This window comes from Lotus japonicus, chromosome 2 (genome assembly GCF_012489685.1).
Source record: "Lotus japonicus ecotype B-129 chromosome 2, LjGifu_v1.2".
In the NCBI taxonomy this organism is placed as follows: Eukaryota; Viridiplantae; Streptophyta; class Magnoliopsida; order Fabales; family Fabaceae; genus Lotus; species Lotus japonicus.
Window position 1 is genome coordinate 15,026,431 of NC_080042.1, and position 144,179 is coordinate 15,170,609.

General features: G+C 37.6%; 4 protein-coding genes and 2 long non-coding RNA genes across 8 annotated transcripts; 3 read left to right on the forward strand and 3 right to left on the reverse strand.

Annotated features, from left to right (window-relative positions):
* Nucleotides 1-11,126: 11,126 nt before the first annotated feature.
* Nucleotides 11,127-14,800, reverse strand: LOC130737656 (uncharacterized). Its single transcript, XR_009018842.1, has 4 exons — nucleotides 14,403-14,800; nucleotides 12,661-12,769; nucleotides 11,940-12,020; nucleotides 11,127-11,535 (listed from the first exon to the last, which is right to left on the reverse strand). It is a non-coding gene; the product is annotated as an uncharacterized LOC130737656 (long non-coding RNA).
* An 873-nt stretch (nucleotides 14,801-15,673) lies between these two features.
* LOC130736102 (MLP-like protein 43) lies at nucleotides 15,674-17,967 on the forward strand. Its single transcript, XM_057587950.1, has 4 exons — nucleotides 15,674-15,692; nucleotides 15,792-15,847; nucleotides 16,700-16,817; nucleotides 17,346-17,967. The coding sequence occupies exons 1-4, from the start codon at nucleotides 15,674-15,676 to the stop codon at nucleotides 17,615-17,617; spliced, it is 465 nt and encodes a 154-aa protein (XP_057443933.1). The 3' UTR covers nucleotides 17,618-17,967.
* Nucleotides 17,968-33,610: 15,643 nt separating this feature from the next.
* On the reverse strand, nucleotides 33,611-43,958 carry LOC130737657 (protein C2-DOMAIN ABA-RELATED 9-like). Of its 2 annotated transcripts, XM_057589474.1 has the most exons (4): nucleotides 43,594-43,958; nucleotides 42,941-43,036; nucleotides 38,369-41,586; nucleotides 33,611-34,122 (listed from the first exon to the last, which is right to left on the reverse strand). In XM_057589474.1, the coding sequence occupies exons 1-3, from the start codon at nucleotides 43,702-43,704 to the stop codon at nucleotides 41,281-41,283; spliced, it is 513 nt and encodes a 170-aa protein (XP_057445457.1). In that variant the 5' UTR covers nucleotides 43,705-43,958; the 3' UTR covers nucleotides 33,611-34,122; nucleotides 38,369-41,280. The 2 variants fall into 2 exon arrangements, with proteins under 2 accessions (XP_057445457.1, XP_057445456.1); XM_057589473.1 differs by lacking the exons at nucleotides 42,941-43,036; nucleotides 43,594-43,958 and having other exon boundaries at nucleotides 38,369-40,812.
* Nucleotides 35,114-38,166, forward strand: LOC130737658 (uncharacterized). Its single transcript, XR_009018843.1, has 3 exons — nucleotides 35,114-35,364; nucleotides 36,191-36,268; nucleotides 37,845-38,166. It is a non-coding gene; the product is annotated as an uncharacterized LOC130737658 (long non-coding RNA).
* Nucleotides 43,959-54,984: 11,026 nt separating the features above from the next.
* LOC130737660 (uncharacterized) lies at nucleotides 54,985-68,128 on the forward strand. 2 transcript variants are annotated; one of them, XM_057589476.1, is made up of 6 exons: nucleotides 54,985-55,432; nucleotides 56,259-56,336; nucleotides 64,416-64,579; nucleotides 64,947-65,069; nucleotides 67,305-67,407; nucleotides 67,503-68,128. In XM_057589476.1, exons 3-6 carry the CDS (start codon nucleotides 64,485-64,487, stop codon nucleotides 67,743-67,745), a joined length of 564 nt encoding a protein of 187 aa, XP_057445459.1. In that variant the 5' UTR covers nucleotides 54,985-55,432; nucleotides 56,259-56,336; nucleotides 64,416-64,484; the 3' UTR covers nucleotides 67,746-68,128. The 2 variants fall into 2 exon arrangements, with proteins under 2 accessions (XP_057445459.1, XP_057445458.1); XM_057589475.1 differs by lacking the exons at nucleotides 54,985-55,432; nucleotides 56,259-56,336 and adding an exon at nucleotides 63,209-63,369.
* A 2,759-nt stretch (nucleotides 68,129-70,887) lies between these two features.
* On the reverse strand, nucleotides 70,888-97,163 carry LOC130737661 (DNA gyrase subunit A, chloroplastic/mitochondrial). Its single transcript, XM_057589477.1, has 27 exons — nucleotides 95,552-97,163; nucleotides 94,144-94,213; nucleotides 93,927-93,992; nucleotides 91,199-91,300; nucleotides 89,947-89,991; nucleotides 89,751-89,849; nucleotides 89,556-89,642; nucleotides 88,451-88,521; nucleotides 86,995-87,103; nucleotides 86,847-86,909; nucleotides 86,072-86,137; nucleotides 85,862-85,950; nucleotides 83,334-83,382; nucleotides 82,387-82,473; nucleotides 76,902-76,995; nucleotides 76,580-76,650; nucleotides 76,374-76,463; nucleotides 75,726-75,851; nucleotides 75,468-75,625; nucleotides 75,219-75,300; nucleotides 74,607-74,771; nucleotides 74,383-74,484; nucleotides 73,656-73,792; nucleotides 71,949-72,069; nucleotides 71,803-71,857; nucleotides 71,572-71,671; nucleotides 70,888-71,307 (listed from the first exon to the last, which is right to left on the reverse strand). Exons 1-27 carry the CDS (start codon nucleotides 95,965-95,967, stop codon nucleotides 71,196-71,198), a joined length of 2,832 nt encoding a protein of 943 aa, XP_057445460.1. The 5' UTR covers nucleotides 95,968-97,163; the 3' UTR covers nucleotides 70,888-71,195.
* Between the last annotated feature and the right edge of the window lie 47,016 nt (nucleotides 97,164-144,179).

Here is a 144,179-nt window from a genome sequence, read left to right on the forward strand (position 1 = left end):
CAGATGTGCACTCAGACTTTTGCCCGATTCTTCCCGCCGGCGAGAATCGGCTTGACGCCACGGGCGTCGACGCTCAAAGCTTTCCTTCTTTGGGTAGAGTTGTTCTTTTGCAAATTTTTCAGCTGACTTGCCCCTCTTATCCTTCTGCTTACTGCTTTCCCCCTTTTCCCACCTCTGTTTACCCGTCGGCGAGACATCCCTCTGGTCGCCGTCCCTCTCCATCTTTGCGCGCTTCCTTTTGAAAGCGTCATCCTCCTCATCCAAGATGTAGGTGTTCGCCCGAGCACGTACTTCTGTCATTGACCGAGCGGGCTTACGACTCAACTTACTTTTCAGCTTCCCCGGCTGCAATCCATTCTTAAAAGCTCGCGCACAGGCATGCGGTTCCGACTCCTCAATCTTAACAGATATTGTTGTTTCAAAGTTTCACCCTTTGACTGGCGGACGTTATACAGATCGTCGATCGTTACCTGCTTGATCTTACTCGCAGAGAATTGAACAAGGAACTTCGATGAGAAGTCGCAAAAATTTGTGATAGATCCCCGAGGTAGAGTCGTGAACCAAGCCATCGTTGTACCTTTAAATGTCGACGGGAACATCCTGCACTTCACCGCGTCGGAAGCTGAGCTTATGACCATCTTTGTGTTGAAATAAAGCAGATGATCCTTTGGATCGGTCTTCCCACTGTACGTCTCTAGAACAAGGTTCTTCATGTTGTCCGGGATGGCCACTTCCCTCACTGCCACCGAGAACGGCTCGAACTCCGCAACAGCCTCTGCTTCCCGCTCTCCCTCGTCTTGCTGCTCATGACGATAGTACTCTAGCTGCTCCTGCAAGTAATCGTTCCGCTGTCGTATGTCATCAACGTTGCGGATCAGGCGTCTACAATCGCGGTCAGTGATCGAAGCCTGAGCCAGTGGCGTCGTATCTTCCGAGACCTCTGGTAAGTGCGCCGGGGATCCCTGTCGCTCAGACGAGGACGGCGGAGAAGGCAACGAAGGCGTCGGAGGAGGAGGAGGAGGCGGCGGAGGAGGAGTCAATTGCTCAGGTTGCTCGCGACAGACCTCTTCCCGGCGCGGTCTTCCTCTTACACGGCGCGGTGGTGAACCGCGCCGCTGCTCCAGCCCTCCGTCGCGTCGTCGACGACGTGTCTCTATCAAATACCGATCACAAACTAGGAATTTGGCCGGAAATACGAAAATCAAAGGAAATCCTACAGAAAGTCAAACTTCTCTCAACGAAATCACAATTCACATAGTCCGGGAATCGAAATCTACCGGTCCCCACAGACGGCGCCAAATGTTTATCCAAGAACATAGAGATAGGTATGGTACCTAGAGTGAAAGGATCGTGATGCGAGAATCTAGAGAGAGTTTAGAGCGTAACCGCTTAGAGAGAGAGTAACTAAATTTCAAGCTTTCATTTCTCCAATGAGCTAAGAGTCCTTTACAATTGGTAACCACCCCCTATTTATAGGCGTGGGGTTGGGCCTAGCGCCCCTAACCGTCCTTAGTGAGCCAGTTGGGCCTCTCGACGAGGCCCAAACTCTCTGGCTCACTCACCGCCCTGAGACAAGCGCCTCTGGGCGAGGACCCCTGGGTCTCGCCCAGTCCAAGATCTAACGATCGATAAACGAACAAAACTAATCGTGGCTTTAAACAATCATATTGCACATGAAATAAGAACGAAACATTAACATGTACAAAATAAATCATATCAACATATGAATAAAAGCACATATATAAAATAGATCATGTTATCATATAACATCATGCTATGAATCAAAACATATTATAATCACAAAAACATGTTATCACATAACAATAAAGTGAATCAATAAAAATGTAATCATGTTATCATATAACGTTTTAAAATTGAGTCAAGCAAACTCATACAGTAAATTGAATCAATATATATATATACACGTTTATATATATATAAGAATTAAATTGAAGTAAAACGTGAATCAACGTACACGTTCATATATAATCAATATATAATCAATTGAAATTAGTTCGTGAATCAACGTCAAACTAATCTAGCATGCATCGAATAGATTCATTCAATCCAATTAAAGTTAATAAATCATTCACCATTCTCAGACTTAATTAACATATGAGAATTATCAAATAATTCAATCTTCAAGAAAAAAATCATGTCCAATGATTTCTGCAAACAAATTACAAAACCCAAAACATGTTTTGCAAGAATGGTTCTGATACCACTGAAAGAAATCATGCGGTGGATTACCGCAGCGGAATAAAATTTCCTATATGAGAAGATCTTGCAAAATGCATGTTTCAAAGTTCAGGTTGCAAACAAACACGTAAAGGGGTAATAAGGATTACCTCTTGAAGACAGTTTGAGCAAACAAAGCACTGGTAGCCTCGTCTCTACAGTAGTCCACGCGAACTCTCCCACTATATCTCCCTTGCGGCTCCTTGTACTAGCAGAGGCAAGAGTGTGTAATTTTCTGATCTAGGGTTTGCGCATTTCATGCTCTATTTAACCATAACTCTTATTGGAGCCTTATTGGGCTTATTCAATGGGCTGGTCCAATAATACATATTTTCTAGTGGGCTAATTCTATGTGTGTCACTCTATAGGTATCTCTTACATAGTTAGGTTGTAATATTTGAATATAAATATTAAGCTACTAGTGCATATACCAACAGTTGGTCAGCGTGTCTTTAGCAAAAGCAACATAGTCTTCACGTGATCTCTTTTGAATGAAAGTCAATTGGTTGCAATCTAACTTTGTCTTTGGCGCCTAATATTTATCTTCAATTTTTCTGACTGGTGAGTTGGCATTGGACAGTCAGAACAAATGTTTCTTGACTTGAGTTATTTTGCTTGCCAAACAGTCTTGTGAATTCTGAAGCTTTTCCTTTTTGTGATCATTGAACGTTGAAGCATTTCGTGCAAATTGAATTTCTCCTGAAATTCAAATGATTTAAGAAGCTTAGTTGACAATAGAAGTGCTTCTATAAAAATTGTTATGTTCAAAATAAGATTTAAAAATGTTATGATGCGTTTGAACTTAACAAAACGTTTGGTTGCAAGAGTCTCTCTCATAATGGAGATGCCTCCATCTAGGAGTTTGACATTACAGATGAACTCCTCATCTGAGGAGTCTTCTTTAGAAACTCCAACTACCAAACAGAATCAAGGCAATGATGATAATATTATTGACTATGAAGACTCTTAGTTATGGGCGTTTTTAGCACAAGTTGGTTGCTCCAAATGAGGAGTTTTCAAAAAAGTTGACCACGTAGAATTCCCACGTGGAAAAAGTACCATAGATTGGTAAATATTTATCAAAATACAATATTTTGGTAAATATTTTTTTTTACAATGTTGAAAACAAAAATTAGATATCGTAGGGGATTCTTCCCTCTTTCGAAATCTGTTAAAAAACAATAAGTCTCTCAGGAAAATGATAGGGATAAATTAAAGGTTGAGACTATTTGGACAATCTCCCATTACTATCCACATCATCCCCATAATTTTTTTAATTCCAAAAATACCCCTAACATAAAAAACCTAAAATACTAAAAAAATAATCACTCTCCCAACCCCATCCATTTTTCCTTCTTCCTCTTCCACACTCACCTTCCTCATTCCTACTTAATCCTCTTTCTAAATCAACACATCACACACCCTAGAGGGATTTGAAGCTCCAACTCAGTGTAAACGTTAGTGGATTTAAGAATTTTTTATTGTGAATTTTTTATTGGCTTAATTGCACTTTTGGTCCCCCAACTATTGCCTTCCTGTGAAAATCGTCCCCAAATTTCAAAATTAGCAAAACACGTCCTCCAACTATACACCCGGTTGCACTTTTGGTTTTCCGTCCAACTTCCGTCCAAAACTTAACAGATTGCTGGAAAATAAAATAAAAAATTCAAAAACCCAAGTATTGATTGGTTCTTCATCTTTTTCAAACTTCTTCATCATTAAATCTTATAAAACCCAGAATCTTCATCTTCATAAAACAAAACCCATAATTTTTTTTTATAAAAAAATCTACAAATCCATGTTCCCCCACTTCAAAAATCCCTCTTCCCCTTCTCTCTTCTCCACCACATCCTCTTCTTGCTCCCTCACCCACCTCCCTTCCTGCATAATTTAGTGAGTTGCATTTTTAGTCCCCCAATCTATAACCACCACTCCTCCTCCCCTCCTCATTCCTCACTTGTTTTCAACCACCGCTTCTAACTTCTTCATCCTTCCCAAGCTTTTTCCTTTCTCCATCGTTGTTTCTGTGCAAGAGACTCACTTCCTGTATCATCAACCAAACCCACACCGTGAACCATCATTGAAGCCTCTGCCAAGCCGTGAACCATCATCGAGACCCACTCCTTCCCTCACCCCCACCTCTATTTGATGAAATCATCAACCCAAATCGCCCATCCCCCACAAAACCCAAATCGACGCCGCTTCTCACGGCAGTAGAACATGGAGCTGGAATTTGGGGCCTGTGGCTATGGTTTAGGGTTTGGTGTTTGAGGTTCCTGGTTTTGAAGTCTTGGTCATTTTAGTTCCTGGTTTTGCTGTGAATGTTGGTTTGGAGATGGAAGGGGGAAGGGATCTTTGTGAATTTTGGGTTTGATTCTCTTTTGGGAGTGTTTGCTGGGAGAAATTTGGATTTCGTAGTTGATTTGAATGTTGGGATCGGTGGGGTTGAGAAGGGATGAAGAAGAACAGAGTGTGGTGGCATGAAAGTTGTGGTGGTGCAGTGGTTGAGTGGTGGTAGTGTGGTGGTTGAGTGGGAAGAAGAAGAATAAGAAGAAGAAGAGAGTGGGGCTGAGAAAGGGAAGAGAACGATGAAGGTGAGATGTTAGGTTGGTATTTCTGGATTTCAATTAAAATACTATTTTTTTCTCAATTTTAATTTTTCTTTATTTTTTAATTCATTTTTAACGGAATATTCTGTTAGTTTTTAGACGGAAGTTAACGGAAAACCAATTTTGCAACCGAGTGTATAGTTGGAGGACGTGTTTTGCTAATTTTGAAGTTTGGGGACGATTTTCGCAGGAAGGCAATAGTTGGGGGACCAAAAGTGCAATTAAGCCTTTTTTATTTGATTAGGTGGGGCAATCACTAACATGCATTTTTTAAGTATGTATTGTGCTTTCCACGTTTTGAGAAAGATCGAGGGAGTGGTTATAATGGAACATGATTGCCTAATTGTGGCCTTCTTTACATTCTTTCATTCTATTTGAGCCTTTCTCTGGTTTGAATTTTTTTTTCATCTATAGTTAGTAGCCTGATTATGTCATATATATATATATATATATATATAACTTTATGCATATTTTTACCTAATAATAACAAATATTTCACATATTATTTTAGGTCATATATATTCCTAATTTGAAAATGATAATTTCCTAAAATGATAATAAAAAATAGATATTAAATGATACAATTACAAAATTATCGATTTCAATACACTAAAATAAATTTTATTGGTCCCAAAATTCGATCAATACAATTACGGAGTTTCCTAATATCATTCAATACCATTCGTAAATTAAGACAATTTCAAAAAAGTTTAAAATGATGATTTCCTAAATGATGATAACAAATTGATATAAACTAATATTATTACAAAATCATTGCTAACAATCTTTTTTTTTTTTTTTTTGAAAATTGAAAGTTTTATTGGAAGAAAATTGGTTGATAATACAAAGGCACTCGGCAAAGTGAGTATACTCCTCTCTAATAGTACATAGGAAAATCTATAAAAAAAAATTGATCACAATCTTTATTTTTATAGAAACTTAATAAATTTAGTCCCGAAATTTGGTCATATATAATTGTAAAGTTTCATTTTTTTATAGGCATATGTAAATTGTTAGTAAATTAGTACAAGTTATCCCTCATAACCCTTCACCTACAATTACTCTTAACTCAACCATGTGAGCTACTCATCCCTTAATTATAATGTTTCATAACATTATTTAATCTCATTCATAAATTAAGAAAAATTCAAATTTGCTTGTTTTAACCATTATTGTCTATTGATGAATCAAACATACATGTCAAACGATAGTAGAAATTGTTTCAGAGCGATCGTGATAAGTTAGATATTAAAAATCAAATATAGTCTAAAATCAATGTCAATATTATTTTCTTGCAAATAACTTTTGTTAGCAATTACTTAATTTCTAGCTTTAGATTATTTTGGATTTTTAAAAAAGCATCCGGTCTTGATTTTGAAATTTTAAAAAATTCTTCAATTTGATTATAAAATGAATAATGTTTTATTCACACCTGTCTTTAAGGTGGAATGAAGAGAGAAATAGGACGAAAATGAAAAGTAGGAGAGAGAAAGTATGAGATGTAATAGATGATAAGAGGCGAGAGATAAAAATAAAAATGAGTGGAAATGAAGTGTTTTGAAAGTGAGGTGTGTATATATCATTTTAAAAAATTCTTCAATTTGATTATAAAATGAATAATGTTTTATTCACACCTCTCTTTAAGGTGGAATGAAGAGAGAAATAGGACGAAAATGAAAAGTAGGAGAGAGAAAGTATGAGATGTAATAGATGATAAGAGGCGAGAGATAAAAATAAAAATGAGTGAAAATGAAGTGTTTTGAAAGTGAGGTGTGTATATATCATTGTTGTTATAAAATACATGTTATTTAGTGATACATGTTCAACAATGTAGTTTATAAGGATTTTTTTTATAGAATTTGATTGAAAAAATTAATAATTTTATAGTGTGAATGTGTGTTCATTTTTCTTTTATTATAAATTTGTGCTTTGAATATAGGCTTAATACATCAGAAGGCCCCTAGAATTGTAAAGGGAATCAGTTCCAGGACCCGAAAAAAATTTACATCAAATTGGGTCCCTAAGAATTTTTTTTTTAATTCAATTAAGGCCAAAGTGTGTCAGACTTCAATTTTGTCCTAGTCATCAATTTCACGTAGCTTTTTTAATTTTTTTAATTAAAAAATTATAAAAAAAATTAATTTTTAATTCCAACTCATCTCATTTATTTAAGGAGAAAAATAAAAATAAAAATAAAAATATTATAAAATTATAATTTATTTAACTTTGATCCTAATTATATCCTTAATCATTATCTCCTTCCATCTCCATGGAATCAACAACAAATTCAGAAAGAAAAAATCCTCAGAATCAACAATAAATCTAACATCAACCACCAACTTCATCTTCATCCTCAAAGTTCAAACCACCAAAAACCTATTCCCTTTAACAAGAAATCAACCCGATAAAAAACAACTAAAAAAAATCCAGAAATAAACCCAGAAAAAACCACAAATTTATAAAGAAAGCACATCCGAAATTGGCAAAGCAATCTAACACACCAAAAATATTTATAAAAAAATAAATAAACATAATCTTTTACTCTTTTGAGAGAATCATAATTACTCATTTTAACACACTTTATCTTGCTCCCTCTTTCATGATCCAAACATCTCACGTCAATTTGAGAAGAATCAATTTGTACAGATAAGAATGCACGTTTTTACTGGGGAGAGATGGCGAAATGGTGCTCTGTCAAATTTGTGATTGAAAGTTTGCAGGTCTCTAGTTGCTGGTATATGATGGAAACGGGCCTTTTTGTAGCTGTGAAGGTGCTTGGAAGCTAGTCTACTTTATCCTGTTTCCCTGAATTTACTGTGTTTGCAGGTTTGGAAGATAGGAAGGCTTAAGGGTAAATTTTCTGCAATTTAGTGAATTTGGGGATGTTTTGGCAACTTAATTTGGACATTTGGTATTTGGCACATTGTTTGTTTGGTCATTGTTGGAATGTGCAATTATAAGGTACCAGTATTTGCATTGTTCTGATGGTTCCATATTTATTAATCTTTAATTTATGTTAAATTTAAATAATTTAAAAATTGTTAAGTAAAATCGATTGCGGTCGACCGACGCGACCCGTCCGGATGCACGGTAACTTACTAGTTTATTATATATACATATACTTTTGATGATCAACAAAAAAATTGTTCTCATGGTTTGGTATACTGAGGTGCTATATGTGGTTAGACTTTGAGGATGCCACGTCCTACTGATGGTGGCAACTACTAGCGGTGGATTGCATGGTCTCCTTATGGAGGAGAATGGAATTGGGGTTTTTTACTTGGAGATGTTTGGCTCAGAATGGAATTGGCACGTATGTTCACTGGTTTTTCCTTATGGGTTTTAGTGTGTATTGGTAATGCTTTTTAATGTCATGAGGTGGTTGTTTTAGGTACTCTAGTGTTTTGGTGTACTCTTTTTTCTCCCTAGGTTTTTATCCCAAATGTGTTTTTTCTAAGGAGGTTTTAATGAGACTCAAACGCTAGAGTGGTGTGTGCCTTTGGTTGGTGTTTTGGAATGACTTTGTTTGAGAGGGTTGTTCTCATACATTATTTTCTATTAATAATATTAGTTTTTGTTGAAAAAAAAAAGAATGCACGTTTTTCTTTTACATAGATAAGAGTGCATGTTAATAAATAAAATAGGAAAAAAAAAATAAAAGAATTCGGCACGGCGTAGTATTTTTCAAAAACGGGTAATATTAATTATAATTTTATATAGAGTAAAATACACTTACCCCCTCAAGGTTTGCTAGAAAAACACTCCACTCCATTCTTATTCAAAATATACACTCCACCCCACTCATTTTATCATGTTAACTCCATCCAAAAGATGCTAACGGAATATTCCATTCAAATTAAAATTATTTAATGTAAACTTCTTTTTTTTTCTGGTTATTTTTTATTTTATTTTTTTCAAAAAAAAAACCTCACTTTCAAATAAAAATCGTTTAACGTCAGTTCCATTTAAAAAAAAAACGTTAGTTTCAACAAAAAAGAATATAACATCACAATTACTAGTAATACCCAGTTTATAAAGGATTTTTATAAATAGTGAATTATATTAAAATATTTTGAAATTAATTTCATACTAATTAAAATTTCACCAAATAAATACTAATTAAATTTCTTTTTCCTAGATTTATAAAAAAATGTTGCTTATGAATTCATTGAGTAGTGTATGGATATTATTTAATAAAATTCTCTTATCATATATCAATAACATCCCTCATTTTCAATTACTAAAAGTAATATATACTTTAACATTTAACATGTTATAACCAACGCGATCATATTATCCAAATTAATTAATTAATTAAAATAATAATATAACTTTATATTCTTTTATGGAGTGGAAGTTTAACATACTTTTACCATAAGTTTTAATTTAAAACTATTTCATACATATTTATTCTTGAATTATTTTATAAAATAGTTACTTTATATACCAGCTCCAACGGTATGTAAGCATTGAGAATATTTGTTTGGTCAAATATTAGAAAGTGACGTTTTCTTCTGAAAAAAAAAGGAAAAATAAGTTTACATTAAATAATTTTGATTTGAATGGAATATTCCATTAGCATCTTTTTGAATGAGGTTAACTTGATAAAATGAGTGAGGTGGAGTGTATATTTTAAATAAGAATGGGGTGGAGTGTTTTTCTAGCAAACCTTGAGAGGGTAATTGTATTTTACTCTTTTATATATGACTTTTTTTTTCTTTTTGGACAGTTAAAAAAGCGGAGAAAGTACTAAATTAGAAGTGAAATACACATATTTTAAATTTCAACCAAAAGAAAAGAAATACTAGAATACATGAAAATATATGAGAGGCACATCAATAAACCAATTCATTTCATATTTTACTTTTACAAAGGAGGGGGCCTACCTTGACTTTTCTTCAATAATTTTCACGAGTTTCGTCAGCTGGATAGCACTCTTCTCTTTTTTTTTAAAAAGTTTGAATAGCACACTTCTAAGAAAATCTTTAACATACACAAGTTTGCACAAGCCACTTTTTACCTGTAAGGGTAGGTTTTCCAGTTTTTTTATAAAATAATAATTCGAAAAACTTATTTTCTTAATTAGACAATTATCCTTTTTAATCTTTAGAAAATTCAAAACGCACTATCTCTCTCTCACTGTCTCACATGTTCATCTTTTCTCTCTAATCTTCGACTTCACCACCGCCAACCACCACCCCCAACCCCTCCTCTGGTCATCCTTTCCCTTCCACACCTTCGAATCTGCTTTCGCAAACTCACGTGAACCTTATATGGGGTCACGAACAACTAGAAGAAGGGGAAAAAGACTACTTCCATTACCCAGCTTTCTCTCTTTGGATTTTTCTTCTCTTTTTTCAGAGGAAGGAGAAGACTCAGGCCATGGCTGGGTCACCTCAGTCTACATTGAGCGAGATCGGAAGCTGGTCTGGTTGGAGCGACGGAAGCCCACATGGGTCGACCCGGGTGTCCTCGCGCACGACGACGTCGTTGTCTGAAGCGAACGACGCCAAGGATGTGTTGTCCGCCGCCGCTGGACAGGTCGCGAGGTTGAATACTCACGTGCTTCCCTCTCTCCTCATACCTCCTTTTTCTCTCCAACTAGACGTCCATGTAAGCCTCCTCCATTAAGAAATAAACGGTAGGACTAACGTTGCACACGGCCTACAACGTCGGGGACCATCCATGTAATTAAATTAGGTGGGGGACCAAAATCGTGGTATTGGTAAACGTCGGGGACCAAAGTTGCAATTAAGCCTTTTTTTTTCCACTACTAAAAAAAAGCTATTTAGCGACGGACAAAATCCGTCGCTAAATAAGCAAAAATCCGTCGCAAAACATTTACCGATGGAATGCCATCCGCCGTGCAAAGTGGCCTCGCTAAAAAATTAACGACGGAAAATTAAATCTGTCGCTAATAGCGACGGAAACTAGTCGTCGCTAACTTATATATTTCCGTCGCTAAATCGTTTACAGGATTATCCCATGAATCCGTCGCTATTTCCGATGGGATATTCTGTCGCTATTTACGACGGAACATAACTATCCGTCGCTATTTAAGACGGAACATAGCAGTCCGTCGCTGTTTTCGACGGAATTTTCCGTCGCTAATCGCCTGACACTTTTATTTCCTTTCCCTCGCTAATACATGAATTCCTATAAGGAATCTAATCTATTATCCATTGATTTCCTATTTTCAGGCACATCCATGTTTCTAACACACACACAATACACAACCAATAAGTAGTAGTTCAATAAATGAATCCCCAATTTAAAAGCATAGTCAAGCTTAAATCAAAGCATTCATCAATATGCAAGTAAATTGACAAAACAAGGAAAGGGTACTAAAACATAACAAGGATTTCAAGCTAAAATAAACTTTAAAAGCTTGAATCCTCATATTTAACTCATGCAAGCAAGGTTTTAAAGCAACATATGGTAGCAGTTCAGTAAAGATTGTTGCTGAAAATAGTGAGAACCCATAAAGATAAGTCTCAACAACGATTTTACCCACAAGCACATGTGTCAAACCCTTCATTCAGTAGCTTCAAACTTAGACAGATAGGGATGTACCTCTTTATTCAAGCAGCTTCACATCCACAGAAGGGAAACACAAAGCAGATTGCTCCCTCTATCATGAGAAGTCGAGGCTTATAGAGGAGATGAAACCGCAAGTTCCAACTCAAACCTGTACATAGGGAAGCAAATCAACATCAAATTCAATGAATCACGAAAGAAACAGTGATTAGTAAGCATTTTTGTACAACTGCAAAAACCATCTCTTAAGGTGAGCTCAAAAATAAAAGTAACCGAAAGGGAAAGGAATCTGATACAAATAAGCTCAACTCTGAATTTGATACAAATAATCTTCATAAATCACACACACTACTCATGCTAATTCCACCAAGAAAATTCATCAAAGAGATATTTTTTCCAAATTTTTGGAAGGCTCTATTCAGCAACCCAATCCATTTATCTCATAAAAAAAAGGCAACTTTAAATCGCAGCAAACATGAAGGCCACACAGAGATATAACACCATGTATTTTTTTCCCCAAATGTAAATTGCAGCAAGTTTAGGACTCCATCCTACCTTGTATGAATCGCAAGCTGCGCAAGGGTGTTAGGTTATCTTCTTCCTCCAATGCCTTCCCTTTGATAGTGTATGAAGATCCTTTTGGAGACAGAGAAAGAAAGAGGGTTAGCAAGGGAGAGAAAAAGACAAGCTAGGAGAAATGGGAGAGAAGTGGGGAGGAGAAAGGAAAATAGCGGGAAACCTAATGCATAGGCCGCGGTGGGAGTGAACTCGCTGTAAGAAAAGGTAAGTTGGGGGAATGACAAACCCTATTAAATAATAACTCTAAAAACCATACCTAAGAGACTTTCAAGATGCAGCACTTGTTTAAATACTGAATTCCAAACAGTAGTATAAATTTCAACATGTTCAAGGGCTAAGGCAAGAAGAGTTCATTAATTGGATCAGTAACTTATTACAGAAAGTACAACAAAACATCCATCATTAAAAGCACACAATCAACCTCATTTTGCACCACGATTTAGAGACATGCAGCAGCAAAAGTTTCACAACGTGTAAAATAAAACAAAACATTTTTTCTACCATCTATATAATAATCATAAATCACACACTCCTCATGCGAATTCGACCTCAAAATTCATGAAGGAAATCTTTTTCCAAAAATTTTGAAGGCTCTATTCAGCTATATATTAAAACATATTATCATAATAACCTCATCACAGTTTTCACCATACTGAATTGAGAAGAAGACAGTTAGTGACAGATTGAGTAAAAAAACCTTGATATTAAAAGCTGTTCTGGTTCCGATGTTTTATTAATGACATTCAAGGGTTCTCATCTTGTTGGTTCCTCTTGGTTTGGTGTTCTGGTTCTGGCAACAGCTGGATCTACAAGTAGAACTAACTGGTAAGCCTTCATGTCATCAAAAATTAATTATGCAAGGGTAACTGAAATAAAGAAAGAATTCAGCACCAAGAGAACAGAGTTGCTAAATGAAAGTATAAATAAAGGGGCATTAGGGGTGCCCCAACCCTTGTACAAAAATACTAATGAAGCACAATAGAGTAGGATTCTAATAGATAGTCTCCAACACTCCGCATAAAGACAGGCCCAGCAAAGAAGAAAGCAAGTCTTAAAAAAATATTCTCCCCACGAAACAGACCAAGGCAGCAAAGCTAACTGTGCAAAAGTCTTAATTTTACAATGTCTCTGTCAGCTAGATACCCTAACTTATTTCTTCTATACTTGTGATGGCCCCCCCTCTACTTCAAGATGACAAAGCAGGCTACCTAGCATATAGTTTCCACAAACTATCTATTAACTCCATGAGCATTATCTCTCTTCTTCACAAATTGAAGACAAGCACCTAATAGATGGTGAAAACCTAATTCTTGAAAAGGTGCCAATATATGGTTAAACGTTAGACAATAAATAGCATTATGCTACTCTCACATGAAAAGCATCATCCAAGCCAAACTTCTGTTTCTGCTATATTCGACATGGTTAGGCAAACATGGCATGCAATTCACAAAAGCTGTCCTCTCACAAGCTCAAGGCCATGTGAATCAACCATTTTCTTTTTATCAAATGTATGAGCATCAGTGTCTACTGCTCATAGGAAAACGAAAAATAAACCCCAAAATTTCATCCAAAATGTAATAATTCTTAATGATAATTCAAAGAACTATACACATGTCCTAGTAACCAAAACATACATTATTATACTTTGAATGAAAATACTATGCAACAGCCTAACTTTTCCAGTTCAATCCGAGCAAAAAATCTTTGCTATTTACAATATTTCTTACTCATTTAATACCAAACCCACCAATTTTATCTTGTTGCATCAGTTTCTTTTCTTTGTTAGTTTACATCCCCATACACACAAAATGTAAATTTATCTGCTAAATACAAAGTAAAATAGTAGGGTATTTCAATCTATCACTGTACCCATGAAAAAGGGAAAAAGCTAGACTTTACTTAACATGATTGGGAACCTCTTTACATAAAGAGGAGACAAAATTTCCAAAAACTGAGGCACCCCTGCCACATGATGGGTAAGACACTGATGAATTGAAGCGCCCCATGTCCTTCAAAATGACAAAATCGAAAAACATTTTATAAAGAAGTCCAATTGAAAAAAGCATATAAAGCCAGCAAAAGGATAAGTTTTTTGGGCTTCCATATCCATATTCCTTAGAAAAAATGTACACCTTAACACCTTTGCTTCAACTAGAGCATGATTGCATTTTCTTACTCTTACCCCCGCCCCCCTTCCACCTTTCATTTCCTTTCCTTCCACCCATTAATTCCATCAGTTTGGCAATCAAAGCAAGTAACAAATAACTACATCAAATGAAGACCTTGAAAGCTCAACAAAGAAACAAGGTTTTGAAGAAAGAGAAAGAAACAAGAGAATTCCAGCCCAAAGAGGAGTACAAATCAACAAAATCTTGTAACAGTGTCTGTGGAACAGAAACCCAAGCAAAGATTACAACGATTCCTCTGAATAGATGTTACCGCCTCTGACGGCACAACCACCACCACCTTCAGATTCAGCTCCACGCATAGCTTGACGATGACCCAAATAGCGAAACAAGAGAATTTCAGCTGGGAAATTCGAAAGTTTGCCCCTTGTGGTGGTTTGCAGGCGACGAGCGGTGGAGAAGGAGAAGTAGAAAAGGGAGGAGTCAGGTGAGATTACAACGCGAAGGGAAACAAGGGGCGGCGGCCATGTGAGGTGAGATGAGTGTGTTAGCGAGCATGAGTGAATGGACTGCTTAAGTGTTTGGAAATCTTTTAACCTAGTAGTTTATGTATAGTTAAATATATATATATTTCAAAACATATAGTAAAATATGTCATTTAGTTCAAATGGCTAAAGCCTTCCCCTTTTGGAGACAAGACCCTGGGAGAACAATTTTTCATTTTTAAAAACAATATATTTAGCGACGGAATTTATGTTAGCTTTCCGTCGCTAACGTCTTACAAAATTTACCGAGGGATTTAGCGACGGGAGATCATCAGCGACGGTATAGATCCGTCGCTAATTCGCAATATAAAATATTAAAATAACATTAGCGACGGAATAACAGCGAGGCTTCTAATCCGTCGCTAAATTTAAAAGCAGGATGTTTATTTTTAAACCGCGGATCCGTCGGTAATTCCGTCGCTATTAGCGACGGATTTTTGTCCCTCGCTAAAATCCGTCGGTAAATCACATTTTTTTAGTAGTGTTCCAAGTTGTACGTGAACGGTGAACTTGGGTTCTTCCCATCCTCCTCTGTTCTTGTATTTTTTTATTCATTGTAATGTGTTGTTGAATCTGGAATAATGTGGATGATAATTAATAATGTGTTATTTTTGGAGAATAAAGATGATGAAAGAATGATAAAGTTGATGTGAATAAATTTAGTTTCCTGAATTTTTTGATGTTAGATGATGAAGATATATGATGAAGAAGGTTGAAGATGGTGATGAGATTAACCTAAATCCCTAATTAACTAATTCACTGATACACTAATAAATTTGTTTTTGATTTTTTTTTAAAATCTGGAAACCTGCTATAATAGGTAAAAAGTTGTACGTGAACGGTGAACTTGGGTTCTTCCCATCCTCCTCTGTTCTTGTATTTTTTTATTCATTGTAATGTGTTGTTGAATCTGGAATAATGTGGATGATAATTAATAATGTGTTATTTTTGGAGAATAAAGATGATGAAAGAATGATAAAGTTGATGTGAATAAATTTAGTTTCCTGAATTTTTTGATGTTAGATGATGAAGATATATGATGAAGAAGGTTGAAGATGGTGATGAGATTAACCTAAATCCCTAATTAACTAATTCACTGATACACTAATAAATTTGTTTTTGATTTTTTTTTAAAATCTGGAAACCTGCTATAATAGGTAAAAAGTTGTACGTGAACGGTGAACTTGGGTTCTTCCCATCCTCCTCTGTTCTTGTATTTTTTTATTCATTGTAATGTGTTGTTGAATCTGGAATAATGTGGATGATAATTAATAATGTGTTATTTTTGGAGAATAAAGATGATGAAAGAATGATAAAGTTGATGTGAATAAATTTAGTTTCCTGGATTTTTTGATGTTAGATGATGAAGATATATGATGAAAAAGGTTGAAGATGGTGATGAGATTAACCTAAATCCCTAATTAACTAATTCACTGATACACTAATAAATATGTTTTTGAATTTTTTTTTTAAATCTGGAAACCTGCTATAATAGGTAAAAAGTGGCTTGTGCAACTCTACACAAGTTCTTACTTGTGTATATTAAAGGCCTCCCACTTCTAAAAGGAAAAAATTAAAAAAATACTTTTTTTATTCTTTAATACTTCAAAAGAACAAAAAGCGTATTTTTTTAACTGTGAAGAGAAGAAACACATATATTATGAATTGTAACTAATGCTTTTAATATTTTATTTTTGGATTTTACCTTTTAAGTTTTTATGTATCTCTTTTCATTTTATTATTCTCACAAGACATTATTTGGTTTTATTTTAACTAATGTTCTATTGAATTTCCAAGTGAATAGATAGATAACAATTAATTTTTTCCTATAAATGCACAGTTAATAAAGAAGAGCGAAAGGATTAGTAGCAATTCTCTCTAAAAAAAACAATTGGACATGCATTTAGGGTAAATAAAGTACAATAATTGAGATTATAATAAAAAAAATTATTACAGGGATCGAGGACCAAAACGAAACAAAAGCTAAACAGGGTCAGGCCGGAGCTAGAGCACGAAGCCTCGCCCCTAACTTGAGAGTTTATAATGATGAATATAAATAATAAAGTACAATAATAAACTTCATGATGTTCAAAACATCACCGATGCAATTCATGAAGGCAAGCTGCATCATGGTGAAGATTGGCACGAGTCTGATTCTGTTAAGCATTGGACCTACGTCATAGGTAAGTAATATTTAATGTCAATGTATTTACATAAGGCCTTTTTTAGTGATCAGAAGACATAATATGATGATATATATCCTGTTATAATCAGCTGTTTGTTGCGCGATTTAAATATGATAATGCAATCCGGTTCTTTATCCTATCATATCATCATGTGTAAATTTTATTTTGAGATAAGGCTTACAACTTATATGACAGAATAAGATAACAATTTTTTATTCTTTTTCAGTACCCTAATTCAAAATAAATTATTTCAATATTTTTATTTTTATAAATTTATAATTTATTAATTCATAAACGTAAAATATTATTTTAATAATATATAGATTTTTCGTTCAAAAAATAATGTTGGTTTTATTGATTATCAATTTTTGTTGTTATTGCTTTTTTTTTTGTAAGCAAAATTGTATTGAGCAGGTATTAGGGGTACCTCAACACCCATGGTAAAACTTGTTATTGCTTTTGTTTTCTACTTTTCATGCATAGGCTATTTGTTATTGAGTTTCAGTTATTTACTTGAAAATACAGATGGGAAGGTAACCACATGTAAGGAGAACATTGAAGTCCTTGATGAAGAGAAAAAATCAATGACATTCAATCTCTTCGAAGGGGATGTGGAACAGCACTACAAAATTTTAAAGATCAACCTGCAAGTAATTGATAAGGACGATGGGGGTGCAATTGCTAAATGGAGTATTGAATATGAGAAGGTTAACGAGAATGTTGAACCTCCTTATGGCTACTTGGGCTACCTAACCAAGCTTTCTAAAGATACAGATGATCATATTCTTAAGGCATAGCACCAAAAGCCTTGAAAGAAAATAATAAAATAAATGGAACTGGCGTTATTAATTTCCTATATGATCACCAGTGCCTCATTAATTAATTAAGTTTGATATGAATAATGAGGATGCTTATATGTTTAAGCTTTCTTCTCTTGTTCCTTCTCTTGTGAACTTGGAGATGCATGTCCTTGTATTGTTGTATTGTGTGTTAAATTATATCTTTAAGGTTCTCACTTGGAATAAAATGCATGTATTCACGTTTGATATTGTTAATTATAGGCTTAAATATGTTCGAGGTCCCCGAACTATAGCACGAAATTGGTTTTCGTCCCTAAACTAAATTTTCGTTGTTTTTCATCGTTTAACTTGTAAAACTGTTTCACTTTTATCCCTTTACCGGTTTCTCTACTTACTTGGCATGCAAAAACTCAAATATTCTCCTTCTTCCTCCTTGTTTTTCACCTCAGCTACGCTCTGCCCTGCAGGGTTGCTCTCCTGTGCTGCTTCTTCGACTTCCCATAACAAACCCTGAAGCGTGATGTGAACGACACGGTGGAGATGACCCATTAGAAACTCCGAAGAAAGGGGAGAAACGGGAAAGAGAAAGGGGAAAATATAAAAAAGAGGTTATTCAAAATGTTACGTGGGAAAGAAATAAACGAAAAATCTAAAAACTGACATGTCATCACTTTACCTGCAAGTTGGCATGCCAAGTAAGCAAGGAAACCGATAAAAGGATGAAAGTCAAACAGTTTTACAAGTTAAAGGATGGAAAGCAACGAAAATTTAGTTTAGGGACGAAAACCAATTTCTCGCTGTAGTTCAAGGACCCCGAACATATTTAAACCTTAATTATATTAATTTCCTTCAAGTTTGGTTATCCGATCCAAGGACTGAACCAATAATATATCGCTGCAAACTAATCAGGAGGAAACAGAATAGATGAGAGAGGGTAGAGAGAGCCCGTTGGGAACCTCAGCCACGGTGGTTCCGGCACCGGCGATGGGAGGCGACGAGTTCCAGGTATGAACGCGATGACAAGCAATGGCAGCGGAATTCATGGCCAGGTAGGGGGGGCTCAATCATGGCGGTCTCAGCCTTCAGTCTCGCCGTGCTATGGTGGCGATGGGTTTCAGTGGCAGCGAATGGGATCTGAGGAGCGGCGCACACCCTTCTATTCGCGGCCAGGGGGAGGCTTTCCTCGCCAACGGCAGCAGCTGTCCTATTACAGTCCACGCAACCATGGCTCCGCACAACAGCAACGCCAGCAAAGGTTTCGTGATAGGCATCAACAAACCTCTAAGGCTGAGGGGAAGTGTTTCTCGGTGTACGTCGATGGCTTGGGCGATCGGATCACCTTAATGAAATTAAAATCTATCTTTGGGAAGGCAGGACGGGTCTGTGATGTTTTCGTCCAGTTCAAGAAGAAATTTCAGCGGCGGTTCCGTTGCGGATTTGTCCGTTTTCATACCAATGCCGAGGCGCGGAGGGCAATTCATTTGTTCAATGGGATGCGTTTAGATGGCAACTCTCTGGTCGTGAAAAGAGCAAAACCTCAGAAAGCTTTTGGTGTGAATACAGCAAAATCATCTGAACAACAACAAGTGCGAGCTACTGGCAAAATGTGGCGACCAAAGGCTCAGCAACAACAACAATCTTCTGCCAAAGAGCATGAGATGCAAAATAACGAAACAGCTCAGCCTCAGGAGTCTGCAAAAGGTACAGAAGCATGTCAGTTACGCCTTTCTGACTTTGATTTGGATGAGGTGTGGTATCAACGTTGTGCAAGAGCTCGCATGCTTGAACCGAAGCCTGTCCAAGTTCTACAGGACGAGTTCTCCCAAATTGGATTGTATAATTTTTGATTCATACCGCTCGGAGCAGATGGGGTGGTTCTAGAGTTTGAGAATAAGGAAGAGATGGAGGATACTCTCTTGGAGTGTAAGTGTTTTCTAGAGTTGAAGTTGTCCGAGGTTAGACCATGTACCATGCTTACCTATGGCGTAGCTCAACTGGTATGGATCCGTCTGTGGCAAGTCCCGATGGGAGTTTGGACGGAATCGTTCTTCACTGCCGTTGGTAATAGATTGGGGAGTTTTGTGAGTTTGGACTCAGCAACCAAGTTGCGTCACCGGGCAGACTTTGCACGCATCCTTATTCGTATGCATCATCCGCTTTCTCAGCGTTTTACTATGGCAGTTGATGTGAATGGAATCTCTTGTATTATTTTGTTAGAGAAAGAAGATTCTGCTTATGACTATGGTAAGATGGAAGACATGCCATCTACGCCGGTGAAGATTTATAACTCGGAGGATGATATTCAGTCAGAGGATGATTTTGAGAATGAGGAAGACATTAATGTTGATGAAGCTATGTTCCAAGGAACTTCTTTTGCTAAGGAGTATGAATCTGCCGAGGAGGTCGTTTCGGAGGAAGAGGATGAAGCCTATAGGAATGATAAACTGGAAGGGTTACAAGTTCTGGATGATGCGCACTTTACCATGGCGGATGAGGGAGTAAATTTACCTGTTGTGAGCGGCTGTCAGGCCAGCAAACCGGAGGCAGCGGCGGCTCAGGCGTTCTCAGCGGATTTGGGGCAGTTAGGAGTGGTTTTCAAAAATTCAAAATCGAACGTCATTAAGGCAGCCATCAATTCAGGAGAGGAGTTGAAGGAGCAGTTACAGACTCTAAAGGAGTCAGGTTACACGCATGAGGAGATAAAGGGGTGGTGGAAAAATATAAGTTCAGAAGGAATCTTGGCAAAGGAAATTCAAATCTGTTTTAATGATATTCAAAATCCTGTTACTAATATTGATAAGAAATTTTCTGTTACAGGTTATTCTTTTAATTCTCAGGATTTGGTGCATAATTGTTCATGGCCTCTTTATTCCACTTATTGGGACCCACAGATCTTAATTCAGCAACAAGAGCAAAGGCCATGTTTGCCTCTCTGCTTTCACAGCCAAAACGACTTATTGAGGTTTGCAACAACTTCTGCAACTCTGACAACTTCAGTCTTACAGGAAACAAAGCACGTACAACGTGAAGTCTTCATTCGCACTTCCCCTCATCAAATCATAAGGCAAACCGATACTTGTGCTTCCCTCCTTCCCCTGGAGCGTGATCTTCAGGCTTCTCAGACGCCTCAAAAGCCTCAAACTCCTACTGTGCGCGTTGATCCTAGTACTCCGACGCTTCCCGCGATTCAGGAGTCCCCAAATACAACCTCCTCCAAAAAGAGCTCGCAGCGGGGACGTCCAAAAGGGAGCAAAAACAAACCAAAAGCCTTGCATGCGGATTATTTGGAGCCCGTGACGGGAGAGGACGGTGTGTCGACACGTGCGCAAAGAGTTTGGTTGATGGGTAAACAGTTAGGCCTTAAACCACGCAGTTCTGAAGCATTGATGCTGAGAGGTTTGGAAGCTCAAATCCACGAGAACCACCCTCATCTCAATTGACATGTCGGGGTCTTGGCTCATCGTTGGATGGTGTCTGATGAGGTGCTTTTGAGATAGGGAATGCGGAGGTGGAGGAGTTGGTTAAGCAAGGATGCTTGTGTGTGGCGCCGGTTTGGTTGTTCAGGGGGGTTTAGACGTATGAAAGGGGGTGTTTGTTATGACTGGTCTTATTTTTCTTTTGTTTGCAGGTGAAGCTACCCCATGACTCAGGGTCAATTGGTCAAGGGAATGTGGAATTTTGCTGCAATGATGCTGAGTATTTCTTAGAATCATTTTTGCTGCTGCTGGTGCGTGGATGTTTTTGGCTCCTGATGTTGCTGAAATACGCATAGTGCTGTTACTGTTGTGTACTTCTATGAGGTTGTTGTTGCGGTTAAGCTTGCTGTCTTGTTGAGGTGATTTTTTATGCTGCTGAACCTGTGTGCTTCTGGTTCATACAAATGAAGATGGTGCTGCTGCAAAATTTCAAAGACAAGTCGCTGACAAGGTGTTGGTGTGTAATTTGGAGAAGGCTATTATTCATGGTGTTGTTGCACAATTATAAAGCCAAGGTGCTGGTGTGAAATTTGGAGGAGGCTATTATTCAAGTAGTTGTTTGATATACTTGCTATAGGATATGTGCATACTTGGTTACTTCTCCAAGGGTGTGGGGACCTTGTTCGCCCATGAGCCTGAGATCAAGGCAATAAATAAGAAGGGCCTTAGAATTCTGTAATGAGTTTGGCTTGTGTGGGGTGATGGTAGAAAGCGATTCGTCTCTTGCGGTGGGGTGGGTGAATAAGCTTTCTTGCAGGCCTTGGAATTTACTACCAGACTTACATTCGGTTGATATGCTACGTCGTGAGGTTGGTTGTCGAGAGGTTAATCATATCTATAGGGAGGCAAATGTCCAAGCTGATTATTTGGCTAAGTCGGGGTGTGATAGGCAAGAGGAATTATGTGTATATTGTCCCTAACATTGAGAGACTTATGCAGCAAATCTTTCTTGTTTTATTCTCAATTTATGCAGTGTCAGTTTGTCAAGGGAATGTGGAACCTTGATGCATAGGTGCTGAGTAATTCGTAGAATCACTTGTGTTGCTGCTGCTGCTAGAAGACAAACAGATGATGTTGCTATTTTTGGCTCCTGTTGTTGCTGAAATAACGAAAATGATGTTGTGGACCTATTGATGTCGCTGTTACAAAAAAGTGATGTTGCTGCTGAGATGATTTTTACTGCTGTTGAACTGCTGGTGCTGTGGACTTTTTGTTGTTGCTGTTACGGAAAGTGATGTTGTTGTTGTGTCCTTTTATGCTTGAGGCATAGCTGAGGGGTGATTGTTGATGTGTATAGCTGCTGCTGGTACTGTTGTGGAGTTTTTATGCTGCTGAGACAGATGCTTGCTGTTGCTGTCAAAAGAAATATGCTGTTGTTGCTGTCATAAACCAGATGCTGTTGCTGTCAAATTAAAACTGCTGTTGCTGTTGCTGCTGAAATATGTTGTTGCTGCTGTTATAAAACAAATGTTGTTGCTGTCAAATTAAAACTGCTGTTGCTGTTGCTGCTGAAATATGTTGTTGCTGCTGTTATAAAACAAATGATGTTGCTGTCAAATTAAAACTGTTGTTGCTTGTTGCTGCTGGTGCGAAAATGGAAGGTCTTTTACACATGTTGTTGCTAGTTTTGTTGATTAATAAGGTTGAGGTCGTAATGGATACTTGGGGATGAACCTGTTCGTGCTTCGGCTTCTAGTGGACGCCTTAGTTCTTGAGTATTTGTTTTAATGCATTCAGCTAAAGGATGTAATATCATTGAACTCAGGTACAGAATGGCTATCTCAAGGTTGTAGTACTCTTTTTCCTTGCTAGGCTTTTTTCCCATTGGGTTTTGCCTAGCAAGGTTTTAATGAGGCTCTATCTTGGGATTTCGTTTATGCCATTTTGTGGGATGGTGGTGGGTTTATTTTGTTCGGCCAACTTGTTCATAGGTCGTTCGAGTTCAGTTCAGATTGTTCTTGGTTCTGGCTTGATTTGCTATTGGCTCAAGCGCTTCTATTAATAATATACATTTCATTTTCAAAAAAAAAAATATATATCGCTGCAAATTTGGTTGTTTGGTATTATTTGGGTGGTGACCTTACTCATTCCCTTCCCACACACACATCTCAATAAACTAAGTAATTCCTTAGGTAGCAAACCCACAACCTAAAAATTTCTCAATCAACATAGCATGCTCATATTCTCCCAAACACCACATACTTATATTTCACATAAGTAGTAAGTACCAGTCATAACATACATCTTAATTAACATGCACTTCAAATGAAAAAGAATATACCAGATCCCACAAGTCAGCCACAATGAACTGATAGAAAATTTACAACCCTTATTTATGATACAAGCTACTAGCAGTCAGCTACAATATTGCTTCTACTAACACGTATATGTACATCATGTTAGTTGCTCTCGCGCGCTGGTCATCATTCAGCTTGTTCCTTGTCTTATTCATGACCCTCAGCACCCCATCTTCATGTCTTCACCATTTTCTCTTAAGAACAGAGCAAAAAAGAAAACAACATACAACAGAGGGAAGCATTCAAAACAATCATTTCTGGTAATAGTACAACATAAATATGAGCTTCACACACACACAAGCATCATCATATGTTATGCATGAACGTATCACTTATTCACAGTCATATCTGCTTCTCCAAAATTCTATACATGTGAGCCCTGCGGGGATGTTCGGTAAGCATCAAACATCGAACATTAATCACTCGCATCGAAAAGCTGTCGAGGAAAGATGTCCAGTAAACACCGAACCCTCTTTACCGACCATGATAATCATCAGGGGGCATGAGGAATGACTAGGCTCGCGATGGGAAAACCTTGAGTAACCATCTCAGTGTCCCACCTTGTTAAATCCAAAAAACTTGCTTACCTTTCTTTGGTACCCTTCGATTTGTCAACTTAACCCAAAGGAATAGGCTTGGCCTCAGTGGTCCAAATTGGGATCCACTGACTTTCCGGCTCACTTTTTCAACCCGACAAAGGTACCTTGTCAACTGCACAAGGATTCATGCACATGATATGATGCATGAATATCACCATAAGCATGGGAGGATCCAAGGTCCGGCTAGCCTAGGCACTTTCCCAAGGTATGTGGCAAAACAAAATTGATTTGGGCCGCAGGGGCCTTTTTGGGCAAAGAAAAAGAGGTAGTCTGGGCAAAAAAAAAGTCATCTTTTGTTACTTCTTGATTACGTCTCTCATTATCTTTCTCTCCCTCTCTCTCTCTCAAGCACTTGCACGGTGGCAGTGGCACCGCAGAGAAAAAGAGGCGGAGGCAGAGGGAGGATAGGACCGTGCGGCGAGATGAAATTGGAGCAGAGGGGAGCGGTCAAGGATAGTGATTGGGATCGAGAAAATCTCACCAGACTGGAATTGCTAGCAACAAGACTCAAACCGAGAACGGTGAGATCAAAGTTCTGAACTTGGAAAATTGTTGTGGCTAATGTTTATGATTGCAAGCTACAATTTAAAATCACGTACTTCATGTTAAGTCCCAACGCTAGATACATCGTTTATCATATTTTGAATGATAACAATTTTCAAGAGTATAAGTGAAATGGTTAAAAATTTGATGTGAATTATATCTCAGGAAATGATACTTATGACTCACATCTCTTACTGTCTAGTGATTAAGTGCAAGACAATGCCAGAAGACAGTTGTAACACCCCGATTTCCGGTGGCGTCACTTTAGTAACCAAAAAGAAATTAATGCGGAAAAACGTGATATTTTTTTTCCGATAATATAAGCAAGACTGAAAGAAATAAAACTCTAAAACGAAAGATAACAGAACTAATATACAATAATAATTACAGCCCCCGCTGTAAGTAGCAAACCACGTCACGAGTAAACCTCCAGTGACAGGAAGTAAGAAAGTAACGCCCGTAGGCAATATGTACAAACCAAATGGAAAGGTTAAGTGTCCGCAACACAAACCTTCAAAATGAGAAGAAGTTAGCCCAAACGGCCTAAAACAAGACCTCCTAGCCCAACCAACTCTCTGTGATCCCCCTAGAGGAACCACACAAAAAGCTATAGGCGGGAAACTACCCTGTCCCCAAAGAAACAAATGACGGTCAGAGCTAAGACTCTACTTCTACACTAATCCTATCTCGAGGAGCTCACACCAGCACTCAAAACTATGTGCTAGCATGATCGTCGTCCGAATCTAAATCCAGAACGACCAAGTCTACGAACACTATCCGTCCTCCTCTCGCAACCGCGATGCGCTCCGGTGCTGACCTCACGGGCTTAGGGCCCGAACCATGATCGTCAATAATAGCAATCGCGGGTGAGCTGGACTCTGAAGAAGTCACTCCCACAGGCTCCTCCTCTGAGGGGTCCTCATCATCAGAAGATGACGGTGGCGGTGGTGCTCCTACTCCTGGACCGCAGTGCACGCCGGGCGGTAAGTTGAAACTGACAGTGCACCTCCTCAGCACTCCTTCCATCAAGTGTCCTCCGCTGTCTACACGATCCTCCATGATCCTCCCCGAGTACGTCGCGCGATGGCTAGCGGGGTTGACCACCCACGCGCTGGGGTCATCCTGATCTATCATCTCATATCTAGTCCCCCCGAAGGGTGGACCATTGTGAACCAATCCGCTAAAGACATCTGACAATGGGCGTAGTCCGCCAAAACACACACAGAAGACGCGAGGGTCAACTCCAAAGAATTATGTAAATAATAATCCCAATAGGTACAAATAAGAGATAGCCACTTAGGCTTATAAGTTAAGGATAACATCCTAGGGTTGTATATTCCACAATGAACATAGCGGCAGTAATAGCAAATAGCATGCATCAAATAGAATTAACAAGTATCAAACACACTCAGCAACTAAGTCAGTATGCATGTTGCATGAAATGCAGATGCCGGTTAACCCAGTTAACCAAATGCATTCCAGAAAGGATGGACATCAACGGATCAGCCCTAGCACCAGCCACGGTGGGACCATTTCGGCCCGCGTGCCTCTTACTCCAACAACAACGGTAGTCAGATCAGCATAAAACCCGAAGGTCTGCCATTTCGGTCTGCTACTAAGAGTCGCCTAATAGCGCTCTTACGCGGAAATCCGGGTCTTATGACCATTTTGGAATCCACCGAGGTCCGGAGTACGTCCCGTGTTAATACCTCATTAATGTGTGCATGAATGCAAAGTGATTAGCCAAACAACGTCTCCGACCTCACTCGACACGTCGCCACATGTTCTAGCTAAATTAATGTCTCTAAAAGCTTACCCTAAGGTAAAGTCGATTCTGCGACAAAAGACCATTCCTTACAAGAAAACACAATATCTCATGATGATCTCCAAATCACCCGACTCATCTCCATCCGATGGTCAAAACTGCTCAACGAGCAAAGAGTATCAACATACTCGGAAACTACCTGTTTCCCGGCTTATCTCTCAGATAGCCCAACAACAGAACTGTTTCTCGAGCACAAGAGTATCAACATACTCAGAACTTATTAATTTTCTCAACACTTGGATCCGACGACACTTCTCAATTCCCCAAAACTAAGATTTGAATCCTAAGCTTTCCTTCGAGTTTGTTATCATTATTTGAAGATTTAGAGGTTGTTTAATGTCTTATGCGTTTTCCTTACAAAAATAGATTCCATTTAGTCTTATTGCAAATCTTATGAGTTTTCAAGATCCCATAATCCCAAATAATTCCCAGAGAATGTCTCGATCCACTAAAACAAGAACAGGGCCCGAACTCCGTTCGTCCCGTCAAACTTTCTCAAAACTCTCATAAAAATTCGGCATGACTTGCCCGTTATTTTCACTCCTCAGTACCACAGATATATGTGAAATGACATAGTTAAAGCAGCACAGTCAACAAACATGTCACATATATCAACACATCCTAGAATAACCACGTAGCACTTAGCATAATAAGCAAATACCACACATCCTAGATTAACCATTTAGCACATACCATGTAATTCAATCTCAAAAACAGTCAGTAGATGAATCATCTACATTGTCAGCCGAAGCCTCAGAAAACTTTTCCCAATCAAACACAAACAAGTGCATAAACAGTAAATCAAGTCGAATGCGTCAACCCTAAGCATTAACTAATAGTTCAGTGAGAAGCCCTCACCTGTAGATTCTCCAGGGTTCTCTTCAAAAGCTCCTTCACAATCAGCTCCTTGTTCTTCGGGAAATTCCTCAAAAGAACCTTTAGAGTAAAAACCATAGAATTCCATCAAAATCTATCAGAAACTCAGAAATCAACACTCACTAAGGTTACACGAAGTGGCATATACTCCGAGGTACGATAAACTAGCGCGAAAGGACAAGTTTTCGAAAAAGGAATTTTCTCCCTCCTCCTAGGGTGCTCACGGCCACACATGGTAATTGTGTGTGTCGATTTTTCTTCGATCAAACTTGGTTCCTAGGCTATTATTAGTCGTAACTAAGGTTAATCTAAACTCGGAAAAATTATCGGATCGAAAACTGTCGCAGGGGTATTTTGGTCAATATTTTTAGCTCAGAATTTCAAAATTGGAATTTCGAAAAACAAATTGGATGGGGACGTCACCAACGACGTTTATGACGACTAATCCTACTAGCACTAAGCTAAGGCGATAGTTTTCAGCCCAAAGGACGAAACTTTGTCCAAAAATGGGTATTTGAAGCAGAATTGAAACTCGACGGTAGTTTTTCGAGAATCGGCGTAATATTATTCGCTAAACATGCTCTTGGGCACGTAGGGAAGATGTTTAGATAGAAAGATGAAGCTATCTGGATAGTTTTGCAAAAACCTCAAAACTAAGAGCACAGAAAGACATAGTGAAAAGCTACGGAAATGACGATCAGAGGTAAGGATTAGCGACTATACCTCGATACCTTCAAGTAGCAACTGTTGAATCAACGATCAAGCAAGAAATGGCGAAAATCTACTCTTCTCCCTCTCCTATCAAACTCGCGGCCTCTTGGGAAGAAAATGGGTAAGTTTTGTGATTTTTCTCATTTTTCTTGCTATATACTCCCTCCGGTCCTATTTATAAGCAACAAAAAAAAATTCACACAGTTTAAGAAATGTAGTTAAACTAGATAAAATGCATTAAATTTGTCTTAAATTAAAATGAACTTCCAAAATTACCCTTTGTTATTAGTGTTAGAAAGTAGAAAAGAGAGAGAATAATTAATGAGGCACATTTTACAAGTTAGAATTAATAAGGGTATCATTGGAAAAAATTAATTAATATAGCTCAAACTTTCATTTGGTTCTTATAAAAAGGACCAAGATTTTTCTTCTCTTTCATGCTTATAAATAGGACCGGAGGGAGTATAGAGGATGGAAAAACGCGGGAAAATGAAAGTTTCGCGATTCCGATTTTTCCGGCTTCATTCTCCGTGAATTCTAAGATAGGTTTTGGCGACAGAATTCCATAAACTAAAAAGAGGTTTCTTGGATTTTTGGTAAATAATGCAAAGTCGGTGTAAATCTATTTTACCCGATAAGTTACTTTTTGCAGTGGATGTCGGAAGAGAAAACTTCCTTCTGAAGAAAGATTGAAAACATCAAGAGAAATGGGTGTACGCGTGTGGAATCTTCATTTGAAGCTCCGAATAGAAAAAGTCTTCCTCGACCGTTGATTTTAGGTTTCTTGAACTATCAGGGTTTTAGTTTCGGCAAACTTCCGATGATTGGAATCGGACGTTCATACATTCTAGAGTTTCGCCTTGAAACGATTGTTATATATGGATTAAGAGAAGTTCTAACATTTCTCTGAAGATTTTTGGAGTTAGTTTCCATCGTCTCTATAAGCGTAAATTAGCTATTTACTAGCGTTTCTGCCCTAAGTTTAAGCGTATATCGATCGTGCTATACCTTTCATCGATTTTGATACAATCCTTAGACTTTTCCTGAACTTTCTCCTTCATAAATTTATTTCATTTAGTAAAAAACTCTTGTTCAGGTTTCCCTTCACGATACATCAACCCTAATCGCGAATAAGAATTTTATTCACTTGGCATAAACTTAAAAACTTGGGTCTTACAACAGTCCACACAAAAGAAGAATGGTCTAAGCTACAAGACAGTCTGGACAAGCAAAGAAAGTCAAATATGCTAGATCGTCTACCCAAGAGAAAGACTACAATCAATGAAAATATTCACCATCTATCTCAAAGCTTACCAATGGAAGCAATGTCTAGAGAAAGAGTGTCATCTTCAAATTTGAAAATATCTCTAGCATTCATGAGGAGAAAGTCAAGTGCAAAGAATCAGTAATACTCTATAAAGAACTATGATCAAGGAAACAAGTACAACGTCGTCACTATCTAAGTTTCCTATTTATCTCTGACAAGGAATGTAATAAAGCTTATCATCTATGCCTACTATGTTCTATCTTAGTCAGACAACACACTTTCAAGACTATCGTCTAACTTCAAGCGACCAAAGGAAAAAATAAAGAAGAATGATTGAAACTGAAAGATCGTTTGTAGAAAGGAGAAACGATTGAAGTAGAAGGATCGTCTAAAAGAAAGACATATATCATGAAAAGGAAGTTGCAGTGTCTGAAGAATGTGCATCACGCTCAAGTTAGAAAAGAATTCATAATAGCTTTTGAAGAAGTCTTAAAAGACAAGATCACATGATCTGACAAGGTACAATGCATGAAGTAAAAGTATAATGGTGTCACCATCAATTTGCCATATCTTCACACCAACGGATAAAAGCAAATACCAACGCTACCTACTAGCTGACAGACTATATCTTTTCGGCAAAAGGTCTTCATCAAACAATCTTATGCATTTAATGCATCTGACACAAGTACACAAAGTACTATTTGATCCAACATATAGAAGCTATGTGAAGTATACACTCCAACGACTATCTTTCATCTCACAGAAGATTCAGAAGTATAAAGGGAAAGATCTGAAGACATCGCAAGCAAGCTTTTTGGCTCACAATTCAGAAAATATCATCATCACCGTCTGCTTCAACATGGAGAGAAGATTTTCCTAAGAGTCAAATCCTTCACTAAATCTCTCATGTAATAGAACATAAAGTATACTCTTAGAGTCACATCTTATCCTCAATACTTTATGATTTATGGACTGAAATGTTTCTTGTAACGCCCCGACTTTTAGGGGGTACAAATAGTAACATGCTCAAGAAAATATGAAATGATTTCACAAGAAATTCACAAATGCAAGTAAATTTTTTTCTTTCTTTCTTTTCCAAGACATTTACAAAGCCTGACATGCATACACCTGCCCATAAAACCCACATCCAGCCTTGACAAGGCAAGTACCCGGAGGTAACAACGAATGTCCATAACATAAGAATACAATAAAACAATTTTTAGTTCGACAACTGAATCCAAAATGCAATAAATCCATAGATCCGTTATACTCCCTTCGATCTCTGCACCGGAGAACCACAAGAAAGCAATGCACCGGAACTAACCCCAAAACCAAATATAAACTTATACAAATTTTCCTACAAGCTTTAATCAATGACGGTAAGCTTTTATACCCCAAGGCCCTAGCCTTACATCCAACTCCACTCTTCCAATTATTCTATTATTCTATTGATCAGTTCAAGACCCTCGGAATGATCTACCCACTTCTAAGGAAGTCTTCACATCGATCAGCGCAATCACCTCCTCCCAGCAACACAACAGCTACTCATAGCACAAACATTACAAACAAGGCATGCAAGGTTCAACTTTTTAGAGTAATATATAATATACTATAGCATAACTTAGCATAGCAATATACAACATGTAAATAGGAATTAAAAGCAGCACATTCTCATATCCGATTACTATAAGTCATGTCAACGACTCGTAAGCTCGTTGCCTACATATATATATATTCATACACTCATAAAGGCAGCACCACGTGCCACTATAGTACTTGCACGACCCGAAGGTCAACCGATTAAACCAACACGGTTCGGAATCAACTTCCTAACCAATCCATCAACACACGATTAAGGTCCATCCCCTTAACAAAATGTTGACCCGGAGATACAAGGGTATTTTTGTGGTTCTTTTATTTTATTTTTAATTTATTTTTTGAGTTTTAATTAGTTTTAATGGTATTTTTATACAATTTTCGGATTTTTAATTAATTTAGGATTTTATGAGTTTTTATTTTGATTTGTTAGATTTTAGTAGTTTTTATCTATCATTAATTAGTACTTTTAAAATTATAGATTTAGTTAGAATTTAGGTTGTTTATTTTTTTATTATTATCTTTCTAGTATTTTATTTTGATTTATGTTGTTATTTTTATTTTATTTTATTTAGGATTCTCGGAATAAAAAGAAAAGAGAAAATCGGGAAAAGAGAGTTGGTCCTGCGCTGAGGATCCACGCAGCTATCATGCATACGCACAGATCGCACGGTTGTTGTTTCTGTCCTTGCCACGTGATTTAATCAAGTCGGAGGCCTACCGAAAGACCATGCACCCGCAGAGCACTGGAAATGGCAGCATTGATAGCCAAAATGTGAGAAAAGAGGGACCACGTGAAAGGTTGCAGCAAGCAACGGATTTTTGAAACGGAAAAGGGAATATTGCCAAAAATAGTAGATATATATATTTTGGTAGAAGTATTATTTCTTTAGCTTTTGGTGATTGGAATTGAGCACAAACTTCTTAGGGTTTTGAGAGCTTATTCAAGGTTTCTACCGGAGATTTTAGGTGCTATTTTCTTTCTCTTGAACTCTTGATTATGGTCATGCTAGGCTAAACTTCTTTTAGTACTTGGGTTGTGAATCCGTTTTGGACGATGTTTTGAATTGAATCGTTACTTATATGAATTCTCTTTTCCAATCTTCGTAATTGAATCAATTTATATTGTTTATTCTTGAGTGCACGCAAGGAACTTGGTAATTTCTATGAGAACGGAAGTTGATTAGGAATTAGGGAAATAAGGGTTCGATTAGATTAGTCGTTCCCTACTGCTTGATTCAAGAGTAGAACCTAGTTGCGTTGGCTAGCATTATTAGGATTTAATCTTCAATTCCCTGGTCTAGGTGCTCGTAAAACAGACTTAGTAATTGAATTGGTAGTCTAGGGTGTGTGAGTTATCAACATTTTAGAATAAAGGCTAGATCGCCGAAGAGAGGTTTATTGAGTTCATATAAATATACTCTTGAACGTCGAGGGGAACATCCTGCACTTGACTACGTCCGATGTCGCGCTGATCACCATTTTTGTATTGAAGTAGAGAAGGTGATCCTTTGGATCAGTTCTCCCGTTGTAAGACTCTAAGACTAGATTCTTCATGTTGACTGGAATGGCGACTTCCCTCACCTCCACTGAGAAAGGCTCAAATTCGGCAACCGCTTCACCCTCGCGAACTCCTTCATCCTACTGCTCGTGCCGAAAAAAATCGAACTGTTCTTGAAGATAATCGTTCCGCTGCCGGATGTTATCGACGCTTCGCATCATGCGTCGCTAGTCCCTCTGAGTAACCGTCAGTTGAGGCGATAGACTCCTATTCACCAACGGAGCCGATGAATTCACCGGAGATCCCGGCTACGAAGGCGGAGATGGTAGAATCGGTAGCGGCGGTGTCGGAGAAGGTGGTGGAGGAGGTAGAGATGGAGGAGGCGACGGAGCCATTGCTCGCGTTGAGCCTCCTCGTGGCGCACTCGCACCACTCGTTCCTGCACCCTAACGCGGCACAGAGGCAAGATGCGCCTCCGCTCTGGTGAATCACAACGTCGTTGGTGACGGGTCTCCATTAGAAATCATCTGAGGAACACAAGGAATCAACGAATTCTCCAGAAATCAAAGAATTAAACAGTAACCAAAGCTTCTTCCAACCGTGCAACCAATCCACGTGATCTGGGAGTAGAAAATTTTTCGCTCCCCACAGACGGCGCCAAATGTTCTTCCCGTGAACATTGAGAGTGAGTATAGCCCCTAGAGTAGAGAGATTGCACTTAGAGAGAGAAAGTTAGAGAGAGAATATAACTTAATTTCATGTATTATTTAGCAAATGAGCCAAGAGTCCTTTACAAATGGTAACCGCTCCCTATTTATAGTGTGGGAGCTGGGCCTAATAAGTGTAACCAACTCTGTTGGGCTGGTTGGGCCTTGCTAAAGGAGGCCCAATTTCCAGGCTTGGCAACCGCCGCTTGGCGGAGGCCCCCTAAGGGCTAGCCCAGTCCACGCCCCAATACATCATAGAAACACAAATATTGGAAACATGCTTTTTCATTAATTACAACGTTCCAGATTAAGATATGATGGGCGGATTAAAGACTTTGAAAACTGGAACAATAAGATTATGTGATCCGAAGCCAATAAGGGACAATCTCAATAAAAGGAATTCCGAGCGATTATTTCTTGACATTATTCGTGAAGCTTGACATAACACACTTTACATTCCAAGATGGAGCATCATGTTTCGACTAGCCTAAAAGGAAAAAAAGACTTAATAGCATCTAAGATGGCCCAAACGTCTTGCAACCAAGTGAGAACCATAGATGCAGACAAGATGACTTATTTAAGAAGCATCTCATCCAAGCAAACGTTGATCGACCAGGCGCCAACTCATTTATTAATAATTACACTAGGCTGCTTAAGGGCTGATAAAGTTGTAAACCCAAAAGCTAATAGAAGCCATAGCAAAGAGTAAAGGTTTACATTGTAAAAAGTTAATTGAACATTACAAAGACACTGATACTTATACACAAGACTAACTCTTCTAACTAACTAGGAAGTATTTGAAGATTTGGTCCTTCACTCTAGCTATATTCTAATATCCCCCCGCAAGCTTGGAAGTGGTTAATATTAACACTACCAAGCTTGAGAACATAACTATCCAATACACAACAGAGCTGAAATACAAGGAACAAAAGTACTAAAAAAAAACACTACACAGCTGGAAGTAGCAGAGAAGTATTGTGATCGCAGCACAAGTAACAATGAGTATGATGAGTTCATGTACCAAGGCTGCTCTGGTATCTACCAGGGGATTTTGCTTGTCTCCACAAGATCCTAGATCACCTTTTTTTTTTAAATCAATGTGACCTGTGAGACCCAAAATTTCAGTTATAGAATTACTTAATTAAATTCCTAACCACGATTAGGTTTCGATGTATCGTGAAGGAAACCTGAACAAGTGTTTACTGAATAGAATAAATTTATGAAGGAGAATGTTCAGGAAAAGACTAAGAATAGTATTAAAGTCGATATAAGTTATAGCGCGAGTCTTATTCGCTTACGCCTAGGGCAAGAGCGTTAGTAAACGATTAATTTACTCCTAAAGCACTATAGGAACTAATTCCAAAAATCTTCAGAGAAATATAAGAATTTCTCTTATTCATTTCCATGACAAGTGTTTCGACACGAAACCCTGGAATGTACGAACGTCCGATTCCAATTCTCGGAAGTTTGCCGAAACTGAATCTCTGATAGCTCCAGAACCTTAAAATAAACTGTCAATGAAGACTTTTTCCATTCGGAGCTTCAAACGAAGATTCCACACGCGTGAACCGATTTCTTTCGATGTTTCTAATCTTTCTTCAGAAGGAAGTTTTCTCATCCGACATTAATTGCAAAAAGTAGTTTTGCGGCATATTTTGAAGCAGATTACGTTCAAGTCGTTTTCTCACTTAATTGAACCCGATGCAAGTATCGTCCTTTCTTGGATCGACACTTAGCTTAGATGCACAATATGACAACGTCATATTTATTCTAAATGTCTCAAAATTATTCTTTAGCTCAATTTTTACTCATTTCTTTGTTCATGGATCATTTTAATTTGCTCAAAGTGATCCAAATTTATATTTTATTATTTCATAAAGTTCCTCATAATTTTTAGGATAATGATATATCATCCTTATATTTTTCTCTTAACTCTATGAGCTAAATTCTACGGTATCTAAACTAATTCGTACCGATAATTACTATTTTATTATGTGTCTTTGCTCCTCCTCCACTTATAATTATTCTGGACCTTATCTCTCCCTCACTCACGGCACATTTCATTCATTCCTTTCTTCCTTTCATTTTTTTTTTCTTCTCCTCCCACCGGCAGCAAACTTCCACGCCTTACTCTTCTCTCTTTCCGTTTTCAATTTTCTTCTTGGTGCATCCACACAACTCCCTCATCACCGTATATACACACACACAAACCACAAATAATTATTTGATCTCCTTTCTCTTTTCCATGTGGCTGGCCGTGAGCAAGGAGGAAGTGGAGATTCCAGCACCGTTTCGTCGTTTCTTGACCGATCGTCGCACTGGCAGTTGCTACGTGTAGACCTCGAGGTACTGATGCTATTTCTTACCCCTGATCGTAAATTCTGTCGCTTTTCTCTATGTCTTTCTGTGCTCAAAGTTTTGAGCTTTTTGTAAAATTGTCCAATTAACTTGATTTTAGTGTCTAAACATATTCCCTACCAACCCAAGAGTACTTCTAGCGGATTACATTTCGCCGAATCTTGTCGAATGGTCGTCGAGTTGCGATTCTGCTCAAATACCCATTTTCTGACTAAAGTTTCGCCTTTCGGACTTAAAACTCTCGACTGAGCTTAGCGTCAGTAGGATTAGTTGTTATAAATGTCGTTAGGAACACACTCATCAAATTTATTTTTCAAAATTCCGACTTTGAGTTTTCGGGCTAAAAACACTGACCAAAATACTCCTGTGTTAGTTTTCGACCCGATAAATTTTCTGAGAGTTTCCCTAGCCTAGATATCGCCTAAGAATACCTAGAAATTAAATTAGATCGAAGAAAAAGTTCGGGAAACCCTATTTTGATAGTGGCCGAAACTTATTTGCTATGGTACCGTGTCCAAAAATAATTTGTGGGTCTGTATGACTTGAGTTATAGCGTAGCTCTCTCCGTTGTCGAAATTTTGGTTTTGGTTTCGTGTCATTCCGAGTTCTGTAGCTCTAGTTATGCACGTTTTAGCGAATAAAGTGTTTTTGTACAAAACTTGAATCGAGTCAAAACTCATCCATTCGGGGAAATCTCTTCCATTCGTGCCTAAATGTTGTACTCTGAAGCTCCTTGAGCTTTGTCTAACGTTATTTGGTATTGTTTCGATTGTACCGACTTATTTTGATTGATTTTTGCTTTGTTTGCTCTAAGGTTCGTTTGTGGAAACCTTGGACTTGAGTGAGCAAGCTTGTGAGCGCGACTTACACCGTGATTCTGGAGGAACTAGAGGTGAGGGCAACTTACCTTGCTAGCTAATGTTTTAGGCGTCGACCAATTCGACTTGATTTATTGTTTATGCACTTGATTGTGATTGACTGGGAAATGTTTTCTGGAGGCTTCGGCCGAGTGAACTAATTGAGATGCGTGTCTCCGTTTTCTGAGGCTTCGGCCGACATTGTTGATTATTTATCGCTTGAATTGTTGTTGATTGATTCACATGCTATGTGCTAAATGGTTAATCTAGGATGTGTTGATATATGTGCCATGACTTTTGGATTGTGCTAATTTGATTATGCAATTACACATATATCTGTTGTACGTCAGAGTGAGGATAACGGGCAATTATGCCACACTTATCATGAGATTTTGGGAAAGTTTGACGGGACGAACGGAGGTTCGGGCCTTGTGATTATTTACTGGATCGAGACCTTCTCTGGGAGTCACTTGGGATGATGGGATCTTTTAAACTCATAGGATTAGAGACAAACCTAAATGGAAACTATTTTACAAGGAAAATTCATAATACACTAAACAACCTCTGAACCTTTAAATAATGATAACAATGTCAGATGAAAGCTTAGGGCTTGGATGTTAGTTTTGGAAAATGAGAAGTGTCGCCGAATCCAAGTTTTCGGGAAACTAATAAGTTTCTGAGTGCGTTGATACTTCTTTGCTCGATGAACAGTTTTATTGTTTGGCTATTTAAAAGATAAGCCGGGAAAATAATAAGTTTCCAAGTACATTGGTACTCCTTCGCTCTTTGAGCAGTTTATTTAGCCATCCAAAGGATGAGCCGGGAAGCTTCACCGAGGCGTGAGACTTCGTGAAAGCATGGAACTTCACTGAAGCGTGAGACTTCGTGAATGTGTGCAAATTCACTGAAGCGTGAGACTTCGTGAAAGCATAAACTTCACTGAGGCGGGAGACCTCGTGGAGACGGGAACCTTCGCTGAAGCGGGAGACTTTGCGAAGGCGTGAAACTTCACTGAAGCATGTGACTTCGTGAAGGTGTGAGACTTCATTGAAGCGGGAGACTTCATGAAGGCGCGAAACTTCACTGAAGCGTGAGACTTCGTGAATGCGTGAAAATTCACTGAAGCGTGAGACTTCGTGAATGTATGAGATTTCACTGAAGCGTGAGACTTCGTGAAAACGTAAGACTCCATTGAAGCGTGAGACTTCATGGAAGCGTTAGATTTCATCGTCGTTTACCCTAGGGCAAACGACAGGGAACATTTGTTTAGTTAGACACTTGTGCGTTGGGAGGACGATACATTGTTTGACTAACCTTATCACCTAACTTCGTATGTTGAGATTTTGATGATTTGATATTGGTGAACATTGTTATGTTATTTGTTGAATTGTTGAGATATTGAATATTGTGTTGTTACTAGAGATTCGATAACATGCCATGTATATACCTTAGGGTAGGCAATGCAGAACTTATATGTATATATACAAAATATATATATATACCCCCTTATTCTTCACATGTTGCTTGTATTATTTATTATATTCTGTGAGTTGACCATCACGTTGTGGCTTTGTGTTTATGTTTGTCTTTGGGCGGTCGGCCTGCTGCCAGATGTTCAACAGCTGATTCGTGATGGTTCGTCGATCGGGGAGGACCCGGAGCGAAATGACTACTACTGAGCCTTCGACGTGGAACCGGACTTCATGCAGGATCGAATGAGGGTCGATGTTAGGGGTGTAGTATATCGGGTGTCGTTGTCATAGCTCTGATTGTCATTTCTTATTTTGGGGCAGGGTAGGTCCCCGACTATTAGCTTGTTGTGTGGTTCTCTTCCATGAGAATCACAGGGAGTTTGTCGGACGTAGGAGGTCTTTTGGAGGCCGTTCGGGGCGGGCTTACTTTCTTGGAGGGTTGTATTTATAAAGGTTATGACTCTGACTATGGGTCGCACTTATTAGCCTGCGGGCACCACTTTCAGTTAGTTTCTGTCACTTGAGGACACTCGTGACGATGTTTTTAGTTGCAGCGAGGGCTGTACTTATATTGTATGTTAGTCGCTGTTAATCGCGATTGGGTTGAGTCTTTATTTCGACAAGTCTTTTTATTTAAACAAAACAAAATGAAGAAAAATATACCTGCTTTTCCGCTTTATTTGACTTTTGGTTACTAAAGTGACGCCACCGAAATCGACCACCAACAAACACAAGTGGAACTGAGATGCCAAACGATAAGAAAACAAGGCTGAATCTACTCAGAGCTAGCTTTTGGATCCCTTGTAGCTCCAGAAGAACAAGCCCAGCATGAATGCTTACCTACGTGAGACAACCAGAACCAATAACAATGCAAGTACAGCAGGAAAGAGAACTCTGACTTCCTTGCACTCTAGCTAAACTGATCGAATTTCCTAGTGCAATCCTCAATGGCTAAACAATAGAACTTGTAACTGGTCCTTTTGCTAAAAAAAAAAAACAAGGCCAAACAGCTTCCCAGAAGAGATCCAGGGAGAAGAGACTTGCACTCTTGGCTGATTCAGTTCAGATTCCACTCCCTTGCATGAGGCAATATCTATCTCACTTGTGTTAGATTCTGAATTCTCACAACCAAAACTGTTACCTGGTACTCTCTATGCAAACTTTGAGGATAAACATCTTGTAAAAGAAAAGGAAATTCAGAATCTTCATCGAGTGAAATCTTGGATTCTTTCAGGCAAAAAATAACGTGCAGCAATCTGTGATTACAACTTTGTTGCCTTGTGCACCACTGTCATTCATATATCTGAGGACTGCATCTATACCACATGTAACAGTAATGAAGTTACATAGTTCATCATCTACAGCAATGTTCTTGAAGGTGATACATGTGAAAACCAGATCAGGGGAGCTAAGTCCTGGATGCAGAAGATCTACAATGGCTTCTACAATCCCAATCTCAGAAGATTTCCTTGCATAGACATATACTTCCAAAGTAACAACTTTATTATTATCAGGTGTTGATAAAGCAGGAACAATAACATATACATCGTGAATTCCAGTGGCATTATCATAACCAACTTGTGAACAACAGAAAACCCCTCTAATATCAAACTGAACTTTCATGAAAAAATTCTCTAAAAACTTTTCACAAACATCTTGTGAACAAAGCCAAAATCCTCCAGGATCAAACACCAATATCAAAACAATCGGCCAAACAAGAAAATGATTCCATAATCCAAACCAGAGTTTCACAAATTGATGAATTTCAGTCATTAAAAATGAACATTCAGTCTTGAAAATTGTTACCTCCACAACTTGTGAAACAGTGTGATCATAGACAATCTCAGGCTGAACAACAATGGCAGAGGGTTGATGCACAAACCATGAATCTATGTGCAGAAGAGACGATGCCGAAAATGAAGAAGAATCCAAGAAGCCCTTTCTGAAGGAGCCAAGCAACGAAAGGATCGATCGGAATCTCCTATGGACACCGGGAAGAGACTTCAACCGAAGAAGGAGATGACTCCGGTGAAGTTGAGAATCGGAGAAGTCGATGACTCCGATGAAGTTCATGTTGCAGTGGTCGGAGAAGAAGATGACTCCATTGAAGAACCTGTGCAGATCGAACTGATGAACCGTAGAACCAGTCAACGGTGATGATGACGGATAGCCGCCATGGAAGCTCAACACTCGAGCTTGAAAATCAAAAACTATGCATTCTCTAGAATCGCAATAGGAATTTGATGAAAGATCGAAAGATCTTGGTTGAAGCTTCAAGAATCGAGATGGATACTCTGAAATGGAATCCAATATGAGACTTGAACGCTGATGATCGATAATCGAAGGTGGCGATTCAGAAATCGCAAAAACCAACCGAAATCGAGAAAAGATTGCAATAGGCAATCTTGAATCAATCAAAGAACTGAAAGATTGAAAACCTTGATTGTGAATATGGTGCCGGAACGGTGACGGAATCCCAGGAGCCGCCATGGATGAATGCACTAGAAATCAAGAATCTGAAATTCAATCTTGCAGGCAGTGACGAAGAATCGCGAATTTGAAGCACGCGACAAAGAAGACGAACTCAGAAGCTCAACCACCGAAGCTTGAAGAAGCAATCGCAGTGAAGCTCACAGATTGATCGAAGAAAAGTAGAAAACCCCAAAATCAAACCCTCTGTGAATGAGAGAAGAAGGCTTGAATCGATGATGAAGATGAACTGAGATCGATGACAGTGGCGGTGGTTTCCGCTGATTGAATGCTGTAGATCGAAGGCGATGACGGTGGCGATGGTGGATCGGAGGTTTCCGCCATGAAATCGTCAAGAAACGAGCTTGAAGATTAGGAAGTAGAGTAATGATTCTGGAAATCACAAGGAACTAGAACGAAATCGAAACAGAAACTGGAATCAAAAGCAAAGATCAATTGCAGTGAGCAATTGAAAAAATCAGTCAAAAAGATTATCAATTGCAGTGGGCAATTGATGAAATCAGTGAAAGAGATGCGGAAATTTGTCTACTGGTACCATGATAAAGTTGCAAACCCAAAAGCTAATAGAAGCCATAACAAAGAGTAAAGGTTTACATTGTAAAAAGTTAATTGAACATTACAAAGACACTGATACTTATACACAAGACTAACTCTTCTAACTAACTAAGAAGTATTTGAAGATTTGGTCCTTGCACTCTAGCTATATTCTAATAAGGGCAACCACAGTTTCAAAAAAAACCTTCCACAAGGCTTCGTTGGTTGCACACCACCCCTAGAAGTAATAGATCTGAGAAATACAATTTCTTGAAGAAATCTTGATGCTTATCAAGTCAAGTTGATACGTGAAGAAATACTTTGAATAGTTGATTACTCACACAGATATTATCACCAAGAAAAATACTAATGATTAAATTTTTTGAAAATTTACTGTCATCTATATCTTAGATTACTACATTCATAAGATAAATTACAAAGTAGTCTAAGCTTGATTAGCTTTATACATACAACAACAGTCTCATAAAGGTAAATCACAATAGATTTCAATTGATGCCTTATATAATTAACCTTCAGGAAATGAGACACACTTATAATGAAACCTCTGATAAGCCCTTGCAACCTGTAACATCAACCCACTCCAATTCCACAACTAATTCACCACTCTCAACATTTCTCAATCTTAAAATCATTGGCTGGATTATTTTCCCATTTTGCCAAATGCAGCTACTCTCTTCAGCAAGGCAGTTAGACCTGCTTGGCTGAATCCTCTTGAGTGCACACCCATTTGGGAGCTTTTTCATTCCCATCTTCAGACACTGAAAATATGGTTTCAGGTCTATCTCTGCATCACCCATTTTGTCATCCACTGAGAAAGTATCCTTGTCATAAACTGTCTATAGAGAAAAAAATAGAAAGAAAAACCATCACAAATTAAGCATTGAGTTTCTAAAGAATGTGATTCATTATAGAGTCAGGAGTTATAATAACTATTGATTTGAAAATCAGCCTGTAAATTTCAACTTCAAATTTTGTTATGCATGTGCATACTTATAATCAAAGTTACAAATTTAATTGTCTAATCAATGTCAAAAGGCAGCCTGCTGCATCAAAGCTCCCACAATGGGTGGGGTCCAGGAATATTTCGGCCACTTGGCCTATTTGTACGTATAAGTACCCTATTTTTTTACACTAGGTTGTTTTCATTACTTAAACTCATGACCTCAATCACATGGTAACAATTTCTTACCATTCATTGCACCAAGACTCCCTTCAATGATTACAATGAAATTATAAGGTTTATTTTCACCCTAAATTTCTGGGTTAGAGTTTGGATGATACAACCAAAACCTAAACTAAGAGACCCCAATTCCACAAGTGTATGAGAACAAGTAATAGAATTGGAGAAGCTCCTTATTTTGTAGTGGTTTGTTGGTGCATTTCGCAAATAATTTAAATTTTAAACTTAAATTTTTAATTTTTAATTATTTGTAGTTGTGAGATACATTTGTATTTTTGGTTATTAGTTTGTCTTCATGTAATATATATATATATATATAAGGAAATGCTAACTTACTCCCTCTTGTTTTTTAGAAAGAGTGAGTTAGCAATCAACACATTTTCCTTTGGACAAAAAACCCAACTCTTTTTCTTTTAAGCCAGTTTTAATTCAAGGGTACTAGTGTAATTTTCATTTTTAATTCTAAAAAATCAATTTTCTCTCTTCTCCCACCTCCCACTTTTCTCTATAATCAATTTTCCCTCTCCCTGTAATCCCTAACCCTTCTGCTTCTCTCTTTTCAACAAAGTGAAATGATTTCACTCTTCTCCATTATCACTCCACTTTTTCTTTTCCACCATTGCCGCAATACCTTTTTAATATATCTGAAGAACAATTGGCAACCATGAATTCATGTAAGTATTTTATTCTTTGTCTCTTTTTTCTTCCTGTTTCATCTTTTTGTTTTGTCACTTTTCCCCCCTTGTTTTCTTCTTCTTTCTAATTATGCCTAATTCTGAAAGGTTTCTATTAATGTTGTCGTGTGTTAATGCTTGTGAAGGTTGTGTCAGTGCTTGAGATAGGAAGTTGCTAACAAATTGGAATGTGAGTGATGGTCAGATGGAGTTTTTGGAAGTGGCTGGAGGATGAAGAAGTTGGGGGAAGAAGAGAGAGAAAATGGGAGAGAGTTAAACATAAATTAAAGTTAGAAATATATATATAACTTTGTACTCATTCAAATTCAGTCTTACCAAGTGTATTGGAGTTTTAACATCCCTTATAGAAAGGGTCAATTCTTCATTCCACTCAGGATTGCAATTTGCTTTTATCACACGGGTCTTCAGCTTCTGCATTAATAAGAAGTTATTCTTCATACCAATTAATTTAATGAACCAGAGAGAGTTTTGCGATCAAAGTTTAATTCAAAAGCATGCATTTGCAATGAGAAGTAGAATTATGTCTTCATCTAGATGTGTTTTGTTTATATTGAATCTGATGGAACAATGATTGAAAGTACAAGGAATGGGATGAAAACAAAACCTCAAAGAATTATATTCAATAATTAAGTGCATATTTAAATACACGACATAGTAAAATACACATTAGATAAAAGTAAATTCTCTTTTTTTTTGCTACATTTCTCTTAGTTGCAATCTAAAATGATTGATTTTAATATACCATAATTAGTTCTAGAGTTTTCCAATAGGAAACCCAACATACTCTTAATACATTTCTAATTTTTAATTTGTTCTGCCTATAAACATGCAAGAATTAGTCAAATCACAAGATCTTAGAAATAAATTCTTTTTAAATATGGGGATACCAAACTTCAACATTATCAAACAATTCGTCAAATACAAAAGATATTAATAAAAAGAAGACCCTATGAACAAAAGGTTCAAACCTGTTCTCCCATATTGATAACAACATAAGGATCGCTGGAACGAGCATCACGAATTGCAAGGTTAATACCTCTTTTAATTCGAAGCTTGAGAAGACCCAGAATACTATCCATCTAAACACACCTTGTGCTTGCAGAGATTTTAAGTGTATAAATAAATTTCCACACCAATACAATGATGAAATTTAAGGAAACTCTTGTGAACAACAACAATATTGATTTAGAGAGTTATCAAGAACCTATTGAATAAAGAAGAGGCACAATTTCAAGATTTAACACATGAAGATCAATCGACGAAATAGAAAAGTGGATTCGACTAAATAATCTTCAAACATTTACCGGAAACTATTTTTTTGTGTCCTAATTATGAAATACTCATTTAAGACAAAAGAAAAAGAACAAAAAGATAAGGAAATAGCGTGGAGAGTTAAACATAGTTTGTAATCAAATTTGTGATCCTCGTACATCCTCGCTGTTCTCAACCTTCCAAGCCTCTCTTATTCCTACTAGGTAGCACGATCACTAATATATTTACCCGAATATAATTTATATATGTTAGGGAAGATATGTATATATATATATATATATATAAATTTTTATTCCAAAAATATTTTTTCTTCAATGATTATAGAAATGTCATTAAGGTAACATATAATTTTGCTAAATATTTTTATTTATATCAAGGATTTTGTGGATTAATAATATGTATATTTATCAGAATTAATTTCTTATACAATTATTTTACTTATAATATATTTTTAAGTAATCAAATTGGTAACAAGTAACCACACAATGTTTATTAAGAGAAACAATTATTTTAGTTACTAGGCTCATTCGAATTGCGAGTTTGGGTAGAGATATATTGCATCTTATGTTTATGGATGATGCACTACTTTCCATGAAGGCTAAGCAAGATAAGGTTAGGCATGTCAAGGAGCTGCTAAAATTATTCTGCAGTGGTTACATGTTCAAGGGGAAGGAAGATAAGTCCAGGGTGCTAGGTTCTCGTCGTATGCATTGATTGGAGGAGGAAAGGATTTACGAGATAACAATGAATGTTTATATCTAATCTCGGTTAATACTTGAGTTTCCCTATCTTGCACACGCTTGCAACTAAAGAGGATTTAAAGTTTATACTAGATAAATAACCATGTGATTGGCTTCTTGGAAGGGAAGACTTCTTTATAAATCAGGAAGAGTTATGCTCCCTCAATTTGTAATAATATCGATGCCTTTGTAGTTTTGCAGTGTCTCTAACTGCCTAAGGTGTGTGTGGTAAGCTTAATGCAGTTGTTGCAAGTTTGTGTGGAAGGGTGCAAGTGAGCATGGATTCACCTAGTTGGTTGGGACAAGGTTATGAGAGATAAGAATGATGGTTGGTTATGAATAACACATTGAATACTTTAAACGTATATGGAAAAAAAAAATATTTACGTAGGGAGAAACCACTTCTTCAATATAATGGTGACTTAGTGGTTTGATATGTGGCATCTACATGAACCTTTTGGGAGTTGTTGAATTTTCTTATAGTATTGTTTAAGCTATTTGAAATGTGAAACCCCTACTCAATTCTATTGTCTCATATGGGTTCATCTGATAGTAATCTCGATTCTAGATTTTCAAAGTTGGACGTGGCTTTGAAAGCTTCTTGTTTTGCATAAGTTGTTATTCTTAGCTAGTAAGGGTGTTATAATATTATTCCAACTAATGACTTAAGATTCAAAAGAGAGGTATGACAGTTTCAGATTTATGTGTGAGATGTAATTTTCTTCTAGAAACTATTCTCCATTATCTTAGGGATTGTATATATATATGCTAGAAACGTATGTAGGAGGTTGAGTTTTTCGGAGAGGATTCTCATTCAGTATAGATTTGAGAGTTAGTAAAGGTGTCGCATAATGAAGAGCTTATTATGATTTGGTGGATTCGGAAGGCTCATAACAACGGGTATATGGAGAATGTTATCACCCACAAGGAAAAACTATCATGAATATTGTATCTATTCTCAGTGAGTTAGTGGAATTGAAATTGAAACATAATTTAAAGTTATTAGATACACTTCAAAGTAAGTTCTCTGAGCTGGTATAAATTACTTCCAAAGCACCAAAAAAGTATATATGTACACACATTATTCTCATATAATAGATATATAACATTTTAAAATTTGTGTATTAATTTATGATAATATCGTATTTTTTATATACATATTATGATAATATAATAAAGACTTAAAATGCACTTTTGGACCCTAAGTTTACATTTTTTGCGATTGTCGACCCTGATCTTATTTGTCTACGAACCAAGACCCTCTCCAGGCAAAAAGACCAATCATCTTCTGCATGCAAATTGCCTGGAGAGGGTCTTATTTCGTAGAAAAATAAGATCAGGGTCAACAATCGCAAAAAATGTAAACTTGAGGGTCCAAAAGTGAATTTAAGCCTATAATAAATTTGTGTTTAAATTGTGAACTCTGAAGTATGAACATATTTCATATTTATGTTTTAAAATCATTTTGTACCGAAAATTTCAAAAAACAAATAAAATCATAAAGTCTACTAAAAATGTTTAATGTGCATGGTTAATTCTTAACAAATTTAACACGTGCAAACTAATTTTTTCACTCATATTTAAAGAAAAATAATCTTCAAACATTTCTTTTTGCAAAAAATAAGTAAAATCTATAAGAATAGATCAATAATTTTTTTTGGTGAGTGGGAAATAGCTATAAGAATAATTTAAAAAACATAAAAATTAATTCATATATAAGATAACTTTCCTTCGAAAAAAATGAACTGGATATAAAATTCTTACTTGGACCAATATAAGGCTGAAGAGATAGAGATCCTTCCAAACTCACAAAAACGGTGAGTGCTATGTTTTTTTATATTTGTATTCTCATCTCTGCATATAATTTTTTTCTTTCTTCTTCAATTCATTGCATTGTTGTTATATCTTTCTTCTTTCTTTCACGCTCACACTGTCTCTCTCAGCTCCAACACTTCTTTTCTTTCAATTCATTTCAAGTGTGTATGCTGATTTTGGTTTCGTAAGATTTGTCTGAAAACCCCTAAAACTGCGATTAAGAAGCAACAGCTAGGAGGGAAGATTCACTTTACTTTTACCTAACCCTAGGATCTTGGATTTTTCATTTGCACGTTATGATTTCAATATTGCGGGTAATTCAATTCATATGCCTGTAACATGTATATGAAAATTCTCATGTCAATTTTTTTATGAATTGTGCCTTTCATGTGATGGAAAGCCCTTAAAAACGTTTTATTGAGTTGTCAAATGAATTTTTGAATGTTATTTGGGTCTGTGATTAAATGATTGAATCTATGAAGTTGCATGTTTGAGAAAACATCTCACGGTTATGCTTATAAGGCTTTAGATACATAGGACTCATGTAAGATCTCATATTGTGGGTTGGAGCTTTTAGTTTTGAGATCTTATATAATTTAAATGGTGGTGAATGTTTTTCGGCTTTAGATGCAATGAATTAGTTTGTGATATTTTACCATGCAATGGTTAAATTAAATTAACTAAAATTTTAATTATTTTGGAACTCAAGCTGTAGAAGTGGTTCCTAAAGGAGATTGTGAGTTGTCATCTATTTAGCTGAACTTTTCATGATTCCTTTCTTAGCTATAAAGGTCTCAAACCAGTCTATTAAAAAGTTAAGCTTTGGAGGTCTACTCTAGTTCCCGCTATATCCAGCGTATAATTTTGATTCATGTAACTGTGTTGTAACTTGTAACTGTATTTGTTTCATAGATAATGAGTATGGATATTTTAATTTTTGTTTCGTGGATGTTTTAACTGTGTTTTATATATGAATGTTAATTCCTAATTGTGTTCAATATAAGTGTTATGTGTTGTTTCATGGATGTTTTATCTGTTCACAGTTCTCCGGTTGGTCGCACTGTAAATAACGCACTTGTAAGTGCGTTATCAACGAAACCAACAATATAGATCAACAAAATCAACAATATGGATTTAAATCAATTATCAACGAAGCCAACAATATAGATCAAACAATAATGTCTCGCAAGACGGGACAATCACGTGGGACAATATCCACCACACTGCCACTTTAGGACGCCTCGAAAGACGGGACGATCACGTGGGACAATATCCACCACATTGCCACTTCTAGTAATCCAAAACATTCCAATAGATAAGCTAACAATATATTTCCAGATAGATATCAACAAAATCAGCAACATAGAACTAAATCAGATATAAATAGAATCAACAACATATAATTAAATCAGATGTCAATAGAATCAGCAACATAGGATTAAGTCAGATATAAACACAATCAACAACATAAAATTAAATCAGATATAAACACAATCAACAACATAGAATTTAATCAGACATCAACATAATCAAATGTTAGTGTCCTATAATGCGACTATATGCTGCTACCAAGACGGGACTATCACGTGGGACAATATCCACCACACTGCCACTTAGCGCCTCAAAGGACGGGAAAATCACGTGGGACAATCACCACCACATTACCACTTTAGGACGCCTCGAAAGACGAGACGATCAAGTGGGACAATATCCACCACATCGCAATTATTGAGCAATTCATGTTATATACATAACAAGGTAATCAATTAAACCAAAACTATTCCTCAAACATCCAATAAGCACACAACATAGCAAGGCATGCTAATATTTCAATCCAATAACAATCAAGCTAAACACTGTCATCTCAAACGCAAAGAGTGCAATTAAAACAGTCAGGACTCAAAGACATTTCTATACTGAGTTACCCTAACCTTTTATTTCTCCACCCAATCTCAACATCGCAATTCGATCCAAAGTCAAGTTCCCGAACTCAAAAAGTTCTCTAGGGTGTCCTCCTCCGTCGTGAAATCTCACAACTTGCTCTAAAACCTCTTTCCTCAGCTCAACTCATTCCAAACCTTAAGCAAAGTGTCATTGCTTAGTCACTAAGAAACAATACAAACTAATAACAATAAACAAAGCCAGAAAAATCTTTTGAAGCTTCAGAGTTCGACATTTAGGCACAAATGGACATCATGACCTTTGTTCACTAAAACGCACATAACTCGAGCTACAAAACTCGGAACGACACGAAACCAAAGCCAAACTTTCGACAACTTAAAGGGCTACAATAACCATCAGGTTGTGCTTGGCCAGAATTTATTTCATGGCCCGCTTAAAGCCCAACAAGTCTCGGCCATACCCAAAAATAGGGTTTCCCGAACTTTTTCTTCGATCTAATTTAATTCCTAAGTAATCTCAAGTCATATCTAGGGTAAACAAACTCTCGGAAGGATTATAGGATTTGAAATGCATGTTGAAAGATTTTTCTACATTGATACTACTTTTAAAATCCTCAAGATTCAATTGCAGTATAGCATAGGGTTTTGTCGTATCCACAAGGAATTGCTAACACAAATGTCGTTCTCTAGTAAAATTACTCAAGCAATAGATTTCCGAAAGGTTGATAATTGTTTTGGTGACCAAAACACATGCAAATTTAACAAAGCGAGAATAAAAACGATTGGATATCAAGATGAGAAAACTGTTGGACTTGGAGTTCACCGTTCAACTACTAGTGTCCTATGATTCTATATGCAAATTCATTCCTATCTATGATTCATCTTCACCAGTTCTACCCTACTTCATTGATTCCTCACATGAGTGGATATATATATATAACTCACTTTCCTAAACATTGATTCCTCACAGCATAGAAAAACTAAGTTATCTTTAAGCTTAGGTGTTTAAATGACTAACAAGCCTAATTACATTCCTAGACATTAGGTTTATTAGATGGTTAATCCTAGGTCGGACTCTAGACGTCGTAGCTTCCGCTCTTACGCCGAATCAAGCGACATGTTCTAGGTGCGCAAACTAAAACATAGCATTAAGAACAAGAGACAACCATTGAATCATGTGATAGAAACTATATTACATATAGAAATCAAGATGAACACATCATAGTTAAAGGCTACATCCAAATCCAACAAAAGAAACTTAGCAACCCATAGCCATGGATTGCTTACAAAGCTTACAAGAAGAAACTAAGGTGAAAGTGGCAACCCGTGACGTCCTAGAACCGTTCCCCGCTCGTCGAATGATCAAGAATCTGTCCACCCAAGTCTCCTCTGGGTTCTGGTTGAGGTCCCTCTCTTGAAATCTAAAGAAGTAGCAAAAGGATCCATTTTCTCTGTTCAATTCGAGCTTTTAAATGAAGCAAATCGAGCATTTGGCGCTAAGCACCACTTTTTGTGCTAAGCGCCACTTTAAAATAATCTGCACCGCCTTAAATGGCGCTAAGCGCCAGGCATCCTTCAAAGATGGGTTTCCCCTATCCAAATGGTACTAAGCGCCAGAAATGGGGCTAAGCGCCACCATCTTTCTAGAACTTCAACTTCACTTAATTGCTTGGATCTTCATCAATATTTCTCTTAAAATCAAAAAGTAAAGTTTAATTAAGATTAAGATTATATTTAAGACAAAATACTACTAAAATCTAAATATTTACAACTTATGCAAATGAGTGATAGTTTGAGGAATAAATCACATGTTAAGAACAAATAAGTGACGATTCTAATATGGAAAATCACGTAAATTCGGCACTTATCAATGCACTTAGGGGCAATTTGGTCAAGATTTTAGGCTAAAAAATTCAAAGTTAAAATTTTCAAAAAGTAAACCGATAGAGTTGTAGACAAGGCATATACTAACAACAAATCCTACTGGCACTAAGCAAGATTGAGACTTTAAGCGTCAAAAGGTAACGATTGAGTAAACATGGGTTTTTGGCCGCAGCGAGAATCTAAGCGCATGGATCATGAATATAGCATGTTGGGTTAGCATAGAAGGTATTTGAAAATAAAAATCGAAGCTATCGGACATTTTGACATTTTGCTCCAAACTTTGAGCACAGAAAGACATGGAATAATCCAACATAAAGTAGAAAAGGATGCAAGGGTTATGATCCTTACCTACGTGCCTATCCAACGCAACTGAAATGACGACGATCGTGCAAGAATTGGAAAAACTCTGCTCCTCTCTCTCTCTCTCTCTCTCTCTCTCTCTCTCTCTCTCTCTCTCTCTAAGAAGCTCGCGGCCTCTCTTTCTAATTGTGAGGCGAATAATGTTTTCCCCTCCTTTATAGGGGGAGGAAAAAAAGAAAAAGAAAAATTTCTCGGGTCCGGTCGTTTTGGTACTTTCATCTACTGATAAAAATTGAGTATTCGGCGACAGAATGTCGAAACTCAAAACGAGGTTCTTTTAATTGAAGAAAATGATCCACACGCAGTATGGATCAAAATACGCCGAAAAACTACTTTTTGCGGTTGACGTCGGATGAAGAAACTTCCTTGTGGAAAAAGATCTCAAACGTCGAAAGGAATGAGGTTGCGCGGATGGAAACTTCGTTAGAAGCTTGGAATAGAAAACTCTTTATTCAAAGTCTTATTTAAAGTCATCGAGGAGATAAAGTCTAGCTTTATTGGGCTTCCAAGAAACGAAACCTTTCGTGTGTACAATCTAGAATTCCGTAACGGAACATTGGTCAAAGGAAAAATACCCTGAGGTTCTTATTTTTCCAAAAAATCTAAATTTCTCTTAAATAGTGCTCTAGGAGCGGATATAGCCTTTTCCTGACACTCTCGACCTTAGCCGGGTGTGAATGTGGCTCGTGCTACCACTCAAGCTGACTAAAGTGTTATCCTTAGTCATAGTCTGAACTTAATTATCATATAAATAATTTTCATAAGTCGCAATAGGGTTCGAGTCGGTAAAATAACATAAAATAATAGAATATAAACACCCAATTATTTAATATAACGAAAATAAATAAATAATCTAGTTATTTATTTCGGGGTCTTACACACTTCAAAGTGCGTTACTAACGCACTTCAAAGTGCGACCAGAAACGTGGTTGATTAAGTAAACACAAAATGTTATTAATCCAGAAACGCGGTAAAAGATCGTTATTAATCAACAAAACAAAATTACAAGCGCAATGGGGCAAATTACATACATATAGTCTGTTTGATAAATCTTCCAGCTCAGCTCTCTTAAGATTCTTGATCTAGACAAAACCCAATCAGTTGGACCACGTTATCAAGAGCTGATTTACGTATCAATCTTAGCCTGTTTGACAAATTTGAATAAGGATATCCAACACATACACTAGCCTGTTTTCATATCTAAATCTGAATATCCAACATCAAATGTGTCAATCAAGTTAATGTTGGGGATGAAATCCAGTGAACTCTATACATTGTACCCAAGGAAGAAAAAACAGAAGAAAGAAAAAGAGAGAAGAATAAAACGTAGTAGAATTGTGTGAGAAAAAGAGACAGACGAACCCATACATACATCATCTGATGAATCATAGGAAACAACGGTCAAAATAGTGTTTAACGTGTGTGTTTATTGGTGTTCCGTGCTAGAACATAGAGAGGGAAGATAGTACCCAAAATATGAGGAAGGTGATGAGAATGCTTAGAGAGAGAAGCTCTAACCGCTTAAAGAGAGAAAATGTAACTGAATTTCAATCTGAATATTTCTCAAATGAGCTAAGAGTCCATTACAATTGGTATTTCCCTCCTATTTATAGAGGTGGAGTTGGGCTTTGGCGCCTTTATCCTGCAGAAATGGGCCAGTTGGGCCTCGGGAAGGGCGACCCAATGTTATGGCGCGTTCCTTGCCTAAGGTCAAGTCTCCTGGACGAGGGACCCAGGGGTCTCGCCCAGTCCACAAGTCCACAAGACACCGAGCTCGAAGCATGAGAGCTAAGTGTGTCTTTAAGCAAGAAATCAAGACGACGTCCCTAAGAATACTGACTAAGACCTAAAAAACCCTAAGAATTTGGAAGTGAAAAACAATGGCCAACATGGCATGTTAAATAAAGCCTATACAATCAACACTTTGGATCTCCAGCCATGCCTTCCTCTTCCAGGCGATACAAGTCCACAAGCAGGCTTGTGGCGAAGGCTTCTAGTCCGCCCACCTCAACATAGCTATGCACGTGCCTTGAATCGTGATACTCCGCTGCGTGTTGTCTGGATGTGGACACCCAAATGGTTCTGGATATACCTGTACTGATGTTGTCGCCCCCATTTTCTCCCGGCCCGCCTCCGATACGTCGTTGCAAACTTCGAAACCCCCAGTGATCGTGTTCGTTGCTTCAACCGTTCCTTCGCCCTCGCCGCTGTCAGCTTCTTCAAATTTCTGTCTCTTCGCCGCTTGCGAATGCCTCGCCCCGATCAACCGTCTGATTTGACCCTTCAGCATGAAACAGTCGGTGGTGTTATGGCCCTCTAAGTTTTGGTATTCACACCACCGCAGCGGACTCCCCGCCTCACTTCTGGGGTCCTTTCTGCGCTCGCCGACTCTGTTCATGTCTTCAATTTCTGCCTCGAGAAGTAACTTTGCTAGCTCCCTATTTGAGCATCCTCGTGACCTCACTCGCTGGCTTACCTTCGCTTCTCGGCGCGAGCACTAGTGTGTCCTATTCCCCATTCTCGAGCGGAGTAATTTCCCTTTGTTCTTCTTTATGAATCGGCCAGCTTGTCCGGACCCATGCTCGCGACTCGTGTCCTTGTCCTGTACCTTTTCCCTTGCCAGAGTTACCTTTATTGTTCGCTCGCCCTTCCTCTTGTGTGCTTCAATTTCCTCTTTTAAGATGTAGTACTGCGCTCGGGTGCGGACTTCCATCATTGAGCATGCCAGCTCCCTACTCAGCTCGTAATAAAATTCTCCCCGGGCCAAACCACCTTTGAAAGCGCACACGCACACGCGTGGCTGCAATTCCTCAAACCTCGCGGATATGGCACTGTATCATTTCACATATTGTTCCAATGTTTCACGTTCCTCCTGCCGAGTATCAAACAGATCCTCGACCGTCCTTGAAGAGAAATGGTCAAGGAATTCTGATGAGAAACCACGGAACTTAGCTATGGATCCTGGAGGCAGATTCGTGAACCATTCCTTTGCCGCGCCTCGAAACGTTGATGGAAACATCCTGCATTTCACAGCGTCGGAAACCGCGTACTTCGCCATTTTCGCCTCAAAACGAGACAAATGATTCTTGGGACTGGTTTGTCCGTCGTACGCCTCCAACACGAGGCTCGTCATGCCGTCCGGTACAGTCACCTCTCGTACTTCCGCCGAGAAAGGCTTGGTTTCGGCCGTAGCCGCAACTTCCTCCTCCTCATGATTCCACTGTCGGAGGTGATAGTAACTCAACTGCTCCTATAAACACTCATTTTGCATCTTCAAGTCGCCACTTAACGCTCGACGTGCTTCTGCACGGCGATGTCTATCCAACCTCGCGGTGTGCGGGGAAAAAATGTAACTTCGCTCTGGTTCCTTGCCTCGTCGTCTGTGAGACCCAAGTTTTTAAGCTTAGAATAAATTAATTAAATTCATATTCACGATTAGGTTTCGATGTATCGTGAAGGAAACCTAAACAAGTGTTTACCAAATGGACTAAATTTATGAAGGAGAAAGTTCAGGAAAAGACTAAGAATAGTATTAAAATCGATATAAGTTATAACGCGAGTCTTATTCGCTTACGCCTAGGGCAAGAGCGTTAGTAAACGATTAATTTACCCTTAAGAGCACTATAGAAACTAATTCCAAAAATCTTCAGAGAAATGTTAGAATTTCTCTTAATCCTTTCTATGACAAGCGTTTCGATCCGAAACCCTGGAATGTACGAACGTCCGATTCCAATTCTCGGAAGTTTGCCGAAACTGAATCTCTAATAGCTCAAGAACCTTAAAATAAACTGTTGATGAAGACTTTTTCTATTCGGAGCTTCAAACGAAGATTCCACACGCGTACACCCATTTTTTTCGATGTTTCTAACATTTCTTCAGAAGGAAGTTTTCTCATCCGACATCAATTGCAAAAAGTAGTTTTGCGGCATATTTTGAAGCAGACTGCGTCCAAGCCATTTTCTCACTTAAATGAACCTGGAACAAGTATCGACATTTTATTGAGATATACTTAACTCTGATGCATAATATGACAACTTCATATTTGTTCTAATCGTCTCACATATATTCTTTAGCTCAGTTTTTACCCATTTCTTTGTTATAGATCATTTTAATTTGCGCAAAGTGATCTAAATTTGTATTTTATTGTTTCATAGAGATCCTCATAATATTTGGTATAATAATATATTATTTTTATATTTTTCTCTTAACTTTATGAGGTAAATCTTTCAGTGTCTAAATTAATCCATACCGATTTACAAAATATCTTTACAAAATATCTCCCCTAAAATATGTATATCTCCATCCTTATCCTCCCTCACTCTCGACATCTCTCACCCACTCATTTACTCACTCTCCCATTCTGATTTCCGTTCACTCTCTTCACTCCCATCTTCTTCTTTTTCTTTCCCTTCTGGCAGCAACAATTCAACACCATATGGTACCATTACTCCTCCCTTTGGCAACACACGCACACCATGTTCTTCCTATCACCAAGTTTCATTTATTTTCTCCTTCCTTCACGTCTTCCCTGCTGAAGATCACCACCAATTATTTTATCAAGTCAAGATGCACCACTTCTTCTCATCAATCAATTTAACAAAGCAACCACTTTTTCTTTCTCGGTAACACAATCATCATCTCATTACCAGCACCCATTTCTTCATCAAATATCACCACCATATTAATTTTCTACTAGCACGAGTGCAAATATGCCATTGCCTTGTCTACTTAATTAAATCAAGAAGAATCAGACTTGGGAGTAAGAGGATTCAAGCACAGTTTCTTCGTTTCTTGACCGATCGTCGCACTGACAGTTGCTACGCGTAGACCTCGAGGTATAGATGTTTTTCCTTACCTCTGATCGTAAATTCTATCGCTTTTCTCTATGTCTTTCTGTGCTCAAAGTTTTGAGTTTTTTGTAAAACTGTTCAAATAACTTGATTTCAGTGTCTAAACTTATTGCCTACATGCCCAAGAGCATGAATATCCGGTTGTTTTCTGCTGAATCTCGCCGAATCGTCGCGGAGCTTCAATTCTGTGAAAATACCCATTTTCTAACCAAAGCTTCGTTCTTTGGATTAAAAACTCTCGACTGAGCTTAGTGTCAGTATGATTAGTTGTTATAAATGTCGTTAGGAACACGCTCATCAAATTTATTTCTCAAAATTCCGACTTTGAGTTTTCAGGCTAAAAACACTGACCAAAATACCCCTGTGTTAGTTTTCGACCTGATAATTTTTCTGAGAGTTTCCCTGGCCTAGATATCGCCTAAGAATACCTAGGAATTAGATTAGATCGAAGAAAAAGTTCGGGAAACCCTATTTTGATAGTGGCCAAAACTTATATGCCATGGTACCGTGTCCAAAAATAATTTTTGGGTCTGTATGTCCTGAGTTATAGCGTAGCTCTCTCCGTTGTCGAAATTTTGGCTTTGGTTTCGTGTCATTCCGAGTTCTGTAGCTCGAGTTATGCACGTTTTAGCGAATAAAGTGTTTTTGTACAAAACTTGAATCGAGTCAAAACTCATCCATTCGGGGAAAGCCCTTCCATTCGTGCCTAAATGTTGTACTCTGAAGCTTCTTGAGCTTTGTCGAACATTAGTTAGGATTGTTTCGACTGTATCGACTTGTTTTGATTCATTATTGCTTTGTTTGCTCAAAGGTTCAATTGTGGAAACTTTGGGGTTGACTGAACAAGCTTGTGAGCGAGACCTGCACCGCGAGACTGGAACAACTCGAGGTTAGGGCAACTTACTTACTAGCTATTATACTGTAGGCGTCGATAAATTCGACTTGAATATTGCTTGATATTGAATATTGCTTGGATATTGTTTATGCTTTGAACTGCGAAATATTTTCTGTAGGCTTCAGCCGAGTAAAACTTATATAAGACGTGTATCTCCGTTTTCTGAGAGGCTTCGGTCGTTTACTGGTTTCTGTCTTATGATTCCCGCACTTAATTATTATTATATTGCTTCTTATAGCTTGAGATATTGAATTGATATCAAACTGTGCGTATTGACGCGATTGCGGAGCGTGGGACATTTGAATTGATCCTTCAGGTTGAAATAATAACCCTAGGCAGGTCCTGACCTGAGGTCTGAGATCTAGCCCTCTTTGAAATACTTAGACTTTTCCCGAGGATTATATTTGGGGGATTTTGGGAAACTTTGAATAGTTAGAATTTGGAACTTGAGAACTTATGGAACTTGGATTTCGATAATAAAACTCATAACTTGATTAACTCAATTTGAAATGCTTTGATTAATTAACGAGACCATTAGGAAAATTTAAGAGTTGGAAATGATTGTGAAAAACGGGAAATAGTCGAAAAGCTTTGAACTTGAGATGATTTGATGGTCGTCACGGGGATGAACCATAGTGACCATGGAAATGGCACTGAGTGCAATATGTACTCCGGCTTTTCACAGCCTAGTCGCAAAGAAGACTTTGACCTTCGGGTACTTTTAAATTGAGAGTTGTGGTTAAACACGTACGTGTGAGGACGATTCGATGTTTAGTTAACCATATTGCATTATGCATACGTTTGAGGTTTGGGACGGTCAAAAGACCGGCCTTTATCGAAGAACACCTAGAGTGTATCTTCGACATTGCGGCGCGAATCCGTATGTTCAAACCCGACGGGTTGAACCGATTCGGCAATAATTGTTTGACACGCGTGAGTCCGTACATTCAATCCGATGGATTGGATCGATTCAGCGATCGCCATACCAGCTCGCGTGAATCCATATGTTCAATCCGATGGATTGGATCGATTCAGCGATACCCTTTCGACACGCGCGGATCCGTATGTTCAATTGGATGGATTGGATCGATTCGGCGATAGTCATTGGACGCGCGCAACGTCTGTATGTTCGACTTTATTGAGTGAACCGACATGGCGTTGTCATTTGTTGCGTGTGCGAGTCTGTATGTTCAACCCGATGGGTTGGATCGACTTGACATGCCTATTTGTTGGGATCATCTTTTGAATTGACATTGCATGCATACATGCACCCTTATTGAATTGTTGAGCCATTGTTTACTGAACTGTTGAGATAGCAGATATCGAATTGTTTATTAGAGCCTTGATAACATGCTAAATATATACCTTAAGATAGGCAACTCAGAACCTATATAAGTATATACCCCCTTTATCACATGTTGTTTGTATATCTATTGTATTCCGTAAGTTGACCCTAGCACCTTGGCTTTGGTTGCATGTTTGTGTTTGGGCGGTCGGCTTGCTGCCAGGCGTCCGTCAGTCGATTCGTGATGATTCGTCACTCGAGGAGGACCAGGAGCGTAATGACTATTACTGAAGCTTTCGACGGGGACCCGGACTGAATGCATGATCAGATGAGGGTCGATGATGGAAGTATAGGGTATGGGTGTTTAGAGCCTACTAAGGTTGGGTGTTAGTGTCATAGCTCTGATTGTCATTCCTCATTTTGGGGCAGGGTAGGTCCCCGACTATTAGCTTTTTGTGTGGTTCTCTTCCATGGGGATCACAGGGAGTTGTCGGACGTAGGAAGTCTTTTGGAGGCCTTTTTGGGCTGACTTACTTTCTTGGAGAACTGTATTTATAAAACTTATGACTCCATCTATGGGTCGCACTTGTTTGCCGTTGGGCAATAATTTTAGTTACTTGGTGTTACTTTCCGTCACCTAAGGACACTCGTGACGATGTTTTCAGTTGCAGCGAGGGCTGTACTTATATCGTATGTTAGTCGCTGTTAATCGCGATTGAGTAGAGTCTTTGTTTCGACAAGTTTTTTATTTTAAAAGAAAACGAAAAAAAATACCTGCTTTTCCGCTTTATTTGATTTTTGGTTACTAAAGTGACGCCACCGAAATCGGGGTGTTACATCGTTAGCGAGAGGGCTCCATCAAACTCTGTCGACGAACTGAGAATTCCACCACTTACTTCTGAATCGCACCAGTTTTCACAGAGACTTGAACTTCTCGAAATCAAATTGCGAATTGCGCGGGAATCAAATCACGATCCATCAAGAAAAACTGGAGAGAAATCGCACAGAAAAACGAGCTTCACTCCACCGAATCACGATCCACGTAGTCTGGGAATCGAAATCTACCGGTCCCCACAGACGGCGCCAAATGTTTCGTGCTAGAACATAGAGAGGGAAGGTAGTACCCTCTCAAATGTAACTGAATTTCAATCTGAATATTTCTCAAATGAGCTAAGAGTCCTTTACAATTGGTATTTCCCTTCTATTTATAGAGGTGGCGTTGGGCTTTGGCGCCTTTATCCTGCAGAAATGGGCCAGTTGGGCCTCGGGAAGGGCGTCCCAATGTTATGGCGCGTTCCTTGCCTTAGGTCAAGTCTCCTGGGCGAGGGACCCATGGGTCTCGCCCAGTCCAATTGGAATTTGAGAGTTATGGAAATTTAGACTTTCACAATAAGCGGTAGTTACAACCAAACCGGTTCTAATGCACTTTCTAAGTGTGTTCATGTCGCAATTTTAAGTGAGTTAAGATTAACGCACTTTGAAAGTGTGATAGTAACGAACTTGAAAAGTGCGAGTGGAAAAAATATTAAAGGGTTTTTTTCTTCAGATTTTACAATTTTAAAGGTAACATGAATAGATGTGGGGATGGTGGCAATAACAAGCACGGGTCCCTTATTGCACATTAGAGGCCTATGCAATTTGACAAAAATGCCCCCATTAAATTTTAAACTACAACTTCTGTCCCACGTTCCAAAACCCACTTCTTCGCCCTACATGGCTCGCTTGAAACACTAAGATCCGCATTACTGTTGTCGTCGTCGTTGCTATCCGCTGCCGTCGTTTCTGTCGTTGTTATCGTCTTCTACGATCGGAGGTTGTTCATCATCATTCTCCGAACTCCAAGAGTGCTTCATTCTTTTTCTTGCATTTCCAACCCAAAATTTCGGTGAACATTGCTCAGTTGTGGTGTTATTAATTTATTCATGATTCATTGTTTATTTTTTACCGGTTCATGCTCATTCCTGATTTTCGTTGTTGCACTAGTCTATCAGAAAAAGTGCTTTGGGGTTTGATTTAGTTTTCATTTGTGTTTATAATTCATATCAATCTCTTGATCAAAAGGTACTGAAATGTTGTGGTAATTGTAATTTGAGTGAGTGGGACTAGGATCTGACCAGGCCATTTTGTTTGCTTAATTGTTTTTGCTTATTCTTAGATGATCTATGGCTTATTAAGCTTCAAATTGTTTTAGTAAAGGAAGAAAGCCATGATTGAGAGTCTTATCATCCAATTTCTAGTCTTAAATTTCTTGGTGCTGTTAAGTTTGTCATTTCTATTGAAAATTAAGATTGGGGAAGTTAAGGAAAGTGGTGGATGTTGTTGAGTCCTGTGTTCTAAAGCAATGAAGAGTTGCTTTCTAAGCCACTAATCCAAGGGGAATGAGGGGACACATGCAAAATGGGTATTGGGGGGTAGGACCGTAGGATTTGTTGTCAAAACTCAATGTCAATAGTGTGCAAAAGTCATGGGGGGAGGAAAGGGGAAAGAGAAAATTGTTGGGAAAATGGAGTTGACAGAGCTTGCATGAAAGACTGGTCTGTTTTCAAGACCAGATTATTTGAAGGAACTTTTTAAAAAATTTAATATAGAGGGTTTTGGGGAGGGGAGTCTTAGAAGTGGCACTTCAAAGTTGTCAACATTGGTTTTGGCATGATGGTACCCTTAGCTCTTCCTTGGATAGTAAAACAGTAAATGAAGTGGCAAAGAAAAATGACAAAGGAGGTTTTTTATTAGGTAGATAATAAAACAGTAATTGAATTACTTCCTTGGGTACCAGCAGCAGCTTCTTTGATCTCAATTTGTGTAAGATCCTTGATGGTGGAACTTTTCTGAGTCTTTGGCCTAGGAAGGATTACACATTTTTGAAAGTGTCTTTTATGTTACCACTTGACACAGCTGGTTTGGTAAAGCTATTAATATGGTGAAATTTTTATACACATAGGATTGAACTGTATGCTGTGCAATTTACAGTTAAAAAACTCATCAGTTTTTTTCTTTTGCTTCCTGTAATTTACCTATGAAGCTTGTCTTTTTCCTTGTGGATCTGTGGCTTATTAAGCTTCAAATAGTCGTTGTAAAGTAAGAAAGTCATAAATGTGAGTCTTAAATTTCTTAGTATGGTTAAGTTTATAATTTCTAATGAAAATCAAGATTGTGGAAGTTAAGGATACTTGTTGGAACTTAGAAGAATGTGAAAAAGCTATACAATGTACTAATTTCAATTGATAAAGTGTGTTCACATAGCTTACTAATCATTTTATTTAGACTATGAAGAATTTTGGTGCAGTAGGGGGCACAACCCCATTAAGGTAAATCTCAGTGAGTCAGTGGAATTGAAATTGAAACATAATTTAAAGCTATGAGATACACTTCACAGTAAGTTCTCTGAGCTGGTATAAATTACTTCCAAAGCACCAAAAATGTATATATGTACACACATTATTCTCATATCATAGATATGTAACATTTTAAAATTTGCGTATTAATTTATGATATATGATAATGATAATATCGTATTTTTTAAATACATATTATGATAATATAATAAATTTGTGTTTAAATTATGAACTATGAAGCATGAACATATTTCATATTTATGTTTTCAAAAAATGTTCAAATGTCATTCTGTACTGAAATTTTCAAGAAACAAATCAAATCATAAAGTCTACTAAAAATGTTTTATGTGCATGGTTTTTTTTTTTTTGAAAGTTATGTGCATGGTTAATGTTTAACAAATTTAGCATGTGCAAACAAATTTTTTCACTCATATTTAAAGAAAAATAATCTTCAAACATTTTTTTGCCAAAAATAAGTAAAATCTATAAGAATAAATCAATAAATCTTTTTTTGGTGAGTCGGAAATGACTATAAGAATAATTTAAGAAAAATAAAAATTAATTCATATATAAAATAACTTTTCTACGAAAAAAATGAGCTGGATATAAAATTCTAACTTGGACCAATATAAGGCTGAAGAGATAGAGATCCTTCCAAACTCACAAAAACGGTGAGTGCTCTGCTTTTTTATGTTTGTATTCTGTTCTCTGCATATAATTGTTTGGCTTATTAGCACTTTTGGTCCCCCAGGTTTCAAAAATGTACAATAATAACCCTCCACGTTTAAAAATAGCATAATGGTACCTCGACGTTTACCTCCGTCAATAGTTTTAGTCCCCCATCCCCGTTCCGTAAAAAACTTAGCGTTTTTGTCTGATTGGCTTTTTTTTTATATGACCTGGCATTAGTGTAGGAGAGAGAACCGGTTTTTAAGGAGTTCACATGCCCCTCACGTGACCCTAACCTCTTCTTGTATTATCTTCTTCCCTAAATCTGAAAATCACGAACCCTATTCTCCTCTTCTCCCCCAAATCCCAAAATCGCGAACCCTAATTCTCTTCTTCTCCCCCATATCCCAAAATCGTGAACCCTAACCATGGGAGGATCTTCAAGACTTCAACCACACCTAATTTCAGAGATACCTAAGTCGCAGGGTACCGGAGTCGCAAAGAAGAAACGAAGGTTCTCATGGGTTGTCTAGCTTTCGCGATATTTCATCCAACTCGACTAGTTCTGAGACAAGGCGGCGAGTAGTGCTGTATGAATGTGGTGTTGAAAGTCCATTGGTGACAACATGGACTGAGGTCAATCGTGGAAGGAGGTTTTATGGTTGTGGGCTGTTTGAGGTTTGTATGGATATTGAATCAGTGACTATTTTCTTCCTCACCACAATCGAGCTTCTCACCACCGTCGACCTCGCTCGCAATCGCAGGTCCTCACCACAGCAATTGCAGGTCCTCACCACCACAATCGCAGGTCCTCACCACCGTGGTCCTTCCTTCCTCTCGGTTTTATCGCCGCCGTAGATTTAGTGCAATTTTTTACCTAGGGTTACTATTTGGGGATTGATTTAGGTTCAGATAACCCTCACGTGATTCTCACGTGTTTAGTTTTCCCCCCAAAACCTTTCTCTCTCCTAGTCTTAATGTCACATCAGAAAAAAAATGTCATGTCAAACAAAAATGTTAAGTTTCTAACGGAAATGAGCTAAGGGACCAAAACTGCTAACGAAGATTAACGTCAGAGTACCATTATGCTATTTTTAAACGTGAGGGATTATTATTGCACATTTTTGAAACGTGGGGGGACCAAAAGTGCTATTAAGCCTAATTTTTTTCTTTCTTTTTCAATTCATTGTATTGTTGTGATATCTTTCTTCTTCCTTTCACGCTCACACCGTCTCTCTCAACTCTAGCACTTCTTTTCTTTCAATTTATTTCAAGTGTGTATGCTGATTTTGGCTTCGTAAGATTTGTCTAAAAACCCCTGAAACTGCGATTAAGAAGCAACAGGTAGGAGGGAAGATTCGTTTTACTTTTACCTAACCCTAGGACCTTGGAATTTTGTTATGCACGTTAGGATTTCAATATTGTGAGTAATTCAATTCCTATGCCGGTAACATGGGGCGGATGCAGCGCCCGACTAGGCTGGGCACATGCCCAGGCTTCTTGCCAAAAATTGTTTACTTGGGCCGCAGGCCCTTTTTTGAGAAGAAAAAAATGTATTAAATGGGCAAAAAAAAAAATAGATCTGTAACAGTGTGAGTGAGTGCAGCCCTTACACACACGTTTTTCGTTTCCTCTCACGCACACATTCTGAATCGCACATCGTCTCTTTCCCTGATTCTCTTTCTCTCGTTCGAACAGCCCCTGCTTCTTCCTCTCTCAAACTGAAACTTTGTATCAGGTATGTTGATTCTGCTGAAGTTGCTCTTTGCCTTCATCTGATTTAAATGCGTAACACTTGTATCTCTGGGAGGAAATCTTCTCAATTGAACAATCTCCTTCCCATCAACAATAATTTTTTTTTCTTCACAGTTACATTTTGTGTATCCGAATATGCGATTATAGTTTTTAAATTAAACATTAAACTTTGCACAGGCTCCACAAAAATCCTGGCTCCGCGACTGCCTGTAACATGTTTGTGAAAATTCTTTTTTTATGAATTGTGTCTTTCATGTAATGGAAAGCTCTTAAAAATGTTTTATTGAGCTGTCAAATGGATTTTTGAATGTTATTTGGGTCTGTGATTGAATGTCTATTCAGTTGCATGTTTGAGAGACTATCTCACTGTTCTGCTGTTAAGGACTCATATAAAATCTCATATTGTGGGGATTGGATCTTTTAGTTTTGAGATCTTATAAAATTTAAATGGTGGTGAAAGTTTTTCTGCTTTAGATGCAATGAATTAGTTTGTGATATTTTACCATGTAATGGTTAAATTAAATTGACTAAAATTTTAATTATTTTGGAACTCAAGCTGTAGAAGGGGTTTCTATTGGGGATTGTGAGTTGTCATTTGTTTAGCTGAACTTTTCATGAATCCTTTCTTACCTATAAAGGTCCCAAACCAGTCCCTTAAAAACTTAAGCTTTCAAGGTCTACTCAAGTTCCCGCTATATCCAGCATGTACTAACTAATGATAATAACCAATAACTGTAGTATTAGTTCAAAACCTTTATGTTCGAAACATGACATATTGCAAACCATACTTGAAAATATCTCGTAATTTTATAGGGAAACAAGAAAAGGAATTACCATTAACATATGTAAACATGTGGTTGTAATGAACTTAAATATTTGGTTATTTAAATGCCTATGCTGGTTGAAATTAACAATATTTGAACCCGGTTCAGATGGACACCCAATGAACTTGATTCACTTAAAAAACCCTGTATACTTTTTGTGACTCAGCTCTGTCCTGCCTTATTAGTTTATTATTGGTGCTTGTAGTTTGCAACAGCAAGAGGCACATTGTAGCAACTAGCAACAGAAAGCACAAAGAACGAAGAAGTGTAAACAATGTCGTTTATGAAAGGAGATTTGCTTTCTCGAACCAGAAAGCTTGTGAAGGGTTTGGCCAAGGCAGAACCCGTGTGGCTCAAAGCCATGGAACAGTTAGTCTCCTACTCTTTCTATTTTGCTCTCACTTTTAGTGAATTGGTGTTTTTATTTTCTATTTTAGTGTTTCTCTGTTCTATTTGTGAATGTCCCATCTTGGTTATAAACAATGAGGCTTCATTTGCTCCTGTATGGCATATTTTTCAATGAATGCTTAACTCTCTATTTCTCAATAATATACTTTCCACATTCACACCAAGAATTATGCTGCTTGTGATGTTCACCTTTCCCAGTCTTGGTCTACACTTTGAATTTGATGCTATGTTTTGCCACTGGCTGAATTTTTATTTTTATAATTTATCTAAGCAGTGTTTCCTTATGGAAAAATTTGTCTAATATTTTTTTTTTGATTGTGTTTACCAGAGCGCCACCTGCAACATTTCCTCGAGCTGGGGATAAAATTCAGACCATCACTCTTCCTGAGGATGTTTATGTGAAAAAGTTCTATAAAAAATACCCTGAATCTAAGTACCATGATCCGATCAAGTATTGCCCTTTTTCTCTTGTCTCTATTGTTATTTAAATTACAATGCTCAAGCATCGTATCCTGATTTATATAAGCTGTAACATGTGCTATCTTGCTATGAGTTTGGTTTCCAGAAGGTGATAGGATGTTGTCATGAAGGAAAATTGTACTTGATATTCTAAATTTTGATTAATGACTGGGGAAATGTTATGCTTCAAGTTTCAATATGATTCCTAAGCAAGAACTTATGTGCTTTTTGATGGGAGTATTTAGATGTCATCTTGCTCCTAAACACATATATTCATCTTAATTTCTCAATATGCACATGAAATGCCTAGTTTATTTTAATGCCTAATGTTAGCAGCTAAAATGTTTGTTCAAAAATGAGTTCTGTATGAGTGTAGCCTTGTTCCCAATACCAATCAAATATGCTGCACATGGAAAAATCTCCTCTAAAGTGAGCTTGACTGTAAAGTTAGTAAGTTAGAGTGTATCTACCCTTGAATTATAATGGGTTTAGAATAAGATTATAATACGCTTTAAATTAAATCAATAGTGGATGCATCCCTTTTCACTTTACATTGAAGCTCTCTTTTGAGGAGCTTTATCCCTTCCCTTGCACAAATATCTTTATGCAACAGACACATTGTTTTTTAAGAGCATTCGGTATTTGGTTATGTTCTCTAGTTACAATGAATATATCTTATCTGGAGCCTACTTTTGAGTTCCTTTGTTTCAAAACAGCAGAAACATGAACCAGGTGTCATTTTCTCTCGTTCTTTTTCTTCAATTTTTTGGACTTGTCCTTTTAAGGGGTTGACTGAGTTCTTTATAGAACTGCTCACGTGGTGAACTAATGATCCATAACCTGTTTCACTACTTCTCTAACAGTGATATAGCTAGTCTCGGTTTCTTGCTTTAGTGAAGGCTTTGTTATATGCTGTTAGTTTCTGTTAGTGACTGTTATTTTAACAGCTGTTGCCAGTTGTAATTGTTCTTACCTGTCATTGACAGCTGTAGTTAGTTACATTTTTTAATGCAGTGAGTTAGCTCTTAGCTTCTTTTAGAGCATCTCTAATGCTAGTTCTTAGTTCTTAGCACTATTCATGTGGGTCCGTATTGCCACATGTGCTTAAGCAACTCTTTGCAGATTTTGCTCCAACCATGAGTTCTTAGTTCTTAGTTCTTAGTTCTTAGTTCTTAGTTCTTAGTTCTTAGTTCTTAGTTCTTAGCACTATTCATCCGGTCCCACAATACCATTATATTAATATTTTTTATTTCTATATAAATTTGATTTGAATTTAAATGTTAACTCAATACTTAAATTAAATGAATGAGAGAGAAAAAATTAATTGTTTATGCTAAGAACTCAAAAGTAAAACTCCTTATATAAGAACCTAGTTCTTATTTTTAAGAACTAAGAACTCCACGTCAGCACCTCCAGTGGTTAAGAACTCAGTTCTTAGTTCTTAACTAAAAAATAAGAACTAAGAACCTTGCATTGGAGATGCTCTTAGAAGCTTCAGCTTTCTATAAATACTAGATAGCTTAATTTTACTGTTAAATGAAATATTCAGTTTCTCGCTTCTTTTCTTCTGGGTACCAATTCTATTATTCTCACATGGAGTGTCTCCACTTCTATTTGATAATTCTTTCCCTTTTATGTTTTGATGGTTGTGAGGTTGATAGAATCAGCCAAGAAGAAGATAGAAAACTGTTATTCAATACAGAAAAGATTAAAAGAACACCGTTGCTGAGTAATTCAAGAGACTCAGCTACTCTCCCTAAACCCCAATTACATGTGATCCCCCAGGATAGCTAACACTCTCCCTAACTCTCTTATTTATAGGCGATAAGCCTCACTCACTAATTCCTAACTAATCCCTAACTAACTAGCTAACTGAGTATCTATCAGAAGTTCTCAAGTGTTTTTCTTCCACCAATTAGAATATGATTTACTTACTTTCTTACAATTCATTTTTATTTTGATTTTTATTTTTGTATTATATATGGTATGGTACTAAAAAACTTAATACGTGCTGGTTTTATCAATTCTCTATGCATTCATCTATGGAATAGTTACTTATTGATGGCAGATATCGATACATAGAGTATGGCAGTTTTTTTCAATTTGCTTCTATTTGCATCAGTATAACTCTTACATAAGCTGTAGCCTTAATGGTAATAATAAAATTGAAGCACCAAACACAATAAGCATTTATCAATATATGTGATTAATGATTTGAGTTCAACAGGTTCTGTGCTTTTGATCCCCCTCCATCTCGTCTGTTTGCCTTGAGGGTTCTTGAGTTGAAAGAGCATGGCATTAGTGAGGAACAAGCAATGTCTGTAGCCGATGTATGTAACCTGAACCAGTTCCTTAAATTGTATTTTTCTGCAATTTATTTTTCCTTTGTCCTCTAATAATCACATGGATGTTTTCTGCTTCCTAGACGGAATATCGGGCTGAGAAGAAGGCGAAGAAGCAGGCATATAAACGTCTGAAGGAAATTGCTCATCTTCAAGGAAAGAGACCTCCTCCAAACCCATATCCTAATCCTATCAAGGAGATACAAGCTGAGGAGAGGAAATATGTTCGCGATCGTTTCTTTAATCCCAAGATACATGAAATTGTGAAGCAAAAGAAAGCAGAGGCTGAGAGTTTCAGAAGTGGATTCAGAGGGGGTGATTGGTGATTTTAACGGTGCCAAGTTACAATAATATTGAAATTTTGGCTATTGAGCAAATGAACTTTACAATAATACTTGCAGGGGCATATACTCTGCCTCATTATTGAGTGAGTTTTTGATCTTTTGGTCATATCAGATCAAACTACACTGAAGGTCTTACTAGTTCTATGTGCGTCATCTCTTCAAGGCTACCCATGAAGTTTTATTAGTTGCTAATGCTTGCCCTACGTGATGTGTTAGGCTTTCTTTTGGTTTCAATTTTGTTCATTAACCAATTTTTTGTGGTTTCCTACAAATGAAAATGTTTCCAAGATAAACATGCACATGTAAAATTGTTACTGGGGCTGTTCCAACTTGATAAATAAGAGTTGACCTCCTTGCTTCTCTCATGTTACAATCCTCTTGCCGCTGAGCTCCCTTTCTCCTCGCTCCACAGACAAAATGTAGGACTGGTGCCAATAGTTCATCACGAAAGAAAGGACTCGCTGAACCCAGATCATTAACTAATACTTATCTAATACTAATAGCAAATACTAATAAAATAGAACTGTCTTTTCTGTATACTCTGCCCGGCTCCGTTGCTACCACCAGTTTTGGAGTTTGAAAGACCTTAAACCGTTAATTTTGAATTTCTCATTGTAACTCTGGTATAAGTTTGTTGCGGCCCAGATCAATGCCTGCAGATCGTCCTTAGGTAGCTGAGGTAGATTCTTCGATGTTGGCTGTTTCTTGAGGGCCTTTTAGGCTTGTGGGTTGTTTGGATTATTTGGGGGTTGGTCTATTGACTTTAGGTGTTTTTGTTTCCATTTCCTCTCGGGTGTTTTTCTGGTTTGGTTGTTTTCTTTGGGTTGGTTTGTTGCCGGTGTTGTTGGTTTTTTTATGCCTGTCGAGGAGACTTGTATATCTTGGATACTTTCCTCATTTTTATTGATATTCTGCTTTAAAAATAATAAGAAATTTGTTCTCAGTGTTTCTGTCCTGATTTTATGTTTGCAAGTCAGAACAAAATTTACGGAATAGATAGACACTTACAGATTGCAGATTCAACAGAGAAGAGCCACACAAAAAAAAATGTAATAAAATTCTAGTTTCTTCGTCCAAAATTTTAAAAGACGTAGGAATATGTTTTTTCTTTTCATGAAAAAAAGCAGGAAAAATAAAGTATCTGGGATGAGAAGGACCCATGCATTAGCCACAAACCATTTTATAAGATATAGTGCTTTGGTTGAGACATGAGAGTGAGACCATAACATTTCTTAGGCAAGTCACGAGGGCGCCAGTGTAATGAAACCCGCGCTTATATCAACGGAATATGTTACTTGTGCTTCTCAACATCAAAGATGAGGTTTTCATACTTATTTGAGAATTTACTAAGGTGTTTGAAGAAGCTCATTTCTGTGCAGTGTGTCCACCTTGACTAACTGATACTCTATTTATCATGAGTGTATGTGCTCGTACTTGTTGTATGTGTGGGCCTAGCTTTTGGTACTATATCGGAATTTGGGAGGACTAACACAATCTAAAAGTTTGCTCAAGAATTGAAGGTTGTTCTACCTTTGTAAAGGTTATTTATGTCATATCTTTATCTGATGTTGGACTTCTAACACACCCTCTCACGTCCATGGTCAAACATTTGGAGCACCGAATTTGCAGGGATGGACATTTGCAGGGTGATAGCCAATATGCAAGTGCAAGTGTACGCCATAGGGATTGTGGTAGTTTAGGCTCTAAATTTAATGATTCTGTATCAAAAGGATGAAAGATAAAAGGTGATGAAGGTTGATTGTTGAAACGTGATTTTTGCAGAAAATTAAAAAAATGATTAAAGTAGATTGTTGAAACGTTTGAAGAAAACGCATTGAGGAATTGATTTTGTTAACTTTCGCTAAGCTTCTACCCACTCTAATTATATGTGAATTTGACCTTTAAGATTGCCACAATTCGTGCTCCTAGAAATAGCTCTGACAACCTCGAAACTACTCCTTTTACCTTATGGAGGAATGCGCTCTTGAATAGAAGAACACGAGACTGCACTACAGGAAATCATGCGATGTCTACATGGGTTCCTTGATCTTCATCCTTTAAAATGACTTCTTCTTGAGGGCGCCAGTAGGAATTGATGACACCGACTCAGAGTTGCTACCTAAATCTTGGCCCTCCGCCGCACCAACCATGTATTGAGTGGTAGTAATGTCATGTGATTGTTTAGAGCTCAAGGCATCTATGTCTTTAGATAACTTGAAGGATTCACAAGAAATTCAAACCCGTCACCTCTTCATCATGTGATAATTGAAGGCCAAAGCTCAATTTGGGACCCATTGAAAGAATCGGATAATTAATTCATGCTCTAGAGACCTAAATGAAAATACGTCCATGGACATAGGAAAATTGATCGCCGACCCTAATTAATCCTCCATTATTGTAAGCCCCTGCCCCTTTACTCTCCATAGTCCTTAGACATGTGTGACCCACCAAAGACGACTTCCATGCATTGAGGGATAAGCGGCCATTAAGCCAATTAAAAGCCTCAGGGCATGTTTGATTACTTTTTGAGACCTGTTTTCTTTTAAAACCTAGAAAATTTAGAAACCTACACAAGTTGTCATAAAAAAGACACTGTTTTAAAACAGTTCTTATTTACAATTTTAAAAACTAAAATAATAAAACAAACCATGTCATTCGGTACTCCGAATCGTAGGAATCAGAGAGAACACTCCATTCTCCCCCAAAGAGGTTTCTACCTTTCACAAACTGTCCAATAGAAAAAAGCTGCTTCCTCCTCAATCAAAACCGGCCAGGCCTTGCCATTGAATTTCACGTTCATTGTAAAATCACCTATTGAAGGATTGCTACCAAGCACCCTAGCATAATCTAACCTTTTTTATCAGTTGTTTAACTGTCTGTACATTCAAAGCTCCCCAATGGGGTAGCAACAAAAAAAAAACTGGTGTTCCATGCCAAGGGACTTTTCTAATTCTAACCCAGATTAAGTGATTAGAGCCCACTGCATCCTCCGAACATGATTGCACGATCAAATTTTTGTGACAGAAAAGGCTCCACTTCTCGAGCGTTACATTCATCTGAGATTTAACTTGTATAAGAACAATTTCACCTTAAATTTAGGATAATTTTGACAGGGCCAAAAGTATAATTTAAATCCAATAGATTAGTGGGCTTTTCTAATAATGCTTTTGTTACAACACATAGAATTGATTGAAATTTTGCGCCAATAACTATATAGCCCCAAATTCGCTTGATTCTTCAGTCATAATTTACAAGAACTGAAGAATAAACTAGCCCCTTTTCCCGCCACATACCTATCAACAAAAACATTGTACAAAATGGAGCAGGAGGAAAACTAGAACCAAGCAGCAGCACTTTGTCAAGGGCTAAACTTCAAATCAGATATGCATTTGGGCAAAGTAAACCCTTCGAAACATGGAGGATCATGTACAACTAGCCTTGGGCAACTTCCAGAACTTCCTCAGGCTCTTCGCATTCTGTTGCTGAGATCAAGGAAGCTGACTGAATCTTTCCAGCATGATCAAGCCGCATCAAAATAACACCCCTGACAAAATTTCAACAAACAACAGTCATTAAAAAGCAACAACACTCTAGTAGGTATCAAATTAATGATATGAAATTAGTACGTTTTAAATTTAAAACAATTCGAATGAAAAGTTTGGCAGCCTCATTGTAAAGCTTCCATATGATGTCAACAGAAAAAGATAATAAATTGTAAAGCTTCTTTTTTTCAACTCTCCTGTTTTTTACAGCCATAATAGTTCAGCAATCAGTAACCACGGAATATGCAAATAGAACACAAATTTACCTTGCAAATCGAGATTGTATTGAAATATCCCGAACCTTAATTCTGTTCACTGTACCACTTTGGCTTACGAGAACCACTTGTTCATCACTTTCACCATCCTCTGGTAGACAATGATATTTCACAATAAAAAAAGTTAATAGCATAGCAATAACAGTAGCAAAATTAGTACTTCTAATCATCAAAACTGTAACCAAAGATGTCAATGTTGAACTAAGAGTATTAAGAAAATACCTGCTAATGAGAACCCAACCACAAAAACAGCAGCCAAGCGATCCTCAGCAGAGAACTGAATACACAGGCAAAATATACAATAAGCTTCAAATGAAAAGAATAGTTTATGATTGTCAAGGGACATTTCTGTGATAGGAATAAAATACCTTGTATCCTATCAAACCAATTCGATTCAAAGATGACATTCGGAAACTGCTTAAAGGAACCCGCTTTCCATAGCCACTCTCTGAAACAAACAACAACCATGGGCCATTTTGGCTCTTCCCACTGCAGGCAGACAGTAAAAATATGCTAAGGACATATGACAAACTACTCCCATCAGAAAGTCTAAACACTTATCTGTCCGAGCATTTGGGGTCATATTCAAGAGATAAAAAAAGACTAAAGGAAGATGTGATCTCTTTTAATTATAACCATCAAACATATATAAACCAAACGCTTTAGAAGATGGAGAAATATACATATATGCTTGAGTTAGAAAAACACAATCAGAGGAATAATATTTATATATACAGAAACAGTGAAAAAATACAGTTTACACAACAAGCATAATTAAACTATTTCAATTTACAAAGGTACAATAAACCTATGAGATTTGGAAAGTGAAATAATAAGTTATATTTAAGATATTATTCCTAACACTCCCCCTGATTCTAGAGGGTAGAGATCAAAAGCTTTGCTGAGCAAATCTGCCACTTGATCATTTGAGCTAACAAAGGATGAGCTAATTTCTTTAAAAGCAATAATCTTGCCGGTGTTCTCAACAGCAGATTGCGGAAAATGGAAGCAAGCAAAAAATCAGTAGTGGAAAGTGGTGGAGAATCGTGGGCAAATATCAGAAGTCGCGTAATGGTTGAAAAAAATCAATCATACACACACATTATAAATTTGAGCTTATGCAAATTGTCAAAAAGCCACATAAATAGTTTTATATTATATTTTCAGCAAGCCCCCTCACATGGGCTTGAAGCGTGGACATGCACATGCCCACCTACCATGTAATGAAATTCAACTTTCTTTTAGAAGAATTGAGGGCGACAAGGATCGAACTCTAGACCACTTAGTCATAGTGCCTCTGATACCATGTCAAACAACCAATTATCCCAAAAGCTTAAGTTGTTGGGTAAAGGCCACATAAATGGTTTAATATTATATTTCTAGCACAAATAAAAATAAGTTGGCATAAAAAGTGGTGAAATAATATCAACTCAAAAGTTCAAAACAAAATACTGAAAATAACACTAAAAAAATTGCACACATCAGTTCGTATCATTCTTTTGTCCTGGAAGACTATTTTCATCTAGGGTCAATCTTTGAACCAACAACATGAGGATTTGACGATTCTTATTTGCCATAATGTAAATAACAATAATATTTAAGATATATTATTTCCAACAAGGACAAAATAACAATAATAACAACAACTGAACAAATAGATTTCCTCCTTATTATAATAAAATATATAATAATATGCCTATATAAGCTAACGTGAACCCTCAAAACACAAAAGTCATTTCAAAACTAAGAATTTCTATTATAATTTCAATATGTTTTAACCTTCAAAGGAACTCCAAGTTTGAGAAATTTAGTATGCAAAATTAAAGCTATATTATATTGCACAGTGCCTAAAAACAGGTTGACATATCATTTCAGACACATACCTACAAACAGTAATTATTATTTATTACTTATAAGCAGGTCGGAACATATTCCTAAGGAATCATAAATCTAAGCATTGTTCACAATTAGATCATATCTGAATTCAGACTATGGCAATATTAAATTTAGTCTGGTATATTTTAACAGTTATTAATCACTACCAAGACAAGCATACAGGATCTCATCATTATTACTTGTTTCCAGGAGATTTTGATAAGGATTCCAAGTTGTTCCACATGGCTGCTGGTATAATGTCCATACTTGCCATCCTATCCCCTTCCCTGAGTCTCATTGCCACAGCCCCCCTCGTATTTCTTCCGAGTGTGCGAATCTGAGATCAAATCAAGACAAATTAATGTCAAATAAATTTCACAATAACATACTATAGCAACAAACTATTTCACAATTTCAGCAATGAAAACTACTTTAGCAGATTATTTTGTGAGTCTTCGTGGACACAATACATAAGAATAGCCTGTTTGAGAGGCTTTCAAATGACATGATTAATTCATAGAAAGAACATGAGTTTCGACACGAGTAATTTATGACTACGTCATTAAGAAGCTCATTAAATAAAAGACTACATGTAGTACCAAAGTAAGGGTACAATTGTCATTGTTGTAGTAATAGTTTTAGTAGAAATGAAGATAAAAAGGTCATTGTCACAGCCATTCAAAGCTTCTGACTGCATTACATGTTTTTTTATGCCCCCGTCTTGCTGTTTCATTTTCCATGACTTAATTTTCAATAGCTACACCATTTTCAACAGTTATTCCAGAGAGATGACACAATACAAATAAAATTCGATGCATCTATTTTCAATGAATTCTTCATAATATTAGTTATTTAAGCCAGCCGTATCCAAATGTTACAGAATTCGAAATTTAAAATTTAACTAAAATATAGAGAACAGCAACTTACCTTACTGCATAGGCTCAATATGACCATTCCATTGTGGGAAGCCATGGCCACAAAGTCATCATTTGTGCAAAGATGGACCCATTTCAGCTCATCACCAGGAACCTTTCAAGTTAAATATATGAATGAATAATCATACACAAAGATTTTGACCACTAATCTAGTGGTAGGACAATATAATGAAGAAATAGCAATCTATACAGAGAACTCAAAACAAGAGAACAAACCAACTGAATAGCAATGATTCCGGTCGATCTGATTGATGAAAATGAATTCAAGGATACTCTCTTGATATAACCTTGCATTGTAAGCATCACCAAAAACTGATCTTCAGCAAACTCACTCACAGGAATAATGGATGTTATTCTTTCACCATCAGATAAAGATAAGATCTGGTCAAATGTAGAAAAAGAACAAAAAAATTGTTAATTTAAACCACTCGTGTCTCAGGTGCTCAGTTCAAGGGTTTATCTTAAAAAAATGCAGAGCTTAATAGGAAATACAGCAATAACAAAACCTATCATGAATTACATTTAACGATAGATCATTTATCTCTAAATCTTCTAATGATTTATCTCTAAATCTTTTAATTATTTGACCTATAGCAATAACAAAACCGTTGATATATGGTTGTATGGTTATAAAGTGAAGATTAACTCCCCTCACCTTTCGGTACACGCTCACCCCTTTAACTATCTTTAGTATCCCACCTTTTGCCCAATCCTTTTTCTCGTGCATGCATACCAGTATATTATGCCAGTATGCCCAGTTTTCTGGCATGTGTGTGTGTGGTGAGAGAGAGAGAGAGAGAGAGAGAGAGAGAGAGGACAAAGAATTACCTGAATAAGTGGAGTACCAGCCGCAGTCCGGCTACATTCAGGAATTTTATAAGCACGAGCTGAGTATACTGTTCCCTTATCACTGAAAATTAAGGTTTGCAAGCCATGTCATATTAAAAATTAACAAAATAAGCTGTACCGCAATGACTTTGAAGGATACCCTTCTCCCAGTTTTCTTCTGCATCAAAAGGTTCAAAACTTTGAAAAGGCAGAAATTATTTTACCTTAGGAAATGGAACAAAAACAAACCTGAAATAAAGGACATGATCGTGTGCACGACAAACAAGAAAATCAGACATTGAATCATTCACTTTTAGTTTGCCCACTGATTTGCCAATTGTTCCACGGTTTTGAAGGTTAAAAGTGTTTGGCTTCATACGCTTCACATAACCTTTTTCACTAAGTGCCTTAGAGTAAAGGTCACCATCATAAACACTAATCGTTTAGTGACATATAGGTAAAGTAAGGGAAGTGTAGAAATAAGATTTATACCCTACTGCCACATACCAATATAATTTCATCATTTGGAATAACATCAATGTCTTCTAGTTGACCATTATCTGTGTCCTCCAACATTGAACGCCTTGGATCGGCAAACTTATTTTTCAGCTCAATTGCTTCTTGTTCTATGACCTAAAAATATGAGACATTAAAATAGTCATCCCAGCAAATAAATTATTTTTTTGAGCCATCTTAATAGCCTCTCCACTGGCTCATGAGTCGCCGAAAAAAATATCTAGAAAGAGAAAGAATACAGTTGATCAGGTCTCCCATAAAGTTTTGCTTTTTTGGTATTATTCCTACAAGGTATTGCAATCAAACCTAAAAACTTTCACTTGCAGGTTGTTACGAATTTTAAAGAATTTTTTAAGCAATGTTAGTAGTCTCGTTAACCATGTGCATTACTCCACATGGTTAGTGTTGGAAACTATATGAACAGTGACTACTTTCATTGTATAGGAAGAAACAAATCATGTAATTGCTGTAATTAGCACCCCCCTTGTATTTATCACTGTACTACTCACAACAGTATCACACTGATCTAACTAGACTTATTGAGCTAACTGAACAGTCACCCAGTAACCAACCAAAATTTTTAAAAAGCTGATTCAGAAAGAAATGAATAAGAGGAAGGGACTCAAAATGAAACTATACCTCCAGTATGTTACTCCTGCTGGACAATAATTCTTCTAACTTGGAAATTTGTTCCATCAAAGATTTGCTTTCAGCCAGAAAGTTCCCGCTCTGCATAGCATGAAGCTTATAATTCTAGCTATGGTCTCATCACATGTGATTTCATAGAACTTACAGTAAAGAAAAACAATTATTCAAGTCTAGTTATAAGCATGATTCTTATGCACCTCACGACGGGTCAGTCTTCTTAGGCTGATGTCCATAAGAGCTTCAGCTTGTTTTTCAGAGAGACTGAACTCTGCAAATGAATAATAGACACCCACATCAAACAGCTAAAAGATACAGAATATCGAGCCATGATTAAATGGATTTCATTTCAATAACAAGTTGAACTTCACAAAAGATAGAGATACAAAATAAAAGTTTCCAACTAAGCATCAGCATCTAGAAAAGCGGCCTCTTCTTATCACATGTCTTGAAATACATATTTCAAGAAAATATTTTTATACAAAGGAAAATCAATAAACAAGTTCAAAATATGGAGCTTACCATTGCGTAACCCAGCTGTTGCAATTGAGTTACTTGACGCCTCACGTATTATGTGAATCACCCGATCCAGATTGTCAAACCCAATAAGAATACCCTGAGTTTGTACAGAAAATATACTTACAGACAAGAAGCCCATGAAAAAATAAATGTAGCTTCAATAATTAGTCTCATTCAATCTTCAAGTAAGCAATAGATTTTCGAAATCTATTACTTTTGATGGATGAGACTGCAAAAGAAAAGATAAAATATATTCCAAGAGAGAAATGGGAAACATACATGTGTAACACAACACACATGCAACAAATTAGAGAGAGTAAAACAGAGAAGAAATTGAATCTGAATCTGAATGCTTTCTGTTGTAGACGGCAGAAACGAATTAAAAGCTAAAAGTAAAGAGCAGGAGAATTTATATTTTACAAGGTTTGGCCAATTGATTCCTACTTCCTCAAAACTGGCTATATATTTTTTTAAACCTTAAGTAACAGAATTACATAGGGTGTTTATATATGACCCTAAGCTTATCCGCTTCAGTCAATAGATACCTCAATGTTTGATCAACATATGGGGCGCCCAGCTGAGGACGCTACATGGGAAGATGTGTTTGCCATCCGTAATTTCAGTCATGAGGACAACATTGTTTCCCAAAGAGGGGGGGGGGGGTAATGAGACACTTGAATTACATAAGGGTGTGGGGGAATACCACTGGAAAAGCAGGTTCATCAGGAAGTTAAAGTGCGGAAAGTAAATTCCAGAAGAAAGAGAAAATACCACGTGGCCCTGGATAGGGAGAGGAGTTAGTGAAGATGCATGGGTAATGCATGTGGGACCCATGAACAGCAAAGGGAGCGGGAAGGTAGTTATAGGCGTAAGAAGGGAAGCATGAGAGGCATGAACGACAATCAGAAGTCACTTGGCTCTAGTCTTGGGCAAGGGAGTGCAATATTTTCTGGTGGTTCCATTTCTATTTTCATTTTCCACTATTCATGATTGAAACTCTGTTATTCTGAATTTCTGTGTTAGAGAAACTCAGAATAGTGAAAAGTGTTTATCATTGATTATGAAAAGTTGAGGATACAAGAGTTTGATTACAGCTTATATAGAACTCTATAGCTTGCTCAACAAGCTTAACAAGAACTCTAACAGATTCAGTTAGCCAGCTAAGCATAACCACCTAGCCTAACTGAAATGCCAACTCAGCATAACAAACCTAGTGCTGGCTGATAGTACAGTCAGCAATGCTAACGTGTAACTCTATACACACTCATACAGTGTTCCCTAATATCCTCCCTCAAACTCAAGGTGGGTGAGAAACTAGTTTCTCACACACATTGAGTTTGCTTCTAAGAAGCTCAAAGCGAGTAGGAGAGAGAGCCTTGGCGAAGATATCAGCAAGCTGATCAATAGAGGGCACATGTTGCACATGAAGAGAGTTATTGAGGACTTTTTCCCTGACAAAGAAGATGTCTAGCTCCATATGCTTGGTGCGGGTGTGCAACACAGGATTGTGAGTTAAGGCCACAGCTCCCATATTATCACAGTAAATTCTGGGAGTAGAAAATGGAACATGCAGCTCATGGAGTAAGGACTGAATCCAAAGCAACTCTGCAGATGTATTAGCCAGACTCCTATACTCTGCCTCAGTACTAGATCGAGCTACAAGAGTTTGCTTCTTGGATGACCATGAAACTAAGTTGGGACCAAAGAAAATACAAGAGCCTGAAGTGGACCTCCTATCATCAGGATCTGATCCCCAATCAGCATCACAAAAGGCCTCCAAAGACACGAGAAGAGAGTGAACAAGGCCTGATATGTAAACCATGATGAATAGTCCCTTTAAGATACCTTAGAATCCTTTTTACTGCCTTCCAATGTTCCTCCAGAGGTTGACTAAGGAACTGACAAACTTTGTTAACTGAGTAGCTAATTTCTGGCCTAGTCAAGGTAGCATACTGCAATGCCCCTACTATAGATCTGTAAAGTGTTGGATTAGCAAAATAATCAGCACCAAACTTGCTCAGTTTTGCACCACCAACCATAGGTGTTGAAATACCCTTAGCATCAGCCATTTCTGCCCTTTCCAATAGATCACCAATGTACTTAGACTGAGTCAAGAGAAGAGATCTATCCTGAAGATGTTGGACTTGGACCCCAAGAAAATAATCCAACTTGCCTAATTGCTTTAAAGCAAATTCTGAATCAAGTTGAGTAACAATTTTCTGAACCAATGGAAGAGAATTTCCAGTGATAGAAAACTCCATTATCCTGTGCAAACTTGCTAACACTCACAAGATTTTTGGTTATATCAGGTACTAACAGCAAGTTTTTAAGAGTAAGAGTGGTTTGTGTGTGATAAGGAGAAGGAAAAGAGGCAGAACCAACAGACTTTATAGCTAAACCTTTACCATTTCCCATCAGGATTTGATCACTGCCAGCCACGGATACACTATCTGAAACTGCAGAGGCATCATGAGTGACATGATGTGTTGCTCCTGAGTCTGGAAACCAAGTGCCAAGGTTAGAAGCAGAAGATGCTGGTCCTGTGAGCAACGCCTGTGGTGCCCGAGGATTTGGAGCAGAAGCACGAGGAAACATGCCAAAGGGAAGAGAGCCAGGTGCAGTGGGATACATCATAGCACTTGAAGGATAGGTAAAACCAGCTCCAAATCCTGCTCCAGTAAACGGAACTCCAAATTGTGCAGGGGAACCAAACTGAGACATGCCTCTGAAAGGAGAGTAACCAAACTGTGGTAGCATTCCAAAATTAGGATTGAAGCCAAGAAGTGAGGCTAAAGCAACCTGTGGTTGAACACCACTGTGTGAAGACGAAGCAGAGGTAGAAGAACCACCACGATGATAACAGATGCTTGCGTCATGGCCATACTTGTGGCAGATCTGACATTGAACGGAGCGATCACCGCCACGTCCACCACGATTGGAGCAGCCACCACGTCCACCATAGTTATTGTAACCACCACGATCACCGCCATAACCGCGTGAGTCACCGGAGCGATTGCGATCATCAGATCTGGACGAGTCAACGCTACTAGCAGCGTAGTTGACCTCTGAGTACACCGGCGATGGAGGCGCAACTGTCGTCGCAGGCGGTGCAGTAGGTGTGGCCGGCGGTGGCGCAACCGGAGGCGCCAGCGATGGCGCAGTCGTATGAGCGAGAAACGCCGCTGGAGAAGACGCTTGCATCTGACGCACACGCGTGCGTTCCAAACGCGCTTCATGCGCAATGATCATCGCTTCAACCTGCGAGATCGAGCAAGGTTGATCGCGATTGTAAACAATCGTCATCAGCGAACTATAATCATCTGGCAAACCATCAAAGATCGCTTCCAAATGCTCGCGATACGAGATCGGATCACCAATCGTGACAAGAGCGTTCACGATCGACTTGATGCGCTTGAGAAAATCAGATGAACTCTTCGATCCTTTGGTAATGGTTCGCAATTCAGATCGAAGCTGTGTTGATTGCGCAATCGTCTGAGCCTGGAAGAAATCAAGCACAGCTTGCCACACTTCCCATGACTGCTTGCAATTCACCACCGTTGGAAGCACAGAAGGCGAGAGTGAAGAGAGAAGCCACGTGAACAACGCTGAATCCTGATGCTCCCAAATCTGGTATGCAGGATTCTCGACTGCATTCTCACGATCTTGCTCATTGAGAAACCTCGGTGGAATCTCTGGATGAACAAGATAACTCTGTAACCGATGCGTACGAACAATGCCTTCAACGTGTTGCTTCCAGGAGAGAAAATTGGAATCATCAAGCTTCAGCGTGAGCTTGTGAACCAACGTAGAAGAACTCAACTGTGATGGAGCAACAGCAACTGGAACTGGCATAGGAATTGCAGAAGAATGATCTGCATGAACTTCATCAGCCATGATGATGATGAAGAAGAAAGAAAAATCAGAGAAGGATCTCAAGGATCGTAGAAGGCTCTTGATACCATGTTAGAGAAACTCAGAATAGTGAAAAGTGTTTATCATTGATTATGAAAAGTTGAGGATACAAGAGTTTGATTACAGCTTATATAGAACTCTATAGCTTGCTCAACAAGCTTAACAAGAACTCTAACAGATTCAGTTAGCCAGCTAAGCATAACCACCTAGCCTAACTGAAATGCCAACTCAGCATAACAAACCTAGTGCTGACTGATAGTACAGTCAGCAATGCTAACGTGTAACTCTATACACACTCATACAGTGTTCCCTAATATTCTGGTAGTAAATTACTTATTCTGAGTTGGTCTTAATCATATTCGTACAAACAAAGATGACTTTACCTCCTACACTGCAGAAGGGGAAGGAAAAGAACTAATCTATCTTAAGATTATTCGACTGCTGCAACAATGGGACTTGAATGAAATATTCTGATTGGTTATACTATCAAACAAAGTACAATATATATATACACAAAAGTAATCTTATAAGTTTAAAGATAGGACTCACCTAAAATAAGGAAAGAGGGAAATAATCTATGTAACCTAATTAAGGTAATAAAGATAAAATATACTATTAGAATTTGGGAGGCCTCAACCACAAAAGCTAGCTCAAGAGTTGAGGATTGCCTTCCCATATATAAGGGCTATCTTGGCAATATCTCTAGTCAATGAGGGACTTCTCAACATAAACAAAATAGATTTACTCCCTATTCCCCATTTGGAAGAGCTTATTTGAGTTTATCTGATAGCATAAGCGCTTACGCCAGTGTTTTGGAGAGCTTATGCAAACAGCTTATGACCTACCATTAGCTGTTTTGAGCTTATTTTCATAAGCTACTCAGGATAGCTTATGAAAAAGAGTTTATGCTTATATATAGCTTATTTTCAATTTATTTCAATAAAAATTTTATAATAGCTTATGAATAAGCGCTTATGACCATAAGCGCTTTATTAAGTTGTTTTCACATATCTCAAAAATGGGAAAGGGCAAAAGTTCTTCTCAAGATCACATCTAGCAAGATTTAGGCTTTAAATGAGGTATTTCATGTACCTACTATATGTGATTAGTAATATTATTCCTACAAGATATTGGTCATTGAGTCCGAGAAGACAATGATTCATGGTTCATCGGTTCAATTGTGGCCGAAGTACTAGTGATAATTTGACATTTTCAACATTATTTGATAAATAAGTAATAAAGAAGCAAAATCATAAGAAGTCATGTCAAGTAACATAAAATAAAACATGAGACAAATATAATGATCCATGGGCCATAGTAGCCAAGCATTGAGCCTTTTTTTTACAAAAATATATTTTGCAAGTAATTTGAATAATATTAAAAGAAATAAAACAATTCAAACTGATTCGCATCACAACTTCTCCACTAATTCAACAGTTGCCAAGTTAAACCAATAAGTGTGGTTATTAACCATTGATTATAATAACCAGTGATGAGATCCTAAGTTTTCTAATATTTGCACATGACAATACCAAGTACCAACATATGCAAATAGACCTTAAAATGTGTGACACACCTCAACAATATGTCTCCTTTCTTGTGCTTTTGATAGCTTAAATCTCGCACGTCTCTCAATAACAGAGCATCTGAAGTCTAAGAATTCCTGGAACAATTATGCCCAAAAAAATAAAAAAATTAGCATACTAACTTAAAAGACAAAGACATTACCTAATGCACAGTTGACTAACACAAGAAAAATAAATAAAAAAAGGAATTACATGATGCAATGCCATATAAGATGCTAGGAACATTAGAGTGGGTCCCAGCAGAAATAGAGAGCATTTTCAAGGAGTCAGATATTGACTATAGTTTCCAAATATAAAACTTTTGTCTGGTTAAGGTGAAATTATTACTTTCTACATCCTGTTTAGAAAGACAAACAAGCCATTTATATTATGATGTTGGGGAGTTTGGACAAGGAAAAGGCTGCAAGAACCGATGGTTACATGATCTCTTCTATAAAAATTGCTAGAACTATGCTAAGATAAATCATGAAAGGTTTTTGCTAAGTTTAATTGCAATGGGTAAATGTGTTTAGTATGAAATCTACATCCATGATGTCCTTGGTTGCTAAGGAAGTCAGGACAGACCATTTAAAGGGAAGGCATTGAGACCAGTAAGTGTGGTTATTTTTTTGAAATTCAATAAGTGTGGTTACCCGTGCCTATAAGCTTATTACCAATGTTCTTTCAGCTAGACCTAATGATGTCCTACCTAAGAAATCTTTGTCCAGTGAAGTTTTTTAATGCAGGTAAATAGATTCTAGATGCTGCTCCAAAAGCTAATGAACCATGGAATAATGTGGCTATCTGGGATTGACAATATAGGAGTAATCCCAAATGTAATATAATTCTGAATTAGTATTACCTATATCGGAAGGCAAGAGAAATAATTCTTCATTCAAAATAACAATAAAAGATATGGGACGAACACAGTAGAGTTCTAAGTCTAGTAAGTATTCACCTGCAACAATTCCTTCAACCCCGTTTGTTTAGGTTGTCCATTAAGAATACTACAAAGAAATCAAGCAAAAAGATATGTTCAAATCAAGATGTGAAGTATAGATAAAGCATAATATTTCAAATAAGACATAACCAAGTAGAGAGAAACAATAAGCAGGCAAAAAATCTTATAGAAGCTGGATCATAAAACATGAAGAAGCCATGTGTATTTGATTTGATATACACAAACTTCCAGTCTCAGTAAGAAGAAAATTACGAATGCATTTTTAATTGAAACAAAAAAATATAGAGCCAAGGGCTTTGAGAGGCTTAATCTCTCAATCTCAATTCTCTCTCCCAATACCCATTTGCTCTGATTTCCTTATACACTTCTCAGTTGGTATAGTGCCGTTTTCAACGGCCACGAAAACGGCCACGGTGATATGGCATGAAAGCTTCGCAGCAAGTCATTCTACAGCCATGGCATGGGGGGGTTCAAAAAGTGACCTATGGAAACCATTATTTACAGGCGGTCACCATGATCAAGGCCAACCTAGAACCATAAACAACCTAAAAAAGGAGGAGACAGGTAAACAAAACCTAAATTAAGCCATATAGACAAGTTTTGAAGCCATCACTGGAAAATCATTGCACGAGGCCCATTTCTATGCACATCTCTACCATCTACTCATGTCAAACTCAGCAAGACATTCTCTTCCATCTCACATCAAACTCATATGCTAGCACATCACCTCCACCATCTTCAACAATCTTCCATCTCGGATGAATGAAACATATCCCGTGAACTGCAGTTTTCTTAGGTGACTGAAACTTTAACCCCTTCGTTTTCTATTCCTACTTTAGAGTATGTATTAATCTATTTTCTAAGTCTATCAATTCCTTTCTCCTCCTCTTGTTTTGTCCTCTATATCTCTCTATTCTTATGTTCATCTCCTTCTATTTCTTTTTTTGTTCTATCCAACTAATTTCTCTTAGCTCTGACTTGTGTGTCAGTTATGTGATTCTCCTCTTTGTTCAATGGTTCTATCAATGAAATATCTAAGAAGCTTAAGTTGCTGGATAAAGACACATGAACAATTTATATTTTTTATATTATATTCCAAAAACAACCCCTCAGAGGAGCCTTTTGGGTTTGAAATGTGGACAGTGGACACTGTAAACTTACCTACTGAAAGTTGAATTCAACTTTTGATTAGACTGATGGGGGTGGCAAAGATTGAACTCTAAACCACTTGGTCATAAATGAATAGAAATTAGAAACCAACTACCCCATAAAGCTTAAACTATTGGGTAAGACATATGAATGGTTTTATATTATATTTCTAACTAGCTCTTTGAAGAAGAAGAAATTAATTTTAAGGAATACGAGTGAAAAGAGGAAAAGGTGCCTCACTAGATGAAAAGGAAGATAAATGTGATGGAGTAGAGGAGAAATATCATGTTTTCAATTTAATTGTGTCTTGTTTTCTATCAATTGTTTGTTGCTAAAGTATGATGGTTACTTATGCTACAAGGCTTATGATATTATCCTTTTTAAGTTTCTCAATTATGATCATTTTCGTGAGTTTCTATTAGAATTTGAGAAGCCTAACTCTACCCGAAAAGCTAGCTCAAGAATTGAAGATTGTCTTCCCAGTTTTAAGCACTTCAGTAGCCATATGTCTAGCCAATGTGGGACCTAACACACCCCCCCATGGCTAGGACATATGAAGCATGAAGGTCAATGATCATTTCCAATTTCCATATCCCTATCCATCATGGGATATCTTCGGAGGACGATTCAGGTGACCCATGAATTAATCTAGGAAGAAACAATATTAGAAATTGAGAGGCGGGCCTAACTCTTACCCCAATGTGGGACATAACAGTTTCATTCATTAGATGTTTAGTTTACCAATTTTGACATATGTTCTTAATTTCTTTTATTTATAGTCGCCATGCTTCCACCATAAGCTTCAACACTATCCACTGTTATTAACATTTGCCTCTAACCGTTTTCCTGCTTCCCTCGTCATGAATGCCAGTTGTTAACCCTACAATCCATGCTTGCCATGCCTATTTGAGATTCTGATTCCTTTTAGAAGATCTTATTCGAGATTATCTTATAGCAAATGTGTTTATGCAAGTGTTTGCCATAGCTTATGTAAATAGTTTAGTTTTGTGCTTATTTTCATAAGCTGTTCAGATTAGTTTATGAATAACAGCTTATGCATACATATAACCTATTTTCATCTTATTTCAATTAGTTTCTCAAAGTAGCTTATGAATAAGCACTAATGCCATAAGCACTTAAGTAAGCCATGTACAACAAACGCAACCTATATCTGTGAATCATTTTCCAAGTGACCACCTTAGTTATAGCAGGAATAACAGGATGACTAGGAAAAATTTATAGAAAACAATTCCAGGATATCAAGAAAAATACCAATTAATTATCAAAATTGCCATCAAAAGGTAGAATCAGCGATCAGAACATCAGCATTTATATTGGCTATTTTGAAACAATCGAGTAAACCACAACCAACTTACCCCACCATGTTACAACTAAATGTTGACTGTAGAGACGTTAAGCGATAAAGATTATTCAGCACAATTAATGGGTCTGATCCCCGCTTCAGCTGCAAAGTGGACGAAATTATTCATCATCTGGAGCTTCACACTCTTTTTCTTTTGCTTTGTATGTGTCCAACGAAAAAGACAATGTAAGAATTCAGGGCGAAAAAATATAATTTATTTTACCTCAATGACTATACGCATTCCAGAACGATCACTCTCATCCCGAATATCACTTATCCCATCTAAACTCTGGGGAAAAAAACAATAAAAAAATAGGTTACAAAATTTACAACCTAGCTGCCGGTTAAACAAAGGTTTAACATACCCCCCCCCCCCCCAAAAAAAACAAAAAAGGCAACATTCATAAAACTTGAGATCAAAGTGTGCTAAGTTTGCATATGTATTCAAAAGTTATATATGAGTATTAAATAAAGATTTAACTATGTTTCCTGTCTCTGCATTGGCTATAGATCCTTTTTGTTTTGTTGTTTTACTTTCCAGTCCCTGAGATGACCAATACCAAATCAAAAGCAATTTTGAGGACTATTTTTTTGATAAATTTCAGTCCTTAAAGTTTAATTTTTCTTTTGATATTGGTTGTCAGGGACTGAAACATGGCTATTTCAAAAATACAGGGAAAGAAGTCGAGCAAAAAACAAACAAGGACTAAAACCAATAATTTGAAATATTGAAGGGAACCAAAAACATATTTAAGCCTAAAAAAAAATAAGCTTTCTACTAGTCCAAATATATGTGTGGATAATCCAATAAAAAAATATCCAAGCGACCTAATCATGTTCCCATACTCAAGCCAAAACCACCAACAGGAACGTGACCTCAAATGAAGCCTTACTTCTCTAAACAAAAGTAAGAAAGAACATACAATTATCAGAAGACAGTTGCAAATTGACATTTACATCACTGTCAAAAAAGGAACATTATCGAAACATCGTAATACCTTGTTTTCTACAAGTTCAGCAATCTTCTCTACTAATGCAGCTTTGTTTGTCTGGTAAGGAATCTATTACAATCATAAAAAAGATTAGTAGTGAACTTTCTAAAGAAAATAAAGCAAGTAATTCCAATGTGAGAATCTAGAGTGCCACCTCTTTAATGATTATTGCAGTCCGTTTTGTCTTAGAATCGAGCAATTCAAACTCAGTTTTCCCTCTGACAACAACACGTCCTCGACCAGTTCGGTAGGCTTCTAGGATCCTTAAGATAAATGAGTACACATCATATCATACATCACATAATGCAATATTTTCAGAAAGAGGCACAAAGATAATGAAATAGTAAAATTTGAATCACAAAAACATTGATACAACTAACAAATAAGACAACATTTAATTATGAGGTTTAACATCAAAAACATTGATTAAAAACAAGGTCATACCAGATTCATGTTTCACACATAGTAGTCAATCCCGGATAGAGGCGCGGAGCGGCCAACCCAAAAAGTGGGATAGCGGGATAGCGCATAGTGGGATGGCCGCTATTTTGATTTTTCATATATAATTTTATATAATTAATAGTATAATAGTATATACATATAATAACTAAAAAATGATAAATATTAACAGATGAGATGATAGAGAAGAGAGGAGGAGGATGACATGCTGGAAGAGGAGAGAACCGAATGGTAACAAAATGAATTGATTGAGAATAGAGAATTAAAGAGGAAAAGAAAGGAAAGAAAAATAGAGGAATAGAAAAATAAATAAAAACAGAGCAGAACAGAGGCCCAAGGGAAACAGGGGCAGTGGTCGCCGGAGATAGGCTGAAAGTCACCGCACAGAATTCGCCGGAAGTTGGACGGTGCTTGTCAGAGGTCGGGAGGTGGCCATGGGTGCTGATCGAAGGTGGCTGAAGGAGATCGCACAGTGGCCATGGGTTCTGGTCGCAGAAGAAGATGAATAGTGAGCGAAATCCCAAAAAATGCCCTCAAAGTTTAACCTAATTATAAAATTTCAAGGGCAATTTAGGTTTTTCCACAACTTTACCTTATCTTCTTCTTGTGGCGCCGCGATCTGGTGCGACAAGGCCGCGATCTGGTGCGATCTGGCCACGATTTGCGGTGCGACGGCGTTTCGCGACGCGATGGCTTCAGAATCGCTGCGAGCGAACGCGATGCGACGCGAGCGCCGCGATTTGCCGCAATCGATAACTATGGTTTCACAAGTTTCTATACCAAAAGTAGCCATATTTTCTTCAAGGCTCATTTTACTTTATATCTAGAACTCTCATTATCTAGTATGTAATCAACAATTATCAATTTAAAGAGTGCAAGAGATGACAGTGCAAAGTGCAAACAACTTATGATGCAAAACATCAGCAATTCATATGCATTATGCAATGACCAAAATATAGTCCATGTCTAATTATGATGGCACTGATACGCAATTCATAATTAAATTGCAACCTTCAAATACAAAGGAATGTTTTATGCAGAATTTAAAAGGGTAAAATATAATGACACGATACAAATTGTCAGCCAATACTATGAAAAAATGTAAAAATATTTATACAAAAGGGATACTCTGAAAAACATGATAAGCTCACCCAAGATTTCCCATAATCACCCCTCCTGTTGGAAAATCAGGTCCCGGCATGTATTCAAGCATTTCTTGCAGCTACAACCAAAACAAATTACAAAATTTAATGAGAGGAAAGAAGGCGAAAATATTAAGATTACAAAACACAATAGTAAATCAAAAAATATCAGGACTCTTGTTTTATTTCTTGAGAACTGTTTAACTTACCAACTCCAAACTATGTATACCCAATAAAATAATGCATAATAGCACATACACAAAAATTAATTAAATTTAAAAGCTTAATAATCTAATTTAAGCTGGCCTTAAGCATAGAAGCTGTTGGATAATATGAAAAATTCTGATACTCGGTTTCTATATATATATATATATATATATATATATATATATATATATTACTGTAACTACATAGTAAAGCCTCCATTTCAAACATATGGACTTCAACACTTATCATTGTTTTTCTCTTATTAAAATGATAACAAAGCAAAAAAGGGCAACTAATCCATCTGAACTCAATGGATCTATTGCCAACCAGTGAATTTATTTTCTCAAGAAACAGCATTTCAACTCAGATTCCCAGCCTCCCTTTGCCAACTTGTCTTTCAAGCAGTCTGCAACTAAACCATGGACTGCTTCCTGCAGCGTCTGACAACTTTTTTCAGCAAGCTATCCGACCAGCAACCTTACCATCTGCCTCATCTCCAGCAGTTCGACCATCTCCCAAAATCTCAAGCCAAACCACCTTTCCAAGTACTCCCACATGCCAAATTGAGTTTCTGGATATCTGGCCTCGATTTGAACAGCCATGTAACCTAATACTTGTGTCATATGTATGAATAGTTCAGAATCAGAACTACACATCTGTTCTTATACTGACAATCAGCTAGTTTCTAGTGGAATAGGTTTTGTGGTGTTTGGGAAGAAAAATTGGTTTGTCCTAATAGACTTTCGAGACCATATAAGGTTTGGAAGATGAAAAGAGGCAATGACTCGATGAAACAGTGTTTCTTTTTATGTTCTGCAGCACATCTGCTTGTATCTTCGTATATCTCTTCTTTCCTAATGGATATTACTTTTTTATGTTAGAGAAAGAGACAAGATTTGGAACTCACAGTAGCTTCTGGATTATGTATCAACACACGAAGCACATCCACTAATTCCCCGAGATTATGAGGAGGGATATTAGTAGCCATCCCAACCTGATGAAGATAAAAAAAATAGGCAGTTCAACGTAAGGAGATGCATCAATTGCTAACAAATAAATATCAGGAGTATTTTCAAATATGGAAAAAGGGACTCATAATCACCGCAATCCCAGAAGCACCATTTAACAATAAGATTGGAAGACGAGCAGGTAGAACTGATGGTTCTTTCTGTGAATTATCAAAATTTGGAACAAAATCAACCTGCATCCATGAACAAATATAATGCACCACTAGTTATTGACGATAAATTAAATTATAGAAATAGTAAATCACCAGACAAAGAACAGGAGTGACTAACTGTATCTAGCTCTAGATCTGCCAACAACACTGCTTCAGCCAATTCCTGCATATTCAGAACAACAACCAAATACAGTTCTTCAAAATGTCTCCCAAAGTGTCAAATAAATTCAAACATGAAAGACAACAAAAGCAAATTAAATTGTAGTTATCTGATATGATTCAGTTATGCTTCAGTTACATTGTAGTTAGAGATGGATCACAGTTGGTTAGAGTTTGTCACAGCCTGTAAGATTCTGCTAGAAGCTTCTCCAAGCATATAAATAATAGATACTAGCATTCTGTAATAGTTTTAGATCTCAGAATAAAATTAAGTTTTCAGAATAAGAATCTCTCAGCTCAGTACTTGATAAAACTTAATGTTGATCCCTTTAGAAAAAACCTTAATAATAATTAAATTAGTTTTAAAAGCGCACACCCAGTGATCTCAGCAAAACCATTAAAACAATATTGACTTATCATTGAGTTTTATTGAGCATTAGGTTCTTAAGTCATGGTCTTTAATAACACCCTCAAAAGAAAGAAACATGACCTGTCAAAGAAGAAAACTTGAATCATAACCATTTGTTAACAACAGAGCTTCAGATAAGACACCCTAAACATGCATATCAAGTTCAAGCAACACAAATTAACAAAGCAACAGTCAACTGAATTACTGAAACTCTAGAACTGAACATGAAGATTTATTAAGCCAAATAATTCAATTTTCCTTGAACTTTATTGTTAGGTTTAATTCTACAATGCTCAATTTTAACCATTTCTTTAGCATATCATGATGCACTTTCTTGAGACCACACCAAAACCATCTGTCTGCAGATCTTTAAGTAAATGGAGTAAATATCAATATTTTGAAAGCAGAATCATTTTAACAACTGAGAACTATCTTTTAAGTATATATCAATCATGAATATCTAAAATTTACATGCTATTCAAATTTGATTTTCCTTCTCACACATAGGAAAAAGAAACAGATCTCGTGAATATAAAATTTCATGTATGGCATCTTAAATGTTAGATATTTTTAAAATTGCTTGCAATTAACGAACATGGATAATAATCAAAGATAACTGTCTGTTTACTAACAACAGAACCCTGGCATGATTTGAGCATAGCCTACTTGGCTACCAGTTATTAACAAGCCCATACAACTGATTGAAGAATATTGTATTACACATTTTGTTATAAAATGAAGGTAACATAATAAGACATATAGAGATTAGATTCAGAGAGGCAAGTAGATTTTGAACACATACTTCCAGTCTGGACTCTGTGTAACGCATGGCAGCAGCAGGATCAGCATCAATTGACCCAAAATTTCCATGACCTTGGATCAAAGGATAGCGCAACGAAAAATCCTGAAAAATATTGAAGCAGGCATAATTATGACAGCAAAACATAAAGTGAGTCTATGAGAATCCACAAAATTTATCACTTCATTTGGGAATGTCACTTCTAATGTTCATCAATGAGTTAATCAATGGTTAAGGTTAACTCATTTATCTCTCTCACACACCTATAAACCCAGTAACCCGGAGTCCTATTTTAGACATTACATGAGCCGGTGAGCCAGTGTTCGTGTCATGTCCATTATCCATGTATGTTCTTGTGAATCATAGCTTCAATCTAACTAAAAAAAACAAGGACATGGAAAAATAATTTGACCGTGGGATTGGGATCTAATCCATCCCACTTTTTCTGTGAGTCCATAAATTAAAAAACACAGAACTATAACTCTACCAGGAAGTGCAATCATAATTAAGGCACGACCTTTCAGCCCATGGTACACAACAAAATCAGCACCAGTGCTTTGATGCAAGTAACACATTAATTATGGCATTTTGCACTGCCAATTTTGTTAGACTTAGGTAGTTATGAATCTGCTGTCTTCTTTTAGCATCCTTCAATCGCTTGGAGTATCTGGAGTTGATTGAAAGATTTTAGTCTTCCCTTATAAATTAGGGAACTTGATCAAATTTTAGGGTTTGAAAGAAAGAGAATAATTGTGCGGCAACATGTCATTGTTACGTAATTTGGTGCATTTAACTAGAAAAAGAATGGAAGACTTCACAAAATTTAAATATTTTTCACAACTATTTTGCAACAGAATGGTTCATTTTCATAGAAAAGGTTTAGTAGATCCCTTTCAATGAATGTTACTCAAGGTAACTTAAAGCTCTATTTTCTCAACAATGAAGCTTCCTCTCTTAACTTCATTTCTTCCTTCCCAAGAGATATTTTCTGCTTCATTCATTAATGAGTTTGTTGGTATATCAAAACAAACAAAAAATTATATGAAAGAAGTTTAATTAGAAGAAAAGAAAGGGTTAAACATGGCCTAATTGGACAGATTTCACATTTATTTTCCTTTATGGGCATAACCTTATAATTTGTAAATCACACTGCGGTTAATTTTCAGCAAATATTATTCAGAAACTGCTTCTTTCAACTTTGTCCTCGAGCTCCTAAGATGGGATTCCGCTGTCACAGCCTTCATAGTTGATCATTTTTGTGGTCCTAGACTTCATTGCAGGACCCTCAATGGGCCATGTCTTAGCCTTTACCAAAGGACAAGCAATTCTTCAAAAGCCTAATTAAAAACTCAAGCCGTTTAAAGCTAGATCACCACTTTGGTAGATCGGCCAAGTATAAACGTCACCAAATCAAGACCACCAACCACCTCAGCAGCCTCTAACCGGCCAATCACATAACAGTTATAGTGAAAATCTGCCTCCTATGCATCCATGAACAATTAATCTTGCTGGAAACCAATGCAGGGTTTTCATGCCACTACTACTTCAACAAGGGCGACACCCCTTTCTGCAACTTCCAGTGTCGGTGCCTTGACTCTAGAGAACGTGCAACAAATGGTAATATTTGCCCTTTCTGCCCTGAGCATCCAGGGTAAGTCCAATGACATCTCTCGCACTTGGTTTGTTGATTCTGCGGCCTTCAATCACATGTCTAGTTCCTCTGAACATTTACACAATTTCACCCTTATCATGGGACCCAAAACATAAAGATTGTTGATCGTAATACTCTTTTTGTTTCTGTCGTTGGAGACTTCAATTCTTCCTTTCAAGATGTATTCGTGTCCCATGGACTTGTTTCAAAATTAAATCCAGATGGACAATTGGTGGATAACAAATTTAATGTTAACTTCTCGTGTGCATGTTGTTCTAAGCAGGATCAAACATCAGGACAGTGATCGCGAGGAGGCCTAAAGTAGGAAGATTGTTCGCACTCCAGTTTTTTCTTCCTAGTCTTTGGCTTGTAATTGTGTCCCAAATACGGATAAGGATTGCAATAGAAAGTTAGATCATCCAAATTCCATTGTTTGGTCTCGTTTGTTGAAAAATGGATTGTTGGGCAATAAAAATGTCATCTCATCTCTAATTCCTCATGTGATTATTCAATGTGTAAACATCCTGAAAGCAAAGCCTTACCTTTTCCCTCTCATGCTCACCATGCTGCCAAATGTTTTGATATTGTTCAGAGTGATGTTTGAGGCATGTCTTTTGTTTTATCTCATGCCCAACATAAATACTTTGACTTTTATTGATGACTATAGCCGATTAACTTGGATATATTTTCCCGCTTTAAAGATGAGGTTTTCTCCAAGTTTAACAAATTCTTGGCATTGTTGAGAACCAGTTTCACACAAGTATTAAGATCTTGCGTACTAACTGGAGGTGAGTATGTTTCTCATGCCTTTGAGGATTACTACAAATTATGAATGATACAAATAATTATGATCTATTTTGGATCATTCGTCGTAGATAACTACAAACTGTCAAAATAATTTACTAATTTAGATAAGTAATTATTATTTGGACAGATTGGTTTATTTTGAAAAAATAAATGCTTTTTTGGCAACTTTCTCTGAGTACCATAGAAAGGATACTACAAAAAAATAATCATTGACCCAAAATATAAATTAAGTTGAAGTACAAATAATACAAAGCAAAATTTCTAATATTTTACCTGAGCCATCCGCACCAAGGAATCATACACAGCAGAGTCTCCATGAGGGTGGAATTTTCCCAATACCTACAATAATAGCATCACATAGTAGCAAATCATACAATAAAAAGAACAATAGGTGGTATGCTGTCCAAACTCCAAACATATTTCTAGACAAATGTATTGAGTGCCTCGTTCATATCAATTCAGAATTTAACATCTATGGCTAGATATTAACCTCTCCAACAACTCTTGCACATTTCTTGAATGATTTTTTTGAAGAGAGACCGAGCTCATGCATTGCAAATCTGCATTTAGAATATTAGCTTGCTTAGCAATCACATCTTAAGTTTGGTTTGAGAGAAGGAATAATAGGAGGAAAATCTAAAATTTTGAAATCTAACCCCTATATAAATTAAAGGGCAAGTTAAAGAAGGAAAATCTCAAACGGAAAATTTTACAAATTCCCAGTGACCCTCAAACAATCAGATGGAAAAGATTCCAAAAATCTAAAATAAAAAATATTTTAATTCACAAATTCCTAAAATTCCTCAAAGCAGAAAATATAGATGCTAAAAAGAAAAGGAAAAATAGTTGGAAAATATTCTGAAATTATTTAAACTTCCCTCAGTTAAGATAAATTAGAAAAAAAATCAAAGAAAAACCTGTAGTGAAAAATTAAAAATTACCAGTTACCCTCAAACAAAATAGTAGAAAGCATTTAAAGACAACAAAACAATTCAGTTCAGAAATTTCTAAAATTCCTCGAAGCTGAAAAATCCCAAATGCAGGTAAACATAAAAAGTTTGGTTTCAGAGAAATATAAATAGGAAAAAAATGAAATCCGCCTCACCCTCCTTATAGGCAAATGATTTTCAAAAAGGGGCTTCTTCCATGCCACTGGATTTTAGATGGCATCGGTGCCATCGTTACCTGGTTTGCAAGTTGCCAGCCGTTTTAAGTTTTTTTAGTTCTAATGTTTGATTATTTATTGTTTCTTTTACTCTGCCTACACTTTACGTTAGAGGTCATAATTTTTGTCTTTTAGTGTCTTAGAGATGGCAACGAAGAAACCCCTTTTACGGAAAAGAAAAATCATCAAACAGAAAATTTTCAAAATTTCCAGTGACCCTACAATATAGCAGAAAATTTCCTTATTTTCATTTTAGGATTAAAACCTAGCTGAGGGACCTGTAAACCTTCTATTCAATAGGATTTTTTGCATCTACATAAGTATAAATAGTTAAATACTACTAACTAATAAACCTAAGACTAGGGAACAGAGCCAGAACCCCTCCCACTCCAACCCTCACATGTTTTTGAACTATAATTGTATAAGGGTTTAAGAAAAAACAAACATTTATCCCACAATCTAAAATCCTCCTAATTTGGTGTCAGAAAAATAAACACAACCTGGTTTTTTTTAAATAGGAAAAGAATCTAAAATTTAGAAAACTCCCTACATTGTTTGCATAATTATTCTCAAAGAAGTAAAATCATCAAATGGAAAGTTTTCAAAATTTCCAGTGACACTCAAACAATACAGAAAACAAACAAACAATTCACTTCATAAAATGACTGAAACAAACAATTTTTCACTTCTCAAATTTCTCAAATCAGAAAAATTCAAAGGCAAAAATACTAACAGAATCCTTCTGTGCACTGGCTTCAACCCGTCGCGAACGTCCGGCAGAGCACGACCGAGCAACACGGACATCGCATACGACATGTAAGCCTCCGTGGCCTCTTTGTGAAGCTCCTTCGTCAGAATCCTTCCTTCACTCCTGCCATCACCATTATTACCACTGTTGCTGTTACCGTTCACAACCGTCACGCTGCCGTTTCCGGAGGCCCGGACAGCCGTGGCGGGGCGCCGTCGGGTAGCGGAAGAGAGGAAGCGGAGCTCCGAGGAAGCGAGGCGGAGCGGAGAGGGGCGCGTGAGGGAGACGAAAGGGGAGAGTCTGAGGACTCTGAGCGCGGAGGAAAGTGCCATGGAGATGGAGGAGGAGGGTGAGTGGAGAAGATGAGGGTTGAGGGGGTTTTGGAGGGAAGAGGGTTTCATAGAGATGGCGGTGGTGCCATTTGTGAGAGTGAGATTTTTGGGGTTTTAGGGATTTTAGGGTGAGGGATAAATCAACGGCTAAAACCCTTTATGGTGTTTTCTCTCGCGCGCCAACTTGTGGATTACTCGATTCGCGTGCGACTGCGACTGACCAACATTTTGTTTTCTTTTTTTCTTGGCTTAATTGCACATTTGCTCCCTCATCTTTCACCGTTGTGCGAAATCTCTCCCTTATGTTTAAAATGAGCAGATTCTCTCCCTCATGTATTAATTTGAGAAAATATGCTCCTTCCGTTAGTTAGCCGTTTGAAAGCTAACGGAGCTTGCTATTTTCACCCCCCCCTTACTTTCTGCACCACCTACACGATTTCTGAAGAAAAAAAAATTAATTAAAAACTCAAAACCCAGAAATCTATAATCTTCATCTCTTCCTTCATGATCTTCATCTTCCTCATGGTATACAAGAAAAAAACTCAATAGATTTTTTTTGCCCCAAATTTAATCTCATACACACTTAGCCACACACACATTGACAACCACCTTTCTTCTTCCCTTCAACCAGCGCCACTCACCAGTCACCACCACAACCACCCTTCCATCTTTGATTTTCTCCTCCTTCTTCATCCTCAAATCTCTTGTTTCAATTTTCGAACCCAAAAGATTCCAAACCCAGATGAAGATGAGTATTAACAACAAGAACACAGGTTATGGGAGAGGCAGAGCAAGGAGGCGCCGACGAGCGTGGCCTGAAAGGTTACAATCACGATCTCGCAGGCGCGAAGCTCGTAGATCTCGCACTCGGAGCAGTCGCCCATCCACAAAGCCACCAGCGGAACCGCCAGGAAACCGACCCACCAGATACAGAACCCAACGCCGAGCCCTGGTCGAGCCCAAAGCATTGAGAAACTTCTCCAATCGCGGTGGGGCGGGGTTGCTGTTAATTTGTTATGGATTTGTTGGTTGTGGTGGGGTGGGGAATTGGGGGACGATGCTGGTGTTTAGGCCAGGTGCTTTTTAGGGGATATTCAAAGGATTCACCTCGTCACTACACTGCAGTGTTCAGACTTCAGACTTGAGAGCCCTTCAATCTTCTTCATCAGTTCCAATTAGCAACTCTCTCTTTTTGACTCATTTCATTTCACATGTCTCATGGTGTGCTTATCAAAAAAAATGTATCATGGTGTGTAGCTTCAAAATTCTTCATCATTTTCAGTGATTGCTATATTGTTATTTATTGCATCATGTGCTGGTGACTATTATTCTATTCAGATTCATTTTTTGTTGTTGTGTTTAATGGAGATAATGAAGAGAGATTAATTGATTAAAGGAGGTTGTGTTTCTGGATTTTTAATGTTGAAGGAGGAAAATGATTCATGAAATTTGATGGAAGAAGATGATTCTGAAAGTTTTGTAATGGAGCAAGAATTTGAGTATTTTTTAGTTGATTGAATCTGATTAATTTTCCTCTTTTTTAGGGTTTATCAATTTTTTTATTTTTATTTTTTTAATTTAGTGTGGGTGGTGCATATAGTAAAAAAGGGGTGAAAATAACAACCACCGTTAGCAATTGGATGGAAAGCTAATGGCAGCACAATTTGAAACATGAGGGAGGAAATCTGCTCCTTTTAAACATGAGGGAGGAACTTTGCACAATGTTGAAAGATGAGGGAGTAAATGTGCAATTAAGCCTTTTTTCTTTGTAATTTATTTAGTTTTAAACAAAAAACTTTTTAAATAAATATCGCTACTTACTACTCACGCACTCATATGAGGATTTGGATCCTCTCCATCCAGCTTTTCTCCATCCCCTCTCCATCCAAAATCTGAGCCATTGATTTTGAATTTTAAAGGTGAAGATTAGTTAATGTTTTCTCTCTCTTCTTAAATTGATTCAAGCCTTTAAATATAATTCATTTTTTCTCTCTCTTCTTAAATTGATCCAAGCCTTTAAATTTCCAAATCAATGGCTCAGATTTGGATGGAGAGAGGATGGAGAGAAGCTGGATGGAGAGGATCCAAATCCCTCATATGAACATGAATTATTGAATTATTCTGATGGAAGTAGAAAATGGGGGTTTGGGTTGTTTTTTTTTATAAGCAAATGTTAGTTGTTAGAAATGTTAGTAAATTAATCATTCCTCCGGGTTCGAATTCGAGACCCTTCACCCTTCATCCCACCCCAACCCTTATGTCCCTAGCTCTTACCACTGGAGCTATCCTTCGGGGATTGGGGGTTTGGGTGGTGCTAAGGGTAATGAAAGGTACTAAGGGATGAAGGGTCAGGGTTTAAATCCTGGTAAAGGAACTAATTTAATAACACTTGTCTATAAAAATAAAATTTGTGGAAAAGGTATGGGTTAGAAAGACGTGTTCTCCCTTCTCTCTAGACGTGGCTAGAGTTCCTTCTAGGTCAGCGACAATCGGAAAAACCCTAGCTGCAGAGAATCAGAAGGTGCAAAACGTATCAGAAACGGTTAGAGGAAAGGAGCCATGGAGGTTTGACAAAAGCGCGAGCACGTCGAAATCGGAGAGAGGCGATCAACAACGACGGGAAATAGGGAGGATATGAAGCAACACACGACTCTTTAAGAACTCCAAACCTGAATCGTCTTTGCAGAAGCAAAGAGGAGGAGGATCAAACCCTTGTTCATCGATGGGTTGACTGAGGGAACGACCTATTTTCAGATCAAGGAAGCTTTCTCCAAGGTCGGAAGGACTGCAGGTGTCTTTGTTCAGAAAGCAAAGAAGAGAAATCGTAAATCCAAATTTGGCTTTGTTAGATTCAACCTTGATACAGAGGCGAGAAAAGCCATTTTTACTCTGAATGGGACGTTGATGAACGGGTTTCCAATCAAAGTCTCGATGGCGAGATTCCCCTTCTTCTTCACATCGGGCAAGATTAAGGGTGGAGGGAAAGATGGGAGAAGGTATGCAAGGAAAACAAGACTGCAATGGAAACCGAGGTTGAGTCAACAAGAAGGTTGGCCCGAGAAACCAAAGGAGAGCCTTGGAGCAGAGGAATCTTTTTGGCCTATTGATGAAGATCGAAGGCGAGTGAGCAACACAGTAGTGGTATCACTAAGGGGATACCATGGCTTGAGAAGCATAGAGGGCTTCTTGAGGAAAGGAGATGACCATTGAATTTAATACACAAGATGAAATGTTTCAATTCCTCAGTGATGGCAGTGACTTAGGGGAGAAGTTCGAGACAATCAGGTCGTCTTCAGCCAAGGATAAATCTTCAAGCTACTTAGTATGGATCAAGGTGTGGCAAATCCCATTGGGAGCTTGGAACATAAAAATCCTCTCCTTAATAGCAGGGAAATTGGGAGAACTTGTTATTTTAGATTAGCAAACTGAGAATCATAGTAGATATGACTATGCAGGATTACTAATCTGCTCAAAACCCCCCATAATTGAAAAACATAGGATGGCAATCAGGGTGGAGGACCATTATTACAATGTTCTAGTCAAAGGAGATAACTCAACTGAGGCGGGAGAGCTTGAATGCGAAGATGCGAGGAAAGGAAAGGTTACAACGACACAAGAGTGGGAATCCTCTTCTCCGGTAGAGAACATGGTGGTGGATGTTGAGGAAACGGATAACGCAAGCCAACAAGGGGCGGAGGAGCGAGCGGGAGAGAGCAGAGCTCGAGGTGGTTCACGTTCAGAGGAACAAGACAAGGTGCCTCACAAAGCGGGTTGTTAGTCAAGTTCAGGGGACTTGTCAATTGCATTATCCTCTTTTAGAAGTTTATTTCAAATCACCTCTAATCTCAACAAGAACACAATAATGCATCCCATAGGAAAACAGAGCTTTTGTTTGCATGTGCGGGAGCATCAAGCTGAAAATGGTAGTTGATGTGGAAGCAGGACTATGGAGAAGATTGTGTGAGGACTTTAAGGTGCAAGTATGGAGCCCTGTGGAATTAGAGTCAATGACCAAGGGGATGGTTAATACATTAGAGTGGCAAGTTTTAAGGCAAGGACCATTTTGTCAAGGTGTGGTGGGGCCAAAGTGTTATAATCTAAGGTGGAAATTTCTCCCTGGAGAGGCTGATGAAGACGCGATTAGGTCTCTTTCTTTTAAGGCCATAAAGCAATTTGGCCCGCAGGAAGGCCCTAGAGCTAAAGGAGGGGCCTTTTCGACAGGTCCTGTTGTGAAGGCTTTGAGTCCATACACAGAGGAGACAACCACTCTGTTTTCACCAAAGGAAACAACAAGTACTGAATTGAGTGAATTCGAGTTTGTTCGCACACCCACATCGGAAAAAAGACACAGAGGGAAACCTAAAAAATTAAAGAGAGAGATTGGGAAAGGCAACACGAAAGAGGGGAGTGAAATTTCTGCAAAGAAAAGGGGTCGAAAAACCCAAGGCCAGTTCTAGAAGAGACGATTTGCCGGCGGAGGGAGACGTCGAGATCGGCAGGAGGGTTTGAAAACATTGGTACTTCAAGAAGGTACGTCACGAGAGCCACCAAAGTCTGGCTTCTGGGAAAAGTGCTCGGCCTTGAGTACGATGGACTAGATGTTGAAGCAATAGACGCGCTGGAAGGGGAATTAGAGGCTTTTCTCCCACGATCACAACCTTTTCGACATGGAGAGGAGCTGGATGTCCAGAAACGTACGAGGATTGGGGAGTGAAGAAAAGAGGAGAGCGGTGAAAGACCTGGTGAGGAGGACCCAATCAGACGTGATTCTCTTCTAGGAAACCAAGCCGGATCCACAGAAGGAGAAGGTAGCCATGAATTTTGCTAAAGCATTGAACGACGAGTGGGATTTTTTCCTAGAGAAGGGAGGTTCCGAAGGTATTTTAACGTTGTGGAAGATCTGCAATCTCCCTTATCCAGTCCTTAAAAGGAGAGAGATTGGTGGTGTAACACCCCGATTTCTGGGTGTCACTTTAGTAACACAAAATAAACTTTACGCGAAAAACAGGTATTTTTTTTTCGTTTGATTCCTTAAAATTAAAGCGATAGAAAATGAAGACATAACCCAGCATCTAAACTAACCGATGTACAAACATATATACATGTACAGCCTCAGCTGCACGTCTCGTCACGCGCACTCGCAGTGACCTCAAAGTAGTGTGCCCGTAGGCAAATATGTACAGAACCAGTAGTGTAAGTAAAAAGATCATAAGTACAGTCATCCAAGAAAAAGTCGGCTCCAAAAATGGCCTAAACAAAATACCCCTATAGTCCGACAGACTCTCTGTGATTCCTCAACAAGAGAACCACACAAAAAGCCATGCATCGGGAACCTACCTTGTCCCAAAAGTAAGACGAATCAGAGCTCTACACAAAATATGACGCTGCCTAACCTACCCTCCCAGTACTGCTCATAGCTCCTCCTCCTCTCCCTCGTCGCTCGGCGAGTAGCTGTCCCCACTGTTGTCGGAGTCCGAGTCGGAATCCACCGTGATCGTCTCGGTGTCCAAGTCCACGACCTCCCTCCTAACTGTCCTACGCACCGTCCTAGTCAAGCCCGTCTCAACATCCACCTCTCCAGTAAGAACATCATCCTCCACCACCCGAACCAGGGGTTCCACACGGTAGCCGCGCGGTGGAGTAAAAGGAAAACGACGTGAGGCAGATGGAACAACAGACTCCCTCTTCGGCTGCACGAGCCTCGAGGACGACGCCACGTCGGTAGGATCGATAGCAGTAGCAGGAGGTGGCGCAACAGGTGTAGCAACATCAACCTCGATCTCGGCTGGGTCCTCGTCATCGAAAGAAGATGAAGTCGGAGGTGGTGCAGGTGGTCCTCGACCAGTACCTGGTCCACAGCGAACTGAAGGCGGCAAGTCAAAGCTCAGCTCCATGCGTCGTAGCACTCCCCTAGTCAAACGTCCACGCTCGTCTGTCCGGTCCTCCATGACCCTTCCCTGGTACGTCGCTCGATGACCCACAGAATCGATCACCCAAGCGGTGGGGGCATGACGATCCACCAACTCATACCTGATCCCCCCCGAGGGAGAGACCATCGAAAACCAGTCCGCCATCGACATCTGGCAGCAGGCCGACCGCCCAAACACAAACATGAAACCAAAGCCAAGGCGCTAGGGTCAACTCACGGAAATAAGTAATTATACACTCAACATGTGATTGGGGTATAGATATATATGTTGATATATGGCTAAAAAGCATTTTTGCCCCCTGATGTTTCAAGTTTGTGCAAATTATGCCCCTACTCTATTTTTGTCGACGTTTCTACCCCTCAAGTTTTCAAACAGTGCACCGTCTACCCCTCTGTCAGTCAGGCTTTCTCAGGAGAGGTTCATGAGTGGATTGTAGAGATGAATAGAAGTATATGAAGTTGATGATGATCAAGGAAATGATATAAATTAAATTTGCTTGATGTATATATCAATTATGTATGTAACTGAACTGGTTAAATGCATGTTTTGCTACTTATAGGTCTTGAGTTTAAATCTCTCATGCCCCATTTTTCCAATTTCACTTGTAATTTCCACGTGGTAGGTCCAAAAAATATTAAAAAAAAAGTCAAATCAGCTCATTCCGTTAGTTTTTTAACATCTGACTGACGAAGGGGTAGACGGTGCACTGTTTGAAAACATGAGGGGTAGAAACATCGACAAAAATAGAGTAAGGGAAGAATTTGCACAAACTTAAAACATCAGGGGCCAAAAGTGCTTTTTAGCCTTGATATATATATATATATATATATATATATATATATATAAATAACCTAGCATGTTATTGGCTCTAACAATGCTTCAATAATTCAAACAACATACAATTCCCGTCAGAATGAATGTATGCGTGAAATGCAATTCAATATGATCCGGATAGTTGTTTGGGATGGGCACCACGAGTGTAACACCCCGATTTCGGTGGCGTCACTTTCGTAACCAAAAGAAATACTTAATGCGGAAAAACGTGAATATTTTTTTTTCTCGATAATACAAAATTAAAACTGAAAGAAATAGAGCTTGACAACAGAAGATAACAAAACTAATATACAATAATAGTTACAGCCCCCGCTGTAAGTAGTAAACCACGTCACGAGTAAACCTCTAGTGACGGACAGCAAAAGAGAGTAACGCCCGAAGGTAAAAGGTACATACCAAAAGAAAAGTCAAGTGTCCGCAACACTATCCCTCAAAATGAGAATGAGTTAGCCTAGATGGCCTAAAACAAGACCTCTTAGCCCAACCAACTCTCTGTGATTTCCGTAAAGAGAACCACAAGAAAAGCTAAAGGTCGGGGACCTACCCTGCCCAAAACGAAAGACTGAACATCAGAGCCAAGACGCTTCTCCTACACTAATCCCAACTATGCATCCCCAAGATCGTCGCCTGAATCTAAATCCAAGACGACTATGTCGATGACTGCATCGGTCTCCACAGCTGGTCGAGCGGGTTCTGCACCCGATCCCAAGTCTATAGCAGCCGCGACAGTGGGTGAACTAGTGCCTGAAGAAGTCCCTCCCACAGGCACCTCCTCCGAGGGGTACTCGTCGTCCGAAGGCGACGGTGGTGGTGGTACTCCCAGTCCAGTCCCGCAGTGTACACCCGGTGGCAAGTTGAAGCTGACAGTGTAGTGCCTCCAAACTCCGTGCGTCAGGCTTGGTATCCGGTCAATGCGATCCTCCATTATTCGCCCCGAATAGATAGCTCGGTGGCCGGCGGGGTCGACCACCCATGAGCCCGGGGTGTCTTGGTCCAACATCTCAAACCTGGTCCCCCCCGAAGGGACGACCGTCTCGTACCAGTCCGCCATACTCAACTGACAATGGCGTAGTCCGCCCAAACACACACAGAAGACGCGAGGGTCAACTCCAAAGAATTATATAAATAATAAAACCAGATATATAGGATAATAATTATTTAGCCTCTCAGGCTTATAAGTTTAGGGATAACATCCTAAGGTTGCATATTTCACAATGAATATAAAAGATCATAATAACAGGTAGCATGCCTCAAATAGGATAAACAGGTACCAATCACACTCAGCAACTAAGTCAGCATGTATGTTGCATGAAATGCAATGCTGGGTAACAAAATGCATTCCGGAAGAAGGAAGGACACCATCGAGTCAGCCCTAACACCGGCCAAAGTGGGACCATTCCGCTCGGGCGCCTCTTACACCACACAAAAGTAGTCAGATCAGCAGTGAACCCGTAGGTCTGCCATTCCGTCTGCTACTAAGGACCACCGTAGTGTCCTGAATATGGAAATCCGGGTCTTATGACCATTTTGGAATCCACCGAGGTCCGGTAATCCGCCGTGTATTAACCTCAAAATGAGTGCATGAATGCAAGTGATTAGCCAAACAACGTCTCCGACCTCACTCGACACGTCGTCACGTGTTCTAGCTAACTTATTGTCTCTAAAAAGCCTACCCTAAGGCAAATGTCGACAAAATGAATTAATCAAAAGAAGAAGAATGTACTTGGGAACTCATGGTTCCCGGCTAAACTTTAGATAGCCAATCAATAAACTGCTCATCGAGCGAAAAGGTACCGAAGTACTTGGAAACTTATAGTCTCCGGCTAAACTTTAGATAGCCAAACAATAAACTGCTCATCGAGCGAAAGAGTACGAATGTACTTGGAAACTTATGAGTTTCTCCTAATCTTGGATTTGCCGACACTTCTCATTTTCAAAACACTTATGTTCAAGCCCTAAACTATTGTCTGAGTCTTTTATCATTATATTAAGGGTTTTGAGGTTGTTTAATACATTATGGAGATTCATTATGAAATTGTTTAAGTTTCGTCTCTAATCCTATTAGTTTCAAAGATCTCATAATTCCAATTAATTTCTGAGAAGGTCTCGATCCATTAAAATATAACAAGGTCCGAACTTCGTTCGTCCTTTCAAACTCTCTCAAAATCTCATAAAAATTCGGCATGACTTGCCCGTAATCCTCACTTTCCAGAAACATAGGCACGAGTGAAATAGCATCAATGAAACAGCTCAACCAATAGGCATAAACAGCATATTCCAACACATCCTAAGTTAACCATGTAGCACATAGCATGTGAATCATTTAGCACACAATATCATGGCATCAAGTACTCAACAAGTTCGGCTGAAGCCTCAGAAATCATTTCAGACATTTAGCAATTAGGTGCATAACACATAAATCAAGTCGAATTTCATCGACACCTAAAGCATTATCTAGTAATTCAGAGAGAAGCCCTCACCTGTGACTCCTCCAGCGTTTTCCTCACAACCTCCTTCACGTTCCTCGCCTTGATCTCCAGGAAACTCCTCAAAAGAACCTTAAGCCAAAATCACAGAAATCAACACATTGAGTCAGGAACTCAGAAATCAAAGAGTCCTAGGGTTACACAGTACACTACTACCTCCGTGGTACGACAATCTAACGCGTTAAGACAAGTTTTCGAAAAATCGAATTTCCTCCCCCCTTGGTATAGCTCTCGGCCACTTTCCTTAATTGGGAGGGTCGATTTTTCTTCGATCAAACTTGGTTCCTAGGTTAACATAAGCCGTAACTAAGACGGTTCTAAGCTCGGAAAAATTTTCGGATCGAAAACTGATATAGGGGTAGTTTGGTCATTATTTTTAGCTCAAAATTTCAAAATTGGATTTTTGAAAAACAGATTGGATGGAGACGTCCACAACGACGTTTATGACGACAAATCCTACTAGCACTAAGCCAAGTCGATAGATTAGAGCTTAAAGGTTGCGACTTTACCGAAAAATGGGTATTTAAGGTAGAAATTGATCTCGGCGGCATTTCGTCGACATTTGACAAAATCTAATCCGCAGAACACGCTCAGGAGCATGCAGGGAAGAAGTTTAGACGCTGAAATCAGCTTATTTGGACAGTTTTACAAAAAGCTCCAAACTTTGAGCTCAGAAAAACATAGAAAAAGTCGACAGATCTGACGATCAGAAGTGAGATATAGTTTACCTACCTCAAGGTCTTCGATTAGCAACGATCGGTGAAGAAAACGGGCAAAGATTCGCGAAAATCTGGATCCTCTCTTTCTCTCTAGCTGCTCACGGTTTTTGGGGGAGGGAATGGGTGATTTTTTTGCAAAAAATCTAATTTTCAAGCTATTTATAGGTTTTGGAAAAAGCGGAAAAAAGATTTTTTTGCGATTCCGATTTTTCCTGCGCGTTCCTCTGCGCATTCTAAGATAGGTTCTGGCGACAGAATTCCAGAACTCAAAACAGGATTCTTGGAATTAACCCAAAAGATCCAAAATCGGCATAAGTCGGTGTAAGTCGGTTTATCCCGAAAAACTACTTTTTGCAGTGATCGTCGGATGAGAAAACTTCCTTCTGAAGAAAGATTAGGAATGACGAGAGAAATAGGAGAACGCGGGTGGAATCTTCATTTGCAGCTCCGAATAGAAAAAGTCTTCATCGTCTGTCGATCTTAGGTTTCTCGAACTATCAGGGATTCCGTTTCGGCAAACTTCCGAGAATTGGAATTTGACGTTCGTACTTTCCAGGATTTCGCATCGAAATAATTGTTTAAGGACGGAAAAGAGAAGTTCTAACATTTCTCTGAGGATTTTTGGAATTAGTTTCCATCGTGTCCTAAAGTGTAAATTAACTATTCACTAATACCTTTGACCTAGGATTAAGCGTATGTTAGTCGTGCTATAACTCTTATCGGTTTTTCGATAAATTCTTGGACTTTTCCTGAACCTTTTTCCTTCACAAATTTATCTTAGTCAAATAAACTCTTTTATTTTATTCACTTATCCAAAGCGTTAAGACTTGGGCCTTACAACGAGACCGCACGACACAGGCCTAGTGTCGCCAACTCTGCTCGGATGTCGCTTACAAACTCATGCATAGTCGGATCAGCCCCAACCATCAATGGTCGTGCCACTCTGCCCGCTATGCCAAAGATACACCCAGGTGTTCTTCGATGAAGGCAATTCCCCAACCTTCGTGAAGCATTCCCGTTCTTCACCGAGGCCCAATTTTTCGATCGTACAAACCCCGAATGATGCATGATGCAATATGGTTAGCCAAACATCGAATCGTCCTCCCAACGCAAGTGTTTAGCTCAAAACCCAATCTCAAAACCCAAGAGTTTAGTGTCGGTCAATACAACACAACTCCAACAACAAGAGTACTAAAGTACTCGGTGACTTTCAATCATCACCGTGGCTCACCCCCCTGGTGTCCAGCAATTCTCCAGAACCCACAACCAAAGTCGACTTTTCCCCGTCTTTCGCAATTATTTTCCCCTTTAGTTTTCCTATGTTTTATTCGTTAATAAAAATGTTTCGAATTGAATTAGTCAAGTTATGAGTTTATTTCTCGAAGTCTAAGTTTCCTAAAGTCTCTAGTTTTCGAAATTCTATTCATTCTAAGTTTTCCAAAAACTCACCAAAAGCAATTCCCGGGGAAAGTCTAAGTATACAAACAAATTGCTAAGTCCCAAACCCCACGTTTGAACTTGCCTAGGGTTGTTTCCCCAACCCGAAATATCAAAGATAACCAGTTCAATGATTCTCCACTCCGAAGTCGCGTCAAAACGCACAATTCAATAACATCTCAATATCATAAGTTATGGAAAACATCATAACATTAGTTCATCATCATAATCAATATCAAAGTAAAGCATAAGTCGAATTTATCGACGCCTATCATGCAGTCTTAACTAATAGGTAAGTTGCCCTAACCTCGAGTTGCTCCAGCCTCGTGGTCTAGGTTTTCTTCACACAATTGCTCTGAGAAACCCAAAGTTCCTTCAACTGAACCTCGGAGAAAACAAAGCAGAAATCCAAAGAAAATCGATTAGCTCGATCACAATACAACTCATTAACGATAGACAAAGCATTAAAGCTTCAGAATACAACAATCGAGTACGAAAAGACAAGTTTTCGAAAACGAAAAACTCCCCCCCCCACACAAACATGCTCTCGGCCAAAAGAGGAAAAGAGCTCCGGCTCTTTTTCTTCGATCTAATCTGATTACAAGGTAGTTTTAGGGTAAAACTAGAGTAAGGAAACTGTCGGAAAAATTTTCGGACGATCGGATCGAAATACGGCTATTCAGGGGCGTTTTGGTCCAAAATAAAAGCTCAAAACCTCAAAGTTAAAACTTCAGAAAACAAATTTGATAGCGATGTTCCTAATGACATTTGTAGCAACTAATCCTAAAGGCACGAAGTCGGATTGCGACTTTTCGACATTAAAGTTTCGATATGTGCACAAAAAGGGTTTTGAATCAGTTTTTTAGATCCTTGACAACTCGATCAAAATCGGCGAACAACGGCGAGTGTTCTAGGCTCTTGGGCAAGTACAGAAGATATCCCAAGCGAAAAATCAAGAAAAACGGATAGTTTTACGAAAAGCTCGAAACTTTGAGCACAGAAAGAGATGTAGAAACGCAGTAGAAACAATGATCAGAGGTAAGAATCAAGCTAGTTACCTCGATACCTTGAAGTAGGGACAAACAGCTCGAAGATCAGTCGAGTTTCGGCGAAAATCTCCTCTCCTCTTTTCTCTCCTTGCTCGCGGCCTCAAATGGAAGAAAATGGAAGATATTTTGATTTTTCAACTATTTATAGGAAGGTGAAATCGCGGGAAAATGAAAATTTCGCGATTCCGATTTTTGCAGCACGTTCATCGGTGAATTCTAAGAGAGATTCTGGCGACAAAATTCCATAACTCAAAACAAATCTCTATAATTAGGGAAAAACGATCTCTAAAATCCCAAAAGCGGTGTAAGTTAATCTGTCCCGAAAAACTACTTTTTGCTGTGAAGGTCGGACGACAAAACTTTGTTCTGAAGAAAGATTGGAAACATCGAAACAAATCTGGTAGCACGGACGGAAACTTCGTTAAAAGCTCCGAATAGAAAAAGTCTTCATTCAGTGATTGAATTTAGGGTTTTTGAAGAAAAGAAATTAGCGTCGTCGGACTTCCGAGAAGTGAATACTATCGTGCGTACAGTCCAGGGTTCCGAAATGAAACACCGGTCGAAGGAAAAATAAAGAGAACTTTTTAATTTTTCCAAGGATTTGAAATCTCACTTAAACGTTGCTTTAAGAGCGAAATTAGCCTATTCTGGACGCTCTCGCCATAAGGCAGGTGTGCAGACGACTCGCACTAACTCCTAAAACAACTATGAAACATTCCTCAAGCAATTCCTGAACTTTCTTCTTCATTAATCTTTCTCAAACGGCGAACTCCTGTCACGCTTACACTGATTCTACGCGTGAGTCGGAAAAGTAACTAGTTCTGTAAATCCAGGTCTTACAGGTGGTTGAACAATTGTATTCAATAGAAGAGGATTTGGGGTATTTTGTGCTGAAGATTGGCATGGGATGGCCATATGAGGTTGAAGTTAAAGCTATATTGAATTCTCTAATTTTATCAGCAGTGCGGTGGACTGGGTATGCTCGGGAAATAAGAGACCATGGAGGATGATCATTGATCTCAATCAATTTGACTTCTTAAGACAAGAGGTAAACTGTTTTGAGATAAGACATACTTTCTGGGAAAGTAATTCATTGGCAGATTACTTAGCCAATAAAGGGTGTGAACGATCCGAAACTTCGTGGTTTTTATTGGAAGATTGTAGAAGGATTGGTGTTGTGGAACCTGCATAATTAAATGGAAAGAGCATAATGTGTAATGGCTGGTTATGCAGATTGATCCCTGTTGCTCCTTGCGGTTTCTAACTTCTAGCTTCTGTCATGAATTCTAGGCAAGGCTTTTGGGTGATAAGAATCCTTTTTTAAATAAGAAGATGTATTTAGGGAGTGAACTAGATGATTAATTAGAATTTGAGGCACTATTTGTTCTTGCTTTTTGTTGTTTTCCCGTGTTTGTTTGTTGTGTTTTAAATTTCTTGTTTTAACTGGTTTGGCTTCGTGCCATTTGTGGTGACCAGTGGGTAGAGCTAGGCTTTGGATTGTAGAAATCTAGTATTGTGGGATGCTTCTGATGTTCTGAGGAACAGTAAGCTCTATTTTAATGTGGTCTATGACCTTCTTATAAATGAAACTTCGTTGATTTTTCAAAAAAAAAAAAACACTTGCCTATAAAAAATGATGGAAGTAAAATTGAATATTCAACTATTTTAATTATTTTTACATGAGCTTCAAGTTTAATATTAGTTTTGACCGTCCCCGAATGATAGCTCAAGTGGTAAGAGTTTGAGACATATGAGTTGGGGTGGGGAAGGTCCAAGGTTCAATATCTGGTGGGTGCAATTTATCTTTCCGATGTACCATCACCACCAACCCCGCCACGAACACCACCGACAACATCCAACACCACCCTTACCGCTATCATTTTCTTCAATGTCGTTTCCATCGCCATCTTCACCCTCCACCACTACCGTTGTCACCACCACCTCTACCATCACCGCTACAACCACCATTCTTGTTGCTAGTGACTCGTCCAATAGCGCCACAAAATAACACCTACCTACACGAACACCACCAGCTCCATTGCCACCACCATCAACGTCGACGCCACCACTACGACCCTCTACCACCGCCACTACCACCTCCAACACCACCACCACATCCGCCCTCCACCATCACCACCTTAGTCACCAAGTAACAACAACCTCCACCGATGCCATCGCCACTAGTACCCTCGACCTTCACCACCATTGCTACCTAACCCCTCCACCATCATGTCATCACAACAACTCAATATCATGATTTAAAAAAATGACAAAGCTCTTCTAAATTCAAAGTAGCTTTAGATTCAAGTGTGTACGTCGGGGATAAAAAATATATTTAAATCATATCTCTTACCTTTAATTTTCAAATCCCCGATTACTGTTCATTAGTCAATTTTTTTGGGTGAACATATCTTTATATTGGGCTTGGATCGGAAACCATGTTTAGCCCATCTGTGTGACAACACATCATCAATTGCCTATTGTACAACACGGGTCATCCTTCTATAGGTTGTTGAATACATCATTTTCCTCACTCTTCTGCTATTCCTTTCAGACCGGAGGATTGTAGTGTAGTTCCTATTGCAATTTCCAGACCTACATTATGCGTCATTGGCACAGTTGTGTCGTCTTTTCTTGGCATCATCTGCTATATTCTTGAACAAAAGTCATCCTAAAACCCAAGAAGCTCAACCTCCCCTGCGGCTCAATTGTCAGTTACGTGGTCATTCGCCGGCGAGACTGCAACTCTATATCGTGGTCATCATCTCATACTGTCAAAACCAGCGGTCCAATTTGCTTTACAAGTTGGTGCCCTACACTCTATTTTGAATGTTCCCCCTCTATAGTCTAAGCAACAAATTTCTCCTATAAATCCACCCATCCATTGAGTATGCGTGTATATGCTTGTTGTTAAGCCAATTTTTCCTTTAACTGCATTTCAGATTTCAGATTAACTGAACCTTTCTTTAATTTAGAAATCTGACATTTTAAATTGGAGAAGGTCGGGCGTTTGAATCCCATAGGATGCCTCCTAGTAAAAGTAATTGGATTATCAAGGTTAGAATCATTCGCATGTGGGAAAGTTGCACAGTGAATGAACCATTGAAACCATATGCCCTTCACATTGTTCTTCTTGATGTTGAGGTATGGACCACTTTATTTCTTCTTAATTTTCATCCATTTATTTATTAATTGATACCTGTACTTCAATTTCAAAATACCTTACGTTGATAGAAAATTTGTATTGTGTATGTTAGTAAAGCTAAGATATTTGCACATACACCAATAGTCCTTCCTCTACATTTCATATCGGAGCAAATCTTAAGAATATATTCTAAAGTTGTGTTGTCCCAATCAACCAAGGCACACAAATGTTTTTCATATCAGGGAAGTATGTGCAAAAATATACTTCAATTTCAAAATACCTTACATTGTAGTACAACCTGAATAGTGTTGAATGAACCACTGAATGTGTTTACCTGTCCAGTTTTCTTGTATTTATCTGAGCCCTTCCACTCCTTTTTTGGTAGGGCAAAAAATTGAGGAAATTGCTCGAAACAATATTGTAAGACCCCGAAATAAATAGCTAGATTATTTATTTATTTTCGAAATATTAAATGATTGGGTGTGTATATTCTACTCCCTCTATTTCTATTTATAAGTCACAAATAACTAATTCTCTTAGATTAAGAAAAGTAGTTAGTAACAATAAATTTGTAAAGGAAATATTAGCTTTCCTAGACTACCCTTATTTACTTTCCTATGATTTTCTCTCTCCAAGTTAATATTCAAAAAGTTCATAATCTCTTTCATATTAAATATGAGGGTGAATTTGGAAAAATTATTTAATGCTTCCTAGATATTAGAAAGTGACTTATATTTAGGAACAAATTTTTTTCAAAAAATGTGACTATTAAGGAACAGAGGGAGTATTATTTTATGTTATTCTCCTGACTCGAACTCTATTGCGAGTCAGGAATATTATTTATATGATAACTAAGTTTAGAGTATGTTTAAGGATGACACTATAGTCATTTTGAGTGATAACACGAGTCATATTCGCACCCAACTAAGGTCGAGAGTGTTCGAAAAAAGCTATATCCGCTCCTAGAGCATTCTTTAAGAGAATTTTAGAATTGAAGGAAAAATAAGAACATTAGGGTATTTTTCCCATGACCAATATTCCGATACGAAACTCTGGACTGTACGCACGTTAGGTTTTGCTTCCCGGAAGTTCGTCGAAGCTAGACTTTATCTTCTCGGGGACTTTAATTAAGACCCTGAATGAAGAGTTATTCTATTCGGAACTTCTAACGAAGTTTCCATCCGCTATGTCTCATTTCTTTCGATGTTTGTGATCTTTTTCTAGAAGGAAGTTTCTTCATGCGGCGTCAACTGCAAAAAGTAATTTTGCGGCGTTTTTCGACCCATACTGCATTTGGATCGTTTTCTTCAATTTAAAGAGCCTCAATTTGAATTTCGACATTCTGTCGTCGAATACTCAATTTCTATCAGCAGATAAAAGTACCAAAATGACCGGACCCGCGAAATCTTTCTTTTTTGCATTTTTCTCTCTCCTACAAAAGGAGAAAAATGGAATTTCTTCCATTTCCTCCCCTTGTTGTCGAGAGTGAGCTTAGAGAGAAAGAGGAGAGCTTTTCTTCAATTCTTGCCCGATCGTTCTGAATCCTGTTGCATTGGACCGGCACCGAGGTAACCTTCATCATCCTTACCTCTGTTTCATTTTCTGTTGGGTTTTTCCATGTCTTTCTGTGCTTAAAATTTGGAGAAAAATGTCAAAATGTCTGATAGCTTCGACTTTTCTTTTCAAATACCTTCCCTACTAACCCAACATGTTATGTTCATGATCTGTGTGCTCGGATTTTCACCGAGTCGCCGTAGATCTGAAATCTGAGCTCATAAACCCATATTTACCCGACTTTTCTTTTCGATTAAAAAAGTCTTGATCTTGCTTAGTGCCTTTGAGATTCGTTGTTTTTTTTTTTCGAAAGTTGAATGAATATTATTAAAAATAATCCTGAGTAAAATACAAGTCAAGACAAGTAGCAAATACAATCTGAGGTAACCAAAGGCATTGTTGCTAAAGGCCTTGTTTATCGCTATTCAAAATCTGTTTCGAAAAATATCGACTTTGAATTTTTGGGCAATTTTATTGGACCAAAAAGTTCCTATTCTAGTTTTAGCTCTCGTGAGTGTTCTGAGTGTTTCTCTACCCTAGATATCACCTAAGAATACCTATGAATTAAATTAGATCGAAGAAAAGTTCAGAAAACCCTATTTTTGGTAGTGGCAGAAACTTGTTGGAGTGGTACCGTGTCAAAAAAAATCATTTCTGGGTTTGTATGGTCTGAGCTATAGTGTATCTCTTTCAACTGTCAAACTTTTGGCTGTGGTTTCGTGTCATTTTGAGTTTTGTAGCTCGAGTTATGCGCGTTTTAGCGAACAAAGGTCTTGTTGTCCATTCATGCCTACATGTCAAACTCTGAAGCTTCGATAGCTTCTTTTCGGGTTTTGATTAGTGTTATTAGTTTATATTGTTTCTTAGTGACTAAGCAAAGATACTTTGCTTAAGGTTTGGGAACGAGTTGAGCTAAGGAAAGAGGCTTTGGAGCAAGCTGTGAGATTTCACGACGGAGGAGGACACCCCAGAGAACTCGCTGAGTTCGGGAACTACTTTTGGATCGAATTTCGATGTCGAGCTTGGATGGAGAAATAAAAGGTAAGGGTAACTCGATTTAGAAGTGTCATTTGACCATAATGTTCAATGCAAGAGCAAAGAATGTTTCAACAATGGAAACATGTACCTTTTCCATTGCATGAGCTTGTCTGCACATTAATATTGAATTTATTATGTATCTATAAGATAATTTTACCTAATTATTTAGAATTAAAAAAAGAAGTTGCCAGTGTTATAGATGTAAAAAGATATATTGAGTTTCTGAGAGTAACCATAAACTTCTATCTCGAAATTTAATTATTTTTAAAATTATATTATTTTTTTCATATTGAATGTGGGGGTAAGTCTGAAAAAAAGTATTAAAATGCTTCATTGGTTTTATGAAGTGATTTGTATTCGGAGACTCAAGAACTATAAAATAATGACTTATTAATTGGAACAGAGGGAATTCTATAAAGGCATATACTTGAGAGGGGCATTATAGAGAGTGTGCGTGTGTTTGTTTGTGGTGTGGAAAAAAATATCTATAAACATGCAGATGTTTTCTTCCTTCTGGTTCTTAGAACTTAATAGATTCGAGACATTTGTCTTCAGCCTACCTCCATTTAAATGATAGGCCATACTTATCTGATAAATAAGATATGTACTGTTGGGGCTGTGTCTTGATCTAGTCCATTAAAAATGTCAGTTAATACCTACACTCTTAAGAAGCATGTAGTGGTACAGTTGTAGGTAATGTGTTGATTACTTTGTACAAATAACTAAAGTGGCAAGATAGATAAATAATGTATACAATAGCTAATAAAAAAATATGTGAAATGCATGCAAGGTCTCACAAGTGGGTGCAAGTGCACATGGGTCTCCATCATATACCATACCATAGTTTGGTTCATAACACCCAATTAAGTGAAACAAAAAGTTATATATTAATTATTTATCTTGCACCGCAGTGTTTCGCATTCAGTGAAACCTCTAATATATGAAACCTATAATTATTATCTCATGTCATTAACTTGCAACCAATGCATTGATTTGAAAGACTTCGGTTCATCTGCGATTACGGGTGTTGTTTGCCTTATTCTTATACGTATGGGTGATTGTTCTGAAAGGCTGCATTAAATTTTATCAGGCGGTGGAATTTGGCACCGTGCAGTGATTTATATTTGCTTTGATTTTGAGATTTATGTTCTAGTCCCTTCCTCCCTTGTGTCTTACCCTATCTGTTTCTATTCCCCTTGCTTTTGTTTTCTTCCTCCTTGGACATTTTTTTTCCTTGTCATTGGGTGGTACCCATTGTGCCTCTTTATTAAATCATGACTTATGAAAAAAATGCTAATCTCATTAACGTTTTGATCCTCCCACACTGGGCTAGACAAGCGCCTATGAGCAATAATAACTCAATTCTTTTTCCTGCTTAAAAGACATTTCAGCCTCAAGAAATTTGAAGCTTCATGTCTTGTGGGCTTGTGGACCGGGCGGGCTAATGATGAGCTCATAGCCCACACTGGGCTAGAGAAGCGCCTATGAGCAATAATAACTCAATTCTTTTTCCTGCTTAAAAGACATTTCAGCCTCAAGAAATTTGAAGCTTCATGTCTTGTGGGCTTGTGGACCGGGCGGGCTAATGATGAGCTCATAGCCCGCCCGATATGGAAAATACTCGCCTGGCGGGTCTCTAAGGCGCTGAAAGGCTACAAAGTAAAGACGTGGCATCCAACTTATAAATGTGGTCCCAAGTCCATTTGTCTTGTTTGTACTTGTTTTACATATATTTGTCTTATTTATATTGGGATTTGGGCCTTGGATGTAAGGCCCAAATCCAAGAATATTCTAGATAAGGACCACACCCACTATAAAAGGGGGGTCATCACCTTGTACTAGGGACCTTTTTTATCATTAATGAGATAATTTCTTTATTCTTACATCATTGATACACTTTATGCTCTGCTAGGGTTTGATAAGGACATTTCATATCACTTAATAAACCTTTGACCAGAACATTAGCGCCGTCTGCGGCTCTAACTCAGCGGTTTCTTCCACTGACGTGCTAGAGGCAGACTACGATTGATGGAGATGTGTTCTTGCGGTGGGCATGCACCACGTCGACGTGGTGGTGGACGTCACAGCGGTGGTAGGAGTCATGCTCAGGCGGTCTAGCCAGAACCGGAGGGGGAGCAGGAGGCTTCCTCTAATGAAGCTTCCGTGGCTGTACGGTCACGTGCCACAACAATGCCGAAAATTCCAGTCCAGCACGCAGGCTTGGCGACAAGGTCTGGTTTGGATCTTAAAAAGAAACTTCCTACTCCGGACAACGAGGACTTGGGTGACCAACAGGTGGATACGCCTGTGCAAGCCCAGGATCAAGGTTATGGAGCTCACTCTACGGAACTTAAACAAGTATTGGATACCATCCAGGCGGTTCAACGACAGAACGAACATTTGCAAGCTCAGGTCGAGTATCTTAACCAGATGAGGGATTTAAGGCGCGGCCAGCGGGTGGATGCGGAAGATGTGGTGGACTTTCAACCTTTCGCGCCGATGGTCGCCGCAGTTGAAATTCCAGAACATTTGCAGACTTTGACAATAGACATGTATTCTGGCGACTCGGACCCAATAGATCATTTGTGGTATTTCAATACCAAAATGGTCATTGGTGGGGTGACCGATGCGGTAAAGTGCAGATTGTTACCTTCCATGTTTAAGGGCGTGGCGATGACATGGTTTATCAAGCAACCCCCATATTCCATTTCAAGCTTTACTGATTTATCAACAAAGTTCCTAACTCAATTCTCTGCCAATCAAACTCAAAAGGCAACCCCTGCTGACTTGTTTAACATACGTCAGCAACCAGGCGAGCGCATTAAAACGTATATGGCTCGATTCAGCAGAGTCTCGGTTCAGTTAGAGGATGCTAGTCCTGAGGTATGTGTGGCAGCCTTTAAAACAGGACTCAGGTGCGGTTCACTTAATAAAGACTTGACCAGAAGGCCCGCTAGGGACATGATGGACTTACGCGCCAGGGTGCAAGAATTTATTTTGGTGGAGCAAGACGAACAAACAAAGAAGGATAGAGACAACTAGCGTAATCAATCTGATCTTACAGTAGAAAGAGGGCGCGACTCAAACGCCACGCCAATCTAGACCGGCGCCCTACCAATCTGCTAGACCACAAAGCAACGCTTGGCATCGGAATGCCCAAACTACCCCGACGAATCAGGCTGCGCAAGGAGGAAACGCGCCCATTCAGGGACAACAAACAAAGTTAAACGCCCCTCTTAGTGCGATATTGCGCGCAGTTGGACAAACAAACGCAATACAGTATCTGAGGCCACCCAGGCGACCTCCAGCGAACATGGATACAAAAAAGTGGTATGACTTCCATAAGGCTATGAGACACACCACCGATAATTGCTGGACCTTACGCAAGGAGATCGAGCGGTTGATTAAAGCGGGACACTTAGCAAATTTCGTGTCAAATGAACCCGTGCAGTCCGAGGTTCTCAAGGCCACTGGGGCGGGAACGTCAAAAGGCAAGGAAATAGTTGAAGATCTAGGCGTACCTGTTGGGTCCAGCAAAGGACGAAAAAGATATGTTGAGGCAGTGAATTCGGTGCACAAGGCCTATGAAGGGGAGTGTTGGTTGAATCACACTCCTATTACTTTTTCACCCAAAGATTTTGGTCATGTTACTCCACATGATAACGACCCTATTGTGGTAACACTCCGAGTAAACAACTATGTGACCAAAAAGGTCTTTTTGGACCAGGGAAGTTCTGCAGACATTATATATGGGGATGCGTTTGAAAGACTGAGTTTGAAAGAGTCCGATCTAAAGCCATATACAGGGTGTCTGGTTGGATTTACGGGCGATTGGGCTAAGGTGCAAGGATATGTGGAGCTAGCAACAGCTTTTGGCGAGGGAGAATTTGTGAAAAAGTTCCACGTGAAATATCTAGTCCTCCCCTGCCGGGCAACGTATAATGTGCTTCTGGGGCGAGACGCTCTAAACAAAGTCTGCGCAATAATCTCAACTGCCCATTTGACAGTGAAATACCCGGCTTGCAATGGCAAGATCGAAATTTTGAGGGTGGATCAAGAAGCGGCGAGAGCATGTTACGCTCAAAGTTTGGCGATGTATGGAAAGAGGGCGGCTAAAGAGAGCCATCGCGTTACTGAAATATTTCCACATGAAGGCTTCAACTTGGATCCTCGCGATGATTCGGAGGACTTAAGACCTCAACCTGCTGAAGAAACCAGATCTATTCAGGTCGAGGGACGGGTCTTGAAAATTGGGAGTACCTTCTCTAAAGAACAGGAGGATCATTTTGTGGGGCTACTCCAAAGTAATTTGGATTTGTTCGCCTGAACAATCAAGGACGTTCCGAGCATCGACCCAGAAGTCATTTCTCATAAGTTATCTATTCAACCCGGAGCAAAACTAGTGGTGCAGGCTCGAAGAAGGATGGGCGAGGAAAAAGACAAGGCTGTGCAAGTGGAAACTCAGAAAATTCTCGACGGGCATTTCATTCGGGAAATACAATACCCCACTTGGTTGGCAAATGTGGTAATGGTACGGAAAGCAAATGGAAAATTGAGAATGTGTATGATGTGGAAAACTGCAAGTGTACAGTTTCGTCCGGGGTTTTAATTATCGAACACAAGGATTGTGTGAGTTTACTTCTAAATTTACCAATTTAGTTGCAAAGACGAAAAACAAATATAAAAATAGAGGATTGATTGATTGTGATTATCACGTAAAGAAATTAAGAAAAAAACAAATAAACGGTTGTTGATTTGAAAACTTTGAGAGAAAAGCTGCACCAGGGAATTGAACCAGTTACTCTCGTTATGCCTGTACCCACTCCGATTACATATGAATTCGACTAAACTCGTTCAAGTTGTTATGTCTATGTGACTACTTACTAATTCCTTAGCCAAGTTCTCCTTCTAGTTAATTAGTGATAGCTAATCCCTTAGTACCTAATCCTAATTAACTAGAGATCCAGTTCAATATCAGACAATCACAGATTAATTGCTACCCTTATCCCTAATGCGTAGAGACCAAAATCCAATTCCTCTCTAGATCCCTAGTTCCTATCAATTTCTCAATTGTATAGAAACAAGTAAAACAATCTATGTGCAGTAGATAACAATCAAAGCAAGAGAGAAATTCAAGAACGAAATATAGTCATTCATATAAAAATCGAAACGAATCCAAACATAATCAAAGATGTAACTTCATCTATCCCTAATGCAAAAGAGGATGAGTTCCTCATAGTCATCGGAACAAGTTTAAGAAGAAGTAAGCAAAACATCAAAATTATAGTAGAAAAATGTAAGGGATCCTAAATAACTCAAAGCTCTGCCTCCAAAAGTCTGAGAAAGTTTTCAACGTGAAAAGATAATAATAGGGTTGATAAATCATTTTTAAATAGACTAAATTTGTGACTGGTTCTATAGCACGAATAATTCATGCTACTCTCATGCTAGAAATTCCATCAACAGCTTCTTTCGTGCAATAACATCAATTTCCAAGCAGAACTCGTGCTACTTCATGCTAAAATTTTCAGCATTGGTTTATGTCGCGCTATAGCACGGTTTTCAGGCTAAAACGGCACGAGCTTCATGTTGAAGTTTCCAGATTTGGTGCAATTCTGAATCTTGCTTATCTTGCCTTGATTTTCTTCTCTTTTCCTTTATCTCTTCCTAAAATAAAACATATAATAATTAATAAAGGATGAAATAAGGATAGTTACCCTAATGAACTTTTCTAGACTCAAAATAACAACCTAAGTCCTATAAAACTCATAGAAATAACATAAAAACTATAAGAAGATAATAAGAATAATTAGAATATCAAAATATTAAGATAATGCGAATACTCAACTAAAAATACTAAAATAACTTAAATAAACCTTCAAAACATAAGCTAAAAACTACGAAAAAAGGACCATAGAATCTCGTGTCATACCTTATACTAAACGATAGCTTATCCTCAAGCGTAAACTTAAGTAAGCTTGTCCTCAAGCACAGAACAAATCACCCAAAAAAAAACAGATATTAACCAAAGAGGAATGAAACATGGAGTTTTTCAAAGTGAATAATGTATGAATCAAAATCCAAGAGGTGCATGAGCTTCAGTAAGTGAGATCAAATATCACAAGGGTGGGGCACGATGGGTGCCCCAAAGAGAGAAAAAATGCAATGACAGAAAATATGAATAAATGCATGAGGGACTTTAAACAAATTGATGGTTTTAATTTGATCATGTGCACCACAACTTCCAAATTGAGTTGCTGACCTTTGAAAGAAATAGTATGTTTCATGATTCCAAAAACACCAAATGACATACGTTGAGAAATTATCACCAGCTTAAGAACTGAATACATATATACACATACTTGATAATACAAAATGTCTTCTTAGATCTCAATAGAACCATACAACTTATATTTTACAACATTAAAAAACATATAATATTTAGGATAAAATTTAACATAGTATAACACATACTTAGAGGTTCAACACAAATTTCAACATCATAATCTTCATCATCAAGAGCAAGCTAATCATGCCCCCTTAAGGAAATGTCCCCATCACAAATTCGAGATTGGGCATTGCTAACCTTGAGGATGACTCGGTCGCAGGGGATGAGTCTGTGTGCTTCCCAAAAATACCTCCATCCCTGGCCAAACCTAGCAATGTCGTCGCGAGGGCTGGAGAAAACAATGACGGAAGAACATACTCTAGTTGGGCCCCTAAAATACCAGGGAAAAAGGTGCACCTTGACGAACCAAAGAAGCTACAGGACCTCTCACAACCTAGGATCAGGGAAATATGCATAAATATTTAATCTAACATGATATATCAGGAATAAAAGATTAGTTATGATTTCATCTTACCAACATGTTGGTTAGAAAAGAGAATTTTGCGAGCAAAATAACAGTTGTCATTTCATAAACAACCAGACGCTTTTCCACAAAGTTATACCCAAAAGGAATTTGGTGTGGAGCACCATCCAAACTAACTGGTGCAAGGCGATGCACAATAGTAGGATGAAGAACAGGTTCTCCAACTTGTAAAATCTGTGGCGCAACAATTGGTTCTTGAAGGGGTAGTAGCTGAAGCTCAACCACTTGATCAGTCGGGGGTATAACCTGAGGATGAAGCACATTTTCATTGGGCTCTTCCAACCCATGCTCAACAACTGGATCCTTGATGTGATGTATTTCAAGGTCCTCCACAACATGATTTTCAACAACAGGCATGTCTATGGATATCTCTTCCTCGTTTGGAGGAGGAGCATTTAAGTCAATACCAGCCAAATTAGGAGGGTTCAACATGAGAATTTCTACGTCAGCTCTTGAAACATTCTCATAGTTAATCTCTACTAACATATCAATGTATATAACAATGTCAAATCGGGAATCTCCTTTAAAATTCAGAACACACCAATGGATACCTTCTATACCATAGTAATCCATTATGGCAGTCCAACCGTCCTCCAGACGTGGATCCGAGAAAGAACAATTAAAAAACACAACATGGCTCTTTCCAAGAGTCACTTATAGTCCACACAGGACCAAACTGAACAAAAAACTTAGACACAAATGGAAGTCCCTCCTGCGGTTTTTCCTATTTCACATAAATATAATGATTAGATAATGAGAAAAATCGAACTCAAATAAAGCATATATACCATGTTTTTGTGCACTAACTCCCGCTAGGAATTCTAACTTATACCTTTAAAAATAATAAATTAAGTTGAAACGGTTGTAGAGCACTCTTGCGTAAGAAATATGCTCTTCCAATTACTATGCTTCATTCTTGCAATATCATACATATCTGTGTAGAGACCTATTGCGTAAAGAGTTTTAACACTTATATTAAAGCATTATTGACACGGTTGATTTACATACTTTTTTCATTCACCTTATTAAGTCATGGTAACCGCCAACCATTATGATCAACATGGTATTATGAACACATCGTTTATTCATTATGAGCTTGAAAGATCTTACAACACAAATAGTTCTAATAATTAACACACCATTTTTTTGTTAAGAGCTTGAAAAATAACATTGACAGCATGAAACATTGTGATCTGAAGATTACATTCAAGTAATACAAATGATAGTTAAGTAATATACCTCCTTCTTATTCAACCCCATGTACTGAGTACCAAGATAAAGCTTTGCGACTGCTCCTTTGACACATCCCATTGAGATTTACAGGTTTTAAAAGAACTATTTAACAAAGTCACTTTTGCAATGAAGTTGGTTATTGAAGATGTTCTATTTATGTTGTAAAGGAAGCCACATTTGGGAAACTGCTAAAAGCTTGCATGGTGAGGCTAATTAAGAAAAGAAGGACGGAATTTATTGCCTCTTCCATGTCCAACTCACCAAATAAAATGGAACCAGCCACCTTACTTAAGTGCAGCCTTAATATTATTAGATGTTTGACTCACCCCCCTATGCTTTGCCCCCTAAAAATTTAAGATGTGAATCTTGTTAAAAGCTGCATAAATCTTCTTGCATTTAATGGGTGTGATATTCTAGATGGAGGATAACTTTGTTATTCTCTTTGTTACGTGGGTTCGAATTTTAGTAGTTCTTTAGGTGCAATGCCATCTGTTCACAAACTATTGTTGTCTAATATTAATGCACATAATTTAGTGGTTCATCTATAGATATTATAATTTGACGAAAGCACCTTTATTTAATGATATATACTATCAAATACAATTAGTGATAATTATTGGTTAACTAATTGGTGATAATTGTGGTATGTGACTGTATGAGGTAGTGGTAGGGAAAAATTAATACTTACTAACATTAAGTTATGATTATTTGGTTTGGATCCCTCTAAAATCATGCCACAACACAGTCTGTTTGGTCAATGTATATTTTTGTCACTAAGAAATTTTAAAATTAATATCAATCTGTTATTGAAATTTAAAACTTAATATAAATAAATCACTTTAAACTTGTTTTTCCTCATTTATTGTTCCTGCGAGTGTATTGCTTGGAAAAACATTATGTAATGCTTTCTTGATACTCTGAGTAGACAAATATATAATACTCCCTTTGTAATTATCAATTAACTAATTGGTGATAATTGTGAGATGTGAATGTATGAGGTAGTAGTTGGGAAAAATTACATTAAATAAGGGCATGCATAAACTTTGAAAGAAATGCTTTGGATTTGGAATGAACGGTATTTTTGGAAACAAATACTGGAAACAATTAGACAATATAATTGGAATATAGGACTACTACTACTTATAGGGAGCAAGAACTGAATGAATACTAAATAATTTCACATTAAAATTTATTAATTGATTTCTTATGTTTTGATGCTGGGTTCACGCTTCCTTTCCTCTTACAATGTATACTATTAAAATAAAATATTTAAGGCTAAAAAGCATTTTTGGCCCTTGATGTTTTAAGTTTGTGCAAATTCTGCCCCTATTCTATTTTTGTCGACGTTTCTACCCCTCATGTTTTCGAACAGTGCACTGTCTACCCCTCTGTCAGTCAGGCTTTCTCAGGAGAGATTCCTGAGTGGATTTGAGAGATGAAAATGAGTATATGAAGTTGATGATGATCAAGGAAATGATATAAATTAAATTTGTTTGATGTATATATCAATTATGTATGTAACTGAACCGGTTAAATGCATGTTTTGCTACTTACAGGTCTTGAGTTTGAATCTCCCATGCCCCTTTTTCCAATTTCACTTGTAATTTCCACATGGTAGGTCCAAAAAATATAGTAAAAAAAGCCAAATCAGCTCATTCCGTTAGTTTTTTAACGTTTGACTGACGGAGGGGTAGACAGTGCACTGTTTGAAAACATGAGGGGTAGAAACATCGACAAAAATATAGTAGGGGCAGAATTTGCACAAACTTGAAACATCAAGGGCCAAAAGTGCTTTTTAGCCAATATTTAAGCAAAGAATCACCCAAATTTTCAGCTTGTTTGTGGTCAATTAACACCTAATAAATTGGACCTAACCACCAGAGTAAATATGATATGATGTTTTTCACATGCCCCAATGCTTTGCAGCCAGAAAAATCAATATTGGGTAGTAAATTGTTATGCATTTATTGGATAAGATATTTTGAATGGAGGCAATCTTTTTTTAAGACTTCGTAAAACTTATGCAGGTTTCCATAATGTCATGTGGTGCAAGGGTTAAAAGAATAAATCTTCCTAAAAGTTGGAATGTCAAGAGCAACGTGGGAAGCAAAAGCGTGAGCTTATAAATGAAGAATCGATTCAGTGTGTCTCCTGAAACATGTTAAATTACGGTTTTTGGACGTAGACATGATTTTTTTGGTTGAAACACAAAACCAAAACACATACTTACTCAATTCATTTTCTTCAAGTAATGCGTAATAGATGTGAATAAACGAATAAAAGATTTATCTTTTTAGATGTGAATAAGTTTGAGATAAATAATGTATAACACATCAAATAAAAAATATGTGAAATGCGTGCAAGGACACAAAAGTTGGTGGAAGGACACCTGGGTCTTCATTTTATACCATAGTTTGGTTGATAACAACCAATGTTCTACAGACAGTGTAATAATTGATATATGAGACCTATAATTTATATCTAATATCATTAACCTTTAAGAGGGGCATTAATGGGAATGCTGATGACTGGGTTTTTGTCCTAGTTTGTAGGGTTTTTCCTTGCTTCTTTTGAGTCTTTTTGTTGAGTCTCATATAGTGTTTCATGCATTCTCATGCATTTTTACTTTTATTTGTGCATTTACATTAGTTTAGTAATTTTGTAGTTTTATAAGGGCTTTAGTTGCATTTTATTAGAGTTTAGGAGTCTTAGGTAATTTCCACTTGTTTTGGAGACTTTGTGCAAAACTAACCTTTGAGTTTCTTGATATTTCTCTAGCTTTGTCATCAAGTTTTTAGGTTGTAACAGCTGAAGAGGGAAGGTCTAGAGGCTTGGAGACATGAAGAAGGCATTAAAGTGGAGTTAAAATGAAGTTCAAGGGGTTTCCGGACGAGCACGTCAGGCGCCTGAGCGCCAATGAGGCAGAAGCCAACTCTGAAGTTGGCGCTGGAGCGCCCTAGTCCAGCGCCTGAGCGCCCTATAGGCAGAAAACTCTCCCCTTTTGCCTATAAATAGGTGTTTAGTTGTTTTCTTTTGATTAATTCCAATTCATTCCATTTTTACATAAGTTCAGAGAAAGAGGAGCATCTAGATGATTGAGAGAAGGCTTCCAAACTTGTATTTCAGGTTCTTAGCCTCTTGCCATGTTTGGATAATCTCTCCTCTATTGCTTTGGTTTTCTTGTCAGACTTTTCATCTTAAGTTATAATCTTAAGTTCTTTCCCACATGCTCTTCTTCTTTCCTTGAATCTCATTTTCTGAATTTCAATCTAAGCTTGTTTGCATGCTTGCTTTATGCTTTTCTATAATCAGAACGAAAGTTTGTTATAGATTAGGGAACCGATTAGGGATTACCCCTTCTATCTTGGCTACTAGGAATAAAGGAAGGGTTGGGGTTTGTTGGCCTGAACTTTGTAAACTTTGTGCTTCCAACAAATGTTTAAGTACACATGAAATTGGGCTTATCTTTTGGTTTGAAAGAATTATCTATGCGAGGCATCGATAGGTAGTTTCTTAGGCTATAGAATCAAGGAGAGATTCATGAGAACATGTGCATAAAATGATGTGCTTAAATTGACTAGTTGAGCAAGAACTCAAAGCATCTTTCATTTCTGAATTGTCTTTTTATTTTCCTCTTTCCAGATTACTACTTCGACATATCTCTTTTTCAATAAAACAAACCTTCAAACTCAAGGCTTAAGCTGAATTTATTCACTCACAATTCCTGTGGTTCGATAATTAAAACTGGGTGGATTCGTACACTTGCGGATTTACCAACAAACGCCTTCGGTTCACGGCAACTGTTTGCCTTATTCTCATGCGTGTGGGTGATTCTTTTCGGAGGTTGCATGAGATTTATGTAGACGGTGGATTTTGGCACTATCCATGGATGAGGGGGTTTAACCAAACCGATTGAATTAATTTTATCATGCCCTTCTTAGTTCATAATTTAGTTGATGAGCTTTAGCAGCAATAGTGAAGGTTATTTTATGGAAATATCCTCTTGGTGGGTAGTGATTTTATCTCCTGCTGGATATTTCGTTGGCTTTTTTCTCCCCTACTAGTTGTCTTTTTCTTTGTTGTTAATATGTTTTCCTCCTACCCTTTTTGCTTTTTTTCTTCTTACGTGTTATGTTCTTTCTATCTGTAACATTGCATTGGGAGGCACCCCTTGTTCCATTTATTTATTCAATCAATTGCTTATAAAAAAATGTTTCCAAAAGCACCAAATGACATACATTGGTAAATAATCACAAGCTTAATAACTGAATACATATATAAGCATACTTGATAATACAAAAGTTATTCTTAGTTCTAAATAGAACCATACAACTTAGATTTGACAACATTAGAAACCATGTACTATATAGGCTAAGGTTTAAGACAACATGAAACACACGTACAACTTAAAAAAAGTACAACCATTAGAATCTTCATCATCAAGAGCAAGCTAGTAGAGCCCCTTAAAGAAATGTCCACATCACAAATCCGAATTTGAAAATTGCTAAACTTGAGGATGACTCGGTCACCGGGTATGAGTCTGTGTGCTTCCCATAAATTCCTCCATCCCCTCCCAAACCTAGCAACAGTGCCGTGAGAGCTTGAGTCATTTGACAAAACGATGATAGAAGCACATTTTCCAGTTGAGCCCCTTAAATACCATGGAAGAGGTGTACCTTGATGAACAAACGAAGCTACATGACCTCTCACAATCTAGGAACATGGAAATATGCATCAATATTTAATTTAGCTTACCAAAAAGATTTTAATTTAACATTAAATATAAGTTTTTTTTTTGAATGCCAAATGAATGAATAAATAATAGCACTAGGTGTGCTATAAACCAAGTACTGGGGAGAAAAAAAGGAAACAACAGAGGAAAGAAGGCTACAGGAAGCCTTCATCTTACGAAGGTGTTGGTTAATGAAGAGAATTTTGCAAGCAGAATGACAGTAGTCATTTCATATACAACTGGACGCCTTTCCATTAAGTTATACCCAAAAGGAATTTGGTGTGGAGCACCATCCAACCTCACTGGTTCAAGGTGAGGCATAAGAGGAGGTTGAAGAACATGTACATTGGGTTCTTCCAACCCATGATCAACATATGGATTGTTGTTGCTCTCTCTATCAAGGTCCTCCACAACCTGATTTTCAACATGAGGCATGTCTATGAATATCTCTTCCTCATTTGGAGGAGGAGCATTCAAGTCAATAGTAATCAAAGGAGGATGGTTCAACATGGGCATTGCTAGGTCAGCTTGTGGAACATGGTTATAATTAATCAGTACTAACATATCATTGTATATAACAATGTAAAATCGAGAATCTCCTTTGAAGTTAAAACACACTAATGAAAACCTTCGATCCCATAGTAATCCATCAAAGAAGACCAACCGCCATACAAATGCGGGTCAGAGAGTGAACAATTAAAAAGCACAACATGGTTGTTTCCAACCGGATCAGATATAGTCCACTCAGGACCCAACTGAGAATAATGCTTAAGCACAAATGGAAGTTCCAACTGCGGTCTTTCCATTTTCACATAAATATATGAATTAGATAGATGAGAAGAATTGAACTAACATAAAGCTCACAATTTTTTTTTACTGTAACTCCACCTAGTATTCGTAAGACATACATTCAGGTGTAATTAATTAAGATTGGAAAGCTTGCCTTAACTCCAACTTACTTAAATCACCACTAAGTAAACACTACATTTTGAGATGATCTAACGTTACATAAATAGCATTCACTTCCAAGTATTATGCTCATTTCAAGCAATATTATTAAGTGAAGGCAAGCCAAGACGTCATTAATCACTGTGTAGATTCCTCTTGCATACAAATATTAAACATTAATTTTAAAGCATAGAACCCAAATTAACCTCTAGAAAAAAATATGAAAGCTTCTTGTAATACATTGCACTAAAACTGCATACTTGAGACTTGAACATTAAACATTGACAACTTGTAGTGAACAACCTCTTCAGGCAATGAACATTTTGTCTACAAATATCAACATAAAGGTAGGTTTTTCTTTGACTAAACGGTTGATAACAAAAAAATTGCATACTCTTTAAAAAGTCTTGGTAACGGCCAGCTCATTATGAGCATAATGGTATTATAAACACATCATATCATTTTTTCATGAAGAGTTTGGAAGATCTTACAATACAGACAGTTCTAAAAAAACACATCATTTTTTCATTGTGAGATGAAGATTACAACCGATTAATACAAATGACAATATATAAGTAATGTACCTCATCCCTATTCAACTTCAAACACTGAGTTCCAAGATAATGGTTTGCGACTGCTCCCCTAACACACCCCATTCAGATTTCAAGCTTTTTAAAGAACAACTAATGAAGTAACTTTGGCTATGAACTTGTACGGGACTCTTGTTCTATTTGTATTGTGAAGAAGCTCCTTTTTTGGATATCTTTAAATCTGGCAGGGTGAATCGAATTAAGTAAAGAATGACGCATATTAATGCTATTTCATATCCAATGCAACCAAATATGATGAGACAACAACCTTCCTCAATGCCTTAATATGATTAGATGTGTATCTCATCCCCCTATGCTTTGCCACCAAAATATTTAAGATGTGAATCCTTTTAAAGTCTACAAAAATCTCATTGCATTGAATGAGTATGATATTTTGGATGGAGGACAATTTTTTTATTCCCTTTGTTACACTAATGTGGGATCGGAATTTTGGAATTCTTTCGGTGCAATTTCATCTGTTCAAAATTTTTTGTTGACTACGGTTATCCACATAATTTAAGTGTTCATTCATTGATATTATTATTTCCATAAAACCCCTTTATTTAATGCTAATTAATATTAAATAGAATGAATGAAAATTTTTGATCAACTAATTAGTGAGAACTAAAATATGTGAATATATGATGTAGTAGTTGGAATATAATATATTCAAAGAGCGCAAGAATGAAGGAGTATGATAGCACCCAAGAACACATTCAAGCCAATTAAATACTAGGAATTTATGCAATTATGTTATTCATATTTTTTATTCTTAACATTTAATTCGTCTCTCCTCCCACATCCCACCTTTTTTCGTTTCTCCTCCTATTTCATCTGGTCTTCTCATCTATAAAACATTCTCCAAGTTCTAGACCCCATTCACGACCCACACAACATCCCTCTAGTTTTTCCATATATTCTTCTTTCATCTATGGTGTTTCCATATTCTTGTCATAAGAAAGTCTTCATCATCATTTTTAATTGGTTCGATCTCAAAACTCACTGTCATACTATTCACGTTAATTTCTAAGCCAATGAACTACACGAACACATTGAATCGAATAAATAAAAGAAGTTACGAAATCGCATTCTTCTTTCTTGTCAACATGGTCCTAATTAAATGGAACCAACCACCATAGTTAATCTGATAGGATGTTTCTCTTATGCCTAATGTAAAATAGGTCATAATTACATGGCCCTATTTGTCTAACCTCTCACTTCACACTTTTTTCCCGGGTCTCCTCTTATTTCATATGGTCTTCTCATGAAAAAATATACTCCAGGTTTCATACTCCATTCACGCACCACACAACATCACTATCTTTTTCCCTATCATATTCTTTTTCTATGTATGGTGTCTTCATCATTTCTCGTAAGAGGTCTTCCTCATCTATTTTATTTGATTCAAATCCAAAACTCATTGTCATGCTATTCAAATTCTTTGCTAATCCAAGGTACTGCACGTAAATATTAAAGCTAAAATAGATAAGAATGACCAAAATTTCCTTCTTCTTTTTTGACAATTAACACCTAATAGAATGGAACCAACCACCGTAGTAAATATGGTATGATGTTTTTCTCATGCCCCCATGCTTTGCAGCCAAAAAATTCAATATTGGGTAGTAAATCTATTCGCATTTAATGGATATATTAACTTAAATGGAGACAAACTTTTTTATTGACTTTGGTAGACTGATGCGGGTTCTAATTTGGGAGTTTCGGATTTGCAGAAGAGAAATAATTTGAACTTAGTACTTAATAATATTAAGAAAACATTCTTTGATTTATATCCCTCTAAACTCATGTCTTTACATAATCAGTTTGTTATTTAATTGTATATTACTTTTTCTTAAAAAAAAAACAACTTTACTACCAATTAATTTAAGAATGAATATCAAATAACCTCACCTTTTCTTTCCATCCTTGTAAAAGTCATATTGAAGATAATTTCAAACATAGTAAATAACATTGGCATTAGTAAAAATTTAAATAAAAAGGCTATTCATTGAACTTACAAACTTAAAACATTGATAAGTGCTTATGAGAGTTCATAAGGATAGTTAATACAAACTTAGGACGCAAAGCATCTTAGGGTAAGTACTTAATACATATGTAGGCTGCATAGCAGCTTAGGGAAGGAACTTCATACAAACCTAGGCTGCATAGTAGCTTCAGGAAGGTACTTAAAACAAACATAGGCCGCATAGCAGCTTAGGGAATGAAACTAATACAAACTATGGCCGCATAGCAGCTTAGGGAATAAGCTTGAAAACAAAGGGAGAACATAAGAAGCAAACATAGTCCAACAGGCGTTCTTAACTCATTAGTGAATGTGAAATCTTTCACATTTTTTCCTTCTTAACCTTGATAGGGTACTTGTTCTTCTTCACTTTGACAGCTGAATGGTCCTCACCATCTGGAGAAGGCCTCCTGGACTGTATTATCTCTTGGGTATCAGCATTCAGGTCTATTATTGTTGTGGTAGGAGTTTCAGGATAATTTTCATCAGAAACAACAACAAAATCATCCAGCAGATCCTGTGAAGAAAAAAATTGTGTTAGGGTAATGCAAATATTAATGGATAATGAACATCGAAAATTAAAACTCTAAATAGAAGATACCATGCCTTAACTACTTCAGATGTCTTCAACACACTTGTGGGGGTTGTCACCACAAGGCTTGAACCGACACCAACCTTAATGCCATAACGATTCACTTCAGAAGGGTGTATGGAAAATCATAATATAAATAATGGTACCTGACACTTACAGTATTCCCAATATCAGCGGCCTTGAACTGCTCAATTACAACCTCATCAATACAAACGTGTTTCACACGAAAGAAGGTTCAAACCTCATTGGTTCAAACTTAAGATCAGTCAAGTTCTTAACCTTCAACTTGAAGAGAAATTGCTCACCCTCCAGATTAGATAATTCAACAGGGACTCCATCAGTAGACTCCCCCTAAGATTTTTGGTGAAAACATATAGGGTTGATATAGTTTGGAGTGTAAAGGTATTGTAAAGAGAGACTAAACTGAAACGCAAACCTTATCAACAACTTCAATCAACTCAACACATGTTTTCCCAACCAGAGCAGTTGCCTCCTTGTCAAAAAGGACAAAGGATTCGTCACCCGTGTTGTTAGAAACACAGACTTGTAAACGATACCTAAAACATGATCCATACAATGTTCACTTGCCGCAGTTTCGGAGTTCAAGCAAGAGTAATAATTTAAAACATGAAATATTGATTTTACCTTGGGTAAACTGTGACAACATGAAATATTGACAGTTACAGCCTTCACAGAAAAAGATTTTCTCATCAAGTAACACTTTCCTATTACATTTGCAAGCAGTATACCACTAATCAACACCCTATATGTGGAGAATGGTTCCAAGGACAATGCAAAAGTAGCTCTGCATAACAAATTATGTAAACTTTAGATAAATAACAAAGGGATTGTATAATTATAGGTATATGAAGATAACCTTTGTACTATCCTTCATCTGGGAAATAGTCTTTCTACATGTGAGTATAAGGAAATCGTCTTTGTTGTTACTTGTGGTTGTCTTGCATTTTGTCAAAAACAACCTGATGTCGAAGCAGATGTTGTGACATCGTGCCTGTGACATTTGTCCTTGCGGGGCTGTTGTATGTTGCATGTTTGTTCTGGAAGTTTTGAATTGTTTCACGTGATCAACAAGTTAGGGTTGTTGAAGAAGTTTCTATGTGTTATCTGCAATATATTATAGTGTAATCAAATCTGTTGAAGAAGATTTGATTTGGTTTAAATTGTAGAAGATTATATTTTTTTATTTTCAAATCTTATTTGATAAGATTTGGTACTGGTTTAAAAAGATTTGTTCCAGATCTGTTTTGTGGACTCTATTTTCGTGCAAGCCCATTGAAGATCAAGACATGAAGAACGGCTATTTAAGGAGGCTTAACCCTAGTTGCTAAGTGTGTGTTAGGCACCCAAGGATTGGGTTTTTAGGGTTGTGTGTTTGTGAGTCCTTGTTCTGTTATTTTGTACACCACTCTACTGCCTCCATTGATGATCATATGGCTTATAGTTGGTTTGTTTTAGTTGAGTTGTAATATCTTCAAACTTGTGTTGGTTATTATTTTTACCAATCACTGTGGCAGTGATTGAGAGAAAGTGAGAGAGGCTCTCATACTTAGGTCGATATACTAAGTAGAAAAACACTGGGTAGATTAGGAAAATAACTATGAACTGTGGTGTTCATGAGTGTCTGTAGTTCTTGAATCTTGAAATAGTGAATTTCCTTTCTTTGGGTGCAAACCCTCCAGACGTAGGTGAAGTTTCACCGAACTGGGTTAACAATTCTTGTGTCTTGTTTACTTATGCTTTTCAAGTTTCTGTTGTTACTGTTAGTCAGTTGTCGAACCGGTTGTCCCAGCATCGCGTAGAACATCTGTCCTGTGCGAGAACCAGAATTTCAATCTTCCCCTGACACCTTCACTGAATCTTGAAGCTGGCTAAGAGTTTGACACCCACTATCATTGCTCTCCGAATATCTATACCCAATGATGGCAAAAATGAATCGTAAATGATGATAAAGTATAGTTATACCTGAACTTTTATTATTGCAAACATCAATATACCTTTGTTGCAAAGTTTGAGCTAATGGGACAGCATGATTAAAGACCATCTTTGTTGCTCCATGAATATTCTACAGGCTTATGTTTCCTTGGAAGTATTTCACCTTCGCAAACTGTAGAAGAATGACCACGTTGTCCTTATCCCCAGCACCCAGGAAATTGTTGAGCTCATCCACATAGGGACCAAACAGAGTACACTCCAGCTTCACTCTACAATGATAAAATAGATTAGTGTTAAACCACGGAAACTCCAAATATTTACTACTAATTTTACGAAATTAACTAAAGTTCATACCCATTATTGTCAATCTCAATAACATTCATCTTTGTCCTTTTACCATGACTTTCGATAGACCTTTCAGCCCCAACTTATGATAAAATGCCTATCACATCTGACATAGATTGCATATTTCTATTAACCAGGGTCTTGTAAATTTTGAAAATATATAAATTCGGATTTGGTGCAATGAAAATTTACCAACTAAGAACTTGATATCATAATCAGGGGTTATAATATCAGGAAAGGAAATGAATGTGTAAGGATCCGCGGTTATTTGCATTTGGTCCATTGGACGCACTCCAGTCTTAAACTTAAACGACAGCTTGAAGGCATGCCTAGTAGTCTTGTATTCCCCAGAGTTTTCAACAACATCAAAGCCTGAGAAAGAGTACACTTTGCCATTTGTAAGAATCATCTCAAACTTATACATCAATGTCTTCTTGATTGTCACATAAATCTTGCTTCCCTGCCCAATTAAAAAAACCAATAGATATATAGGAATTTATATTTTACATACAAAGTATAACATATTCAAGAAGCAGTAATTGGTTAACATACATGAGAATCAATGACAACCAGTTCAAGAGATAATGGCAGCTTGGAGTTGGTGAATCCTTGGGTATACCAAACCCGTATAACTTTCACCAGTACCCTGGCAGACTCTTTGCCATATTTCAAATTCCCAACATTGTCGAAAAAGGTTGTCATTTTAGAGTAAGTATTGCACAGGTAATTAAAACCGGATAGCATGGATCTCTATTTACAGTAGAAGGATAAATGATAAAATGGGGAGATTGAAAAATGGTGAGGAAGTCGTAATTCAACACAACCCAAATCAGGCAAGTTATGAGGGAGCATTAAAGAAAAAACCAACATAATAAATTATGTATTTATCAAAGTGTTGAATAAAAGAACAAAACTTGCATAATTAATGATGCATTTATCATAGTGTTGGTAGTTGAAGACATGCATTGGTAGTGACATCAAGTAGTAATGAAGTTGAAAGACTTAGCACTGGTAAGCATTAATGATTGGTTGTAAAAATGGCAAATGAGATATAAGATTAACATAGACACGTTTGAGAAAAGCTTATCATCATTGTTCATAGTTTTATTACAATGTATACTTATAGTCCCTTAAGGATAGATCAACTGGTTAGAGCTTAAGATATAAGGGTTGGGTGGGATGAATGGTGAAGGGTCCCGGGTTCAAACTCGGAGGAGAGACTAATTTACTATCATTTCTAACAACTAACATTTTCCTAATAAAAGAAAAACAATGTATACTTTTAATCTAAAAGAGGTACCCAATACGGTTAGAGATAGTTTGTTAATAAGAATACTGTGTAGTGGAACCTTGATATTCTAATAAAAAAAATTTCAATTAAAACTATTTCCGAACCTTATCATAGTGCGTGAATTAAATACTCCAGTTTACTGGTTTCAGTGTATTATCCAAAATCTACTATTAGGATAAAGGACTAAAATCAACAAATTTCGGTCATCTATAATATTTTTTTTCAACATCTTAACTTCCATAGCATTTTTTATGAATCAAATAATAAGGTAAAATTGAAAAAAATAACTTTGCCATCTCTACTTACATGAAAATATTTTAATTAGGCTAATAATAATAATTGCAAATATTATACGTTAAATAAATGAGCCCTGTAACCATTTGGATCCACCATCGTCCACCACATTTTGAGTAATATCGTTGCTTCCAAGACTCCTAAAAGTATTCTCGTAAACATAATGTCGTCGTCCGCAAACTTGACCATGCCTTAGTTAATTTATATAACGCTCATCTATTTTTTCAATTGTCGAGTACCAATGTATATTGTAAGACCCAGGATTTTAGAATTAAAATAAATTAATTAATTTCCACCTCACGCATAGGATTCTGTTTAAGCGTGAGAGGAACTCGACTTATGTTTGATGTTCGGATTAGTATAATGAGAAAGAAAGTTCAGGGAATGACTAAGAATAGTTCTATAGTCGCTATAGGTTATAACACGAGTCTTATTCACTTCCGCCTTAGGGCAAAAACGTTAGTAAATGGCTAATCTGCTCTTAAAGCACTGTAGAAACGATATTCAAAAATATTCAGAGGAATATAAGAATTTCTCTTATTCCTTTCCTTGACAAGTGTTTCGACACGAAACCCTGGACTGTACGAACGACCGATTTCAATTCTCTGAAGTTTGCCGAAACTAAATCCCTGATAGCTCAAGAACCTTTAAGTAAACATTCGATGAAGACTTTTTCTATTCGAAGCTTCAAATGAAGATTCCACACTCGTTCACACATTTCTTTCGGTGTTTCCAATCTTTCTTCAGAAGGAAGTTTTGTCATCCGACATCAACTGCAAAAAGTAACTTTTCGGGTTAAATCGATTAACACCGTTAGCGAGTCGTTTGCTTAAATTCCAAGAAACCTATTTCGAGTTCTGAAATTCTGTCGCCGGATTCTATCTTATAATTCACAGAGGAATGTGCAGGAAAAATCGGAATCGCGAAATATTCATTTTCCCGCGTTTTCCATTTCCTATAAATAGCTTGAAAAAAACAAAAAAAAAACATCACCACCAACACACACAACCCGCGGCCAAGGAGGAGAGAAAGGGAGGAGAGCTTTTCGCCGATTCTTGTCTGATCGTCGCACAGTTCGTTGCTATACGTAGCCTCGAGGTACTGATGCTTTTCCTTACCTCTGATCGTAAATTCTGTCGCTTTTCTCTATGTCTTTCTGTGCTCAAAGTTTCGAGCTTTTTGTAAAATTGTCCAAATAACTTGATTTCTTTGTCTAAACTTATTCCCTGCATGCCCAAGAGCATGTTTAGCGGATTACATTTCGCCGAATCTCGTCGAATCGCCGCAGAACTTCAATTCTGCTCAAAATACCCATTTTATGCTGATGTTCTGCTTTTTGAATCAAAAACTCTCGACTGAGCTTAGCGTCAGTAGGATTAGTTGTCATAAACGTTGTGGGTATCGACCTCATCCAATTTATTTTTCGAAATTCTGACTTTGAGTTTCCGAGCTAAAAATCTTGACCAAAATACCCCTGTTCTAGTTTTCGATCCGATAATTTTTCTGAGAGTTTCCCTGGCCTAGATATCTCCTAAGAATACCTAGGAATTGATTTAGATCGAAGAAAAAGTTCGGAAACCCTATTTTCTAAAGTGGCCGAAACCTGTTTGTTAGGGTACCGTGTCCAAAAATAATTTTTGGGTATGTATGGCCTGAGCTATAGCGTAGCTCTTTCGATTGTCGAAATTTTGGCTTTGGTTTCGTGTCATTCCGAGTTCTGTAGCTCAAGTTATGCGCATTTTAGCAAATGAAGTTCTGTTGTCAATTCGTGCCTAAATAGGAACTCTGAAGTTTTAAAAGCTTTCTTTCCGGTTCCGATTAGTGTTATTAGATTGATTACTTCTAGTAGGTCTTGTGTTGATGATTGTGTTTCCTTGTTCTAGGTTCGCAACTTCCATGCACAACTTCTACTCACGAAGGTAAGGGTAACTCAGTTTTAGCGCGTCTTTGAGTCTTGCATGCTTTTATCGCACTGCATGCGTTTGAGATGAAGGTGTTTAACTTGATTGACAATTGATTGAAATGTTGGCATGTTTTGCTATGTTGTATGCTTGCTTATGTTGAATGTTTTCTAAGGCTTGTGCCAAATGTTTTCTGGAGGCTTCGGCCGAGTGAACTTATTGAGGCGTGTGTCTCCGTTTTCTGAGAGGCTTCGGCCGTTTACTGGTCTCTGTCATTACTGCTTTCTAGTTGATATGACAGGGTTATGTTTTCCAGCACTGAATTATTGATTCATCGCTCAATAGAGCTTGATGTGTTTATGCTTGTTAAAATTATGAATAACATGTGGTTATCCTGATTTGATTATTGAATTTGAGATTGTTGTTTGAGTGACTACTGAGTTGGATGAGATGTTTTGATTTGCTTGAAGTGGTAGTGGAGTGGATATTTTCACATGACTATCCCGTCCTTCGAGGCGTTACTTAGTGACAGTGGAGTGGATATTTTCACAGGACTGTCCCGTCTTGCGAGACGTTATCAAGTGGCAGTGGCGTGGATGTTTTCACATGACTGTCCCGTCTTGCGATACGTTATCAAGTGGTAGTGGAGTGGATATTTTCACATGACTATCCCGTCCTTCGAGGCGTTACTTAGTGACAGTGGAGTGGATATTTTCACAGGACTGTCCAGTCTTGCGAGACGTTATTGTTTGATTGATATTGTTGAGGATTGTCGATATCTTATTTGATGTTATATTGTTGAGGATCATTGATATCTGATTTGTTGTTATATTGTTGAGGATTGATGATATCTGATTTGTCGTTATATTGTTGAGGATTGTTGATATCTGATTTGATGTTATGTTGTTGAAGTTATTGTTATCTGAATTAACCTATGCTGTTAAGTTATTGATTCCTGAGTTAGTTTATGTTGTTAAGTTTTGTTGGTATTTGTTTTAAAACCATATCGTTGATTTTGCTAATATGCTAATATGTTTAATTCTGTTAAATATATGATTCGATTTCATGATCGATAGGGTGAGTTGTCATCTATCCTGAATTAAATTGGTAGCTTACTTACCATGGCATGTATTAGATTTGAATAACATGCTTTTCTCTTTTATATGTGGTAATTGCATGGAGTTAACCCTTTCTATTTGCTATTTGTTGTTTGGGCGCTTAACGCTATTAGGCGATGGAGAGCCTTCCGCTGAAGTTTAGCTGTTCGAGTTGGAGACCGTGACTGTGGGCGGTCGAGTAAAGGTGGATGAAGCAGTTTGCTTCTCCCTTTTGTGGACTATGTCTGAGTTTCTTCCTCCATCTGAAAACTCTGTTGTTTAAACCTTATTTTCGCCACTTGTCTAAGTGAGCGTACTTATTTTGGAACCCCGTTTATGGTGTTGTGAACTACTCTATGTTATGTATATTATTATGTCGGGAAACAGGTTATTTAAATAAAGTTATGTAATGTTTCCAACCCTATGGTATTTAGTCTTTTTAAAAAAAAAATACCCTTGGTTTTTAGGATTTGCAATTAAGTTCTTAGATTAGACAAGTTTCCAATGTGACCCCTCAGTTGAGAAATTGGAGCGTTACATATATCGTGTTTAGTCTGACTGCAATGTAATTGGCATAACATCTATATCATCAGGCAAGTGAGGAAGTGTACTTGCACAACCACACATATTTTTTAATTCAGTAATATATGTGTCAAAGTTTATTTTTATACTTCAAAAAGCGCAAAAAAAAAAACAAATCAGAAAACATAAGTGAAAAACAATGTGTTGTCTAAATTTTACTTTAGGCCTGATTTATTGTTGGACTGACCCTGCTAGCGACTTGCCAATTTACATGCACACATAGTGTACAATAAGCAATTTAGTTTGGTTTATGGTAGGAGAAGGTAAATAACGTTTATGACTAACATATTTAAACACCCTTAATTTATTTTAATTGACAATTCTTATATTATTTATCAATCTGGTCTTTGGCATTTTAGTGGCAAAACAACAGTTGCAAACGTAAAATGAAGTTTCCAATTAAAATATTAGTCATAACATTTTAATTGAAAAACAGTGTGTGTGTGAAGAACACAAATCGAAAGAAAGTGCTTTCAGGTCATGTGAGTGATTTTCCCTCACATTCTTCATATTGTTGGAATAAAAGAATAAAACTTGCGTAACTAATGAGGCATTTATCATAGTGTTGGTAGTTGAGAGACATGCATTGATAGTGACATCAAGTAGTAATGAAGTTGGAAGACTTATGACTGGTAAGCATTAATGATTGGTTGTAAAAATGATAAATGAGATATGAGATTAACATAGACACGTTTGAGAAGAGCTTAGCATCATTGTTAATAGTTTGGTTACAATGTATACTTATAATCTAAAAGAGGTACCCAATACGATTAGAGATAGTTTGTTAATAAAAAAAACTATATAGTGGAACCTTGCTATTCTAACAAAAAAAAAATTCAACTAAAACTATTTCCTAAGATTATTATAGAGTGTGAATTAAATAGTTTACTGATTTCAGTGAATTACCTAATACTCACCTTTTAACATTCTTCCCACTTTTACATACAACACCAATGCATAAAGAAAGAAAACGGAACAGCTCCATGAGGAAGCAGAGGACCGAAGGCAGAGTCAATAAGAAGGGGTCACTAAGCTGCACAAACACGCCTGCAACCAACCAAAGGAAATTGCCAGAAGAAGTTGTCACTCATTACCTTGTAATTATATTAGTTTTAGTAGTACTTAGTGATAATAATATACAATGACCAAACGGACTATGCTGTGGCATGATTTTAGAGGGATATAAACCAAAGAATCATAAATTAAGTTTATTGTGTATTATGTTCAAATTATATTCCTCCTGCAAATCCAAAACTCCAAAACTAGGAACCCGCATCAATTTAGCAAAGTCAATAAAAAAGTTTGGCTCCATTCAAAATATCACATCCATTAAATGTAAAGTGATTGTTTACCCAATATTGATTTTTTTTTTTGCTGCAAGGCATGGGGGCATGAGGAAAACATGATATCATATTTACTATGGTGGTTGGTTCTATTCTATTAAGTGTTAATTGTCAAAAAAGAAGCATGTAATTTTGGTCCATCTTTGCTTAATTAGCTCCAATTTATTAGTAATGAAGTGTTACTTCATCAATTATTCATAAAAGACATATTGGAGGTCATATGAAACATAAAATAACAAGGTGCTTTGTCTTCCACATTGTGGTGGGCAACAATGGAAACTTAAAAAGAATAAGATAGTTATCTCTAACTCACATTAATATTTACCCAATATTGAATTGTTTGCCAGCAAGACATGGGGGGCATGAGAGAGATATCATAAAATATTATGGGGGTTGTTTCCATTGTATTAGGTGTTAATTGTAAAAAAAAAGCACAAAATCTTTGACCCTCTTTGCTTAATTAGCACCAATTTATTAGTTATGTAGTGTTGCTTCATCATAGTTATGTAGCAGAAATATAAACTATTGTATTAGGAGAAAATTAAATACAAAGGCTATTCATTGAAGATATAAACTCAAAAGATGAAGAGGCACTTTTGAGAGTTCATAAAGAAAGTTAATACATACTTAGGCTGCGTAACAGCTTAGAGAAGGTACTTAATACAAACTTTGGCTGCATAGCAGCTTAGGAAAGGTCCTTAAAACAAACTTAGAAAATTGAAAAAAAGTACACAGACATTATCCTGAAGGCACATCTTGAGGCTTGACTTCCACAATTTATGGAACTAAAATCTCACTGTGAGCTTCTGCTAATTGAGATTCAAAGACAAAGACCCGTTATAATCAAGTGAACCCTCTTAGATTTACTTACTTCTTGAGAATCATCATCCAGGTCTATTATTGCGGTGGTAGGAGTTTCGGGAACACTCTTGCTGGAAGCATCCACAAACTCACCGACCACATCCTGTAAACAACAGACACAATAAATAAAGAAATTAATTAATGACAAATGTTGTTAGTTGTTAATAACCATTAGCATTGAGGATGATCTAATAGTCTTCATCTCGTGTACCTTTAGAACCTTAGAGGTCTGCAAGATACTTGGGCGAGTAGTGACCATACGGCTTGAAATAACATCAACCTTAATCCCATAACAATTAATATCAGGAGATGCAAACGGCAAATAACAATAACAATAAAATGGTAACTGGACGCGTACGCTATTCTCAACTTGGGCGGATTTGAATTGATGAATTATTGGCTCATCGATACATATGTGTTTTACTCGAAATGTCGCCTCATACTTCAATGGATCAAACTTGAAAGATGTCAAGTTCTTAACCTCCAGTTTGAACAGAAATTCTTTACCCACCAGATTTGCTAGCTCAATAGGAACTTCTTCAATAGGCTCATTCTAACATGATGGTTAAACAACAATAAGTAAAATGGTTGCATGCGAACAATTAAATTGAAAGGTTATATTTGCTTTCCTAACCTTGTCAGCTGATCGCATCAACTCAACACAGGTCTTGCCAACGATAATAGAAGCTTCCTTGTCAAAGAGGATGATCGGGCATCACCTGTGTGGTCTGAGACGCTAACATGCAAACGTAACCTAGAGGCGAGAGTTAACGTTATTAGGAAACATGGAGGTCCAACAAAAAATCTCAGAATATTCAAAAATTAAAGGTTGAACTTGCCTCGGGTAAACAGTTACAACATGACGATTGCATCCTTCGCAGTAAAACATTTTCTCATCCGGAAACACCTTGTGGTTGCATTTACATGTCGTGTACCACTAATTAATGTTGTCTATTGAAAGAATAGTTCCAAGCACAATGCATAAATAGTCCTACAAATATAAAATAAATAGTGGTTAAAAAATAGATCCAATACATTATAATACTATAGATACATAATCTTTACCTGATTGTTCTCCTTGATTTGGGATATAGTCTTTCTAGGTGTTAATATTAGGAAATCATCCTCCCCAAGAACATTGGTAGGATAATGAAGATGGCTCAAGAACTGGGAAAAAACGGGACTTTCAGCATATCTACAAAAGGGAATTTCATACACAAAAAAATGTTAAAGTGAGTAACGCTCCTGTGCATTTGATGTCCCCAACAAAAGGTTAGAATAGCACTGTTGCTTTAGGGCTTCAGCTAAATGATCGGGGGGGGGGGGGGGTTGAAAACCAGCTTCGTTGCACCACTTATATAAGTAAAAGTTATGTTGCCTGTAACACAGAAGCATTTGGTAACAAACTTTACATATACGGTGAATATCAAATGGTTATAGAACCAAAATACCTTCGACAGTTTCCACTTTGGTGAACTGTATAATCACAACAACATTATTCATATCCACAACACTCATAAAATTGTTCAGATCATCAACGTAGCGACCAGAAAAAGAACACTGCAGCTTACACATACAACTCAAAAAAACACGAATTGGTACACGGGAAAATAAGGATAGTAGGAAAAAATGTAAAAACAACTTCTATGAATGCAAAATACCCGTCAGTGTCAATTTCAATGACATTCATTTTGGTTTTCCTGCAATTATTTCGAATAAACCTCTCTGATCCAACTCCGGACAAAATGCCAATTATATCTAAACATTAACAGCCACAAGTTAGAATAATATTAGAGATAATGGTGAATAATTTTATCACAATTGAGGGTCTAATGTAGTACCAACTAAAAAATTATCATCAAAATCAGGCCTTTTTATGTGAGAAAAAGGAGTAAAAGTGTATGGATCAGCAGTTTTTGAAATATTTTCCACTGGATGAACTGCAAAATGGAACTGTAAATTTAGTTTGAACTCGTGTCTAGTTGTCTTGTAGCCACCACTGTTAGGAACAACTTCGAAGACTGAAATGGAGTACACATTCCCATCTGCAAGGATCTTCTCAAATTTATAAATCAAAGTCTTCTTGATAGAAATGTGGATCTTGCTTCCCTAAATTCACATATTTTAAATCTTAGTCAGATAAGAACTTGAGGAAATTATTTCTCAAATATGAAAATGACGATATTAAGATAATATACATGAGAATCCATGACAACCAACTCAAGACACTGGGGAAACTTGCAATTGGTTAGCCCGTGACTATACCACATTCGAATCACTTTCACCAGTATCATCCCTGAATCCAAGCCAGATCTCAAATTGCTCACTTTGTCGAAAGCGAAAGCGGATTAAACACATTTAGGAAGCACAAAGGTACGGTAGGTCTCATTGTAAAGCACTTTTAGGAATAGAAGATTGAAACTGGCATAGGTAGGCAGAAGACAAAGGTCTCGAATTCTATTTATAGTGGAAACATGCTAAAACCAAACTCCTTTTTGTAAGACCAAGATTTGGTCAGGTTGTACAACTCTAGGTTTTGATGATAACAAGTTTATATTTGTGTGTGAACAATTATGATACTCCAACGTTTGTCTTTTAAGTGTGTGACAAATAGGTTCTGACTCTGACCAAAAGACATATCCATCAGAAGTTTAAGACCAAAGAGTAACCAATGAAATGCTTCTGCAATCACTACATTCTTCTGAACGACAGTAAACGCTTCAGATGTTCTGAAGATTAAAGCTCTGATGTGGGCTCTGAAGATTCAAGTGCTGAAGTTCTGAAGACCAGAAGTTCTGAGTGAACGGTCCAGAAGCTGAGACTTGAAAATTCTGAGTTCCAAGAGTAAGCTGGCTCTCAAGACCAAAGTACTTCCAATTCTGAAGATCAGATCAGAGTGAACGGTCCAGAAGCAGAAGTTCTGAAGGTAAGAGGATCCAAGCTTCCTTCTGACTCTGATCAATTGCTTCACAAGTTCCAACATGAAGCGTCGCCAAGATGAGAAGTCAAATAGGATAAGGTAATGTCATTGTCAATAGTACAAAAGCAGTGTACTATTCTGACCGCCTTACCTACGATGTTCAGCCACAGCAGGTTCTGGAATTTCCAGAATTGCCCTCAAACGGATAGAATCTTTCAACGAATACAACACTACACCTTGGAGTATAAATAGGCTGAAGAGAGAAGAAATTGGCGAAGAAACTATTGAGCAATACAAATGAAAACCTTCAAGAAAAATACCTTAGCAATATTATCTTCATTGTTCTTATTGTGTTTACTCCTGCTTGTTTAGAAGCAAATTTTTGTAAACCCAAAACCTTCTACAAATTTGGTTATAGTTCCTCAAGAGACCAGTGAGGTCAGGATTCTTGAGAAGACTAAGACGTGTGAGTCTTAGTGTTGCTAGTTCATAGATTTGTTAGTCACTGAGCAAGG

Excerpts from the sequence above, each read along its gene's own strand:
- LOC130736102 (XM_057587950.1), top strand. Across the intron at positions 15,848-16,699 it reads TCCCATCCTCCTCTGTTCTT|TACAATAATAAACTTCATGA; the intron begins GTATTTTTTTAT and ends TAAATAATAAAG. Across the intron at positions 16,818-17,345 it reads GCATTGGACCTACGTCATAG|ATGGGAAGGTAACCACATGT; the intron begins GTAAGTAATATT and ends TTGAAAATACAG.
- LOC130737657 (XM_057589473.1), bottom strand. The coding sequence starts at position 40,195 with ATGGCGGCTCCTGGGATTCCGTCACCGTTCCGGCACCATATTCACAAT.
- LOC130737660 (XM_057589476.1), top strand. The coding sequence starts at position 64,485 with ATGTCGTTTATGAAAGGAGATTTGCTTTCTCGAACCAGAAAGCTTGTG. Across the intron at positions 64,580-64,946 it reads TGGCTCAAAGCCATGGAACA|AGCGCCACCTGCAACATTTC; the intron begins GTTAGTCTCCTA and ends TGTGTTTACCAG. Across the intron at positions 65,070-67,304 it reads AAGTACCATGATCCGATCAA|GTTCTGTGCTTTTGATCCCC; the intron begins GTATTGCCCTTT and ends TGAGTTCAACAG.
- LOC130737661 (XM_057589477.1), bottom strand. The coding sequence starts at position 95,967 with ATGAAACCCTCTTCCCTCCAAAACCCCCTCAACCCTCATCTTCTCCAC. Across the intron at positions 73,793-74,382 it reads TATTGAGCCTATGCAGTAAG|ATTCGCACACTCGGAAGAAA; the intron begins GTAAGTTGCTGT and ends ATTTGATCTCAG. Across the intron at positions 71,858-71,948 it reads TTGGTTTGATAGGATACAAG|TTCTCTGCTGAGGATCGCTT; the intron begins GTATTTTATTCC and ends CTGTGTATTCAG.